Raw genomic sequence first — 142,634 nt, 5'->3', positions numbered from 1 at the left:
GCTGTAGATAGTAGATATCCTGATGAAGACATTGACCTAGTGTGTGGTAATCATGAAACAGGCAAATTCCATTGAAAAAAACACTGTCAACATGTTTTAAGCAGGTGCTGGAAAGAGTCCAGCAAAGGCTCCTGCCAGTTCCAAAGTGTAGGTGCTGCCACTCTAAAAGTTATAGGATATTAAGCTTACAAATGAACCCTAATGTTCTTGTGGGAGTGTGTGGTCTTCCTTAAGCCACTCAACTCTCTGGCTTGTTCCTACAACATTACCTGCCTTCCTCCAAGATGCTCAGGGCTCTTTACAACCACCCTGTAAGGTAGGTTAGACTGGGCAATACTGCTAGCCCCAAATCACGCAGCAAGAGATTCAGCTGAGCAGAGATTTGAACCTGTAGCTTTCTGATCCTAGGCAAACACACTAACCACCACACTGCTCCACATTTGCAGCTGGGGTAAATCACTTTGAGGGTTTGTAAAACAATGCAGCAGTGTAAAAAAATTATGAAATAAATAAACAGCGCAATGCGGTGTAATGCAAATGCTGCAAGAACAAATGTGATCTGCTCACTTTCCTGTTTGGGCCAACCTGATTTTATTTATTTATTATAAAGTCTTCAGATAGCTGCTTGTTTTATTTACACAAGCCCATCGTTCCTGAGCTCAGTTAGCAAAACGTTCATCTCCCTTATAAGCTCAGGGTTTTCTATTGACAAAATTGTATGAAAAATGTCCATTCGACTTGCCAAAGCAAAGACCAGCTGATGGATGACTCTGGTCTAAAATGATTGCTCTGCTAGTTCACAGAGAGGCTGTCGCCAAACTGTGTTTGGGTGTATTTTAAGCCCACACCCCACTGCAAGTCCATGAAACAAAAACACACCCTCTGTGTTCCCTTAACTGCTTCATGAGTCAAACAGGCAGACACACCAGCAATAGACACTTGTTACTTACTGGAATTAAACCCGGATTTATGAGGAATAGATTCATAGAATCATAGAATTCTCTAGTAGAAAGTGACCCTGAGGATCATCCAGTCGAACCCCCTCCAGTGCAGGAATCACAACTAAAGTTTCCCTTTCTAGCATGACCCTCCAGTTATTTTGAACTACAACTCCCATCAGCTAACATGCTGCTGAGTGTGTTGGAAGTTTGGGTGCAACATACGTTGCTGAAGAGGGGTTGCATGGGGTTGAGAATGACAGAACAAGAGACCTCCTGATTTCCAGGCTGTCCTTGTACTTTTGATCTCTTTGCTGACCTCCCTATCTCTCTGATGTTTTGACTACTCCATCTTAGGTTGCATCCTACTTATAATTTCATTCTCCCTCTTCTCTCAGACCTCAAAATCTTGGATCTGTCCTCCGGGAGACAAAAGGAGCAAGGGTGTCTGCCTTTGCCTTATTTAGATTAGCCAATGTGGTATAGTGGTTAGAGCATTGGAGTAGAACCTGGGAGACCAGGATTCAAATCCCCACTCAGCCATGACATTAATTGGGCGACTTTAGGCCAGTTGCTGCCTCTAAGCCTAGCCTACCTCAAAGAGTTGTTGTGAGGATAAAATGGGAAGATAGAGAACCATGTACACCATCTTGAGCTCCCTTGGGGGGAAAAGGTGGGCAGTAAATGCAATAAAAACTAAAAGTTAGGTTAGAACCCAAATCCTTCTCCATCAAAGTTATGAATCATAGAATTGTAGAGTTGGAAGGGACCCGAAACACCAGCTAGTCAAATTTCCTGCAATGCAGGAATGTAGTCCCTATAACAATAGAATTTTGTTATTTTCTTGCTCTAGTCTACAAGCATCTCTCTCTCTCTCTCTCTCTCTCTCTCTGTGTGTGTGTGTGGTTGCAATAGGTAAAAATCTGCTCTCTTGCCAAATCCATGATCCACAACAAAAGACTCCCAACAGGGTGGCTACAGTTCAAAATGACCAAAGGATGCAGCCAGGAAGAGGTTAGGAAGCAGCATAGTCATAGTTCATTACAGCTTTGTGGTTCTTTAGTGTTGGGGGAAATCCTCTTCTCTTGAAAAGATGATGCTCATTTGGAAAAAGGGCAATCCCTCCACTGGACTAAAACCTCCCATCTCCTTAATTTGAAGTTTTCAAGCAGAGGTCAGATGGCCATCTATCAGGGGTTCTTTAGCTGTGAATCCTGCATCGCAGGGGGTTGGACTAGAAGACCCTTGGGGATCCCTTCCAATTCTACAATTCTATGATTCTGTGATCTTCCCAGACCACGACTGACGAAGCTGGCTAGAGATGATAGGAGCTGTGGTCCAGCAGCAACTGAGGACTCCACATTGGCTACCCTTGATTGACAGTGACTTGGCTGCCTGTGGAAGTGGGGGGGGGGATGACAAATGGAAAATATGGGGAGGGGGTCTCCATTTGCAGGGTCTCATTGGTTGCTGCCAGCTTCCAGCAACCCATTTTGTCAAGCCTGGTGGTGGCTACCGTCAGCCTTTTCATCAAGAACGGCTTAATTTATAGCAAGCAAAGACTAACAAATCAAATGCCTTTTGGATTTATGTCCCCTGGGATCTGATTGACCAAGCAACCTTTCCAGCACTTTAATAAAGTTTAAAAATATAAAATATGTATGCATGCATGCAAGGACCTCCTTCCCTGATCCAGAATTTATGCAAAGTGTTTGGTGCCCTTCTGGATGGATGGATGGATGGATGGCAGGCAGGCAGGCAGAGAGCAACTCCTTCATCTTTTAATTATGTAAAAAGACACAGTTGGGACCTTTCAGGCTGCGGCATTTATGATTGCAATGATGAAAAGCATGAAAGAGGCACTTCAGAAAGGGAAGCATCAAGAAGGCCCGTGCTTTTATGAGTGGGAGGGAGACCTAGTTTAGCCAGATTCAAGAGGGGAGCAGCTGAACACAGAGAGAAGCCATGGAGGGTTAAGAACCCCAAGATTTCTGCAAATGTCAAAAATGTTTTCTCCTACATTGCTTAATTGCTGGTGGGGTTGTGATAAACTTGGTACATATTATTATTTATGGTGGGATTGCCAGTTGGTGCAAGATTTTTTGGGACTTGATTTTGACAGAAATGGTGAACATTGGTAAAGAAACTAATATTTCCGATGATAACAACATAGATATATTGTCAAAAGAATTCATCTTATGTAAGATATTGGCAGTTCAAATAGTCATTGCAATTCAATGGAAAACGGCCCAAAATCTTACACTGGGCACATGGTGCAACTTCCCCTGCAATATAGTTATAATTGAGAAAATTATGCATAATTTGAGATTTCCATAAGGACTAGAACCTGCAGACATTTTTCATAGGATTTGGCATTTTTTATGACATATACAGCAGAACCATCATTTTCAAGGCAACCCTCATCCTAAGCCTGGCAAATCTGACTTGATTATCTCATAATACTAAAACTTCTGCACTGCAGGCAATTAGAAGAAGAAGAAGAGTTTGGACTTGATATCCCGCTTTTCACTCCCCTTAAAGAGAACCACAAAGAGGCTAACATTCTCCTTTCCCTTCCTCTCCCACAACAAACACTCTGTGAGGTGAGTGAGGCTGAGAGACTTCAGAGAAGTGTGACTAGCCCAATGTCACCCAGCAGCTGCATGTGGAGGAGCGGGGAAACAAACCCGGTTCACCAGATTACGAGTCCACCACTCTTAACCACTATACCATACTGGCTCCCTGGTTAGACTAGATGATCCTTTGGTTCCCTTCTGATTCTATGATTCTTTACTGGGACTTTGTTTTTTCCACAATTTTTATTGTTTTCAATTTTACATTTAGAAATAAACATTTTACACACTTTAAAATATCCAGTGACTTCCCTTCTTCTCCTTCCATGGTTCATTTTACGTATCATACATTCCTGCATATTTTACTAAACCATTCAAATCAGTTTTCCACTTTTACATCCATCAAAAATTATTTACCCTGTTGAATTTATCTTAGTGCTGCCAGCGTTTTCAGCTGTATACAGTTATTTCCCATATATTCAATAAATGTTTTCCATTCTTCTTTAAATATATGTTCTTCTTGCTCTCTTATTCTATGTGTTAAATCTGTAGGTTCTGCATATTCTGTCAACTTAAGTTGCCAATCCTTTTTAGTTGGGACCTCACTCACTTTCCATTTTGGGTCTAACAAAACACAGGCCGCAGTTGTTGCATACATAAACAACCTTTTCTGACACCTAGGAATTTCTGTCTGGGTTATTCCCATCAAAAAGGACTCTGGTTTTTTTGGGGGGAAAGTAGTTTTAAGCATCTTTCCCCAATTCATTACAAATAATTTTCCAGTATACTTTTACCTTTTTAAATGTCCACCACATGTGAAAAAAGGTTTCCTCTGCTTCTTTACACTTCCAACACATATCTGATTCCTTTTTAGAAATCTTAGTTAACCTACTCAGGTTTACTCAGGTAGAATCTATGAATCATTTTCAAATAGTTTCTTTACTGGGACCTTGGTACTTGAAACCCTGTGCCACTGAACTCACTCTACATGCCTGTTGGATAGTTTTGTTTTTCATCTTTTAATTTACATCTGCTATTATAATTCTTCCTTCTGTTCTATATACACAATAGATTTTTTTAAAAAAAACTTTACAAAGAACAAGCCCCAATAATTTCTACATCTGGAAACTACACTGGAGATGTACTTCTTCCCCCTTGCTTTAGATACCCATGATTATTAGGGTCCACCCTGTTCCTTTTATCGCACCAACATTAAAAATAGTTTGAACCAAATTGCAATCATTAGAATAAGAGGAGCCCCAAAAATGCATGTCTCAGGTGTCCACAAAGTGTGTCTTGAGCATTTGCTGGAAGCTGTATCATGAAGGTGCCCAGCACACTTCTGCAGGGAGTTCCACAGCTTAGGGGCTGCCACCGAGAAGGCCCTCTCCCCCTGAGCAGCCACCCTACACGGCTCTGAGAATAAAGGAACTACGAAGAGGGACCTCTCTACTGATATTTTCATGGAGAAGACAGCTGTCAATGGCTATGAGCCACAATGGCTCTGTTCTACCACCACATTTAAGAGGCTGCAATACTTCTAAATACCAGTTGCTTGAAGCCACAGGAAGGGGTAGGAGCTCTTGTGCACAAATCCTGCTTTCTGGCTTCCCACAGGCATCTGGTTAGCCACTGTGAGAACAGGATGCTGGACTAGAAGGGCCTAGATCTGTCAGGAATCACAAACCCTCCAAGTGCCCCTATTATTTAGGGACAGTCCTGGATTTACAGAAGCAGTCCCAGTTTCTGATCTGATCCCAGAATGTCCTGCTTTTCCATAAAAGTAAAGGTAAAGGGACCCCTGGCAGTTAGGTCCAGTCGTGGCCGACTCTGGGGTTGCGGCGCTCATCTCACTTTATTGGCCGAGGGAGCCGGCGTACTGCTTCCGGGTCATGTGGCCAGCATGATTAAGCCGCTTCTGGCGAAGCAGAGCAGCGCACAGAAATGTTGTTTACCTTCCCGCCAGAGCGGTACCTGCCAACCTAGCAGTTCAAAAGCACATCAAGGCTCTTATGTTCTTATGGAACCTCCCAGTCCAGAGGCAGTCTATCTAGAGTCTTAGGTTCTTAGGGGCATTTGGCCACTGTGAGAACAGGACGCTGGAATGTACGACCTGATCCCCTTTGGCCTGATCCAGCAGTCTCTTCAAACGTTCTCATGTTTTTATGTTTGGGTCATCGGCATATCAATAGCAAGGCAGCCCAATTCTTGCTGGCCTGCTGCACCCTCCAGATTTAGGGTGACTGCATCCTGGCTCAGTGCTGCTGACACCTTATAGGGCCAAATCCTGCCACCTCCTCAGATACCTTGAGGGAATGCTGTCCTCATCCCTTCCCTCAACCTCGCGAGCGCCGGCTGAGCATCCCAGGGAAGAAAAGCATCAAATGGACCCTACAAAGCATTGTGGGGACCCACAAAGACAAGAAGCAGCCTCCTCCTGACCTGCAAAGAGGTATTAAGGCTAACCTCGAAATCCGCCCCCAAACGCAGCCCAGAACTCCCACCAAATTGCTTTTTGCTCTGATGCAATATGATAATTCCTCTGGCAGATTCTGATTTCGACAAGCAAATCTTGTAGTTCAAACATGGGATTAACACAGAGTATATATATATATAATATTAAATATTATTATTACTTACAGTTAGGATTATGGAGTAAAGCCTTGAAAGTAGCCCTGGGCAAGCTGGCGCCCTCCAGATGTTGAGGACTACAACTCCCATTGGTCTCAGCCAGGCTAACACATCTGGGCACACCACCAGGTTGGGGAAAACAGAACTTGGGCAGGGCAAGGAATGCAAGAGATGCAGGATGGAAAGGACTTGCTCAGAGCAAACTGGCACTGCCGGCTTTCATTGCATCACACACACACAGAGAGAGATTATTGCAGGGGGTTAGATTAGATGATCCTTAGGATCCCTTCCAACTCTATATTTCTATGAGACTATGATGGGCAGGGTGGGGGACCTTGTGGATAATGCCACCACCAGGGGGCCCTGCTTGGTTGATGCTGTTCTCGGACAGGGGCTTCTTGGTGGTAGCTCTCTGTCTTTGTGGAAATCCCTCCCTTGCAAGATGGGCTTGTCTCCATCCTTACTAACTTTCAGAAGAAATTTGAAAACAGTCATAGAACCATAGAACTGTAGAGCTGGAAGGAAGGTGGGGTCGCTTCCAGTGGGGGGCTCCTTTGCTAAGTCTCTGCTGCCCCCTGTTGCCCAGAGGGAAGACCACCTGCCCTCCCTCAACCCGCTAATTTATGGCAATTGAAAGCTGACAGCTTTCCCGGCTTCCTCACTAAGACTATGGGATGTTAGGCCAAGACTTATCGATCAGGCAATATATCACCCCTGAGTGCTCCCTCCCAAGCTGACCCGGGGGCCTCTTAAAACAGGGTTCACCAAATTGTCAATTAAGTGCAAATCAATCCTTGGCTATTTATCAATGTGTTATTCTGTCTGCGCCATCCCAGGGTGGAGAAATCGATTTGCTTCCTGTCACTGGGGACCTATTGAGGGGAGCTGGAAGACTGACATATGCAGGGTCTGGGAAACGACTCAGACTGAGGATAATTGCTGCAGTGGGGAAGCAGCTTGGCCAGAGGACAGTTTGAGGTGGATGAGGCCTTGGGAAAGTTGGAAAACATTCAGAAAAGGGAAACAAAAATGATCCGGTTAAGCTGGATGTTGGAAGATTCAGGGCAGATAAAAGAAAATCCTTTGTGCAGTGCAGAGTTAAACTATAGAACTCACTCCTGCAGGGGGCAGGGGTGGCCACTAACAGGTGGCTTCAAAGAGGATTCTACCAATTCATGGCAGAAGAGTATCTTTTTTTTTAATATATAAATATTTATTAAAGTTTTCACAATATTACAAAATGAAAAAGGAAAAGGAAAAAATACAAAATAAAAAGCAGTTAAAAACAATTCCAACTTTTTGTCACTTATCTTTCATTTACTTGTTTCCCAGACCTCCTCATACCTCCCTTTTTTGTATTCCAGTTCAATTTATTAGTTCAGCAATTCCTTTCCCTCCTTATTTTATCCTGATCTTTAATCTAGATATATTGTAGCATTAAATTTTTACCTGTTAAAAATCCATTTCCCCCCCATATTCTTTTATACCATTACAGCTAGAAACCACTTAACCTCAATCCGACATCATTCTAGCATTCATTAATTTTGCAATATTTCTGTAAATAGTCTTTAAATTTCTTCCAATCTTCTTTCACCGTCTCTTTCCCCTGGTCTCGAATTCTGCCCATGGCAGAAGAGTATCAATGGCAAGCAGCCACGATGGCTATTCTCTGCCTCTGAATACCAGTTGCTGGAAACTACAGAAGGGGAGAGGACTTTTGTGCTCAAACCCTGCTTGTGGTTTTCCCACTGGAGCATCTGGTTGGTCACTGTGAGAAGAGGATGCTGAACTAGATAGACCATTGGCCTGGTCCAGCAGGCTCTTATTATGTTCTCATGTAGATCAGCTTGTGTGAAGTCGATCCTCTTCCAGCAAGGAAGAGGATCATGCCAAGCATCACTAATCCGATAGAACTGAATGGAAGCCACCTAAGAGCACAGTGCCCTGGGGTCTTGGCCTGGAAAGGTATCATCTTGGCCCATGAACAGGACAAGGAAGGTGGTGGATACTCCTTCACTGGAGGTTTTAAAGCAGTCATTGGCTGGTCATCTGCAAGGGATTTTTGTGTTGTGATTCTTGCACTGCAGGGGTTGGGATAGATGACCCTTCGGGGTCCCTTCCAACTTTACAATTCTGTGATTCTATGAAAGTGCATCTCTAGCCATCAGCCTTAATTGCAAGAGCTGTACTCATCTTCCTGTTTTGCCTTGGAAATCAGGTTAAGTGTAATCTGTCCTAGATTCTCCCGCAGATGGTTCGTTTCTTAAATACTTGAGGAGAGTTAAGTTGATCCTTAATTCCTTAATCTGGGAAGCAAGACAAACAGATTTGGAGGGGGGGGAGGCTTTTCCTTGTTGCAAATCTGGCAGGAATCACCCAAGGCTTCTTTGCTTTTAATTCCTAAGGAGTTAATTGGAAGCAAGTAACAGGATGGGGGAGGAGGCCATGATTTTCCTTCCACGTTGGGGATGGTGGTTCTGTCTCTTATAGTGGGTAACTTGATTTATATTTTGTATTTGAAATTGTTTGTTTTTATGTTTTGGCATGGCCAAACTTACTGATGATGAAACCTTGGGCATGGGGAAACCTCAATATTCCCTAGCCATTGCCTCATCAGTTCCCCAAGAGCTTCCATCCATCTCCACTGGGCTCCTGGGGAGCTGTGCAATATGGATGTTCTCCTTGGTTGCTCTCCATGGTAGCCATGAGAGTCAGGACAGATTGTTCCTGCAATCAATTAGGGTTTAGGCCCAGTTTTGGCACAGAAACTGCTTTGATCACCCTGTATAATGACCTCTATCAGGAGAGATAGGGAAAATGTGTCCCTGTTAATTCACCTTGACCTCTCAGCAGCTTTTGATACCATCACCCATGGGATCCTTCTGGAGCAGGTGTTAAGGGTGGATGGCACCGCTTTACGGTGGTTCCGGTCCTACTTTGATGGTTGTTTCCAGTGGGTGATCCTTGGGGCGTGTTCTTCAGCCCAGTGTAGCCTTCAAGTGTGGGATTCCTCAGAGTTAAATTTTATTTCCTATGTTGTTTAACATCTACATGAAAACTCTCAGTAGAATCACCTGGAGATTTGGAGTATGTTGTCAGCAATACACACACCTCCTTTATCTGATGACACACAACTCTACTTCTCTTTTGAGAATTGTAGCAGTGGATTTGCTGGACCATTGTCTTGCCTTGGTAATGGACTGGATGAGAGCCAACAAACTGAAGCTCAATCCAGATAAGGCTGAGGCACTGTTTGTGGGTAGTTCACTAAAACGGATGGATGGGAGGTTGCCTGCTCTTGATGGGGTTATGCTGCCTCTGAAGGAGTTCCATAGCTTATGAGTACTTCTGGATCCATTGCTATCACTTGAGGCTTAGGTGGCCTCAGTAGCATGGAGTGCCTTCTGTCAACTTCAGCTGGTTGCCCAGCTGTGCCCCTATCTGGACAGGGATAGCCCAAAGAGCCTTAAACAGCTCAGGACCACAATATCTCAAGGACCACCTCTCTCCACCCAGACATTGAGAACATCCTCTGAGGCCCTTCTTTGTGTGCCTCCTCCACAAGAAGTCTGGAGGGTGGCAACAAGAGAAAGGGCCTTTTCTGCAGTGGCTCCCTTTTTGTGACATGTTCTCCCAGGGGAAGTTTGCCTGGCACCTTCATTATACACCCTTAGGCACCAGGCAAAAACATTCCTCTTTAACCAGGCCTTTGGCTGATTGACATCCAATGCCCATTTAATTGTGTTGTGGGGGATATTTGTTCTTTTTAAAAATTGTTTTTATTTTATTTTTTTATTATATTGTATTGTGTTGTGAACCAAATGAAGGGCAGTATACAATTAAAATAAATAAATAAATAAATAAATAAATAAATAAATAAATAAATAAATAAATACAGGAATCACAGCTACCTTTCTCTGCTTAGAGAGGAGGAAAGGGACCTCAAAAGACTGGGAAGTGGCATTTTGCTATTTTTAAGCAATGCAGGAATCTTTCACCCAACATATAGCTTGAACCCACGACCTTAAGATTAAGAGTCTCATGCTCTACTGACTGAGCTATTGAGGATGACAGATCTGCTGGAAGAAGAAGGCGGCTCTGGAAAATAAATATGGATTCACCAAATCTGGAGCATATTTCAAGCGAACATTTCCATACATGGGCTGCTTCTTGTTTGCTCATACTGGAAAGTGATCCATAACTTACTTTCCATCAGGCAGCCTCCCTGGCCCATCACAGAGCTTCTCCGTGGGGGTGGGACCCTTTCGCGGGATGAATCATTCCCACCATGAATTACAGCAGCAGCAGCAGCAGCAGCAGCAGCAGAAGATGCTATTGTGGAAGGGTCTGTATGATGATCACCTCACTGCTACTCCCAGCCCTGGCTTGGCCTTTTTAATATCGCAGAGAGGAAAAGTATACCTCGCCTCAAAAAGGAGGCTGGAAAAGGAAAGGGGATGGAGTGACACTCCTCAGAGGAAAGGTTGCAGCATTTGAGTCTTCTTTAGTTTAAAGAAAGATAAGAAACGGTGTGATGGAAATTCATAAAATGATGCACGGCATGGAGAAATTGGATGGAGGAAACACTCTTGTAACACTAGCACTAAAAGGGGATTCTGCCAATTCATGGAGGAGAGGACTATTAATGCCTACTAGCCACAATGGCTATGCTCAGCCTCCATAGTTGGAGGCAGCAATGCTTCTGATCACCAAGTACTAGAAAGCACAGGAGAGGAGAGTGTTGCTATTGTGCTCAAATCCTGCCTGCTGGATCAGGCCAGTGCCTTAGCTGCCCAGCATCTTGTTCTCACACTGGTTGAACAGTTGCCCATGGGAAATAAGGAAGCAGGATTTGAGCACAAGTGCACAGTTTCCAGCAAGTGCTAATCAGAAGCACTGAATGGCTAGTAGCCATTCATAGCCCTCTATGAATGTGCCTAATCCTCTCTTAAAGCCTCTCAAGTTGGTAGCAATCACTTCTTCCTGTTGCAGTGAGTTCCGCAGGTTAACTACACACTGTGTGAAGAAGTACTTTCCTTAATCTTCCAACTTCCAACTTCATTGGATGACCAAGAGTTCTAATGTTATGAGAGAGGGAGAAAAACTTTTCTCTGTCCACTTTCTCCAAGCCATGCATAATTTTGCAAGCTTCTTTCACCCAACAGCAGGGTTTTTTTGAACCTTTCTGTGGATGTCCCCCCCCCCCCCGCTGCCATCCCCCTCCTGAAATGGCCTGGAGACTTGCAATCCCTTCCTCTGAATCAGTCAAGAACTCCTTGACTGAAACTTCACCCCAAACATGCAAGCAAGAGACTGGAGCTCTCCTTAGCAAGGGCTTGATAGTGTTAGACAGATAATTATTGATCTGGCCAGAGTTTATCCCGGCTGCCTAATTTCAATAAATGGTTGTGCTGGGGAATTAGCAAGGGATCTTGGTTGCCCTATTTCTTGGGGATCTGTCACAAACGTGATTTATACATGCTACAAAAAATTCATACTTACTGGTTGGCTGGGCAACTTTACTTGGCAGAAGGTGCTTAGAAATGTTTTAGCATGTAAATATTTCCTCCTGGCTCTTAACATGCTGAGCAATGCCTTGAATAATGCCAAAGGCTTCTCTGCAAAACACGATCACTGAATTTCAATGTTGTCCCAGCTTTGTTTACACACACACACACACACACACACACACACACACACACACTAGAGGCAGAGAAATTGCCAGGAAAGAAAATGAAGCATTTCCAGGTTCTCTTCCAGATGGGAAGTCTTCTACTGCGGTGACCAATGCCCCACTGAGAGAGGCCCAGAGGAAGACACACCATGGCTTTTGGCTATTTGAGTTGGTCTCTTCCTTCCAGCAGTCTGACTTGCCAGTACGGTAGTTATCAAAGAAACAGAACAATAGAGTTGGAAGGGACTCCAAGGGTCATCTAGTTTGACCTCCTGCATTGCAGGAATCACAACTAAACCATCCCTGACAGGTGGTCATCCAACCTCTGCTTAAAAACCTCCAAGGAAGGAGAGTCCAGCTCCTTCCATTGTCAAACAATGGCTTCTATTCTAAAGGCTGCACATGCCCAACTCCCTCAACAGTTCCTCACAAGGCTTGGTTGCCAGACCCTCCATCTTCTTGGTAACCCTCCTCTGCACACCTTCCAACCTGTCAATAGCCTTCTTAAAGTGTGGTGACCAAAAATGGGCACAAAACAGGACATAGGTTAGGAAGTCATAATAGGTGCCAATGTGTACTTTCCCTTCCCAGAGTGATGCTGGGCATCTCTCCAGAACATGGCTAGCACCCATCTTGGGACTTAATAATTCAGTATCACACAAGAGCGTTCATGGGAGAAATAAATGCTCCATCAGTTCACAATAACAATGCAATAAGCATCAGGACACCCTTCTTGGTTAACACCTACAGGTGGATCTAGGCCATCCAAATGCCTGAAGAAGTCTCCAAGGAAGGTGGCCTGTATACAAAGTATGTCCAAATGTAGTAAAGGGCTTTGGACCTTACATGATAGATCCAAGCTCAAAGGGTAAACCTTCCATCGTCTTTAGTTGCCCCAAAGCACTCAGCACCTTTCTGCAGATTTGTGTCTCTGCCTGGAGCAAGTCTGTTAAGTAGCCCCTGACAGCCCAAGACTCACCCTTGAGGGCAACCAAACCCACAGGTGAAACAGGATTCTGGGCTGGAGTGAAGACAAATGCACTTGGGCTCACGCCTCTAGCACACTCCTTGTTGCATCCTGTGAATAAGTGGTGGTAGTGAGGCTAATGTTTGCAGGATCCTTCCTTAGAAAAGAGGTCAGCCTTTATTAGCATGATTCACTTGGGGCTATAAGAAACCTTTGCAGAGTCAGGACCACCCAGAGTGAACATTTTGAAGCTGCTCTTGGTTAACAAGACTCTCCTCTGTGATTTAATGGAAGGAAGGCAGCCCTGTTATTACCATGCCCTATTTAAAGCTGTTAGCAATGTTTCTTTCCTTTTAATTCTTCTAAAACAGAAAAACACACAAAACCTGTAAAAGGAGCTAAAACCTGAAGAAAATCAGGGGGAGATGCAGGAACCCCATTGCTGGAAATCACAAGCAAATTATTTCCCAGATGAGAGGCCTTTTTGGCGCGGCGGAGATATTGCCCATTTTTCACAGCAGACAAAAACATTTTCCAGCGGATCAATTTAACGTCGCCAAGTCGGCTCTTTTCAACCCACAATCCATCATATTTCCCCTTCTGCAATCTGCCAGTGTCCAAGTGTTTTAAGTTTCAAATGAATTATTTGATCACGCACAAGCAAGGGGTGCCTTTCCCCCCCACCGAAATTAGGACATTGCCGGCCTGCCCCATTCGGGTCACAGGCCATTGGGGGGCTGCGTGGAAGAGCCCCCCACCCACCTAGGGCTTCTGTATTGGCAGCCCCGTTAGCTGGCTCATCTGTCAAAGAGATCCGGCCATCAATCACGGGGCCGCCTGATCAATATGCAGCTTATGCATTCATCGCTCCTTCTGGGAGACTATTAGGATGAAGTTGTCAGTGGAGCAGGAGCAAAGGGGGGGGAGGGGAATGTGTGTCTGTGTGTCTGTGTCCACATGTATGTGTGTGAGAGAGTGGTCAGCAGCAGGAAGCAAAACCCCAGCGGGAAGCCCAAAGTGAGCTGCTTTTTGAGCAAAAGATTTTTTTTGACAGATTTATTCGGAGGCTCCAGAATGCACAGCTGGAGGTGAATCATCCTTCAACAAGGCAGAACTGGGGTTTGGGGGGAGGGAAAGGGGGGGAGACCCCACCCTTGATTGGCCTGTCAAGGTGATTTGTGAGCTGCACCAGCTCAGGTAATGGGTGAATCCTAGAATAATATAGTTGGAAGGGATCCCAAGGGTCATCTATTCCAACCTGCTGCAGTGCAAAAATCATACTTAAAGCATCCAAACCCACCAGTGCAAGGGCACCAGGAGGTGGGTGGGGTGGTATCCAAGGCAGATCAGAGCAAGGGGGCTTGCAAATGAAGGACTCCACCAGTGGAAGGGCAGGGGGCTAGGCTCAGATTCTTACTAGCATCTGACTCCTTTTTAAACACCTTTTATGCTTTTATTTACCAGTGCTAATGAGGAATGGAGCAGGTGCATCCATCAGGATCAGGAGAAGCAGAGGCTGGCAGCTGCAAGACCTGTGGCTACATCTCTAGGGGAGCTCAGAGCCTGGTGGGCTTGCTTCTGTCTGCCTCTTTTCAGTTCTGGAGGGCTGCCCTGACCACCAGACCAGGAGACACTCACAGTACCTTTCAGCTCACCTCACCTTTATGTCTAAAAGAGATGCAACACTTGGTATGTTTGTATTGTTTGTTTTTATATCCAACCTTTTCTCCAGGGAGCTCAAGGTGGCGTATATGCCTCTCTTACTCTCTGTTTTCTCTTCACAACTGCCCTGTGAGGTAGGCTAGGCTGAGAGACTGTGACTAGACCAAGGTTACAGCCAGTGAGCTTCATGGCTGAGTGGGGACTCGAACCCTGGTGTCCCCAATTATTGGGACAGCATACTATGATGGTGATGGTGATAGTGATGATTGGGGCAGCTAGGAGAATACAATACATAACATCTAAACACAAAGCAGGTGTATTTGTTTTCTTTATCATATGCAAATGTATACAGATACAGTCAATTAATTGACTTAAGCTTAATTAATTGAGGCAGTGATTGTATTAAAAAAGGAATTCACAGAGAGGCTATGCTCTGCCTCCCCAGCTGGAGGCAGCAATGCTTCTGAATCCGTTGCTGGAAACCACATGAGAGGAGAGGGCTCTTGCGCTTGAATCCTGCTTGTGGGTTTCCCTTTAGGGCATCTGGTTGGCCACTGAGAGGTCAAGACAATGGACTAGATGGGCTACTGGCCTGATCCAGCAGGCTCTGCTTACACTCTTATGTATGTACGTGTGCGTGTGCTGGTGGGGGTGTTGTTGAGCCCTGATTCCTGACACTAATCACTTTGACCTCCATGGCTGGCCGCTTAATCCAAGGCTGCTGACCCTGTGACCCCAGGGGCCTTCGATAATGATGCAATAAAAGGTATTGGGTGGGGAATGAGCTTTGCCTTTGCACAGGGAGCCCTGGCATACAATATGCCCTTAACTAATTTGGGAGAAACCTGGGAACACATAGACTTATTGCATTAACTTTAATCTCCTCTGTTTACAAGACATGAGTTCCTTCAGAGACCTCATAAAAACATCCCTTCACCTCTGACCTCGCAGGGAAGCCACCGTCCACATGCAGGCAGAGAGCAAAAAACACCTGCACACCCCTCACTGTTCATGGGGTGGACACCATTTTGTCCTTTTCCTCAGGCAGACAGCAAAACGTAATGGGCCAGACCTCAACATGGGCTGCCATTTTGAGCATGCTGGCAAACTTCTCCATCCACCTGGGATTCTGGGGTTTTTCCTTTTTAAAAATGAACAGTGGTACCCACCAGACTTTGAGGGAGGGAGAGGTCCCCCCCCCGTCCCTCTCTTTTCTCCTGCCCTCCTCTTCTGGGCACTCCAGCTCATGTTACCTCCTCCACCAGGCCATCTGCTCCGCAGGGCCAGGACTTGTGCATAATTCACTAGTGTTGAGCAGTGAAGTCCTCGTGAGCCATTGTAAGCCAGCTATTCATGAGGAAGTTGCCTCCGAGGCCCAGATCTGGTGACGGGAAACCAGACACCCTCCATGGCTGACTCCTGATCTCTTGTCCTTTTGCCCTCCTGCGCACATTATGCAAGGGAGAGGCTGAAAGGGAAGGAGGTCGATTGGGCATTGGAGAGGGGGAGGGAGAGGTGCGGTGTCTTCTCCATGCAGGATTCAAACACCTGTGCTAAAATCCAGACACGGAGAAGTACTGGTTTTCGTGACAACTGAGTTAGTGTCGCTGCAACTGCGTGGTCGTGATGGGTGCAGTTCAGCCTTAGGACAAACTGTGTCATCTCTTTCCAAAACCTTTTGATAGGAATACCCTTCTGAGGGGCCGGCCCTAATGTTAGATGGGGTGAGGAAGCAGCCTCAGGCAGCAGAGGCTGGGGTGCAGGGAGGGTGTTGAAGTGTCAGAGGCTGAAGGTGGCATTCCAGCATTGTGGAGGATGCAGGCCCCTTGCCAGCATGGAAGGAAGACACTGAACCCAACCCAGCCATACTCTGTGGGTTAAGTCCAGCATTGCCCTAAGGAACATGCCTGGTTAGTGCAAGCATGCATTGGTGGGACCTGGGATCATCAGAAGACACCCACACTTTGTCTTGCAGGCATTTGTCTCTTTATGCCACTAAAATGCACTCTTGGGTAGCTGTTGGGTGTGTGTTTGTCTGATGCTTCCCGGAGGCTGACTCAGCCATGTGGCCCCAGGTAACTTGAGGATCTGCCTCCTTTCTCAGTTTCCGCCAGCATTCATTTTTAAAAGATATCCCAGCATGAATATTTAACAGGCAGTATTAACAAAAGATCTGTAGCTAACATTTGGCAGGCATCATTTTGGACACAATGGGCAGGGGCAAAAGCTGGGCTACTGGGGGCGGGAAACAAGGCTGAAATGGAAAAGTCACTACTATAAGGCTGCCAGCCCATTAAATAATATTAGCTAATTAATCTCTGAATGGAATAAAACCAACTTATTACCAAAACCTTGGCAAGGGTGTGTCTTTGTGGTATAGGTACCTTATAATTCAATAAAACAGAACGTTTTCACATCCTTTTTTTTCATCCCAAGTAAAGAGTCCAAATAAGCAGTCAATGAGTTCCACTCAAGAGTCCAAATAAGCAGTCAATGATCAATTATCAAAAACTTTATTGTTGCCTTTTTTATGGGGAGGCTTGTGGTGTATGTAAATGTGTGTGTGTAGGTGGTGCTTGGAAGCTGGTCCCCAGCTCTGCATCCTCTCCAAAGACACTAAATAAGTAAGATGGGGGAGGCCTTGGAATCTGTACCTTCTTCTTGGTTGAGGGACCAGGTTCCTATGTTCTCTCTCCATTGTCAGAGGTAGTGATGCTTCTGAATGCCAGTTGCTGGGAACTGCAGGAGAGGAGGGTGCTCTTGTGCTCAGGTCCTGCTTATGGGCTTCCTATAATGGGCATCTGGTTGGCCATTGCGAGAACAGAATGCTGCACTTGGTGGGCCATTGACCTGATCCAGTAGGTGGTTCTTATGTTCTTATGGAACCTCCATGTCCAGAGGCAGTCTATACTAATTCCTAGGTTTATAGGGGCATTTGGCCATGATAGGAAGAGGATGCCAGGCAGGATGGGCCCTTTTTGGCCTGATCCTGCAGGTTCTTCTCATGCTCTCATGTTTCAGCACTTAAAATGTCCCAGCAAAAACATTAGAGCTGACCGAACTCAACCCACCCCTGTCCTTTTGCCCCTGTAGTATAAATGAAAGGACTGAGTGTGAACAGTTCAGATGTTGGCACATTTCCAAGACTGATGCAGTCTAGAAGCAGGTGATCACTTTGCATATTTTCTATCATGACCTTTAAAATAATTAACTTGCAATCATTACAGCGGAAAAAGGGTAAAAAAAACAAAGCAAAGCAGCATTTCCAGCTTTGTCCAACCTTGACCCCAGGAACTCGTTACCAAAACAGTGGCTGGCAGGATTACCCAGTGGAATCGGATTCCCTGACTGAATTGAAACCAGTAGCTCCTTTCCTGCCAAAACTATGTGTGCTAACAAACCCTTAATTGCTCTGCAATCCTACATACAATAGATAGGATTTGGAGGATGGGAAAGTTGAAAATTGGAAGGGGGTTAATTTTCAGAACACCTGCAGGACAAGAAGGCAAATTTCCTGTTGCTGAAATCTGCTCAAGCTCTCAAATCCAACATCTGCATATTCCATGTTGATTGTGCAGCCATCTCCCATCTGTGCAATTAGGACAGGCAGCCATGACATGGTCAGAAGGCAGGATCAGTCACATCAAAGATCCACTTCTCTGCGGTTTCCACCACCCACCCCTGTTCCAGCTAATATCACCTTGCATAGCCCAGGTTCATAAAGAGGCCACTGCTGGATGAAGCCAAAGGGAGCCCACCATGCCCAGCAGTGCCCAACCAGGTGCCCACAAAGGGAAACTCATGAGCAAGCAGAACATGAGTGGAGCAGCTTTATTTCTCATTTATGATCCACAGCAACTGATATTCAGAGGTAGACTGCTTCTGATCCATCAGGCAGTACATAGTCATCGTGGCTAGTTGCCACAGATAACCTTCTCTCCATGAATTTGTCCAGTCCTCTTTTAAAGCTGTCTAGGTTGGTGACCAGCACTGCCTTTTGTGGGAGGGAGTTCTACAGTTTAACAATGAATTGGGTGAAGAAGTCCTTCATTATTATTATTATTATTATTATTATTATTATTATTATTATTATTATTATTTTCTGTCCATCATTTCTGTCTGACATTCAGCTTCATTGGACAACCCAGTTGAGTATTAGTGTTATGAAAGAGGGGGGGGGGAATTACCTCTCCCCACACCACACGCTATCTTCTTCCCTTCCATCATGATTTTGTCCCTTCCCAGACTACCAGGGAAGAGCAGCCCAATTCCTTGTGGAGCAAAAGGCCTTATAGTGGAGCCTCCCAATTGGCTATAATTGCGTAGCCTGAATTTGCTGGATGTGACTGACTCTCCCCAGCAATAGTAAGAGTCTGGAAGCCCACCCCACCCACTCCCTCACCCCCGTGGATGGTGCCCAGCCTTTGGAGACCTTTTGCAAGGAAGGGGTCTTGGGGAAGGCTGTTCTGAGGAGCATCCCATCATCATCATCACCACCACCACCACCTGTGCCCATTAATCCGTGATAGCTAGCCAGATTAATGCACACAGTAGTTACAAAATCTCATTCCACTGCCTCTTCTGGGTGAGAAGGATTAATGGCAGGGCTGTCATATCTACATATTTACATAATTACAAAGAGGTGGAGAGAGAGGAGCAGCTCCCAAGGGCTCATTCACAGGCCCTTCTTCTGACCCTGTGACATGGGGAAAGTGTCAAATCACTTTTGTTGGCACTGGGGGGGCAGCAATTTGCCTTCAATGATTCTCTATCTGGTTTGCTGTAGGAAGATTCCCTCAAATACCTCCTTTTACTACTGGAAGATCTGTGGGCTGACATCAGGTAGCCACGGGCAGGGGTAGGTGAGACATCCAGAGCTTAGCCTGAGACAGATTTCATGGACACAACAATAGAGAGCACTCTGGTTGACAGTAAGAGCTGTTCAATGGTGGAACAGACTCCCTTGGGAGGTTGCAGATGCTCCTTCAGTGTAGGTTTTTTAACAGAGGTTATGAATGCTTTGGTTGAGATTCTTGCATTGCAGGGGGTTGAACTAGATGTCACTTGGGTTCGCTGCCAACTCTACAATTCTATGATTCTATGACTCATTTCTACCCTTTCATAGTTTGTTTAACAAATCTGAAGCTAACCACAAGAAAACCATGACTATGTTCCTTAAAATGCGGAATTACTATCAGTAGCTGTGCTTTTAAGATTTGTGTCCAGTCAAAACAATTGCCAGCTGAAGGTCCCTTTGTTGCTGCAACACACATGAACTAACTTTGCCACAGTCTGAATTCAGGAAGATTTACAAGGAGGCTTTTAACAGATGATCTGTGTTGTGCAAGGTGGATCGATTATTGGCAGCTTTCACTCATTTGGGTGTCAAAATCTAGATTTACCTTTGTTTGGTCACTGGGATTGTGTGCTGTTTGTTGCATGTGTGAGAGGGCCTCTGTGTAAATATGGTGGCGTGATCTGAATCTGAGCCTCTCCAAAAGTAGTGCTAAGACCAGGCCTCAAATGTTTCCCTGTTCGGGTGCCTGAACATTCATTTGGCCTTACTTTTTGGGGAGCCCAGATTGTGAGCCTAGGTTATTCATCTCCCTCCCTCGCCACCTTTATTTGGCTGGTAAGGCTGACACCCCCCCCTCCTTTGACATAACCACAACCGCTTTCCATTCCTAGGCACGGCCATAAGGCCCCACAAGCTGGCACCATGATGACCCCTGATGGCACCTTTGAAAACTCTCAGCAAAGATTCCCCCCAAACTCCATAATGCATAGAAAACTGTTTGCTCTTCCTGCTCAGTTCCACTTCACATTGGCTTGCCCATTTAATGGTCCTTAATATAGATGAGGTTTCCTTAGTTCCTGACCCCCACCCCAATCTTAGCGGTAAAGCAGGTTGTGGCTTCTCCTCCTACTTGCCCATGAAGCACACGGCCCAGTGTGTCATCCACTCCCCTGTCCTTTACAGGGCTGTGGCAAATTCGGTGCTTCCCTCCACCCCACATAAAGCCCACATTCTCCCCATGCCCTGGTGACCCTTCTCCTGCTTTCTGCTCCAGAGCCAAAGGATTCCCATTTCACTGGGCTTTGTGTGGTGCCTCCTCTTGCTCCCATATAATTCCCTTGAAGAATCTGTGGTGTTCTTAGTAGATTCCATAATCACAAAAGGTAATTAAAACTGCCAGAGTCTAATTAAACCACTTAATTAAACACCCCTTTGGCAGCAGCTTGTGACTGCAGAGCCAAATAATCACAACTGCTTGGGTCTCTCCTGCAGAGCCTCCTCCCTCAATTCTTGGGGCAGGAATAGGCCGTAAATCAGAATAAAAGGAATCAATACTCACTCTTTGGGAAAAGATAATCAAGGCCAAGCGATCTGATCACTAAGCATTGCAAGGACCAGCCTTAAACCAGAGTTGGGCAGTCTGCAGCGGGGCTCCATTCCTACCCATACCAGGCCTAGGGGAAGCTGGCATGACTGTGGGATCATGGCTATGGATCATGTGCAGAGTACCTACCTCTGGTGCCGAGGCAGATGCAGGCATGCAGGATGGCCGACAAACGTTATTCTGGTGTGAGATGAATGAGGGTGTGGGGCTTGTCAATAAACTCATAAAGACCCACAGCCCCATAATGGCCGTTCAGAAGGGAAAGGCCATCTAGGAAGCAAACAATTGTGACCCTTATTGATAATTGCATTGGCTCCCAAAGCTATTGGCACCTCAAATCAGCTGGGCAATGCAGGGCCCACTGGGAGCAATGACTGAAGGAGCCAGCAGGATCCTTCCAAAGGGGAGGATGGAAGCTTGCCCGCTCCTCACACAGGGCCATTTTGCCAAATGAAAATTGACATTTTGGACTGAACTTTGTGACCTCCCATCATTACGCTAATGGCCTCCTCTGAAGCAGAATCTCTGAGGTTGGGCTTAGGAGTCTATATGGATTCCTTGGGTGGGGAAACAGGCAGCAGCGGGCAACAGAGGCTGTCTACACACACAGCTTAATCCAGGCAGATGGAGGTTGGAGAGAGAAAGGTGCTTCCTCTCATTCTGGTCATTGCTGAAAAATAAAGGGCAGAGATCTGCATAAAATTTGTAAGGATACAAAACACCACCACCACTACTGACCTGTGTTTTGGGGTGGATGAATGAGGGGACTCAAACATCCTCTTGTTTTTTTTAAAAAAATCACCTTGTACAAATATCACTACACACACACATATATACTGAGATGCATATAGCTAAATGCACCCTTGCATATACATCACACACAAAACCTATCACCACCTTGCATTGCAACCACACTGTTACACATTGTGACACAGTGTTTCAGCTGCAATGTGTAGGTGTGTTGTGCGAACACACCCCACGTTCCTCCCAGGGCTGGAAAGAGGCTAGTTTAACTTCCAGTTTGCTAGTAAAACTGAATTACTGTGTTGCAAAATGTCTAAAAAGTGTGTCACCAACATGGAAAGTTTGGAAAGCTCTAGTCTATACTATAAGACCAGTGGTTCCCAATAAGGGGCCCAGGGGCCCCTGGGGGTCCATGGAACACACCCAGGGGGTCCAAGACCCCTTTCAATTTTTTGTCATTTTTGCATGGTAATATCACAAACTTTATTGTCTGATTTAGTGCTTGCTGTGTGATTTTTCAATATATTTTGCCAAAATCCATTTTGAAATCACACTGAGCTGATGATTTTGACCTGGCAATATGCAGCAATACATGGCTCCTGACGCAAAGGATGGCAGGGCAGCCAATTTCTAGGCACCATATCTCACGATGATCTCTGCCGATAACACTGATCTACCTTCCCCTCATGCTGAGGGGAAACAGGGCAGCTGATTGCCCTCACTGCAAGGCACCATGGCACTACCTTCCCCTGGCACTGAGGCGGAGCATCTTTTCTCAGTCAGCAGGAAAGCAACAGCAGTCACAGTGGACGTGCATCTTTGCTGGCTGCCACCACTGATAGCAGGTTGATGCACCCAACCCCCACTTCCATTATATTTGCCTGATGTTCTGTGATGATTTGGGTGGTAACTCTGCCAGGAGGCCCTCCCAAAAGCAAAAGTATAAAATGTCAAACACGCTTTTGTTTAGCTTTCTTTGCTGATTATTCTGTAAGGACCAAGTTACAAATGTAATAAACGGATCAAAGTCTACTGGCTGCTATTGCTTTGGTATTCTTTGTTGTCTTTTCTCTGACCATCTAGCAATCTCTTTAACAGGCTCCTGCGTCTTCTGTGGTGTGTGGGGATCCCTCAAAGCTCCCTGCCTCATATATATTTTTTCAAAAACCTGGCAATCATGAAGGGGCGACAGCTTCCCCGTTTAACCGGCACCAGGCCAATTTGCCGAATCGGGTTCAGACCCAAAGGGAAGTTCTGGGCTCTATCTCTGTCCTGTGTCTGCCCAGTCACACCAGTACTGACTGGGGCTCCTCAGATTGGCATTCCAAAGCAAGGGGGCAGGCTCTGTTTCCATCCTCTTCACTATCTCCTGTATAGCCACACCTGTTGCCTGCAATCGATTGTTATGAAGTGACAGGGATGCTTCAGGAAGCAAGGGGACCATTCTTTTCCCTGCACTATCATCGGATTGGCCGCACTGACATTGCTAAGGGAGGAAGCATTCATAGAAGGTGGCCCTTGTTCCCTTAGCTTGTAAGAGGCAGGAGGATTGCCAGGGAAACACTCTCCAGTGAGGACAGTGGGAAGAAAGGGACCGGGACACAAACCACCCCAGAAGGCTATAGGTGCAAATAGGAGGGATGGAATCCAGATGGTATCCGGTGGGAGAGCTGTCATGACAAAGGCCATGGTCCCAAAATGTGCCCACATTCTACCACAACTCACTGGGGAGAGATGAAACTTGCTGAAAGTATAAAGAGCTTCTAAGAATGGTGCAACCTGTCTGGGATTTGACATTTCCCAAGGAAGTTCCCAGCTCCATGCCAGTAGGTCAGGAACATGATGGAGGGTTAAAGATGGGTCAAACACCATTGCCTGAGCCATCACAGTTCACCCTGTGTACAATATTGTGACTTTTGGTTGTTGAGTTCCATTCATAAATACACTATTTCATCCATAATTTTGACATTTACATTCATAAAACACAGAGCAAGGTCTGTATATTAATTATTTCTGGAAGGCATGCACTTTTAATTATCAACAGATATGATCGGTTTAGGGCAATGGTTTCCAACCTTTTTGAGTCCACAGCTCCCTTGACCAGCCACATCCTTTCTGCGGTTCCTTTGTGGAAGCCGCTTACACTGGGGTTCTGTTACAGGATGAGCTAAGTGGAGATTTCCCCATTCTGCCTTGCCCCTTTTCAGCACGATTTTTGGTGCTTGTGTAAGTGGGAGTGCATGTGTTGATGGGAACCCAAGCAACGCCATGGCTCTGCAGGGCTGAGCTGACTCACTCCACATGGCAGCCCCAGCCTACCTTCCCCAAAATTAATGTACACATGATGGGGCAGGGATGGAGAGAGCAAAACAAGATGAAGAACAGAAGCAGAAATATTTTGTTACTGTGGTGAAAGAAAGCAAGAAACACACAGCACTGGACACACAGGCAGACATGGCACTTTCCTGCAACATTCTCCTTGTCCCCATAAAGCTGGGTGACTGTTAAGAAGGAGTTGGGTTGCCTGTGGGAAGAGGAAGAGAAGAAGAGGGGTGTGTGTGGAGTGTTGAGGGTAGAAAGAGAGAGAAACACACAAGACACTCCTCACTTTCAGGGTTATTTATAAATCCCTCCTTATAGAGCACACACACATCAAGGCACACATCATCAAGCTACTTTGCTATTTTCTTGCATTTCTCAAGCCCTCTGTGTAACAATAAGGAACTGTTAGTTACTGGAGCTGGGGAGGATTTTTGTTTGGGGCGGGGGAGAGGTTTTAAGAAAATAAACAGTCATGGAAAAAGTGTTTTCCCACTTTTTGCCGCTGTTTTATTTTGAGAAGATATTGGCTGCAAGTTAAGGAAAGGACAGTGCCCGCCCCCTCCCCCCACTCCCCTGAATGCCCCTCAAGTCATCCCAGGGTGCCATGGCCTACTGGCTGAAAACCAATGGTTAGGGCACTTGCCATAGCGCCTCTAGTGGCTGGCCCATTTGACAGCTAGCACACTGACTTAAAGGCCACTTTTTTGTTTGTGAACTCACGTGTGGGTTATGTTTCTGTGCTTGTGGGTGGGTATTAATGCACTTATGTACATCACTTATTTCATGTATATATTTCTTATATCACTCTGATGGAGGCAATGCGTTTTGAGCATTTCTGCAGGATATTAATAAGCAAACCTTTAAAGATCATGCCATCTTATTCCAACCCTACAGTTCTATGACCCTATGACTCTGTTACTTTATGATCTCACCTTTTTCTCTGAGAAGCAAACGGTGGCATACATGGTTCTATCTCTCTCCTCATTTAATTCCTATGACAACCCTGTGAAGTTGGTTAGGCTGCGAGGCAGTGAGCTTCGTGGCTAAGTGTGTATGTGGGGATTTGAACCTTGGTTTCTTCCAGGTCTTAGTCCAATGCTCTAACCATTACTAGCTACATCCCAAAAATACATTTCAATCTTCTAGGTTGGATGTTGTTGTTGTTGTTTTTAAATGTCTCACTTAGAAGGTTAATATTTGCCATTCTTTCCTGCCACTTTCTGGACATATATGTGGTCCCCAAGCCCACACAGATGTTTCTGAAGCCTGTAATCCTGACAAAGGACTTAACTTAGTGTTAAGGAAAAATGGGTTACATAAAGACGCCTGATCTTCTTAAGAAAGCGAGGGTGGCCCCCCCACTCTGCCCTGCGGGCATATTGTATGCCAAACAAGACTAAAAGAGGGGCACGGAGGCACCAAGGCCACTTGACAGATGTCTCTCCTTGGAAATCCAGTTTTATTTTTTCTGATTTCTTAATGTCTGGTGGAGAAACACCTGCAATATGGACAGGGACTGATTCTCAGAATCATAGCCTTCCTTTTATTTGGAGAGGCCCTTTCCCTTTAAAATTTGGGCCCACATCAGGACTGAGCTCAGATATGTGCCTCTGTCTGTAAAGCCTGAAAAACACACTTCTTGGAGGTTTCCTGTACTAGTGCATCATTTAGTGTAGCTGCACATACACTTTGGAACCCCATGCCAAAGCAGGTGCCTTTGCTGTACTCTTTTTGTCATCTGCTAAAAACATTCCTGTTTAGATAAGCTTGTCCAGATACTTGGAAAGCTGATGCGAGTTTTAACCTGTTTTCTAGTATTATAACTCCTTTAACTGAGCTGGCCTGTATAAATTACCCCAAAGAGTCCCACAGTCCCCTGGGGAAGGTGAGGGGTTTGGTTGCTGAAGCAGTCACTCTTGTAGTTTTAATGAAAAGCTTTGATTAAAAACATTGGGAGCATTTTTATAGCTGGTAATTGGTCTTACTTTCTGAAGAAATTCTATTAAAAGAGAATTATTATTTCTCATTTTGAGCTGGGCAACTGCTGGGGTAAGGGTGTGTGTGTGTTATGGCACTGGTGCCTCCCTTGCCTCACCGTGCCGTCTTCACAGCCCTTAGTGCTCTCAGGAGCAAAGCAGAAAGCACAAGAATAGTTGTGCAAAGACTACAAAAGTGTCTCACAAATCCATCACCGTGTCTGAAGCTTTTGTGGACTCCATCTCATAAGGCAAATGTGGAAAGAGAGGGGAATAAACAATAGCAATTTCCTCAGGATCCCTGGCCACCTAACAGAGAGGAAGGACACGGTGTACCAACAAGGCCACACAGGGAAGGCTCCAATCGCCCCATGGCACAATCACCAGGAAGAAGTCTTCCGCCAACCAAGTCACACATAAGAACATAATAAGAGCCCTGCAGGATCAAGCAAATAGCTCATTTCTCACAGTGGCTACTCATATGCCCTCAGCTGGAAACCCACCAGCAGGACCTGAGCACAAGTGCACCCCTCAGTGGCTTCCAGCAACTGATATTCAGAAACAATACAGAATCCAACTGCGGAGGCAGATCATAGCCATGGTCATTAGTAGCCATTGCCAGCTCTTTTTCCTCCGTGAATTTGTCTAATCCTCTTTTAAAACCATCCAGGTTCATGGTCATTACTGCCTCCAGTGGGAGTGAGTTCCACAGTTTAACTATGTGCTGCGTGAATGACTTCGCCCCCTCTGTCCTAAATTTTCCAACATTAAGCTTCATTGGATGTCCACAGATTTTCAGTGTTATGAGAGGAGAAAAACTTCTCTGTACTTATCATTCATACACTTCTATCTTGTCCCCACTTAAGCATATTTTTTCCTAAATTAAAAAGACCCATTAGGGTATTGCTCCCTAGCTTCTTGATCATTTTTGTTTCCTCTTTCTCTGCACTTTGAGGTGTTCATCGCTTGAGTAATTACAAGCTGGTAAGAATGACCTCACACTATTTAAAAACGATGTGAGGGTAGATCCCCACCTTTTAAGGAGCAAATTTAATTCTTTTCCTTTTATCAACCCTATTGGAAGGAGCTATCTTCTTGCTAAGGGCTCCTCCTAATGGCCAAACATCAGAAGCACGCCCAACAAAGAATTCCTCCGAAAGAGCTCCAGGGAAGGTTTTATGGGGTTGGCACAATGAATGGACCTTACTGTAAACAGGGGAAGATATACTACGAAACTAATGAAGCTCAAGCTTCTGCGCCCCTAATCCCGGAAGGGCCCCAGAAGTGACCTTAGTCCACATTGCTTTAAAAAACTGAGTCTAGTAGACCTAATTTGAGTCACATGCCTAAAAAACAGTAAGACATAAGAATTTTTTATTTACATCGGTGACTTTGACATGTGACATAATCTAGTAAATTACAGCAATTTTTTTTAATGGACATATCGTACTTTTTTTTAAAAAAAGTGATCTGTTGTGGAACACCCCATTGAAGAAGATAACAGTGGTTGCCCAGATCTTGTTACTGGTTGCAAAGGGCCCCTCTCATAACAGTTTCAAGATCCCAAAAATGTAGGTCTGCCACTGACTTTAAAAGCTGTTTTGAAAATAGTTCTGCTTTGTCCCATAAGGGAGCATAGGCAACTAAAACCCAAGAATAAAGCGCTCCTCAAGAGTAAGGGCTCTTAGAATACCAGCAGCTGTGAGCAGGTGTGGGTGTGGAAGGTTATTAGTCCTTATTTTGAGCAGGTGTGGGTGTGGAAGGTTATATTAGTCCTTATTTTCAGCACCCCAGTTGCTAGAACACCATTAGTTTCTAGCTCCCTGTAGGTGGAAGAGGGCCTTTTGTTAGACCTTGCTCAGATTAGATCCTCTCTGTGTCTGGACTGCTGTCTTCTGCTGCTGCTCCAGGATCATATTTCGGACTGAGATTGCTTCTGCCTGATTCTGTTTTGCCTCTGACTTTACAGGTTAGAAAGTTGTTTTGTAATTTGGCTTGATATCTCCCCACACATTGTACCAACTGGAGTAGGACTGACCCTCTCCTGGCCTAACCTACTTCACAGGGCTGTTGTGAGAATAAAGGGAGTGGGAAACCACATAAACATCATTGAGACTGATGGTTGTCCCTGGGGATTCTTCCTCTCTAACCTCCCCCTCCCCACACATCCAAGCGGCAAATAAGTGTGCATGAGATGTTTGCCTTTTCCTAAGGCCCATGGCAGTGAGGGAAGGGTTAAATGCTCCCTTCTCAAGTACTACTCTCCCAATTAAATTTAGAGCTCCTGTTTTGAAGATGTAGAGTTGGCATAACTGGTGACAAAATCCTGAGTTATCAGAGGTTCACTCTCTCCTCTCCCACCTCACCCTAGCTTGGGCTCAGGTGTCCAGAAGCCCCTTTCCTGCTATTCTGTGGTTGCTTTGCTAAGCAATGCTGCTCTTATGAATATTCCAGCTGGGTGGATTTTGTTGCTGCTAAGCTGCCACCTTTTGGAAAGGTTTGCTCATTATGCTGTCCAGCATTTCTCACTGCAAGTTGTTCCCACCTGCTCTTTCCCTTCTGCCTCTTAGTGTTGAACCCTCTTGTAATTCATCACTCCTGGTGATCCAGTTTATTCTTACTGTTGATTAAATTAGTAAATGCAATCACAATCTGAAGTGATTTAATTGAGAGGATTTATTTGAACATGACAGTTTAATGCGTGTTTGATAAACTATTATAAGGTTTAATTTTGATTTTGCATAATTTAACTTTTAAATCTGCACAGGAGGGTCCCCCATCAACTATTAATGACCAAAATAAACTCTTTTAAGATGCATATATTTATAATTTATTTTGAAGACCAGGTTTTTGCCTCCTCAGTGTTGTTCTAGTGACAAAGTGACAAATATATTGAAAATAATATTTGGAGCTCTTCAGCGGTGCTATAAATCTTTAGGAAAGCATACAATTTATTAAAAGTTTGCAAAAGTACAAGTTAGCATTTATATGGCAACAAGTGACAAACAAATGTGTGTGTTTGTCTTCCCAGGTGACCATCAAACGCCCTGTCCCTTGCCAGCGACCCCTGGGGGCACGGCAGCTCCCTTGTCACAGGTAGCAAAAAGCACAGCACTTCTGCTTATATAAATTCAGCATTAACTTCAGTAAAGGTAATTCCATATATAATCCACAATTATTATTTTTTGCAGTGTGGTGGATACTGCTTGAAGAGGTTCCTTGAACATACGGAAGCAATTTCAGGTAACTATTTGGGCTAATTACAGCCTTCATTTCATTTTTTACACATATGAATGCAGGCCAAAACCTCCCTGGTGATGACTTCATGCCACGAGAATGCAGCAGTTGGTGTGTGTGTGTGTTATCCATTCATGGCAGGGAAAGAACATTTCATTGATACAGATGATTGGCTCCAGAAGTGGGTGTTTGCCCACCATGACAATTTATTACTAGATGGCCATGGGCCAGCCCTGGTCTCAATTATTTCATTATGTACATATGTACGGCTACATATTAATACATATGTATTAACTAACTTCTCTAGCAGGGGTGGGGAATATCAGGCCTGGGGCCAAACAATCTAACCCTTGGCACGTTTGCCAGGACACACATGCCTATGCCAGAGCACCCCCTATCTCCTGAGTGCCCTGCTCTGCACCTTCCTCAAGTGCTTTTGCCAGGCTTAGGGTGGTTCCCAGGAAATTTGCAGGAGAAGCAAAATATCCCGGGCAGTGTGGGAAGCTACATATTACCAGCAACTGAATTTATGTGGTTACAGGTAGGTAGCCATGTTGGTCTGCCGTAGTCGAAACAAAATAAAAAAATTCCTTCCAGTAGCACCCTAGAGACCAACTAAGTTTATTATTGGTATGAGCTTTTGTGTGCATACCAATAACAAACCGTGTTCGAAGAAGTGTGCATGCACACGAAAACTCATACCAATAACAAACTTAAAGGTAAAGGTAAAGGGACCCCTGACCATTAGGTCTAGTCATGGCCGACTCTGGGGCTGCAGCGCTCATCCCTTTATTGGCCGAGGGAGCCGGCGTACAGCTTCCAGGACATGTGGCCAGCATGGCTAAGCCGCTTCTGGTGAACCGTAGCAGCACACAGAAACACAGTTTACCTTCCCGCCAGAGCGGTACCTATTTATCTACTTGCACTTTGATGTGCTTTTGAACTGCTAGGTTGGCAGGAAATAACTTAGTTGGTCTCTAATGTGCTACTGGAAGGATTTTTTTTTATTTTGAAGTTATGTGGGAGATGGAAATAAAACTCCAGTGCCACAGATAACAGCATAACAAAATAATGGTTGATTTCCCAATCCTATAGAAAAGGGCTTCTTTTACTACAGTTAAACAATCGACAGGGCAGTGAATTTCCCCAATGTGGGAGTTGTTATCAATGGGATTAGTTGCAAAAATCGAGAAAAAAAAGTGAAAAAAGGAGAGCTTACAAGGGTGAGGAGCATCTGTGCCACTCCAGATGTTGTTTACCCCAGTGGCTCCCATCAGCATAACCGCTGGAAGGCTAGAGACCCCATCCTGCCTTTCATTTTTCCAACTTTTCCTTTCCAGGCAGGAGAAAGTAAATCAATTGTATGTTCACACTATGCACCGAAAGCGCTGAGAGACCACTTTTAAAGAGCCCTGGCTCCCCCCTCCCCGCCCCCGCTCCATGGATCCTGGGATCTGTGAGCTGCAGTTTGCAGAGTGGTTTGGCAATCAATCCCTTTTCGCAAGGAACTCCGGGAATTGTAACTGTAGAGCCTCGTACCCATCTCCAGCACTTTACACAAACTACATTTCCCAGTATTCTTTTCTTATGGGGGGGAGGTGCAGAGCCACGACTGGCTTAAAGCAATATGAAGCCACTTTAATGCATGTCATTGAATGTAGCCCAAGGCCACAACAAGGCCTTGGACTTTCCTCTCCGTTGCTAGGTAACCGCTTCCCGGTTCGCACTTCCGCCTTGGAGGCCGCGGCGGATTGGCGCCCTGAGATGACGCCATCGGCCTGCGCGGCTCTTTCCTCGCCGCTGCCCCAAAGGAAGGAAGGCAGAAAAGCTGAGGGGACGAGAGAGACAGATCAGTTGTGGTGCCGCCGCCGCCCGTCCGTCCCTTCCTCCCGTTCCTCCCTAGCCATGAATAGTCTCCGCCGCCTCCGCTGGTCCCCGGTGAGTCCACGGAATGCCCCGCGGGTGGGTGTGAGGCGGGAGAACCCCCATAATGCCTAGAAGGGTTGGGAGTGGCAAAGGGCTTCTGGAAGTCCCGACGGCGATGGTGTTTCACCCCCTTGAGGGGAGTTCAGGGCCCTGCACGTGGACCCGCTGCCCTCCTCCCCGTAGTGATAATCCCCACAACAGCCCTGCGGAGTAGGCTGGGCGGATTCGTTGGCGCTTGCCCGGCTTCTGCCTGCCGCGCCCCATTCTCCCCCCCCCCTCACCCCCACGCAGCCAAACAAACGGGTGAATGGAAGACCGGCCCTTTGGGCAACCTGGAAGAATTGAGGCCGCCTGCCTTTTGCACGGCAAAAAATGCCCCTGCCTGGCGACTGCTGATGACTGAGCTGCTCTGTGGGTCAGCTTCCCAGCGCACCGTCCATGGGGTCACCAGAGCACCAGCCATGCTCCTGCTGTTGCTGTTGCTGAGTTTCCTTCCTTTGCCTTGTTCGCCCGTGTGAATGTCGGGCTTAAGGAAGGCCCTGCAGAGGGTGGCAGGAAGCATCTCTGGTTTGGTTAGTGGTAGAGCGTGGTCTGCAGGTAGCATCTCCTCCAGGTAGGGCTGGAATCTTGCCTGAAGCCCTGGAGAACTGCTGCCAGTCCATGTGGGTTGGCAAGATGGGTCAATGGTCTGACCCTGTATTGGTCACCTTCCTATGTGTGATAGTTGACAGGGAAGCAAGAGACATCTTTTATGTTATACTGTAAATTCAGATGGAAGACCTTTGTAGAAATTTGTTGTTGTTGTTTAGTCGTTTAGTCGTGTCCAACTCTTCGTGACCCCATGGACCAGAGCACGTCAGGCACTCCTGTCTTCCACTGCCTCCCGCAGTTGGGTCAAATATGTAGAAATAGACGGTGCTTTTTTTCCCTGGGGATACACAAAGGTATGCAGTACCAGCACCTTTTTTCTTAGAAGAAAAGCATTGGCTAAAAGTGTGGCATTTACTGTAAAAACTTCATGGTGAGTACCAGCACTTTTTTCTCTAGGTGAAAAGCGCTGTTTATCAATAAACCCACATCTGAGTGAAAGAAATTGCTACATCATAGCAGAAAAGTTGCCTAGTGAGAAATAAGATGCAGACAAGATTCACTCATTTGTGCATTAATTGTTTATATTCAGACATGCCACTTGAGTAGAGGTCATATTTGCTTCCTGGGATTTACTTGTGCGGAATAAATCACAGCTTGCATGAGTGGGAAATCTGAGCTGGATTCTTGATTTGAAGCTGTAGTGCGAAAGTGGCAAAAGAGGGTTAGTGACCTTCATGAGAGGTCATCGAGCATGATGGTAATAAGCTCCCCAAATCCACATCTTGTTCATCTCCACATACAAGGTATAAGCAGAGATTTTAAATTGATGACTGTGTTTCATATTGTAAGTGGCAGGTAGGGGCTATGCTGTGGAGGCAAAGTAGTTTAAGAAATTGTTGTGCTCAGCTGTGGTACCTGGAAGACAGGATACCCTATGCTTTAAGAACAAAGATGCTATTTCAGTGATTTTTAATAAACTAAGAAGGTTCCCTGCTCAGCAGAGGAATAATTCCTTTTCCCTTTCTTGGGTCAAGAGTCAAATGCAGATACTTTACAGTGTCCTTGGAGGCAAGGATACTTTTGTAGGAGAGAAGTGCAGTCATAATCTACCACTGACTGGGCTCTTATCTTGTATTTGTATTTGTTGCGTCAGAGTGTTTAGGAACATTGTGTGTTTGGGTAAATTTGTCTGATAGTTAACGTTTTTCAGTTACTTTCCTTTTGCCGTTGTCAGAATGGAGCTGTGCATGGCAAGTAGGCAGTGGTCTGGACTCATTGCTGCAGTGTGGATAGTGAGTATTAAACGTGTCTTCTGTGATGAATCCTCTGTGCTCTTATCAGCTATCTGGAGATCTAGTGGGTGGGATTCGTTGCAGGGGTGTTAGGCAGGATTGATTGATCACAAAATCAAGGCCTCAAGCCTGGTGTAGCAGTGAAGCCATGGGCTTAAAAAAAACCCTCACAAAAAGCCTCATAGCTTGAAGTACTACTGTGTGTTTAAAACATGACAGATGCAGGGGAAATGTTACAGGTAGCCTCTCTGAAAGGGTCCTTCCGGATGCAAATGAATGTACATTTTACATACCTGATGGTGTATTGTATGTGGGCTTTTCCCTGTGCCTGTGACATGTCATATGTAAAATGGCCTTTTAGAATTCTCCTATTACAGAAGAAACCATCCAGGTTCCTGACCAGCCTGTCTGTCCACCTTCCCTTTTTTTAATCACCCAGATAGAGCTCTTTCTGGTCATACACTCCCTGGCTTTCCATCATCCAAACCAACCTACTTCCTTACCAAAGCTAAACTGTTTTTTGGCATTTTATTGATGACATTCTAGTCTAGTTGCTGAATTTTTTTTTGACTTTGCAGTAACTCAGCCAATGGTTTGGGATTCACCATCCGTCAGTTTTTAACCTACTTATATGGTGCGAGAATTTTGCGTAAGCTGTTCATCTGCGATTCTCTTCCTAATGTATTAAGATCTCCATAGACTTCCCACCAATAGTTGTTCTCTTGCACTTGTTCCATTAGTAATTTTCCAGGCTTGGCGATTGGCTAGGTAAATCTTAGAGTGAGTTGATCAGTTAAAATCTGGAAATGTTTTGGAGCATTCATGGGCCAGGCCAGGTTGACTTTACATATAAGAGCGGCCTGCACAATCAGACCAAAGGTGGTCCATCTAATCCAGCATCATACTCTCATAGTGGCCAACCAGATGCCCCAAAGAAAAACCTGCAAGCAGAACTTGAGTGCAACAGCGCTCTCCCCACTTGCAATTCCCAGCAAGTGGTACTCAGAGGCATACTGCCTCTGACAGCAGAGGGAGAACATTGCCATTGTGACCAGTAGCCATTGATAGCCTTGTCCTCCTTCATGACTTTGTCTTGTCTTTATAATTCATCCAGGTTGGCCTCCTGTGGGAGCAAGCTATAGTTTGCGCTATGTGACAGGTGGCTCTGGGTGACTCTGCTTTTGACTGCTGTCTGGGAAGCAGCCTTTTGGCCAGCATGGGTGCAGATGGGCCCTGGTTTGGAGCCAGTCTTCCAGCCCTCTCCATGGTCCTCCTTGCCCTCTCAGGTTTTTTCTCAACCTGACTCTCCTTCTGTTCCTTCCTGCAGGCAGCCTCCATCCCGGCAAGTGCTTGTGCTCCTGGGTCGCCGGTCTTCCCCTCCATCTCCACCTTCACCTTCATGGATGCTGCCTGGGTCCTCCCAAGCAATCCCTGCTCTCTGGCTCTGTAGAAGGTGGGGTGGTGCCTGATGCCTGTCATCCCCATCCCGCGGCGGGTCCGCTCTTTCCATGGCCCCCACACAACATGCCTGCACTCTGCATGTGGGCCGGTCAGGACCACCCACTTGGTGCGCACCAAGTACAACAACTTTGACATCTACCTGAAGTCCCGGTGGATGTACGGCTTCATCCGTTTCTTGCTGTACTTCAGCTGCAGCCTGTTTACCTCCATCCTGTGGGTGGTGCTGTCAGTCTTGTTTTGCCTCCAGTACCTCAGCATCCGGGTCTTTCTCCGTTTCCAGTACAAACTCACCATCTTCCTGCTGTTGCTGGGAAGGAGGCGTGTGGACTTTAGCCTCTTCAACGAACTGCTCATCTATGGCATCCATGTCACCATGCTGCTGGTGGGGGGGCTGGGCTGGTGCTTCATGGTCTTTGTGGATATGTGAATAAATAAAAAACCAGTGCATGTCGGTCAAGGAGGCATGCTGGACTCTAACTTGGGTTAGGTCTTGTATGTGTGAATGCGTCATCTTCTCCCTCACTTTGTCCTGCTGCTGAGGTTCATAAATTAATGGGTACTCGCTTAGAAGGATTGGAAGTTGACTTGGAAATTCATTTCTAATTCTTCATTGCCCTTGGTTGGTAATATGTGGAAAACAAATCGTATTTTTATCTGCCACATTTTTTACCATAAGCACCTGCCATATGTGGCCAATGGCCCATCTAGTCCAGTGTCCTGTCCTCACAGTGACCAGCCAGATGCCTCATTGGGAAGCCCACAAGCAGGATTCAAGCACAAGAGCCCTCTTCCCTCCTGTGGTTTCCAGCAAATGGTATTTGGAAGCGTTGCTGCCCCCAACTGTGGAGGCAGAGTATAGCCACATGTTTAGTAGCCTTGTCCTTCATGAATTTGTCTAATCTCTTTTAGATCCATCCAAAAGCCATCTCTTTTGGAATCTAATGGTATTTAAGTGGGCCCTGCAACAAATTGTTGCAGTCCATTCCCGCCTCTTAACAGGGACCAGCCAAGATAACCTCCAGGGTACTCCGTTCCATCCTCCCCTTGTTTTCTTTTCCAACTAGCACTAAAAATTAGGTGGCCACTAAGCATGCTGAATCCTCATTCTTTCTTAAAAAGTATGTGATGTACTTCTGCGAACTTTCGGGGGCTCTTTCCTCCTGTTGCTCAGTGGCTGTTCTTCAGTCTTTCCTGAGTTTGCTCTTGGAGGCAGGGATGTGTTGTGTGCTTGCTGCCCCCAATGCCATTCTCAGGGCAGCCCCTCAGGATCTCAACGGCCTGTTGCCATTCCACTGCAGAGTTCTTTTGCTCAGACTATTGAAAAAACATATCCTGTATACGGACAGTTGTGCACTTCCATCCCTGTATCTTGGCTGAGGGATGTAAAATACAGAACTCTGAGGAACTGTTTGTTTCAGCACTATCATTTATCTATTTTATTTCAGAATTTATAAACTCCACTGGTGTACAAAAAATAGAATATAAAACATAATACAAATCTCAAAACAATGAAAAATGTGAAGCCAACAAGAATTAAAAGGCACAAAAATATAAGTGACCAATTTGGGAAATCTTGGTGGGAAAAACATTTTTGACAAACATTGGAAACGGAACGGTGTTGGGTCCTGCTTCCCTTCCAGAGGAAGAGAATTCCACAAAGCTAAGAGCATGTGGATTGATGCATTCTTGCCCCTCGTTATGAGATTTCCTCTCACATTAGCCACCCCCAGTTCCTTTCAGGGTTACAATGATTTCCAGATTAAAGCTGAAGATGGACAGGGCTAGTGTAGCCAAGGTAGGCGAATGGTGGAGATACCAACAAGGGTCTCCCAGGTTCAGCTCTTGTCTATGCCATGGGTTGCCAAGCAGCCTTAGGCTAGCCTCGGCCCCCTACAACACTGGTGTAGTACTTGCCTACCTCACAGGGTTCTTGGTATAAAGTATGGGAAGCACTCTGAAGTGTGTGTTTTTGCCAGTGTTGGGCTGTGTGTGCCTCCATTCTGCAGCAGGAACCAGTTTTGCATTTGCAGAGTGATCCACTGACTCAGAGTCCTGGAGAAGACTAGAAGAAACTTCTGCAGAGAGGGGGAGAGAGCTTTTCCTTGGTATTCCATTTAAGCAGCAAAAAGGTGGTGGAAGAGCCTCTGAGAACATGGACTTCTCTTGGAGGAGAGAGTTGTGGAAGGAATCTGCCTTGTGAATTGTTTTTTTGGGGGTGAGGGGCTTCATCTCCTGTTCAGCTTCCTGCTGCCCATACATTGGACTTTGGTCATATTTTGGGCTAGCCTTTGCTTCCAGTCATAGTTTCAAATGGACAGGCTTTCCCCAGTGGTGGGTCTGCCAGTGTTGCTGTCTGAAAGTCATTTATGTGCAGCAGGATGCCAGGCAGGGATGGCAGATTCCAAATGCTGGTTTGCCAGCTCCCTGGGGCATCTGGGTGGGCCAAGAACATGGAGCCCATTTTATTTTGGAAAGGGAAAGAGAGAGACATGTTCCACCTCCTGGGATGTGATTTGTCACTGGGTTTCAGTTCCAGAATCCTGGGCTTTTGCCAGCTCTTTCAGCTTCTGCCCTTGGTGGCTGTCACTGCCTCCTGTGGGAGCGAGTTCCAGAGTTTAAATATGTGCCATGTGAAGAAGTCCTTCCTTTTGTCTGTTCTGAAGTGTTTTGCTTCTGTCTTTTGCTTGGTCAAAGAGTTTCTGTAGTTCTTGGACAAGGGTGTGAGTGGGAAGGAGAATAAAGATCTCCTTTCATTTCTTCGTGTGCCAACCCTGTGACTTTGCTTTCTCTCTCTCTTTCTCTCGCACCAAAGCAAAAGATTCTGCACAGAAAACGACCTACGGACAAAATTATTGCCACAAATCGTATTGCTTTGAATTAATTTCTCTTTGTTTTCTTCCGTGTCTGGGGTCTACCTTGATATATAGTTACATGGCAGTTTTAATCCAGGCTACAAATAAGGATTATTATTATTTTTTAGAAGGAGGAGGGTGTTGTTTGTATCGGTAGATCTTGCAGGCCCAGGACCATTGTAACCAAGGAGAGGAAGCTTTTCTGTGGTGTGGGATGCCTGATATAGGGAATATAGCTGCTGGGGGTCTTGAGGTCATGGTTGAGGGACCAAGAGGAGTGGAGAGTAAACTTTTGCACTTTGGTTGCTGGTTTCCCTCCAGCTCAGTTTTCTGGAATCCCTTTTATTAAGAGGTTATTTCTGTTGTGAATCAGAACACATTGTAATAAGGAGCGGCTCATTAAAGTGTCCAACACAGAGACTGGACTCCAGCCATCTCCTGAGGCTCCAGTCCTTGTCCTGTGACACATCCATGCCCTTCACCCCCACCCTGCTGCTTTGCCCTTTCTATGCTGTAGCTGCAGCACCATAATTCAAGTTATGCAAATGCCATACTGTGCTGCGACGTCCAAGAAGAAACAAATTAAGGCCAGGTGGGGTCAGAAAGAAACTGAGCACTGATTTTCTGTTCCTAGAAATGTGTTCCCTGAAATCTTGAGAGAGGCCAGATAAAAGGGGCCACATGGATGAGTGTTTGGCTTTGGGTTTTTGTGTGTCCGCACAAATTCCTAACCAGTTGGTTTACTTTAAAGAAGAAAGACCCTGGGAGGGCAATCTGGATTACGCTCTAGGAGACATTATCCTACCCTTCTCCCTGCATGTTTCCCGCTGAGCTGGAGAAAGGGGCAGGACTCTCAAATCCCCTGGATTCCAACTCCCATCCTCATCTCTGACCATTGGCCGCCCAACAGACTCCTGGGAGTTGGAGTCCAGCAACACCTGCAGGGTTACAGATGCTCCCCAGCTCTCCCGTACCCCCACTTTCTCTCACTTGTTCAACTTAGGCCTCCTCCTCAAGAATTTGCCTTATTAATGGCTTAGCCATATTCTTTCCAACCTGTGACTAGTTCTCCCTCAACTTCTGCAGTAGCCAGATTAGCTACACAGATGCAAAGGCTCTGTGTGTGTGTATGCGTGGCTTGCCGTCCCAAATGTCTCAGCTGATATACATATATATATTTAGAGTATATTTTTAGGCTACCCAACCCCAAAACATTCTCTGGGCAGCTGGCAGTAAATATTAAACACATCAAATATACAAAATGAGTCTTGAAGCATTAAGAATAAACTCAGCGCTAGAGAGCAAAATCTGTGCTATAAACTCATCCTTCTTAGAAGGGTGTGGCCAGAGGATCCCCACATTGTTATAGGCCAAGGAAAATGCCAGTGGGGGTCTCTGGGGACCCTTTGGGGTCGGTTCTTCTTACTCACAGCATTGGTTGGCTGCTGAACTCTGAGAAGGAGGTATTCTCCCCCCATGCCAAGCAGGAGTTGCCCAAAGGAGGCATACAAGGCACCATCCAGCCACCTTAGGGACTCCACTTTAGATTTGTGTAGGGTTTACTCCATCCTGGCTAATAAAAGCAAGCTGGGAAGGGCTGGGCAATGGGCTCTGTGGGGCAGTGAATGCTTCCCTCTGTGAGGGAGCCTTCCCAGACCTGCTGAAAAAAACATATTTAGACCCGGCCAATATGGCCAACTATCGCCCAGTCTCAAATCTTCCATTCTTGGGCAAGGTGATTGAGCGGGTGGTTGCTGAACAACTCCAAGCATGCCTGGAGGATGCGGACCATTTGGATCCCTTCCAGTCGGGATTCAGGCCTCATCGTGGGACTGAAACTGCCTTGCTTACACTGGCCGATGATCTCCAGCGGGCTAGGGACAAAGGTGAAAGCTGTTTCCTGGTTGTGCTGGATCTGTCAGCGGCCTTTGATACCATTGACCATAACATCTAGGGGAGCTGGGGGCACTGTTATACAGTGGTTCCGCTCCTTCCTCCTGGGCCGTGTTCAGAAAGTGGTGGTGGAGGATGAATGTTCAGGCCCCTGGGCTCTCACTTGTGGGATGCCTCAGGGTTCCGTCCTTTCCCCCATGCTTTTCAACATCTATATGAAGCCACTGGGGAGATCACCGGGGTTTGGGCTGGGTGTTAATCAGTATGCGGATGATACCCAGCTCTACATCTCTTTCAAATCAGAACCAGTGAAGGTCCTGTGTGAGTGTCTGGAGGTGGTTGGAGGATGGATGGCAGCTAACAGATTGAGGTTGAATCCTGACAAGACAGAAGGACTGTTTTGGGGAGACAGGAGGTGGGCAGGTGTGGAGGACTCCCTGGTCCTGAATGGGGCAACTGTGCCCCTGAAGGAGCAGATGCGCAGCCTGGGAGTCATTTTGGACTCACAGCTGTCTATGGAGGCGCAGGTCAGTTCTGTGTCCAGGGCAGCTGTGTACCAGCTCCATCTGGTACGCAGGCTGAGACCCTACCTGCCCACAGACTGTCTCACCAGAGTGGTGCATGCTCTAGTTATCTCCTGCTTGGACTACTGCAATGTGCTCTATGTGGGGCTACCCTTGAAGGTGACTCGGAAACTGCAATTAATCCAGAAAGCAGCAGCTAGACTGGTGACTTGGAGTGGCAGCCGAGACCATATAACACCGGTCCTGAGAGATCTGCATTGGCTCTCAGTACGTTTCCGAGCACAATTCAAAGTGTTGCTGCTGACCTTTAAAGCCCTAAACAGCCTCGGTCCTGTATACCTGAAGGAGCATCTCCACCCCCATCGTCGAACCGGACACTGAGGTCCAGCGCCAAGGGCCTTCTGACGGTTCCCTCACTGCAAGAAGTGAAGTTACAGGGAACCAGGTGGAGGGCCTTCTTGGTAGTGGTGCCCGCCCTGTGGAATCCCATCCCATCAGATGTCAAAGAGATAAACAACTATATGACATTTAGAAGACATGTGAAGGCAGCCCTGTTTAGGGAAGTTTTTAACGACTGATGTTTTAATGTATTTTTAACCTTCTGTTGGAAGCTGCCTAGAGCGGCTGGAGAAGAAATAAATAAATTATTATTATTATTATTATTAACCTTTTTCCAAAGATGTTCCACAATGCAGCGCGTATAAGGTGGCATATAATTAATAAATTATGATAATTTTTCATTGCACAGAGTTGATAGGTCTGTGGGAGGAGACTCTTCTGGGCTTTGTCCCAGAGGCCAGCAGGCAAAAAGATGATTTGCTTTATTCATTGCATCTATTTATATCCTGCCTTCCAAGGCGGCTTCTAAGTTTCCTGGTGCTGCATTTTGGACCCTTTTCCAGTTTGGGTTGATGTTTTGATGACCTTGAGGCTCTCCTGTTCTGCTGGCAGCACATGATCTGTGGGGGCAAGGAGGGGGCTGGCACCAGCTCAGAATGTTTGTACAGCATTTGCTGCAGTGAGGCTGGAGATGCAGCAGTAGGAGCAGACTCTGTTGGCGGTGGAGGCGGCTGTTGTTCAGCTCTCCTGGAGCAGCGCCAGGCTCTGTGCTGGGTGGCTGGGGCTGCTCTTTGCCCAGTTTAGATTGCCTCTTTGTTCCTGGCTCCCTTATTGCTGTTGTTTGGCCTCAGGACCTGTGGGTCGTGCCCAGCCAAACATTTTGCCTACCCTCACCTGGGCATTGGGGCCCTCCCTCTCCCTCTACCCAGGGAGAGAATGGCTTTAAGCAGCTGGGTGGGGTTAGGTGGCATGCTTACTAGGGAAGACTGATAGGCCCTGACAGTAAAAGTCCAGGCTGAGAGACTGTACTCCCTTCACTCTGACTGTTTTGGCTTAATCCACAACCTAGTGTCCTCTGATAATTTTAGACTACAACTCCCATCAGCCCTAACCCACCTCAAAGTAGACCTGTCCTACATGGATTTTGCCATTAGTTGTATTTTTGGGTTTGGGGTCGGGAACCTCCATGTTGTGGCATAGTCTACCTTTGAGTACCATACCTTTGATGAAGGCGACACCGGAAGGACCACTGCTGCTTTTGCTCCAAGGCCAGATAATAGACAGACAGCATCAATTATTTGAAAGATTTTGAGATGTTCTTTTCTAATGGCAGGAGCTGTTTGATAGTGAAAAAAGTGACATTGGAAGGTGGTGGACTGTTCTTAGTCGAAAGTTTCTTTAGCAGAGGTTGCATGGCCACCCATCAGGGATGCCAAGGGGGTGGGTGGGGTGGACTAGATTTGCTTTGGTGGGGGGGGCATTCCAACATCATCCTTGGAAACACACTTCTTTCAGCAGGATGAAAGACCATTATCAAACTTTGGGGCAAGAGCTGGAAAACCCAGATACTTAAAATGGCTTGTTGGAGTTGGGCATCATACTTTGGGTGCAAGTTAATGAGGTGGGGGGAGGGGAAGGAATTGCTCATTCAGTATTAGTACCAATATCTATACCTGAGCCAATAAGGAATGCAAAAGCTTTGGCTCCCCCCCATTAGATTTCCGCCTTTTCCTTTTCTTTCTTCCTTAATTTTGTTTGTTCTTTTTGTGACATAGACTACCTGCCTACCTCTGCTTCCCCCCTTTTGTTTGTAATAATAGCATCAGACTTGAAATATGGATGCCTTCTGAAATATTTTCTGTCATGCCATCAATCAGATATATATTTACAGTCATTCATTAAACTAGAGTGTACATTTCATCCCTTCCTCCTTGGAATATTAATGCTGCTTCTGGCTGAAATGCTGTGTGAATATTCAGGTGGGGGTGAGGAATCAATCCCTGCACCAGCAATGATGTCACTCTGAGCTACAATCAAGCATTCTGTTAAAAAAACCAAAACCCAATTGGCATTGCAAAGTCCAATGTATATTGATTGCTATAGGGGAAATCTACAAGGAGGAGGAGAGAGAGATTTTGGCTTCGCTTTTTGTAGTTGAGGGCTGATGCTCTGGTTAACATTCTGGTTTTTTAAAGTAATATGATAACCTTGTAATAAGGCCATATGCTGTGTGTGTGTAGATCGTCTGTGACTATCTTCCTGCGACCATGCAGGGCTGAGGGCTGTCTTCAGAGGATTGTCTTTCTATTGAGGAGAGAGCATAGCACAGCAGTCTTTGGCTGCAGTTGGCTTCAATGGCCAAGGCCTACTTCTTAATTGTCTGCTTTGCCCCTCCCCACCCAGTAATGGGGTCTCTTCTCCTTCCCCATTTTTTGAATACTATACAGTGGTACCTCGGGTTACATATGCTTCAGGTTACAGACTCTGCTAACCCAGAAATAGTACCTTGGGTTAAGAACTTTGCTTCAGGATGAGAACAGAAATCGCATGGCGGCGGCACGGCAGCAGCAGGAGGCCCCATTAGCTAAAGTGGTGCTTCAGGTTAAGAACAGTTTCAGGTTAAGAACGGACCTCCAGAATGAATTAAGTACGTAACCAGAGGTACCACTGTATTTGCACTCCATGTATGACTCCTGCTGTTGATTGGGAGCCCACCTCAAGTGTTGTTTTCTTCATTTTTTGGCACCAATTGCATGTGTCAGGGTGCTTGATTACAGATTGGAGGCTTATTAAGTATAAAGAAATTGAGAGTCTGAAGAAGCTCCAGGTCAAGGCAGCAGACAATCTTATCATTGGAGGACCAAATAGGAATCCAAATGCATCTGGAGATCTGCCCTGGATCCACCAGGACCCAAACGTTGCTGTGTTTATAATTAAACTGCCCCCTTGCACGTGGAATGTACCGTATTTTTCGCCCCATAGGACGCACTGGCCCATAGGACGCACCTAGTTTTTTTTGGGGGGGGGGGAGAAATAAAGAATTTTTTTTTATTCCCCCCCCCAGGTGCGGGGGAAGCCTGAGCTTCCCCCGACCCCAGACCCCAGAACAGGCAGCTCTCCACAAGCCTTGGGAGACCGGCGCGACTTCCCGCCGGGCTCCCACGGCTTGTGGATATCTGCCTGAAGCCCAAACCAGGTCGGGGAACAGCGGGATGGGGCGCTCCACCTCCCCACTGTCCCCCAAGCTTGTGGGGCTGCCGGCGGGGAGAAGCACGCTTCTCCCCATCGCCAGCCTCCAAATCAGGTCGGGCGACAGCGGGAAGGCGCGCTGCGCGCTTCTCCTCGCTGCCAGCCCCACAAGCTGGGGGACAGCGGGGAGGCGCAGCGCGTCTTCCCGCTGTCCCCCGACCTGGTTTGGAGGCTCCCAAGGCTTCAGCGAAAGCCTGCATTCGCCCCATAGGACGCACACACATTTCCCCTTCATTTTTTTGTAGGGGAAAAAGTGCGTCCTATAGGGCGAAAAATACGGTACATTTAGGTACCTTGTCAATGTGAATCTAGGGCATGCTCTCTACATGTAAATACAAAATCTTTTAAAAATATAATTTTACAGTGTATTGATGTGACTCCACGCTGTTTCTCTAAATGCTGGGTGTTAATGAAATTCCTCATCCTTTAGCAGTTTTTGAAGCATCACATTATTATTTTTAAAATCCTGTAGCATGGCAAGTAGCTTGAAATGCAGAAATGTCTACGCTGTGGAAATTGAGGAAAGAGGTGCTTGGAGGCATCCTCTCCTGAGGAAGACTTTTCAGAGGGGCTGATCTGTACAATTCTTGAAGCAAAACCAGCACTAGATCCATTGTCGTTAGAACTGAAGCTGCTCTTCCATAGTTAGCAGCACCAGGCTGAGCTAGTGGGCCACACAGTTCATTGTCTTTCTATTTACATTCCAGTCATTTTTATTCTTCATCTTCTATTTGATTTAATTAATAAAATAAACCAAAGATAAGGAGCATAATAAATCCTGTAATTCAAGGCTGAAAGCAGCATAAATTGTACATGATGCTTGAACTTACTGTTCTAAAACATTACAAAAAATGCCTATTTCCCCATGAACCTGTTAGGCTGGTTTGCATGTACAGTATCCTTTTTTTGATAAGTTAGCATAGTCATATGAACCAGGTTTTCTCAGTCCATTCAGACATAGTAGGAGATAAGTGTGACCCTCCCCATTTTTAGCTATTATGCTCTTAGCAGTAGTTAAAAGGTTAAACACTATTTATTCATCACTTTCTGAAATAACATATTTTAGATAACCAATCAGAAATATTTTAGGTTCTAAGGGTTTATGATATCCTAACATATCACATATATTATTAGCCTGATCAGATTTCTAGAGTATTCTATTTGAGAATAATTCCAAAAATGTGTATATAGTCTGCTTTATTTAATCCACATCACCAACATTTATCTGATCGTAACGTATTTCTGAATTTGTATCAAGCCATGTACCATATTTTTCCGTGTACAAGACGCCCCCATGTATAATGTTTTTGGGGACTCCAAATTAAGAAAACACCGCTCAGCACTACCTGTGTATAAAACGAGCCCCAATTTTAAACCTTTTTTTGGTAAAAAAAAACTTGCGTCTTATACAGTGGTACCTCTGGTTATGAACTTAATTCGTTCCGGAGGTCTGTCCTTAACCTGAAACCATTCTTAACCTGAGGTACCATTTTAGTTAATGGGGCCTCCTGCTACCGCTGCACTTCTGTTCTCATCCTGGGGCAAAGTTCTTGACCCGAGGTACTACTTCCAAGTTAGCGGAGTCTGTAACCCGAAGTGTTTGTAACCCGAGGTGTTTGTAACCTGAGGTACCACTGTACACAGAAAAATACAGTAAATTACCATGTGCATGTCTTCTTTTCTCATTTCTGGCCCTATGCCCAAGTGACCACCCCTGGAGGCTGCTTGGATGGGGCAGGGGACTACCCAGAGGCAGAAAAAGGGCAAAACACTTTTTTTTTGGGGGGGGGGCTTACAATTGCTGCCTCTTCCTCCTCTGATTTGGAAGCAAAAGATGGGTGGTGGTGGTCATAGGATCCACCCCTCTCCGCAAGGCCTTCCTGGTGCAAATCTTGTTATCTTTTTGATGCCAAGTAAGCACTTTCCTTTGATGGAGTGGTGATGGTAGTTATTTATTTATTGCTTTTCTATCCCACCTTCTTTTCTCCAAGGAAATTCTTCTGCTTTTATTATTATTATTTTACTGTATGGTTTTATATTGTTGTAAATCCATATATTTCCATGACACATCAGTATATAAATATTTTAATTAATAAATAAAGGTGCTCAAGGGCGCCTATACATTTCCCCCCCCTCCATATTATCCTCACAACAACCTTGTGAGGTAAGTTAGGCAGTGAGTATGGATTAAATAACTCACATTAATTTCTAGAGGGTCATAAGATTCTAAGATGATGGAGATAAAGCAACTGTTAAGTTTGGTTTTAAAAGTTGTACCCTGCATGGAAAAGTGGCTCTTAATTAATCTGTGATCTGGCTTTACTCTGAGTAGTACTAGCAATGGGTGCACATACTTCTTCATATTATTAGGCTGATAACTCCTTGAGGTCTTTCTAGCCAGGATATCCCCCTCACCCCTCTCTGTTCAGGCAGTTTTGAAACCCCTTTCTCTTCTATGGCCGGGGCGGGGAGGCTCCCCCCCCGTGAGCCCCCCCTACCCCCAGTAACTAACACTGGGTGGGTGTGGGTGTGTGCCGCCTCCCACCCGCCCCCGTCAGTGTTGTGGGGCTGAGCGGGTAGAGGCTGAGCGCCTAGGCGCCCCCCCGCCGCGCCTGCCTCCCCCCTCCTCCTCCACGATCACTTCCTGCCTCCAGCCGGGAGGAGCTGCCGCCGGGGAAGAAGGAAGGAAAGGAGGAGGAGGGGGAGGAGGGCCCCGCCGCTGGCCCCACAGGTAAGCCGTCGGCCTCCAGTCTTACCTTTCCCCGGGAGGGGAGGGGAGGGGGTCTCTCTCTCTCCCCCCGCTTTAACCCCGCTTGCTCTCGCGCACCGAGTGGGGAGAGGGCGTCAGCTGCCAACCTCCCAGGCACTGCCCTGCGCCCCCTCTTATGTCACCCGAGTCTTCCCCACGCCCTAGAAGAGGACAGGACAGGATAGTAGAGATTCCCCAGCGACATAGCTGATTTCCTCTTCGCATTCCCCCATATGAAGGGAAATCTGCAAGGGGGGGGGGGGACCCAAACTCAAGCACAGCTTGTCCTTTTCCCAAAGTGGTCCAGGACGACTGTGTCTGCTGGGAGCCAGGCTGCTGCTCGTGTGGGGGACTCTGGAGGTTGGAGGCTTTCGTGCCCCATTACGGAGAGGGCGTAGCCTGGGGTGCGGGGTGGGGACACCTGAGTGCTGGTTGTCCAGGTGCTGCTTCTCCCGCCCTCTCCCCTGGCCGCGGGGGCTGTTGGGAGTTGGAGCGCAGCAGCACCTGCTTCCCCACCTCCCGACAGTCGCCTTCTATCTCGCCCTCTTTTGCGTCCCTCCACACCTGCTCTTTGAAGAGAGGCACCGCAAATTCCCTTCTCTTTTTGTAGGGGGATGGGGGGCAATTTAGGACTCCTTTCCCTGACACCTTCACCTGCCAGCTGAGCACCTCCTTGCCAGTTCAGTGTCAAAGTCTGGGAAGGGAGAGCAGCACCCCCTGTCTCAGGACCCCTGAAAGGACAAGCGGCCCCAGACAGCCCACAACTGGTAAGTGTTCCTCTTGGAGACCATCCCTCAATCCTTTTCTTTGCTGGAAGAAGGGGGATGCAGGCAGAAGGAGCAGCCCTCCATACAAGTTGCATCCCTTTCTGGGGTGAGGGAAGTGGTCCTCATTGGTTCAGGAGTTCTGTTCTGCTTCTCTTCACCTGCGCATGCCCCCCTGTAAGAATTCTTTGGAGGGTTATGTCTGGTAGATTCTTCTTTGAATACAATTAGCTCAGTGTGTTAATCAAATTAACAGAGCAGCTGGATAATGGGTGCAAGAGATGGTCAGCAACCAAAAAATGGCGTATTGGCTGTCACTTTGCAGGGCAGGATGGTGTAAGTTTCCAAAGGCTAGAAAGAGCCAGAGGGCTAGTGTATTACACACACACACACACTTCCTCCTCCTTCACTGAGGTGAGCTGCTTAGATATTTCTTACCTCAGCATTTTGATGGACCTTGCACTTTAAATGCTTTTAGAGAAGGAGGAGGATTTTGGCAGGTGTTGCCAGGACATACCTGGCAAATGCACCCTCAAGGGCAAGACATTTGAGGACTTTGCAGAGGGGTCTGTGCATGTTCTTAGTTCCAAAGATGTACAGATAGAAAGATTCTCAGTGTAAGGAACTGGTGTGTTGTTGGAGGTGGACTAGAGAGGAGTTGGGCAACTGGTAGACAGACACTGGTGCTTTTCAAGAAAAGTAACCTTGGTGTTCTGGAAGAATTTGCCTATGTTGCACAGTTTTAAAAGATTGGTTTCTTTATTGGAAATAATTTGACAATTGGAGTAGAAATATGTTGTTTTTTCATTTCTTAGTCTTTCTCTCCAAATCTCTTTACACCCTTGGATGGAAGTGGCTTCCTCAAAATTTACCAATGGGCGGCCTGACTGACCAGCAGGTGTGATTCTGCTCCCCTATGGTCAATGTAGATGCCTCATGGGAAAAGGACTTCTCAGAATTTCTTAAAGCTATTTTGTTTTAATGAATACCTGATTTTAGTTTAGGAGCAGTGGTGCACCATCTGAGAAGATGGTGTGGCACATGTGGAAGTTTATTTAGGAAGGGCAGGAGGAGAGCTATTAGAATTTGATAGTGCTGTGTATTGTCCCAGTTGATCAAGAATACACTTCCTGACCTCAGCAGACGTGTGTGTGTTTGTGTGTTTTCTTGGATTCCAAGCCAGATAAGTGCCTTTCCCAGTGCTGGTGTGTTCCTGAACATGCTGTGGTTAAAAATGCATTTGGTGCCCCAGGACTCCTCCAAATGGTTCAGCTTCTGTGAAGAGGAGGGGGGGCACTGTACTCCAGTACGTGAGTCTCTGTGCTGCGGCAGCAAAGTACAGAAGCACTTAAAAATGACGTGGATCCATTACATGCCGCTCCGTTAATTGGGAGACTGACTTGTGTGTTTCCTCCTCTTTGGGAGGCATTTTGCAGGGCTGTGCGGATTGATGCCCTGGCTGCATGCCCAGGGTTGGTCTTGTGACATGAGGAATTGATGAGCTGGTACACGCTCTTACCTTTTGCTAACTGAAATATTAAAGAGCAGTTGAAGTTGAATTTGGTAAACATAGTGGAATTTATGGCTGTTCTCTTCCTGTCAAAGCTGCTCCTATGAATTAGTATTCTGCTGCCTGAGCGAAATATTTTCCTGTCATGCAGTTTTTGGGCCTGACTCTTGTGATTTTCACAGCATTCACAGTTTGTGTTTATAGGACGATTTTACAAATTTCCGCAAATCCTTAACAAACATACCTGGCCTCAACCTGTACAGAGGAGACACTCCTGAGCCCTGAATTGTTAGTTTCAGGAACAACGTGGAGTTTTCTGGCACAAGTTTATAGTTTTTGTGGACTTACGGTAGGTCTCCATTAGGGTCATGAAGTGTTATGCAAAGCTTCAAATAAAGGTACACTTCAGATTTCACTTTAAAGGCTTTTAAAACAGAAATTGTGCCAAATTGTAGTAATGTTTGTAAAGTGTAGAGTGAGGAGAGTTTTCCCAAGCATGACAACTCTCACTTTTATTACTTTCAACATAGTCATATAGAAATATTTGCTCCTAGCTCTGAAGGAAAGAGAGGGTAGTGATTTCTTCTCTGGGGGCTGTTTGGATGTGATGTTTTCCTGGGCTTTTGGCTTTAGATTTGTGTCCAAGCTTGCCATCCAAATATGCTTCTTTGTTCAGTGGGCTTTGCTTCTAAATGTTTAGGCTCCAGCTGTTGTGTGGTCTCTGGGGAAAACGAAGTTGTACTGCTGGATAAGCATTTAATGGTTATTGTATTTGTATTTGTTTAGAAACCAATAAAATTGTTTTTTCCAAAAATAAAAAGTTGGAGGGGTAGTTTTGGGGTATTGCTCACAATTTCAGATGTAAGGAAAATGATATCTGTGCAACAGGGCGAGGGTGGTGCTACTGGAAGAGATCCTACTCTGGTGCATTTGTTCACTCCTTTGTTCCATAACCCAGAGTCATCAGAAGCCAGATGAAGTTAAAGAGCAAAGACCTGCACCATTTTTTGCAGGTGCTCAGCCTTCACAATGGATGGGTGTAGCTTCAGAACCCCTGCTGTGTGCCCTGACTCTCCTATAACCTTAAATAGCAGTCCTCTCCAGGTGGATCTTGGAGGCCTTAACAGGGCCCAGTGGCAGACGTGATCCTATGAAGTATGCTTGGCCCCACTTATCTAGTGTTAGAAATGTGGAGGTGCTAGAAGGAGCATCATTTATATTCTGGTGCTCCACCCAGGCAAGAGCTAGTGGCTCAGGTCTGCTCCAGTTGTGACTTTGGGGCAGTCATCAAGGGCAGCCCTAAGCAGCACTTGGTGCTGACAGACACCACCAAATATGGGGGGTAAAAGGAGGCAGCAATGGGAGGCAGTGAAGGAAATGAAGGGCTGTGCTCTTCCCTCCAACCAGTGGCTTGTACCTCTTGTTAATACTTCATTCCCTTGCTTTGTTTAAGTTCTATGCAACAGCAGATGGCTGCAGAGAGAATTGTACATTTTTTGTTAATTCCTCTCTTAAACTCTGCTGGTGCCTCTGAGGCCAGCTGAGAGCATCTTGTGCAAATTGCTGGCTTAACATTTTCCTTGTTGTGAGTTGACTCTTATTTCTGTGGGGCTCGATCTTGACAGCCCAGTTTATCTCCTGTTTTAGGGGGGCTTTGCTAACAAGACTTGAATGAAGCGATTTCAAATATGAAAATTAAAACATGATTAGTAATCGAGAGCATGATTGTTCAGCCAGCTAACAAGAGAGCACAAACCTCCCAGGGTCCTTTCCTTCCCCATCTGACCTGCCATTACATCCCAGTGACAAGGCTTTTGATAATCTCTGTGCCAATTTTTTTGTAGCAAATCCAAGGCCAGCCCAGGTTTTTCTTTCCAATGAGATCATTTGCAAAATATGTTTCTCCCTTGCTGCAGGCATATTTCACTGTGTCACTTGCCAGTGCTCATTTGCTGGGAACTGTGATTCATTAGCCAAGGCTGTCTTCTTCTTCATCATCATCTTCTTCATCATCTTCTTCTTCATTTTGTTTAATTTTTCAAAGGAAAGTCACAAAAATATATACCTTGGGAAGATTCTTCATAGTGATTACTGTATTTATGCGAATCTAATGCACAATGCACCTCCATTTTCAAAACCTTGAAACCAAAGAAGTATTTGTGGTGAATGTAAATGCGCCATCAAACCTAATGTGCACCCTAATTTTCAAGACTTAGTTTGGCCAAAAAAAGGTGTGCATTACATTTGAGTAAATACGGTAAATCATGTGTAATGTTTTGTTCCATGACCTGGCTTGCTTGTCAGGGGGGAAACTGCCTCCACTCTTGGAACTGTTGTTCCCTGATGTTTGTTGGGACCTGTGATTTGGCCCAAAGTTGGGGCCAGGCCTTCCTAGGCAAGACCACAAACAAGTGACCTTTCACCTCTTGAGCACATGGCTCACTGCCTGCAAAGCGGGATGGAAGTAAGAGCTGCCCATATAAAACATGATTCTGAGGCTTAGTACAGCTGTGATCCAGGTTGCTGCAGGGCTAGGAGCAGCTGCCTTTGGCATTCAGGGGGAGCCTGAAAGCTCCATCTCCAAACAGTGAAGCAATTACTCTTGTGTTTCTTATCTCCCTGGTCTCAAAACCCATAAGTCCTGGAAGCTCACAGATCCTTATCAAGTCCCCCCACCCCTTTTTGAATGCACACATTTACTTCAGCCATTTAAGTTTGCCATGGAAGAGAAATTTCTGAAGGAGGGAGAAATCTGAGCAGTGCCTTTTCTAGGTCAGCCTGCCTTTTATTTATTCATGCATATTTTCTGCTTCATCCAAAGGGTTTGAAGCTTTTCAATAAAATGCATAAATAATACTCCTCCAGTATTATTAGTCTTGCTATTATTTATTTAATTATTATTATTATTATTAATTTGCTTTTGGGTCACAGAATGAAATCTTCTGAAAATTTCATCCTGACCCACCTGCCAAGAGCCCCATGAATTGAGAGGAGAGGCAGGCTCCTCCTCTTCATCTTCCTCTTCCTTCTCTGCCTCATGAAGAGAGACATCGAGGATGGCAGAGCAGTGTTCAAAATTCACCAGGTGCCAGGTGACCAAGTGAAGATGCCCAGGCGCCAAGATGGCTTACATCTCCACCATCTGGAGGTGCATGCCTGGGGATCCTTCGATCTTGCCTGTTTTCACACGTTAACAACTAATCCTGTAGAATTCTATCAGTGATATTTTATCTGCACAATCAGAATGAATTTCAGGAACAAAAAGCCGTATTGAAAAATAGAAGTTTCAAGCAGTCTGGCCCCAATATGGCAACTAGACATTCTGTTTTGGTGTCTATAACCCTGGTTTAAGGAGTTGTTTGGCACCTAGTTTATATATCTGAGTTTCTAACACTGGTGCAGAGGCCAGATCTCCAGGGATTTCAGGGACAGTTTGCTCCAGTGAATGTCTAAATGGACTTTTTCAGGGTAAGGGATAGGAGCTACAACCTGCAGAATGGTAGCTTTGCAGTGGCTGTGTTTAGCACTCTGCACATACTCACACTGGGCACAGAGATACCGGGGTCCCCTCTTTATGCTTTCTTAAGAAAGAAGCTGGATTACTTCTTGCTTGGTGCCTGTGAAAAGGACTGAAAAAGAACACACAAACCCTTTTGTGTTGGCGGGGATAGGAGAGAGTGGCGTGGTTTCTGGGACTCACAGTAGCCAGTGAAATCACACAAGGCTCTTTGGGCCTGGTTTTGTGTTCTCAAAACCTGCTGCACCAAAATAACATGAAACTCTTCCAGGGATCATAGCGGGGAATCTGCTTTGTGAGCTTTGCAAAGATTCAGCCACTGTTTCGCTTTATGGTCTGCCTGGTTGCCACCCAGGTTCATGACATTCTTTAACTGTAGCCCTGCACCTGGCTACCAAAGAAAAAAGAAAAAAGCAAGGGGGAAAAAGCTGGGGATTGGAGGATATTTCAGCCCCTCTCCTAAATCTTGCACCTTGTTTTAGAATTAGCATGTGGGACAAATGGAGCATTTCTTTCCTTTTGGGTCTGTAAATTGCTCTTTTGCTTAATATAAGTACACGGCATACACCTTAATGTCTGAAGTAATAATAAAGCAAAGGAGCCTCTTTGCAGAGCAGCAAAGCCCTTGCTTGCTTTTGCATTTTTTATCCTCCTGCCCACCTGTTCACCAGCAGTGCCGCCAATATGATGCCTTCCCAAATATCCCTAGGCGGACAGAGGAGTCTTCTGCCTGGCAGCCACTTCTACCCCTTGTTATCAGTGAATTCCTCTGCCTACCTGCCATGTTTGCATGTCTACAAGGGGTGCAGCGTTTCTCCCCATATTTTCCTTCCCAGCAAGCTTGTGGGGTAGGCCAGCCTGAGAGGCAATGACTGGCCTTGAAATCACCCAGTGAGCTCCATAGTTGAATGGGAATTGATCCTGGGGCCCTACCCCACCCCCACTTGGCCATAGTCCTCCACTTACAGCATACTTGATCTTCTGAAGTGTTGCCTTTTCCAGAATCTTCATATCTGGAAGCACTTTGATGCCCAGTTTTAATGCATCTCTGCAAGAGAGCAGAGTTAAGGTTGCAACCCTAAATTTGAATTTCCTGATGCTTGCAGAAACGTTTTCTGTTTTTAATGCTCCATAGATTACTAGGCTTGTTTCAGTTCTCATTATGGACTTAAATTCTGTTAAACGTTGGAGGGGTTCTTTTGTTCTCAGCAGTTTTCCTCTTGTTTTTTTTTTTTTTTGAAGACTGTAAAATCATTAGTGTGAAGGAAGATTAAAAAGATGCATAACAATTAAAATGTTAATGCTGCCTGCATTTCTGACTTCTGAAGCTGCTCAAGCATCTTGGACCATCTTCTCTTCCTCCCCTTCTCATCTTAACTGCACAATTTTTATTCTGCACTGACCCCCTGCTGAGCCAGTTATCCTGAAATTGGAACACAGACACACACATTTGGGGAGTGGGGGACTTCAAGGCAACAAGCCCTGGGTCCTCTTGGTCCCCAAGGGACACCTGCCTGCCACCTCCCACTCAGTCCTGCTCTTACAGGTGGCAGTATTGGCTCTCAGGACGCATTGGTGCTGCCACAGGCTGCCTGCCCACCAGCTGTGGCAGGGCCTGCTCCCTTCCTCTCTGCCTTACACTTTGCCCCAATCTCATTAGCAGCTCTCCCTTCTGCAGGGCCAGTGGGAAGACACATCAAGTGCCTCTGTCTAAGCACCAGGTCCAACAACTCCCAGAGTTAGCAATTGGGATCTGCAAGGGGGAGGTGTAAGCTGCCAGCAGGGAAGGAGATTCCCCCCTCCCACCAATGCTGGTTTGTCTTTGGAAGTTGCATTTTTGCCTGAAATGTACGGTCTTCCAGATCTGATTGACATCTTGGACTCTTGGGATTGCCTTTGAATAACTTGCTTGGATGTTTGAGTTCCTTTATTTTTATTTTTATGTACAGTATTTAAATTGTTATCCCACTTAACCCCAAAATTGTGTCTCCAGCTGCCAGCCACGTGCAGGGAGACGTTCCCAAAACTGTTTTATGGATGTAGAATGACAACATCTGAAACAGCAATCCAAGAATGCCAGTGAATTTGGCCGCAGCCTTTGCTGCTCCTGATTTTATAAATTCCCTCTTTCTCAAATAGTGAAGAAAACAAACTGATCCATCTGTTCTTTGCATTGGTGAAGATCTCATGACAACTGTGCAGCCATTTAGTGGTTATTGCTCAAACCTCTCTTGAAGCAGATATTACAGTCATACCTTGGGTTGAAGTAGCTTCGGGTTAAGCATTTTCGGGTTGCGCTCCATGGTTTTGCCGCTCGCCAATGCACAGGCGCTCAAAATGACATCACGTGCAGAAGCGGCGAATCACGACACGCACGGACGCGGGTTGTGTTCACTTCAGGATGTGAACAGGGCTCCGGAACAGATCCCGTTCACATCCAGAGGTCCCACTTTAAAAGGTAAAGGTAAAGGGACCCCTGACCATTAGGTCCAGTCGTGACCGACTCTGGGGTTGCGGCGCTCATCTCGCTTTCTTGGCCAAGGGAGCCCACTGTACTATCTCACAAAGTCCCATACATAATTTGGGGGAGGGGCCACTAGACACAGGGGACTCAAAAATCTCTTATGGAATCAGCCAGCCTCTTTTGTCCGAGATGCCAGCAGATCTCACATCATAAGAAACTGGTGGTCCTTATGATGCAACAAGACTTTTTGCTGTTTTCTGCAACAGAATGGCACAATGACCCTTCAGGAAATTGTCTTTTCTGAGTTTGGCATTCCATGTGAGCTGGAATAATGTTTTAATGAAACATTAAAAATATACAACAAAAATGGAACAATTTTCATATAAATCACAAGATGTATAACAAGGATACAAAAAACCCAACAGCAGCACACACACCCTGCCACAAATTCCCCGAAAACAACCCCAAAGCCCAGCTTTAGCAGCTGGAGTCAGTTGGGACCCCACCCTCCCAGGCCAGGTGGAAAAGCATTCTGAAGAGATGTGCAGGATAGCAAAAGCTTTTAGGAAACAGTTGAAAAGTTGCATATATAAAAACAGTCTAAACTTTTGTTGCTTATGTGTGTGTATACATATATATGCCCTCAGTTTAAAACAGTGGCACAGGCATCCAGTCAGCATAACAGCTTCCCCAGTGCAGGAGGCCCAAGGCCGAAGCTGACGCTTCTTTTGCTTCAAGCTTTGTTTTCCCAGAACCCACAATCGCACAGTTCAGAGAAATGCCAAGGCTGGCTGAGGGCCATTTCAGACAAAACAGGGGCAGTGGAGTATGTGTGTCAGATGTAGGGGGCTCAAGGGGCCTCCTAGGAGTGGTGTCCAAAATAGGACTCTGTTTTGTGAGAGATGGAAAACTGTCAAAAATGGCAGATTTGCCTCCCCATGACTTCCCCTAATATTTCTGAGCTTGAATGAAAGCCTGGGCCATCACCAACACCTTCTTCCTCCCACAATACTTGTTTTTATTAATGCATTAATTAGTGCTCCCCCTTCTCCCTCCCCTCCCCCCCCCATGCCCATAGAATGGAATCTGCTAAACAAATGGCTCTGAAGATATCCTCTTCCTTATAAGATGTTTGTGTGGTATCATGAATTAGAGGAGCAAGAGGTTTTAATTCAAACACAGTCGCAAGAAGGGATATTTTTCTCCGCTCAGTTTTCTCCTTACATAAATGTTTTATTTTATAGTGCAAATTACTATGGAGAATGTTTTGACTAAACTTTCAAGGCTTTTCCTGGCACTCTGGAGAAATGACAACTGATTGTTCAGGCTTTGTCAGGTTCTTGACAAGCCTTTTGCTTCTCCCTCCTGCTCCCAGGGCTCTGACCCCCCTGCCCTGCTCCCTCCAGGTATAATTCTCTACATGGGCTGTGGGGCTTCCTGAAGGGGCTGCAATCTGCCTCCCCCTCAGTGGCCCAATTCATTCTTGCCCCTTTCCAGATACCTCGCATTGCAAGGGGTTGAAATAGATGGCCTTTCTGATCCCTTCCAACTCTCGGTCTGTGATTCTATGGGGGAGGCAGCTCTGCAGAATTGGCAGAGTTAGTTTACTGCCCTTGCAATAAATGCATCTTTGATCCCCAAACTAGGGAAGAGTTAATCCTTTTCGCATCTACAGTGATACAATTTAAATATTTTTTTCTTCCTCTCTCAGCATGAGAGTAACAGCCAAGAATCTCAATTGGTTATGTAAATTCAAAGCAGAGGCATGATTATTCCAACTTAGTTTAATTTGTGAGTGAATATAATAAAAGGTGTTCTGAAAATGAATTATAATGACGCTTGGTTCAGGCTATTCTTGCATAAAATAAGTGTCCGACTTCTGCCTAGCTGCAGGATGGATGTGTGGGCTACCCCCCCTCGTTTGCTCTGCTGTCTCCCCTTCAAAATAAATAAATCAAATTGTGAATTTAATAAATCAAATTGTGAATTGGCATGCAAAAGTCCTAGGTTCAACACCCAATATCTCTAGGTGGGAATGTTCTCTGCCTGAAAACCTGGAAAGTTGTTCCTGCCAGTCAGTGTTGACAGTACTGAGCTAGATGGACCAATAAATCTGACTTGGAAGAAGGCAACTTTCAATGCTCCTAAATGAAGAAGAGCCTTGCAGCTGGACCAAACCAAAGACCATCTAGCCCAATGTCTGACATCTTGCTGTGGAACAGATTGTTCTAAAGGGCATGAGGCTCTGGGTCCTGCCACTGCTGGTGCTAAGTACCAGGGTCCTCTCTTTACCTCCTCCTCCTCCTCTTCATCTTGGTGCTTTGGTCACAGTTTCCACCTCTGTTTGGGGTCAGGGGGTTCCACTGGGATGGATGCTGCAGAGAGTCACCTCAGGTTGTAGTGTGGACATGCCACCTGAAGATGGGGGCAGGCTGTTGCTACCCCCCCCCCGCTGCACCCGCTATTCTTTGGAGCAAATAAATCTACACAAATCCTAATTGCTATTAAAAAAAAAACCCAGTTGTACCCCAGGCTATTCAATATATAGCAGAGCTTAAAAGCACTTACTGCCTTTCCCCTTCTTGCCGGAAAAAGATGAAACAAACCCATTTGTAGAAAAGCCTCAAATGCAGAAACCAACTATTCTAATTTCCAGCCCATTCCCTTTATTCTTCCCCCTTTCTAAAATGTAAAAGGAGGGGGGCACAATGCACAGAAGAAATGATTTCCATAAGCAGACCATTTCGGCAGCTAATTTTACCACCACTTACATCTGACTTTATGACTAAGATCTCATGCTAACTATATTAATCCTATCAGGTTTTTGGAGCAAGAAAAAATGAGACTGTATATTTTATGGATGCAGTAACTTCTGAGCCATTAGACATCTATGCTGACATGAAAGTAATCAAATATTACAGGCCACCAGTTTCCCCCATGAAAACCCTGGGTACTTGAATGTAGCTTTGCAGGTGGGGGTTGTGCAGATGACCCCTTGAATATTACTGGTTATAGGTGAGCAGTCTTTCATTTTTCATTAGTTGTGAAAGAGGCAGGTGTGTCCCACCTTAGTTGCATGATAGCAGAGGCCCTTGGGTCCATTGTAGTGGGAGGGGTGGTTTGGTGCTGTTTTAGTTTTAATTTAATATTACCTTGTTTTTTGGTGTAGCAGCCATTTATGTAATGCATCTGATGGCAAAATGTTTTGTTAAGGGTTTTTCAGTTATGTCTGATTCTGGAGAGAATATAATGGTTCTCAGAAACCCAATTAAGAAGCTAGAACATTAATGGGGGCCATAAATCATCAAGTTAGAGGCTTGGGAGGAGCCAGCAAGAGTGGTTCAACTTGCCCTTTTGGCCAGTTTGATGTTCTGCTGCTCAGTCATTCTGAGGGACATGCAGGGAGGTTTGGGGATGCATAGGGGCAGGGAACTCAACTGATGCCCAAGGATGCCACTTGGCCCTCTTTGGATGGTGTTCTTTGTGGGGCATCACCCATGCCAAGAGGGACACGATGCTGAGCAATGCCATGCTTGCTATTTAACTAATGTGGCGAGTGAGCTTGAAAGCTGTTTTGACAACTGTTTGTTTCTTAAGAAGAACTTTGTGGTTAAAAATAAAATAAAAAGAGGAGGAGGAGGAGGAGAAAACAGCAAGGGAGAGCACAGTCTTATTTGAGCTTGACTGCAAAATTTCCTGTATTTCCCAATTTTGAAGGTTGTAACTTCAGCTGTGCAGAACGTGCGTTTTTCAGAGCTCTCTCACTGAAGAGACCTGGCTGAAATTCTCTCTTGCTGTGATTCTCATTCTTTCAGCTGGGAAGGGCTCTGTGGGGTCAGTGCATTTACTCCATTGCTGCAACCCTGGACCTGTGTAAAGCATTGTTTTGCTACTTTCCCTGATGACCTAGATGCCTCCTCCCCATTGCCCAGCAATCCATCCTAATCTGGTAGCTGCAAATGGAAAGGCAGGAGGAAAGCCCAGTTCATGAACAGGACCTGAGCTCCACAGTAGCGACTCTCCATACTTGCAATTTCCAGCAACTGGACCATCATAGCAGGATGCCTCTGAATACCAGTTGCTGGGAGCGGGGTAGTGGTTTCTGGTGTACTGATCCTCAGGCATGTCCAAAGTCCGTTTAGGGGGCCTAATCCGGCCTGCTGGTTGGTTTAATCTGGCCCCTGTGGCAGTTTATTTCCTGGGGTAAAATCCTAAAAAAAAACCCTTAACAACCTCAATCCTAAAAACAAAGCTCAACAACTTCAGTCCTAAGAAAGGTCAACAACTTTGGTCAGCCCCCACAGCCCTTCACTTCATCAAATCTGGCTCTCTTTGAAAAAACTTTGGACACCACTGCTCCAAGAGCTTGCCTAATCCTCTTTGTCCAGGAAACTGAGCTAAAGAAGGGGATGTTTGCTGATGAATGTCCCTGGGTCCTTTTGCCCTTGCTTTGACACTTGCGCAAGTGGGGAGCGTTTTACTGGTTCCTGGAGTGCTGCAAAGGACTAATGGGCCCACTCAGTTTTGTTCTGTCCTTTTCTCTGGGTCTTCATCCCCAGCTGCTCCACACAAAGGAGTCCATCCCCCCCCCATAGACGCTGGTGGGGGGCAGTGGTTGAGTAAGGGGAGAATGGCTGGGAAAGCTGTTCCCTATCCCTCAGCAGATGGACAAAACAGCAGCAGAATCAGTCCCTGAGTCAGTCACTTTCCAGGTTCAGGTCACCTGGTAGTTTATGCAGCCCCTCCTCTTCTGCCTCAGAAGGAAGGCAAAGTATAGGAAAAGGACTTGGCTTCATAGGCTGAGCATTTGAATATTTTCACAGGCAAGCAGAGAAAAGCATATTGATCCAGGGAAGCTTCCCAAAATTCTGGGCTTATTTGCAAACCTTGGAAGCGCTTCCAGCTTCTGCATAATTATTTTCTTTCTTTTTTTTAAAAAAAAAGAAGCATACATGAAATACAGTATAACGCTAGGACGATAGTTGATCGTAAGTCATAGTTGGAGGTTTGCTGCAAAATGAATGAGTGCCCAGATCCAAGGATGGTGGTATTTTGCACCAGGGAGGCTAGGAAAATATCTGCACTGTAGACAGCTTTGTGTGTAACAAGCTTTTAGAAGGTTTTTGCCCAATGTCTGCTTGTGGACCTGGAGTGAAGCCACAAGTTAGTTTGCTTGCTGGGCTGCAGCTCCATTGCTTTGCTTACATTTTACAGAAGAGCCAAGGCTGCCTCCGTTTCCTCTCCATTCTTCCAGTCCACCTATGAGACCCCCTATAAGGCAAGGTGGGTAGGGTCACACAGAGGGCTGCTCCCCAAGGCTGCTTGCTCAGGAAAACCTCTGAATTTGTTGACATACTTGAGGAGTGAATCAGCTCCTAATGAGTGCTTTGTCGTGGGGTGATAATCTAATGGGGGTGGGGGTGGGGTCTTGCACTTCCTCCTCCTGCAAGATTTCAAAGGGTTCAGGAAGGCAGCGTGGATGTGGAATCCTAGGGCTGTGTGGACACAAGAAGATTGTCAGTTGAGGTGTCTGGTGTGCAGCGGAGCAGCTGCACCTCATGGTTGTGGGAGTAGAGAAGAGCTCCCCCCACTTTTTAGAAAGGTCTCTCTGTGTCTGGGTTGATAACTGCCAAATCAAGCTTCCATAGTTATGGGAGGTATACCCCTAACCACCCGCTTCTGGGGAAGGGCAGCAGGTGCAGGCCTCGGTGCCATAGCCCCAGGTCTTGAGTTCGGGCTGTCCCTTTCTCACCTTGCCTTGTCCAAAGCAACCTCCTCCAGAGCTCCCTCATTGGGGAACTTAAGGTTTTGCTCTGATATGAAGTTGGATGGCCACCTGTCAGGAATGCTTTCGTTATGATTCTTTCGCTGCTGGGGGTTAAACCAGATGACCCTTGGGGGCTCTTCCAGCTCTATGATTCTATGAAGAAAATGTGGCACTGGGGTGGAGGTGCAAGGGTGGAAACAGCTTAAGGTGCAAGCGCAAGGCTGGAGACTTGTCCTTGTCTCTATGCCATGGTGTGAGGCAGAGTTGGCCCTCACCAGCTGTGAGTTCTGAGTGCCCCTTCCAGTGGAAGGAAAATGGAACATGGGCATTACAGCTTCTTTTGTGGGGGGTGGAGGGTGGTCCAGTGTTTGTGTGTTGCCCCTCTCCCTCTCTCTCCCCACCCCCTGCTGCATCCTCTTGCTTTCTTCCACCTGCTTTCTTCCCTGGTTTAGCCTCTTCCTAGTTGCTCCTTCCCGCCTATGGCTTAGAGGCTCTCCCAGCCTGGGTGGCTGCTGCCTTGTCTCGCCTGCCCTCCTTCCTTGTAATTCTGTCATGAATCAGAACAACTTTTAACAAAACAAGATCCTCTCACTGTTGCAAAAGAGCTTTGGGGAAATCTGGCTTTTGTGGTTCAGGGTCTTACTCCGATGCACCAGGAAGGCAGGCAACGTTTAGCTTTTATTTGGCCCAGAGGATTCTTACAACATTATCCACATTTCCTTTAATTTGTGGGATTTCTAGTAAATGGGTTTAAAATTAGGTCCGGGCACAAAGCCAAAGAACATCTGAATGGTGCAAAACTGCAAGGCAATAAATGGCGAATTCTGAACAGTTTGCTTTCATTTCTCTCTGGGTGCTGGCAGGATTAACGGAAGAAAGTGTGTAGGGGTGGGGGTTATATTTTTCTCTAAACCAGCTGGGGAGAGGCATTGCCCAGTCATCCTACCCCACCTGTTCCTTCTTTGGATGTATGAATGGGCTTAATCAATGCACATCAGTTAAGGGAGCACATTAAAAGGCTTTAATCAGGACTGGTCCCTTACACCTCTGCCTGGCCACTGGGCTCCTTAGGTTGTGGCCCTGCTGAGGGCGCCACGCCTGAGGAGTATGTTTAGTTTGCACTGGAAACTGGGCTTTTAGTGCTGTGGCTCCAGCCTTCTGGAATTAAACAAGTGCCTTGATATTTAGTCACTTTTGCTTAAGGAAGCATTCCTTGAAATGGGACCCAGTCATTTGATGGAATAGTAATGGTATAATTGTATAAGTCAATCTATTGCCTTTATTTTGCTGAGTTTGTCATCTTCACACAGCTTCATTAACATTTTGTTGTGAAGATGTTTATGAACCTGCAATCACTCCATTCCCCCAAGGGAAATAAGAGGGAAAAGAGGAAGATGGAGTTCACTTGCTGGGGGTGGTAGATGCCCTAAAGAAGAAGTGGCTGCCATGTGGGGGCCGGTGATGGACAGAGGTGGTGGTCTCCTGCAAAATGTCCCCCTTTTCAAACCAGAACTCTGTGAGCAGGCAAAAATGTGAGCAGCTGCTGTTCCACGCTCCACGGGGAGGTCTCCTCCAGCCAGCCCCACAATACTTAACCATCCTTACATGTGAAAGGGAACTAATTACTCCCAGGGAGAGTCTTAACCAGCTTAACCAGAAGGCTAATGATTTTGGGGGCAGAGGGATAGATATTGCAATGAGTGTCCAAGTCTTGAGGAGATTTCTGAAAGAGGTTGCAGGAGGAGGAGGTGGCTGAATCAGGCCTTTGGTCACTCCCATCAGCCCTGGTTAGCATGGCCAGAGGCTAAGGGTCATGGTGAGAGTTGGGAGTTACCATGCTGTAGTGGCAGCTCTCTAAGACTTGAGGTAGAAAAAGGACCTTCCCCAGCCCCAACTGGAGGTGGTGTTTGGGGCTGAACCTGGGAACTTCTGCCCCCTCCCTTCCCTCATCCAGCCTGCTGAGTCCTCCTTAACCATCAGCTGCGTCTTCCTTTGCCTCCCCAGGGATGGCTGTCATCTGTGACTTGTTCTCTCCCTTGGCCTTTAGCAAAGAGTGGGGAAGTAGCAGCAATGCCTAGAACCCCCTGGAAAAAGAACACAGGCAGAGAGAAAGTCAAACTATCTCAATTTTAAAAGTAAAATAACAAATGGGAAGGTCAGGGGAGGTGGGTGGGTGCTGTGGGGCTGCCCACAGGTACCACATTGAGTGTGTAGGTGGGGACCCAGCTTTAAATAACACACATTTGATTTTCCTGCTGCCTTCTGTGTAGTTTTTTATTTTAATGTGATTTTATCTGAAATGTTGTGCTTGCTAGCTGCCTTCTGGACCCAAATTGCACAGGGACGTGGGATCCCAAGGACAGCATAGAATTGTAGGGTTGGAAGGGATCCAAAGGGTCATCTAGTCTAACTCACCTACTCCAACTCATCTAGTCCAACCCATTGAACAGAGCAACCTCTGGGGAGGGGCCCTTCTCCCTTCCTGCCATCTGTCCTGAACCTCAGTTCCTCTCCTGGGTGCAGGGTGGATTCCAACCTTATTGTTGTTTCCCAGACAGTTTTTGCAATACCAGACCTGAATGGCAATACAGCAACTGTAAATCTCTAAGAGAGAAAGGATTACATCTGATTTTAAGCACAATTAGAAATGCAAGTGGAACACTTTGTATTTCACCTCATCGTCTACTATTTATGGCACGTTATGCAAATAAACCAAGCTATGAATATTAAACTTGTAAACTCTTTCTCTGCCTTTTTGAAGGGTGCAGCCGGGGGGGGGGGGCTTAACCACTGCCTCTGATGGCTCAAGGAGGCCCTGTCCACCCAGAGTTTCCCTTGTGGCAAGAGGAAGGGAGGGCTGGAAACTACCTAGATGAAATGGGTTCAATCCTTGGGAGATCACAGAATAACAGGATTGTAGGACTGGAAGGGACTCAAGGGTCATCTAGTCCAACCCCTTGCAATGCAGGAATCTCAGCTAAAACATCCTTAACAGATAGCCATTGTGAGTCAGTTGATGAATCAAAGGCAAGAGTAAAGGTAAAGGACCCCTGGACAGTTAGGTCCAGTCAAAGGTGACTATGGGGTTGCGGTGTTCATCTGCTTTCAGGCTGAGGGAGCCGGCATTTGTCCACAGTCAGCTTTCTGGGTCATGTGGCCAGCATGACTAAACTGCTTCTGATGCAACGGAACACCGGGACGGAAACCAGAGCACATGGAAATGCCGTTTACCTTCCCGCCGTAGCAGTACCTATTTATCTACTTGCACTGGTGTGCTTTTGAACTGCTAGGTTGGCAGGAGCTGGCACAGAGCAACAAGAGCTCACCCCGTTGTGGGGATTCGAACCTCCAACCTTCTGATCGGCAAGCCCAAGAGGCTTAGTGGTTTAGACCACAGCGCCACCCACGCTGCCCTTCCAGGAGGCTTTGTAGGACTGGAGATGGTGGAGAGGCCTTTGGATAGGATGAACTCTACAGAGCCAGCACACTGGAAGTGGCAGGATCCCACCTTGCCATTTCCTTCAGGGGGAGGACCCAGCTGAATTTTAAGGAAACACAGCAGAGTTTCTTTCGCTCTCCACCCCCTCCCCAAATCTCTCAAGTTGGCCGTTTCCGATCAATTCATGCCAATGTAAACACCTGTATTTTTATATGCTCATTAAATTATGGTGTTGTCCAAATCTATATTTGATTATCACATCCCACTAATAAGTACTTGCTGAAGCAAGCAGAGGAAGTGGCAAAAAATGCTTTTTGTGGCCTTCTGCACTTTCCTGTCCCAAACTCCTATGTTGAGCACTGATAAGATGCTTCTGCTGTTGGGCTGCTCCTACTGTTCCTCCCACCCCCAGATAAGGGGCAGAGCCAGGCACTTGCATTTATTGATTTACAAAGTAGATATTTATGAAGGTTTTCTTTAGAAAATGTGGAAGCACTAGAGCAGGGGGTCAGCAAACCTTTTCAGCAGGGGGCCAGTCCACTGTCCCTCAGACCTTGTGGGGGGCTGGACTATATTTGGGGGGGGGGGGAATGAACGAATTCTTATGCCCCACAAATAAAAAGTCACATTCTTCTCATGTAAATACATACTGATTCCCGGACCATCTGCGGGCCGGATTTAGAAGGCAATTGGGCTGGATCCAGCCCCCGGGCCTTAGTTTACCTACCCATGCACTAGAGACCCCCACCAGGTGGCATTGTGAAGGGAAATCCAAGATTCTTCCCTGTGGAGCAACAGCACACATGTGCCCCCTGCCCCCAGAAGGCAGGGCTTGTTCCTGGGTAGAGTCTGGCCTTGCTGGCCACAGAAGCAGGCAGAGTACTTTGATGGCTGCGGGTGTGTGTGTGTGTGTGTCAGTGTCACAGTCTCCGTGAAGAACAGACATGGCTCATGAATGCAAATGGAAAATATGCCAATCTCAGCATCGTAGTTGCATGTGATAAATACTATTTGCATATCATTTTCCTGACTTTGATGAGCATCTGAATACAGTTTCGCTTATTCTTCAGCTTCATAGCTAGCAGATTGGGAAGGTATGAATGGGGAATGTGTTTCAGCTCTTACAGCAACATACAGGCCTGAGTCTTTTTTCATGCTGATGTGAAGTTTCAGAACCAAACAAAGAAGGGAGTCATCAGGCTGCCTCCATCTCCAAGCACCTGAAGAACCACTGATTTATTTATTTTTGGCGGGGTGTGTGTGAGCTTATGGTTGGCATCCATCTGTCTCCAGAGACAGTAGAGTGCTACTTCAGGGGTGAAGTTAAACCATTGCATTAGCACCGAAGTGATTTCGCTGGGGAGTAACCAGTGTATATGGAGGACCAGGCTGTCCATATGGCAAGACCCACCTCTCAGCTTTGCTAATGTGGTTCAGAGAAAAGCAGAGCAATATGTTTGGCATCAGCTTGGCTGCAGGAGTTGTCAGGAGACACTCAAGGCATCTTCCAAGTATCTTAGGGACTCCACTCTGGAATTATGTAGGGTTTACTCCTTAGCCTTTTCTTCTCCCAAAGAAGGCAACAGAGGTTTAGGATCTGAGTTTTCCATCTCCTAGTCAAGCTTCCTTCACAGGTTGATGAGCTCCATCTGCCCCTCACTTCCCTCTACAGCATGTGCAGAAACCGCCTTCTTGACCATTGGACCCACTATTAGTCTCTCTTCTCAGTCTGCTGGAGCCTGTCTTCACATGCAGGTGACGTCCCTAACTCACTTAGGTTTTGAGAACCATCGACTACTCTCACCTGGTTTAGCTAGCCAGTTGAAGCTGTTTTCTGGGGTGTGGCTGCTGTTGCATGTTGACAGCTTCTAGGAGCCACAGGTGAGAGCTGAATGCAGGGTGGGGACCCCAAGGTGGACAGACTACCCCAAAAGGAGCATGATGTGTTCCCCACCAGAGGTATTACTCCTCCCTTAACACCCCATACACTCTGGGGAATGAGAAGCCCACATTTATTAATCTTTTTGCATATTTCAATAGGGACTAGCAATGTCTTGTTGCAAAAACCAAGACTCACAGAAACCCAGCCTAGAAAAAGAGTTTCAAGGTTGAGGTCATGGGCAGCAAACTGAGAGCAGCAGCTGCAGTAGGACCAAAGAGCAACCAAGGATACAGGAACACACCAGGGTGGGCTGAGGAAGACCTTGTGGCTCAAGCAAGGTCCAGCTGAAGCAGCAGCCTTTTCAACCCCTTCCTGCCCATGAAGGTCCAGTGGCCAGATTGGGTGGGGGGCAGAGTGTGTGGCTTGTTGCAATTCTGTGGCTCACTGCATGGGACAGCTGCATGCAGGCCCAGCAGCTGCTGAGGGAGTCCAGAGGCTGGGGGGGGCATCCAATTATCCCCCCCTCCCCAAATTTTGAAGGGGGTGGTGCTGCGAAGGTCAGAAGGGGGAGGCTGGGGGAATCCCATCTGAATCTGGCCTAAGGCTGCCTTGTAGCCTTTGGCTGCTAATCCAGATGGGGGACACTATGCTCAGGTTCCTGTCCAGTGTCATGGGAGGGAAGGAGGGAGAAGCGCCTCTGCAGACCCCACAAAAGTGGGTCCCAGCCAGCCAGCCAGATGGAGGAGTGAGCTGCCTTCTTCCTTTTCCCTTTCCCCTGCCTTTAAAAAAGGGGGGGAACCCATCCACCCATCCCCATTGCATCAGAACTAGGCAGCATTCCTGGTGCTCTCATGTCTGTTTCTGCTGACTCACAGAGTAACTTGCTGAAGGGAGAGAAAAAAAACAACCACGCAAAGTTCAGGGCTGGACATCCCATCCCACCATACTAGGCAATGAGCTGAAGCAAGAAACCGCCTGCTAGAGGAGAGAGAGGGTGTGAATGCAAAGAGGTACCGTATTTTTCGCTCTATTGGACACAGTTTTCCCCCTCCAAAAATTGAGAGGAAATGTGTGTGCCTCCTATGGAGCGAATGCAGGCTTGTGCCATAGCCTCGCGCAACCCCACCGGCAGGGAGAGGCTGCACGGGGCTATGGCTTCTTTAGCCCTGCGCAGCGTCTCCCGGCAAGGAGAGGCTGCACGGGGCTAAAGGGGAAGGCAAAACAGCAAGCAGGATCCATCCCGCTCACTGCCTTGCCTTCTTCCATAGCTGTGCGCAACCCTTCCGCAAGGAGACGCTGCACGGGGCTATGGATTCTTTTCTTTTTTTTAAATGAAATATTTATTAAAGTTTCAGAAAGAGGAATTACATAAAAACAAAAAATACAAAGGTAAAAGACAAAAATAAAAATACAAGAAAAATACAGAATAAAAAAGTAAGTACACTTACAGAAAAAAGGAAAATAATAATAATAATAATAAATCAATCTTTCCATATCTTACATTCATATCCTTGTTTCCCTGACCTCCTCATACCTCCCTTTTTTGTGTTCCAATTCAATTAATTAATTCAGCAATTTCTTTCCCTCCTTATTATCCTGATCTTTAATCTTAATATATTGTAACATTAAATTTTTACCTATTTAGAAATCCAATTTTCCATATTCTTTTATATCATTACAGCTAGAAACCACTTAACTTCAATCAAACATCATTCTAACATTCATTAATTTTACAATATTTCTGTAAATAATCTTTAAATTTCTTCCAATCTTCTTCCACCGACTCTTCTCCCTGGTCTTGGATTCTGCCAGTCATTTCCGCCAATTCCATGTAGTCCATCACTTTCATCTGCCATTCTTCCAAAGTGGGTAGATCTTGTGTCTTCCAATACTTTGCGATGAGTATTCTTGCTGCTGTTGTAGCATACATAAAGAAAATTCTGTCCTTCTTTAACACCGATTGGCCGACTATGCCCAGGACGGGGCTATGGATTCTTTAGCCCTGCTTCTCCCGGCAAGGAGAGGCTGCACAGGGCTAAAGGGGAAGCCAAAACAGCGAACGGGATCCATCCCGCTCGTTGCCTTGGCTTGTTCCATAGCTGCACGCAACCCCTTTGGCAGGGAGAGGTTGTGTGCAGCCTGTACGCTGCTCTTTGGGGCTGGGGGGGATTTTTTCCCCTCTTGATTTTCCCCCCCTAAAAACTGGGTGCGCCCTATGGTCCGGTGTACCCTATGGTGCGGAAAATACGGTATATTCCTCTTCTGCTTTGCTGTCCTGGTGCATTGGGGAGGAGGTTTGAGGCCAGCCGGCTAGCCTGGGGCTTCTCAGCAAATGCTGCCTCGCTGGCTCTGCTCTGCATCTGCTGCTCTTTTCCTTATGGTGGTTGCCTGTAGACTTTGGGCATCCAGCCTCCTCTTCCTTCTTCAGGGTTCCTCTTTTTGAACTGGGTCCCTTCGGTATGGCATGCCACTTCCCATTCTTTTCATCTTTACCCGAAATCTTGAAATGCCAAGGCTTGCCCAGGCACTATCAGCACTGTGACCACCCCATCCCTTCTTCTGAATGCTTCCGTACTATGAAGGTGGGGGGAACCCCACCCCAACTACAGCTCCCCTCCTTGGCCTCAGTATCTTGGTCAGCATTCTCTGTAAAGGTAACATTGCTTTGGGGTTGTTTTTGACACCCTCCAGAAAATGGCTGTGGTTTGGGAGGCATATTAGTTGGGAAAGGTGGTTAGAAGGCAACACTGCCTTTGGTTGCTTCCCTCTTTGTGGAAGCTGTAATCAGTGTGCTGGTCTTTGAGAAGAAGCTGTTGTATGTTTGCGCAACTTGCTCTGTTGCTGGCAGGTTACTTAGGAAGCCACCTTATACCAGGTTGGAATGTTAGTCCCTGTAGCACAGTGTCGTTTCACTGACAGGAACCAGTGGCTCTCCAGGGTTTCAGGCAGGAGGCAGTCCCAGCCCTTACCTGGAGATGCTGCCAGTAGGGCTTCAACCTGGGACCTTCTGCATACAAAGCAGGTGCTCTGTCACTGAGCTATCTGGCTTCTTCCTCTAATGTTTTGCCTTGATAACATCTTTCCCCAACCTTTCTGGGGCTGATGGGCAGGGGGGGGGGAGAGACTATAGAGTGCTCTATAGCAGTGTTTCCCAACCTTTTTTGGGCAAAGGCACACTTGTTTCATGAAAAAAATCTCGAGGCACACCCCCATGCCAGATGGGGAAAGGTCACTTTTTACTTATGTAAAAATAAAAATAAAAAAATAGTAACAGCATAGAAGGTAATGGTTAGGCTAGCATTCCTCTTCCAAATATGCTAGGTTTTTATTTGCAGGGACTGTTCTACATGGGAAAGCATTCAGTTGCTCCGAAGTTTGGGGGGCCGCGGGGGTGGGTGCACGTCCCAGGAGGCGGAGGCCAGCCCGGGCTGGGAGCCGCGCCGCAGCCCGGGGGCGGTAGGCGGACCGCGGCTCCTAGGATGTGGAAAGGGGACGGCGGCGCAGGGGGAGGAGACCCGCACGGCTAGGGCAGCGCGCAGGGGGAGGGGAGCGGGCCAGAGGCGGGCGAGGGGGGCCACGATCCCGCGCGCCGCGAACATGGCCTCCTTCCCCGCGGGCCCCGCCGAGCCCCCCGGCCGGGGAGGGCGGCGCGCCCCCGCCGCCGGAGGAGAGCAGAGGCAGGAGGAGGAGGACGAAGGCGCTGCCGAGGAGGCGCGCCAACTTCGGCGCCTGCCCCGTCGCCGCAGGCTCCTCCCGGCCGAGAGCCAGAGGACGGCGGCGGAGCAGGAGCAGGAGGATCGGGTTTGGCGACGGCTGCTGCGTCCTCTCCAAGTGCAGGGCTGGCCTCCGCCGCGCCCGATCCTCCGCGCTCGCCGCGCTTCTCGGCGGAGCAGGTCTCGTGCGTGTGCGAGGCGCTGCTGCAGGCGGGCGACCCCGGCCGGCTGGGCCGCTTCCTGGGCTCGCTGCCGCCCGACGCCGAGGCGCCGTGCCTGGAGGCGCAGGCGGGCGAGAGCCTGGGCAAGGTGCGCGCGCTGCTGGCCTTCCAGCGCGGCGACTTCGCCGAGCTCTACCGCCTGGTGCAGAGCCGGCGATGGGATGTGGGAGGGAGCTCGCTCGCCGCCCCGCGTGTGCCTATGTAGGGCACGTTACAGCCCCGTGACGTCAGCGCCACGCAGGCAGGCAGACAGCGAGAGCCCCGCGCTGGGCGGCCTCTCCTCGCCGCCGCCGCCCCGCCTCTCGCCGCCCGACTCGCCCGCCTCCCTCCCACGGCACACCAGGCAACGTCTCGCGGCACACTAGTGTGCCGCGGAACACCGGTTGGGAAACACTGCTCTATAGAGTCATAAGTGCCCTGCAGCTGGACCTGCCCAGAGGCATTCTGTTCTCACAGAGGGAAGCCAGATGACTAGTGGGAAACCCACAAGCAGGACCTGTGTGCAAAGCACCCTAGCTGAACCACCCTGTGATCTTCAGATGAAGGGCAGTACAGTGGTACCTTGGGTTACATACGCTTCAGGTTACATACGCTTAAGGTTACATACGCTTCAGGTTACAGACTCCGCTAACCCAGAAATAGTACCTTGGGTTAAGAACTTTGCTTCAGGATGAGAACAGAAATTGTGCTCCGGTGGCACGGCAGCAGCAGGAGGCCCCATTAGCTAAAGTGGTGCTTCAGGTTAAGAACAGTTTCAGGTTAAGAACTGACCTCCGGAACGAATTAAGTACTTAACCGGAGGTACCACTGTATACAAATTTAATTAATAAATAACAATAAAATTGTCCATTTGACGCTTTGAACAATAGCTAGTAGCCTTTGATAATCGTGTCCTCTGTTGGAGCCAGTGTTGTCTACTCTGGCTGTCAGTAACTGTTCAGGGTCTCACCCAGCAACTCCTCCCTCTGTTCCTTTTAACTGGAGGTGTCTGCCTTGGGGGATTGAACCCGAGGTCTTCTGCCTGCAGAGCTGCTGCTATGCCACTCAACTGTGGCTCCTTGCCGTGGATGAAAAGTGGCCACTTGTCAGCATTTTGGAGAGCAGTCCTTCAGTGCCTGCAAACCTCATTGATTTCAATAGAACTAGAGCTTCTTAACAGAGTGCAGGATTGCAGTGCATAGGAGCCCATCCAGAGAGTCTTATGCACCTTTAAGGTGCAGCCACAATAGTTTCCCCAGGAGGTGGTTGGAAGCCAGGCTCACAGGTCTGGATCTTGAATTGTGCTAAGTGGTGCATCTTCACAGCCAGCAGTGTGGGGATTTTAAAAGGTTTGGGCAGCTTTCCCCCTTTCAGCTCAAAAGTGCTGAAAGATAGTCTGGGGGGGGAATTGCTTTTTGCACACAGGTGGCACCTGGGGGGCTCTGTGGATTTCCCCTCATTCCTGAAAACTGAAGGTAGGCCATACACGCAATGTGGTAGGCTGCCCCTGCTGCTCCTTGAAGTTTAAAAGTCCCTGAGCTGCAATCACCACAGCATCCTTCAGTTCATACTACAGTAGAACCTCAACTTACCACCGCCCCTACTTGCAAATAGTTCGACTCGCGACCATAGCAAACCCAGAAGTAAATACTGGGTTTGCCACGATTCGTGCATGCGCACAGAACTGCGCTGCCGCCGATTGCGCGTACACAGAATGGCGCTTCTACCAGCGACCCGGATCGACTCACGAATGGACCTCTGGAATGGATTCCGTACATGAGTAGAGGTTCCACTGTACGTCTGTCTGTCTGTCTGTCTTTGTTAAAATCTCTCTGTCTCAGGAGACAGTGGAGGAATGCACCTTTGGGTTAAAGTCAAACCATTGGAGAGTTACAGTGTCTGCTGTGGCTGTAGAGACGGATGCAGGAGAGACATGTGTTATTGTAGCTAGGGCAGATGAAGGTGTTAGTGATCACTGTTAGAGATGTATCATGGCGTTTCTTCTCTTTGCCCTCCTCCCAGCAATCATTCCTCCTCTGGTCACTGCTATGGATACACGACCTGTCTACAGGCACTGTGGTCATTTGCAAGGGATTATCACACAGCAGGGTTGATGTTGCCAGCCATCATGTCTTGTTTGCAGACATCTATGTAACACATAGTTGGTCTGTCAACAGGCCTGGTCCCTGTAGCCAGCTCCCTGTAGAGCGTGTCCTCGGGGATCCTTCCATCTTCCATTCTGTGGACATGGCCAAGCCAGTGTAGACATCACTGATACAGGAGTGTGAACATGCTGGGAATGTGGGTTTGGGAGAGCATATCTTTGTTTGAGACTCTGTCCTGCCATGTGATGCCCAAAATCTTCCTGACACAGTACATGTGGAAGGCTTTGAAGCATCACTCCTGACAGCTGTTAGTTGCCCTCCACTCACTTCCCTAAAGCAGCATGCCCTAGATGCAAGCCTGGTAGACCTTCTTCTAGGTATTGGTCATTAGTATCACATTCTACGATATACTTTTGGAGAGGTGAGCCATTGGCAGAGCTGCCTTGCTAATACACTTGTCCAGCTGAGCATCAGTAGAGAGGTTGCTGGTTATGGTGGAGCCCAGAAGCACAAAATTGTCTATAACCTTAAGCGTTTGGTCACCAATGCTGACGCATGGAGTGCTGGCAATGTCCTGACCCAGGATGTTGGTCTTTGTCCGGATGATGGTAAGGCCGACCTCCCTGCAGGCTTGGGCAAGATGGTTGATAGCCTCTGTAGAGCTTCCTTGGAGTGTGCTGTAAAGGCTGCTTCATCTGCAAACATCTCTCTGATAAGCACCCGCTGCACTTTTGTCTTGGTGCGGAGACATGATCATTTTGTGAAGCTTTGGTGGGCACCACATGAACAGCGTGAAGAGCCTGTTTTGGCGGATGAGATCAAAGGCCTTTGTCAGGTCTATGAAGGTGATGTACAAGAGGCATCTCTGCTCCTGGCATTTCTCCTGCAGCTGATGCATTGAGAAAATCATGTTGACTTCTGAGCTCTAAAGCCATGTTGTGACTTGAGATAAACCATGCTGGCGAGTGACTGTAATCTGTTGAGAACTACACAGGTGAAGGCTTTCCCCATAGTACTCAGTGGGGAGATTCCATGTTAGTTGTTACAGTCATGGTGGTCACCTTTGTTTTTGTAGAGGGTCACAATGCTGGAGTCATGCATGTCTTGTGGCATAGATCCTAACACTGCAAGATGAAGCCATGGAAGTGCATCATGAGGGGAGGAATTGAAGCCAGCTTTCAGCACTTCTGTTAGGATTCCATCCTGTCTTGGGGCTTTGCCACATGCTTGAGAGTTGGTGGTATTCTTCAGCTTGTCAAGGAAGGGAGCGACATCCCACTCTTCCAAGGCAGGTAGGCAGGATACTGTTGACTGCTGTGTCAGAGACCATGTTTTCCCATGAGTACAGTTCTTGGTAGTGCTCTGTCCATCACTTCGTCTGGTTGCTGCAGTCTCTGATGATCTCTCCTGGCAAAAGTTTTAGTGGTGCAGTTTTCCTGACTGTTGGTCCAAAAGCTTTCTTCATGCCATCATACATTTTGCGAGTGTTGCCAGTGTCAGCAATGAATTGAATGCTGTGACACAGCTTTAGCCAGTAGTTATTGGCACATTATCTGGCAGTGTGCTGGGCATCACTCCTTGCCTTTCTCAGTGTAACAGGTGTCTTTTTGCAGCGCTTGTAGTTCAGAAGAGCCTTGCGCTTTGCAGTGATAACAGGCTCCATGTCCTTCATGCCAACCTCAAACCAGTCTGGGAACTGTTGGTCTCTTTTGCCAAAGGAGGATATACCATATTTTTTGCTCTATAAGACACACTTTTTCCCTCCTAAAAAGTAAGGGAAAATGTGTGTGCGTCTTATGGAGTGAATGCAGGCTGCGCGGCGAAGTCAGAACAGGGAGAGGGAGCGCTGGGCAATGCTCGCTCTCGCTGTTCTAGCTTCTGGCTTAGCTGCGTGAAAGCCTCCTCAGGGCAGCAGGATGAAAGCACCCCGCTGCCCTGTGGAGGCTTCGTGGGCTGTCGCAGAAGCCAGAACAGCGAGACGGAGTGCTGTGCAGCGCTCTGTCTCGCTGTTCTAGCTTTGGGCTTAGCTGCGCAAAGCCTCCGCAGGGCAGCGGGGTGCCTTCATCCCACTGCCCTCTGGAGGCTTTGCGGGCTGTCCCAGAAGCCAGAACAAGGCACCCTGCTGCCCTCCGGAGGCTTTGCGGGCTGTCCTAGAAGCCAGATCAGCGAGAGGAAGCGCTGTGCAGCGCTCCCTCTAGCTATTCTGGCTTTTGGATAGCCCCCACGAAGCCTCTGTAGGGCAGTGGGACGAAGGCTCCCCACTGCCCTGCGGAGGCTTTGCGCGGCTCTTGCGGGAGATGGGGGAAGGTACAGAGGGCAGCTTACCCGCGCGCAGCCTCTTCCGGGCAGGGGGAGCCTTCATCCTGCTGCCCGGGAGAGAGGCTTCAGTGGCTATCCCAGAAGCCAGAACAGCAAGAGGCTACCCCAGAAGCCAGATCCCTCTTGCTATTCTGGCTTCTGGGATTCAGAATTTTTCTTCTTCTTGTTTTCCTCCCCCCATAACTAGGTGCGTCTTATCGTCTGGCGCGTCCTATAGAGCGAAAAATGCGGTAGCTTTGTTGTAGGTTGCCTCTTTGATGTGGTTCCACCTTACTTCAACACTTGTTCGGCAGAATCAGAGAAGCATTCACAAAGTTCAAGTATGATTTTTCTGCCAGTGTAGATTCAAAACCGCACTTTGTGCTATGGGTCCTCTTTGGCTGGAAATGGATCTTGCTTGCCACCAGGGAGTGATCTGTGTCGCGGTTAGCACTGTGGTAACTTTGTGTGACGCAAACACAGTTCAGTGCCGTTCACCTGGTGATAATCAAGTCCATCTGGTGCTAGTGGCCTGACCTTGGATACTTCCAGGAAATTTGCTGTTTTACCTTGGTAGAGAAGAACAAGTTTGTGATGCAGAGGCTTTGATACAAGCACAGCTCAAGCAGCTTTTGTCTGTTCTCATTAATGCTGCCAGTACCAAAGAGGCCATGGGTAGGCAAACTAAAGCCCAGGGGCCAGATCTGGCCCAACCACCTTCTAAATCTGGCCCGCAGGCGGTCTGGGAATCAGCGTGTTTTTACGTGAGTAGAATGTGTTCTTTTATTTAAAATGCATCTCTGGGTTATTTGTAGGGCATAGGAATTCGTTCACCCCCCCCAAAAAAATATATATATATAGTCCGGCCCCCCACAAGTTCTGAGGGACAGTGGACTGGCCCCCTGCTGAAAAGGTTTGCTGACCCCTGAAAGAGGCCTATGCAGTTGTCCCATGTGTGATGATCACCCCCTATTCTTGCATTGAAACCTCCCAGCAGAAATAGGTGTTCACAGTCTGGGACCCTCCTGACATCCTGGTCTAGTTCCTTGTAGAACTGGTCCTTGGTTTGTATGTAAGGGAACATAGTGAGAACATAGACACTCAATATGTTAACTGGACCGAAGGTGGTTGAGAGGTGGAGGGAAAACAAGTGTTCTGAGCCCTCAGCTGGTTCGGTCGCAGACAGAAGAGAGTTCCCCACTGTGAATCCTACACCATGAATACATGGGTCTTTCGGATGACCTCCTTGCCAGAAAATGCTGTAGTTCTTCTCTCAGAGTCTGCCATTCGAAGTGAGTCTGGTTTCCTGTAGAATGGCATGTCAGTGTTTGATTTTTTTCAGATCACAGTCTTCCATGAGTCATTAACTTGTTCAGTGGACGAGCGAGGACCCATGGTCTTGACATACCAGCTTGCTAGGTGCAAGAGGATTTGTTTCTTTTATTTTTTACCTGGTATAGTAGTTTGGTCTGTTTCTTGATTGATACTCTGAGTTTCAAGCACCCATTGAAGCAGGTGGACAGTGGCAGGCCATCACTTTTTGACCAAGGACTGCCTGGCTTTAGGTGGGCAGTAGCTGACAAGTGAGACATGATGATCTCTCCCACTGACGAAAGCTACCCATTGTGCTCGTGCCTTACATCAATCAGATTGAGCTTATAACTCATAACTTCTGCTTCCTGCGTTTTTGCTGCGTTTTGCAGCATCAAAGTGATCAGGGCATAGTCCTGGGCAGTGTGTATGGAGGTCCTGGGCTGCTCAGAAGACAAGACATTACTGGCCTTACTGATGTGGTGCAAATGAAAGCAGAGAAGTATGTTTGGCACCAGCTTGGCTGCAGGAGTTGCCTGACAGAGGTATATAGTTAGAAGCCAACTGGCCAGACATGTACATGGCTACAGAACTGTTTTTTTACTTGCGAATTGTTTTTTAGTTCAAAAATACTTTACCCTTCTCTCCAGCAAAATGATAAATGTGTTTTAGCATCGGGGCAGCTAAAGCAAACCCCACATTCCTGTAGTCATGTTAGTTCTATAATTTAAGTGAGTTTAAAATGTGAAACTGCAATACACAAAGAGTGTTTGGGGTTTTTTTATTAGGTTTGGTAAATCTGTGTGTTGTATCCAACCAAGTTTTTACTCAGAAATTAATGGAAATTAATTTTGCTTGGTGTACCCTGAGCCTGTCTAATGTTGGATGCAACTCAATATTTTGTGCAGAAGCCATCCTGAAGTTTGGGGTGGCAACTGGGGGAGAGGGCAACATGAACTGGGAGATTCTCAACTGCAGCCATCTCAAGAGCCACCCATCTCAAGGCCATTAAGTTCTAGGTCTGAAATTCCCTAGTGCTACGACCACTGAGGCTGGATCTGTCTGGTGCCTATTGCTCCACTTGTGATAAGGAGACAGATCAGGCTCCAGGTCTCTCCCCTTCTGAGGCCTTTAAGTCTCTTTTTAAGGGATAACTAGAATTTAGACAGCTTGTGTGGCAACCATCTGTAATGCAACAAGGCTAAAATCTGAATTAACAGTTGATGAATTAACTGGAGAGAGAAATGGCCCTTTTTTGTGGACATTTTTGAAACTCTAGCATCCCTCTCTTTCAAGGAAAGGAAAAAGGAGTAATTTCCTGCTTCTGTGGTTGCTGAGTAATATAAGCAAACACAGACCTTTGAAAAAGGCAAGTCCCAAATTCATGATTGATTGATTTTTCTTTTATTAGTTACCTACCCTTTGTGGCAAGGTGGGTTACATTTTTAAAAAGTGGTATTTATGTGGGGAGGCTCACCTTAAGAGTGTGTGTGATTTTGGGGGCCTGTGCTTGCATGAGAGCATGGTGTCCAAAAGCGTGCGAGATTACAGTGCCCCAAAATATGTGTTTTTTAGGTGCCATGTCCTTTCATGGGTCATGTGACTTATGCAGGAGTGCGGCCTGGAAGACACGTGTCTTGTTTTGCACTGGGACATGTTGGAGGGTATGACAGCACCATTCACGTAACAAAAACTACCACAGATAACAACATTTTCAAAAGTAGGGGGCCCATAACTTGGCTTTTGAAAAACAGGGTCCTCAGTGCTTAGCTACGTAATTGGGAAACACTGATCTAGAGGCTCTCAAGATGATCCTTATAATTTCTGAGCGGGCAGTATATAAATCCTTTTATATGTGTTAGTAAATGAAAAATGGGGTTTGCTAATACTTCCCACCAATTTTTAAGCAGCCCTTCCCCAAAAGCTTCAACAAACAGCAGATTTAGATTATATTGTAGGAATTAGAAGCTGTGTGTGTATTTGGGAGGTTATGCATCATTGCAAGTTCAGCCAGCCAGCCCAGGAGGTTCCCTTTTAGCCCCTTGCTAGCCAAAGTGATCTCTAGGGTCAGGTCAGGTTGCCGCAAATGTGTGTGTGGGGGGGGGGAGAGAACATCAGTGGCAGCTGGACTAGTGAGGCCAAGAGAAACCTTAATGCACACTCCCAGAGGGCCCCCCTCCCCAATTTCCAATTGTTTCACTGGAAAATAAAAGTGTTGTGAGAGGCTTTGAGGGGGGGATATGATAGGATGCTTCCCCCTCCCCTCCCTGGAGTTTCTTTTCTACCTAAACCTTCTAGTTCTGCAGCGGAGGACTTGCAGTCTTTCAGAGAATGTGTCTTTCTGGTTGGGAGTGTCTTGTAAGAAGGGGCTCAGGTCTGAGTAATGGCGCAGAGAGAGGAGTGTGGCGTGTGGAGTGGGGGTAGAAAGTGGAAGGCAACTGGCTCTGTGACCTGAAACACTTAGTCTTAATAACTTGCACTGTAGAAGGAAAACAGGTCTCTGTCCCAAGGAGATTCCAGTGGTAATAGACCAGGCTTCCTCCAGCAGCTGCTGGGGGATTGCAAGCAGATTCCAGACCACATAGTGAAAATGACACAGGGGCATGGGGTGGGGACCATGCTGCAAGGTGGGCTCAGAGCCAGCTCCAGCACTGGTATTGCCCCTGGGTCAGGCTCAGGGTTTTGAGGCAGGCTCCAGGGCAGGCCTGTTTTGTGAAGGGTGTGTGTGTGTGTAACCCCCCCCCCATGTGTGTCTACACCCCCTCCTTTTGTGGCACCCTGGCCATTGACCTTATCAGGCAGAAGGAGGATAGTAAAAGGTGGGTGGGGGGTATTTTCCTTTGCCCTGGTTCCTCCTGTCCTTTGTTCCTTCTCACTCTGAGGAGTTAATGGAGAGCCTCCGCTGCGCCAGCTCTGCAGACTGTTTGGAATACTTTAAATGCTTTGACACTCTGGATGTGCTGGATGGGAGAGGAGGCGGTTTGCAGCTTAATTCATATGCAAAACTGTGCCATAAATCCTGAGCCCTGTCTCAGTTGCTGTGGCACCACTAAGCATTTCATCAGCGCCCCATACAGTATTTCTGCCATCTTTGTTTGCATTGCAGTGACTCATCAAAAGTCTGTCTTGTACCAACACCCTGAGCATTCCTCTGGCACTGATCCTTCTCCCCCCCCCCCTTCTCCTCCCTTTCTCTCTCTCTCTCTCTCTCTCTCTCTCTCTCTCTCTCTCTCTCTCTCTCCTCCTTTTCTTCCGAGCTTCAGTTTGAAACTGGCCTTTGCTTCAGGTCTCTCGTCAAAGGGCTCTATTCATTGCAGAGAATGGCCTGAATGTTAAGCTGCATATCCGGCCCTGTTCATTGAGATGCTGCTTTGCGCTGCTCCTGCTGCTCCTGCTGAGGAGGTTTGACTTAGTCTGAAGCTAAAACTCCTCACAGCAGAAGCAAGGAGGACAGGCAGGAGGGGCTGAGGCGGGAAGGACTGAGGCAGGAGGGGGCACCTCCTCATTGTGCCCCCCCCTTCCAAGCAGCCTTTGCTGCTGCACTGGAGAGTTGGGTGCTGAAGAGGGGGGTTGAGGAGACCCTTCCAGAAGCAGGTGCTGTGGATTTCACACCACTCAAGGTATGTTCACATGAGGGGGGCACATCCCTGCGCTGAATGCTTGGGCAATGTGATGCAGCTGCAGAATGGGGCTATCCTAGCTGGCAGCTTTGCAGGGGTGATTGGAGGTAGTGTGTGTGTGAGTGAGTGTGTGTGAGAGAGAACAGAGCAACCCATTGTGTGGTCACTTTTTTAGGAGCAGTCAGTTTGCAGGGCGGAGAGATCTTTTGGAGTCTAGTTCAACTAGGTGCTGTTGAAGCAACTCAGAATCGGGACCTCCTGTGTGGAGGGGGTGGACTGTGTGTGTGTTTTGGGGGGGAGGTCTTAATTGTTCCTGTGTGCCAAGGAGATGAAGGGAGGCGCCATTGAAGTCATGAGGAGTTTCTCTCTCCCTGCCCTCAACCAGCTAAAGAGAGGCATAGATTTTGCTGGTTTAAGAGAATTTGTTGGCGTTTCTCCGCATGCTGCCTGTGTTTTGGTGCATGTGGGTGGGGGAAAGAGGAGGCATCACTGCTATGACATGACGGTTCCCGGAGGATCCTAAAATAGATCCATGGGCTTTGCTGCATTCTTGATGCAAAGGCGAGAGCCCAGGCAGGTGTCTCCTTTGCATGGAGGTCAACATCTCCCCTCCCCCCGAAATATAGAAAGGGGGTGCCATGGAGGAATGCCTTTGGGAGTCCAACAGTTGAGAAGAGTTCCAGGAACTGGGGAGCCTGTCCGTATCCTGGGCTGCTGCAGTAGAAGGCAGCCCCCAGCCCCTCTCCATTCCCTGCATCCCGCACTTTGAATGATGGTGGGGGCGGAGGGGACGGACAGCTGCCCGGCCCTTCCTTGGCTCCTCAGCAGCTCCAATGTGCAGGGAAACTTGGAATAATTATGCGCAGAAGTTGCTGCATTTCTGAAGCGTCCACCCATCTCTCTCTCCCCCCTCCTTTCTCCCAAGTTTCCAGCTGTGTCAGCTTTTTCAGGAGCGCGCACTGCCTGCCCTAATAGTGCCTGTGTTAGAAATCCCATTCCAATACCTTGTTTGGGGGATCATACCTTTTGTGGTGTGTGTACCCCCACCCCCGAAAAAGGGAAAAATCTTTCAGCAGCATCAGCCTGGATTCAGGTTGGTGGAGTCAATGGAGGCAGTTCTCAACGCCCACCCCCACCCCAGCTGGAATGGGTAGCCATCTTTGCCTGTGTTTTTCTTGCCCTGGACTGGTGGTACACGGAGGGCTTTGTGGGTGGGGTGTAGTTTTTTTGAACTCTGTTATATTGAGTTTCTTCCTCCCCTTGTTAGGAATGCTCTTCACAGGAGGGGGATTTTCCAAACACTGGCAGAATCCCTCTCCCTGGTACTTCCTGATTCTTGTGTTTCTGCCAGATATCCTCTCTCTTCCTTTCTCTTTTTCACGTGCCTGTTTCCTCTCCTCCCACCAACTCCCCTGCCCCGCCTACAGATGTGCCCTCTCTCAGAAGCCCTGGCCTTGAGCGCGTGAGGAGGCAGCTGCTGAGCCATGTCGCAGATGCTGCACATAGAAATCCCCAACTTTGGGAGCACCGTCCTGGGCTCCCTGAATGAGCAGCGCCTCCTGGGTCTCTACTGCGATGTCTCCATCCTGGTCAAGGGCCAGGCCTTCAAGGCTCACCGGGCTGTCTTGGCAGCCAGCAGCCTCTACTTCCGAGACCTCTTCAGTGGCAACAGCAAGAGCGCCTTCGAGCTACCGGGCTCCGTGCCGCCCGCCTGCTTCCAGCAGATCCTCTCCTTCTGCTACACCGGCAAGCTGACCATGGCTGCCAGCGAGCAGCTGGTGGTGATGTACACAGCAGGCTTCCTCCAGATCCAGCACATCGTGGAGAAGGGGACAGACCTGATGTTCAAAGTGAGCTCCCCTCACTGCGACTCCCAGACGGCCATGACGGAGGAGCCCTGCTCGGGGCCCCAGAGCCCCTGCCACCCCCTGCAGCCGCCCTCCCTACCCTATGCCGTGTCGCCTTCTGTGCCCCTTCCACTGCTCACCCGCGTCAAGCATGAGACCTTGGAGCCTGCGAAGCGGTCCTTGGAGTGCAGCCTGCGGGAGGCGGCCGGGGGCAGCTCCTCTGCCAGCGCCCCGCTCAAATTGTCGCGCGTCTCCTACTACGGGGTGCCCAGCCTTGCCACCCTCCTCCCCAGCATCCCACTGGCTCAGTACTGCCAGGGGGAGCGGACGAGCCCTGGGGCCAACAGCCTCCCCACCACTGACAGCCCCACCTCCTACCACAACGAAGAAGATGAGGACGACGATGAAGCCTATGACACCATGGCAGAGGAGCAGTACGGGCAGATGCACATCAAGTCCACAGGCGGCTATGCAGGTAAAAGCCCCCTTTACCCTCCGCCACTTTCAGTCTCATGGGACCGTAAAATGAGAGGCATCTGCAGTCAGGCAGGTGTTCATTTCCCTGCATTTTAGAAAAGTAGTTCAGTAGGTGGAGTGTCTGATTTGCAAGCAGTTGTTTTGATCCCCAGTTGGCATCTCCAGATAAAGCTGGTAGTAAATCCCCTGCTGGAAACCCTGCACAGCCATCACTGCCAGTCAGTGTTGGTAATACCGAGCTGGGCAGACTGATGTCCTCATTTGGAATAAGGAAGCTTCGCACTGATTTAAGACTTGAAAACTTGAATGGGAACAGTGCTGATTGCAGCTTATTTCCATTTTGGGGTGAGGTCTCTTCTTTCCTTCCCCCCTGCCAGATATAGATCTCCAGGCTCTGTGAATTTGCTGAAAAGGAAGGGATTTCGTAGTAAGGAGTAGTTCATTTTTCAATAAGATGTTTTTGGCGGGAGGGACTGGATCTTTACATGTGAATCTGCCGAAGGTGCCATTGTTGTCCCTTTGGTTCCTTGGGGAAAGTAATAAGCTCTTAATTTCTGCAAGCTTATTGATGGCGTCTGTTTCCTTATTTTTTTGGGGGGGGTGTCTGCATGTTCAGAGTTTCCTCCTCATTTAATAAAACTGGCAATGCAGCATTACTCTGTGGATCAGTTTCCTTGATGCCGACAGATTTTAAGGGTTGCATATTGAGCATAGCAAGATTGTTGAGCTCTTTCTCTTGGTCCATTTTCTGTAGCTTAAGGAGCCTGGAAGCCCAGCCCAGGCAGATGTCTCCTCTCCTTCCCAGGAGAAAGAGGCAAGATGCCTTCAGGCAGGATTGGGAATGAGGTGCTGGCTTTGGAGCTGTGTTGAGGTTCTGTGCTCTAAAACCAAAGAAGGGGTGACAGTGTGACTCTTCAGTCCAGGCCACTATGGGTCAGTGTGGTACTCTTGGGGTAATGAAAGAGCTGGTAGGGCAAGAGACACTTTATGGCCAGCCTGGATGCCCCCCGCCGACCCACTGGAGAGACACATTTCTAGCCAAGCCAGCAGGATTTTATAGCCAGAGCCCAGCTAGGTTCTATGTCCATTGATCAGCTAAATTTTGTGGGGGGCTGACAGGGTGCTTGGCTGGCAGCATCTCATGTGCCCAAAGTATGTTAGCTCGGGGGTAGGGGGACCTCACTTTGCAGGTGTTTGAAAAAGCTGGGAGTATCCAAAATGTCAGTGTGCTGATTTGACCACCAGGCTAAAACTTTCCCTGTCTGTATAGATAGTTTTGGTGCTGAGGAGCAGGTGACTCTCCAGGGTCATCTTGTCCAAAGGAGGACCTCCTTTCTCTGGGAGAAACTGAAATCCATCTTTCAAAGCTCACTCAAAACTTAAAACCCTGAGAGAGTGAAGCTAGTCTGGTTCACTCAGACACAGTGATTCCTTGATGTGAGTTGTATGCCAGGGAAACAACAGCCCACCTGGAGCACCTAGTCCAGCCCCCCAACAGGTAGCTCAGCAGGAAGGAACCTGTGGGCAAGACCTGCTGCCAGCAGCAGCAGCTCTCCCCACTAGCAGTTCCCAGACACTGGCATTCAGAGGCCTACATATTACACACTTCTTTAAAACATTGATCAGCTAGCCATCTTAAAGTTTATTTTGTGCAGTGTTACTTATTTGTTTATTTCGTAACTTTTATATACTGCTTGATTGTCAGAAAAATCCTCAAAGCGGTTTACATAAAGTTTTGCTAGTGTTTTGTGTTCCGTTGCGTGCCATGCACCACCCTATCAATCCCTTAGGAAATGGCTTTATAAATATTTTTACTTATAAATGAACAATAAATTCTGCCTTCGAGAGTGGAGGTAGAACATAACCAGTGTGGCCTGGCTGTAACCATTAGGTCTACTTTCCCAACCCTCTTGTCAGGATCTATTCACATTTCCCGCTGCTGCCTCTGCAGAGCAGGGGTCATTTGCAGTGGCTGCTTCTACTTGGCTTCTTGGCCCAAGAGAAAGTGGGGTTCCTGCAGCGTCAGCCATTCGGGATACCCCGGGGTTTTCCCTTACAATCCTGAACCTCCCTCCTTCTCCCCAAGGGCCTCAAGAGAAGCCGGAGCCAGTGCCCCTGGAGAGCCGCTCTTGTGTCCTCATCAGGCGGGACTTGGTTGCCCTCCCTGCCAGCCTTATCAGCCAGATTGGGTATCGCTGCCACCCAAAACTCTACTCAGAAGGAGATCCTGGAGAAAAACTTGAACTCGTGGCAGGTAAGGACCACAGGGGCAGGTTTTCCTTTATGCTTATGGACTTGTTGCAGTAACATGGCTTAAAAATTGTAGAACTCTTGCAATTCTTTGTTTCATTAACAAGGGATCTTTTAATTTCTGCATGATTTGGTGGGTTTTTTTTAATTTAAAAAAAAATAGAAAAGATAAATTGCAGTGAACCAAAATGTAGAAAATTTTGCTTATAAAATTAATCTGACCTAAATTTATTTTGTTTATAAAATTACTTTGTAATTTATAGTAATATTGTAAATGTGATACCTATTTAAGTAGAGTCCCCCCTTCACCTTTCTTGTCTCTCACTCTCTTCATTTTGCTCCTCCTTACTTCTGAGAACAAATATAACTTCCTTGGATTCTTATTTCATTTACTTTGCATTGTATCTTTGAAAGCTGTGATGTGGTTTTACATTTTTCTAAGCTTTGTTTATGAAATGGACTAGCCACCTTGGTGTCCACCTTCCCTGAGCAACTTCTCAGTATTTAGGTTTTTGTGAAGGGAGTTTTTGATAAGAGACCCCAAAGAGCTAATCCAGAGCATTTCCCCCTTGTCAGGCCTTCAGTGGGGGGAGAAGAAAGGTTGCCTCCCTGAGAGAGCAGGGAGTAGAGGTGGGCAGGGCCAGGGCGCCCTCACCTGGCAGGAAGAGAATGTGCCTTTACTGCTGGCCATTCCAGTAAAGAGTGAAAAGGCTGGAACTTTTGCTGGGGGTAGTGATCCTGAGGGATCTCAGGACCCTCCCTTGGGTTGCCACACTCAGGTCACAGACAACCCCTTTTCCTGCTGCCCAGGTCACTTCTCTGGGATATGTCAAAAGTCTTTGCTGCTTCAAGATGATCTGAGTCAATATTAACTGCTTGCATGTTTGTGTCCTGTTGTACAACTTACAGAACAGAGCTGGGGATGTGACTTCTGGACCTCTTACTTGCTCTCTCCTGCATTGCTGGAAATTGGACATGATGACCCTTGGGGTCCCTTTCAACTCTACAATTTTATTATTCTCTCTCTCTCCACCCAGGCTCCGGTGTTTACATCACTCGGGGGCAGCTGATGAACTGCCACCTGTGTGCAGGTGTGAAGCACAAAGTTCTCCTGCGGCGCCTGCTGGCCACGTTCTTTGACAGGTAGGACACAAAGGAAGAGCCCGTCCTCCTAGGTCCTCTTGATCCAGCCAGCTTCTGAGCTGCTGCCAGGGAACCAAGTTTGGAGGGAGCAGGAGCTTTAAGTGATGGAAGGGAGGGAAATTACCCATTGCATTTTGCTTAATGGGAATTAAAAGTGTTTTTAATTTGTCTGCCAATGGAGGCCACATGTTTCCTAGTAGAAAACATAAATATGAGGACGTGGGATTGTGTCCAGTGCTAGTCCTGTTCAAAGTAGACCCACTGAAGTTAGCAGACATGACTAGCTTAAGTTTGTTCATTTCAGCAGGCCTACTCTGGTTAGAGCCCTTCATGTCTGTTTTTACCAATTAGCAGAAATGGCTAAACCCTGCCCTGGGAACACTACACTGCAACACAAAGGGAAACCAGATTAAGATTAACAACCATGCTGGGTGGAATTTGTGTGTGTGTGTGGATCCTGTGCATTTGCACATATAAGAGTCTGAGGTGGCTGTACTCAGCGCTGGCATGAAACCTTCAGGGGGTTGGCTAGAGGAGAAAAACAGCCCTCAGGCAGAGAAAGGTTTAGCCACCGCTGGGAGCAGAGAGATCTGGGACTGGGGAGATCTGGGACCATCAGCATATGGATCCGCAGGTCGAGGGCAGACAGACCACTTTCATTTTGCTGCTCTTTGAAGGAGGTGCAGTGTACACAAATGCTCGTAGGTGTAATAAGACATCACAGAGCCTAAATTGGACACTGCATGTCAATACATTTGGAAATACACATGGTAACAGATTTTGTCCCTTATCCTAGAATCGCAGAATGAGATGAAGACAATTCTTCAAATAAGTGGTGTGAGCATAAATATGTATGTTTAATAATTCCTTTAAATGGGCTGACGAGTCTACTGGCAAGTGAAAATTCTCTTGCCTCTTCTTAGCAACTAGTATTTGCACCATCTACAAAGAAATGGCTTCCAGAAGTTCTTGAAACTGCATGTCTCTGTAGGTCTGTAGATTTGGTTAGTCAAAGAAACGGACATGTAGGTTGACGTCTCCGTTGTGCCCCCCCCCAAAAAAGCTGAAACTTTGGGAGGTTTATCCAGTGTAAGTAATTTGGAATTGTGTTCAGTATTTATAATACTATGAAATACCTTTTTAAAAAAATTGTTCTTTGGCCATGGTGAAGATTCCTTAATTTCTGCTGATTTGCAGAGTGAGCCTCAACAAGCCACAACTGATTGGTTTGTATTATCTCCTGTATGAGGTTTTTTCTTGGGGGGGTGTACCTCTTTGGGCTTCTGCTTCTCCCTCCCTTCTCCCCCCCCCCATTCCTCCATGGAAGCTCCTTCAAGGTCTGCTGCCTGAAATGGGCTCTTTCCCATGTTTTGGATCCCAGCTGTGAGTTTTCTTTGAATGTGCTCTTGAGATTCTCCTTCCCACTCCTTCCCGGGACAGGAACACACTGGCCAACAGCTGCGGAACTGGGATCCGGTCTTCCACAAGTGATCCCAGCAGGAAGCCACTGGACAGCCGGGTCCTTAATGCTGTGAAACGTAAGTGTGGAGAGGAAGAGGAGAAGGAGCCTCTGAGGGTAGATGGAGAGCTATTCGGTTTATTTTACATCTTCCTTTAGTTGTGACTCCTGCCTTGCAGGAGGTTGGACTAGAAGACCTATGGGTCCTCTACAATACTGTAATCTACAATTATAATTAAGAGATTCTTGCTCTACCGACTGAGCTACTCTATTATTCTAAGGGGTCTGGATTCAAATGCTCCTTCTAAAAAGACACCAAAGCTTTAAAATCCTGTATTTTGGCGTCAGAACCCTGTTTACTGCCTTTTTGAAAAACTGTTTTTTATTAAAGATTTTATTGGGTTACAAAGGTACATACATTATCTCTGTTTTCAGATCATAAAGTCCTTTCTACAGGGCAGTTCTATTCAATATGAGACAGTAATGTTGTAGACAGTATAAGGTTGGGGGAGAAGGGGGGGGGGGAATGTTTACTGCCGTTTGTGTGTGCTGACAAAGTTTGTTTTTAAGTCAGGGCATGAGAGGGAAGATCTTTGAGTCATGGGAAGATCTTTGAGAGGGAAGATCTTTGAGTCTGTGGCCACAGCAGATTTTCTCTCTACTAAGCTATTTTGTGGCAGCCCCAATTGGTTGAGCTTCTCCTGTTTCATGAAATGCTCATTGTCTCATGACAGCAATGTGGAAAGAAGCCCCAAACAGGGGACCCTCCTTAGAATGTTGTCCCTGGTTGAAAGGGCAGGCAGAGAGGGGTGTCAGGGAATTTGGACACTGGCGGAGCCAGGCCAAGCCATGTTGGCTGAAAAAAGACTGCTGAGAGGTCATGAGCCAGAAGGGGCCAATTGGAAAGTCACTTGGGAGGGCGGTGCTGGGAGGCAGAAATTTGCACTTCAAATGTATCCTCAAGGCAACTTGCAAGAATTAAATAGTTCCACTAGCAAATTAAAATGCAGCAGCATAAATCTGATAAGGACAAATGAGACCAGATGCATGCTGAGCCAAAGCAGAGGGTATGCTCTAAAGAGTGTGTGCAGTTTTGCTTCGGAAGGTGAGGAGCCTGCCTGGGTTTCTTTGAAAAGAAGGGGAAATTCTGCCAAATGAAACTTCTACCACTACAGGATTATGTCCTTCTGTGCAGCTCTTGAAGGACTTGGAGGCTCTCTCAAGGTCTGGACTTGGGAAATCAAGGCCTGAAAAGCAGGGTAGGGTTAGGGTTCGTGACTCTGGCAGCTGCATGACTGGGAGAATTGGCTCTGAAAGGGGGATGAGGAGAGGGAGGCCTTGAGTTGAGCAATGCCAGAGAGGCTCTCAATAAGTACAAATTGTTTGTCATCTGCAGAGGCTGGGTCTGGTCTTCTCTGTGCTTGCTTGCTAGTTTCCTACCAGCCGGGTGAGGTGTGATTCAAGCTGTTGAATGCAAATCTGGAAGCATTCAAACTTTCTTTCTTAAAATAGTGAATAATTCACAGTCTACTATAGGACCTTCCAGCACTGTCTCCTTATCTGTGCTGGATGTTACAAATCTTGTAAAGGCACCTTTATGCAATCTGTAATTTTATGGCCATTGTTCCTGATGCTGGGGGAAAAAATGTTAAAACTCTGCCTCTGTTGTAGCTAAAACACCCCCTTGTCTTTGCAGTGTATTGCCAGAATTTTGCCCCAAGTTTCAAGGAGAGTGAGATGAACGTCATCGCAGCCGACATGTGCACTAATGCCCGCCGGGTGCGGAAGCGGTGGCTGCCGAAGATCAAATCCATGTTGCCGGAGGGTATGGAGATGTATCGCTCCGTCATGGGCTCCACTACCAGCAGTATCTCCCTGGACCCTGAATTCCAGCCTTCCGCTGCTCAGATGTTCGAACAGCGGATCTACGCGGAGCGGAGGGGGGATTCTGGAACCATTGTGGCACTGAGAACTAACACGGTCACTGTGGATCAGAGCAACAGATCCAGCCAGCTGTTTGAGCCGAATGAGCAGGGGGAAGGGGCCAGTTCTGTCATCCAGGAGTCTGCTGGCCCAGAAGCAATGGCTTTGGAGAGCCACAGCACCACACCGCCTTTCGAACAGGGCCCATCTGGGTCCACTAGCCGGCCGGAGACTCCGGCAAGACGACCAGAAGGCCCCTACGGAGGAGGAGGAGGAGGAGGGACTTTGTGAAAGAGCCAGGATCATGCTGGGCTTGACCAACGAGGGATCTCTAATACTAAAGCTGCTTGCATGCATTATTAATACAGAAAAAAGAGAAATGTGATCAAACCATTTACCTACTGAACTGCTACTGTTGCCTGAGAAAAATGTGATTTTTATTCTGCTTGTGTTTAAGATGGATGAAGGAAATATCACATTCGTTATACTGTAAGCAACTCTAGGCCTAAGGCAACCTACTTACGGAAAACGGAAATGAAACAAACCCCAGGCTCCTTTAAAATCAAAAATCCTGAGGTTTGTCTAGAAGGCAGTAGGATTTTGTTTCAAAAGAGCTAAGCGATATTCCTCTCCCCCATTCATCCTCCTCCTCCTCCACCACCATCCTCAGCCCTCCTCTTCCTCTTCCTCTTCCTCCTCCTTGTGATGGGGCATGTACAGAGAGGGGAGGGGGCAAGGAGCTGATGGAGGATGAGGAGGAGGCCTTGCTGGGGTTGGCTGCTGTAGGGTGAGGTTTTGGTTTGGTTGCTGCACAATTCCATTGCTTGGACCTTTTGTTTGACTTATGGACAGGGAGGATTTTTTTCAGGCACAATCCACTAGGAATATATCCTGTGCAGGTACTGTTGGGACGAAGGGACATTTTTGCCTGGAAACTCCACCGGTGGCCAGTGCTCAGGATATTTGCTGGATGGAAAGCCTTAATTGCCCTTTTTTTTCCCTTGATGGTGGCCCCTGCCTGGTAGTGGCACCAGGGCACCACACTTTCCTTTGTGTCCCCCTCAGGCAATAGCTTCCCCCAGAGTTTCGTTTCTTTTCTTTTCTTTTCTTTTTTGGAAGGTGAGCGCAGGGCTCTTTCTGGCACAGCTTCTGAAATGATTTGAATCAGGTTAGGCACATGACACCATTTGTGGGTGTCATGGATTTCGTCCTGAGGAGTATTGTGGGTGTGTGGCTGCACAAAACATTCCAGAATGACTCCCATGATACTATTTGGCCTGTTCTTAGATACAGGGGTATCTTTGAGCTTCATTTTGTTTAATGCTGAAATTTTGCTGGCAGAGATGGTGAAAGGCAAAAGCTGCTTGGGCTGGGCAGAGGTGCCCCCCAGGGGGCTAATACTGAGGGCCTCACTCTATCCTGATGCATCTCATGGGACCGGGGAGGGAGGTTATTGTTAGCATTGAGTGGTGTGTTGATGGAGGTGGAATATGGTAAGGCTCTACTGGGCCAGAGTGTGGGCTGCAGTTGCTGTTCTTGGCATTTCTGAAGGCATTTCTGAAGGAGCAGACAGGGAAGAGAAAAGAGATCAGAGGGAGAGGTGAGAAGGGAGTCACTAACTTGAGAGTTTTGTGGCACACTTGGCCAGAATGGATGTCTTTGGTGGCTGTCCAACCCTACCCCAAACCCTATTGTTCCTTTTTAGGATCTGTGTTTTCCTATTTGATCCCACTCTTTTTTTCCTTCTTTTTTTTGAGAAGGCTCATGTAAAATATGAGAACAAGTTTTTCAGTTCTGATGGCTTGAGCTGCTTTGTCTGGTAGGGTGTTTGAAAGGTGTTGGGTGCAGAGCGAACTTTGGCCAAAGGAGAACCAGCATGTGTGCAAGAGGCCGAGCAGGTTGGAGTGGGATCTGGGCTGGGGAAGCAGGCAGGCAGCCTAGCTTGCTTTTTGGGTGGTTGTGTGTCAGGGGGAGAGCAGCCTCATTTTTGCTGCACTCAGCACCTCTCCCTAATATATGTCAGACAGGCGTGGCAGAGGAGAGAGTAGGGGGAAGCCACCATGGCCCGACTGGCTATTTCATAAATGGAAGGGCAAAGAGGCCCCTTCTCTGGTCTCTGGTTGGATGGCCGTTGCTGGGGGTTGCCTAGATTACCCTTGGGGGCCTCTTTCCTCTCCACAGTTCTGTAAGGGAAAGGTGCTTTTGCTCTGGGATCTGCCCCTTTTCCAACTCCAAAATGGGTCCTTGGCAGCCATCCCCTTAGCTGTTCTAGAATGGTTTATCCCAAGATTCAGTCACCTTGATTGAAACACAGGAGTTACTGGAAGGCCCCCACCTGGTATGTGAGAGGAGATGCTTCACCATGAAGGGTGTGCTGCTTAAGAATCTCTCCCCATTCCTAGCCCAAACCCTCCTTGATGTAAGGGTTTGTCTCTGCTTTTCTAGGCAGGATCCCTGTGTGGGTTTCTGGGAAGGGACCACAAAGAGCAGGCTCTTGAGGGGGGAGGGGGATTTTTCAGGTGCAGAAAGCTCAGGACAGTGGGAGCTTCTGAGAGCTCTGCAATGGGTACTTTCTGAGCTCTAGGTGAGGCTCAGTGCTGGAGCCAATGGCATGAGGTGTTGTGGGGGGGTATACTCTCTTCCTGGGGGTTCCTCCATTTGCCATGTGACCATGGAGGCTTTGGAGGGAGTCCTTGCCTTTGGCCAATATTTGAAACTTCATTCTGGGCCCTGAATAAAAAAAACTGTGGTCCCTGATCTGTACCAGTGCCACCCCACAAAGGATTAAAACCAGCTGAGCACTGGTGAAGTGGATAGGTGAGGCCTTGAGGAGGGGGAGAAGCACCAGGAAGCTGAGCCAACGTGTCTCCAGGCTTTTTCTGGCCTGGGATGCCTCTGTAGCTGCAGCTCAATCAGGCCATTGACTCCACACCTTCAAGGGCCTAATTCTGCATTTGCAGGTGCATGAGAACTTTGTTATCAGAGTGAGCAGTCAAGTAATGATCTGCCCTAGATGGTCCAGTGAGTAGGGGCAGCTCTGTGGGCAGTGACCCCCCCTTCTGTATCTTTCCCTGAGTCAGTGGTAAAGTGGGATTGGGTCCATGAAATATGATGGTATCATACTGAAAGGATTACTGCCTTTCTTACCTTGGGTCATTTCCTCTTCCAATTGGATACCCTACCCAAAATAATGGTGGTACAAAGTGCATCCAGGAGCTGTTCCACCCGCCCCTGGCCCCATGATGAAATGACCAGAACATAAAGAAAATACTTGAATGGCTTAGAAAAGAATCTGAAGAGAGTGTCGCATTGCACAGTTAAGATATATTTTTATACCGAGCACAATTTCATGTACATTTTTATTTGGGGTTTCTTTGTTTGTTTTTACTTTCTAGTAAAAGAGAGAGAGAGAGAGAGCTTTAGGTAAACTTGAAAAAAAATGTGAATGGTTTGTTTTTGGGGAGGGGGGCCTTCCTTGTCTTCTTGATGAGAATGAGCATTTGCACTAAACCAGATCCGCATGTGGAGGCTTAAGGGCAGATTTCCAAGACGTATCTGTGGATCGTGATTGTCTCCTCCCTGGTGGGAAGGAAGAATGTCGCAAAATAAAAGAATGTAAAGTGAGAATGAAGCCCAGAATGATCGGGATTTCCTGAGTGCCTTAGCCCTTTTTGGATCACTTGTTTTCCATGCGGAGGGGACAGAGAGGGGGGGAAATGCCAGATCAGAAGGAATGCCCCCCGCCCCGATTTCCCCCTCTTTGTTTACAATAATGCTAGAAATGTCACGAGAGTGTCTGGGAGTTGCTTTCTGACTGTGATGATGCATAATGTGAAATGGAAACGGCATCCCTCTAGATCTTAAAAATAAAATAAAAATGGAAGCAGAAGTATTTATGGTATGTCTGCACCTCTATTCTTAATGCTTGACTGTTAGCAATATTACATGTGTATATTATATATATATATATATTAAAAGTTATATCAAGCACCTTTTTAAAGAGAGAGAAAACCGAATGAATTTAGTGGTTGCCACATCATAGTATAAGAATTGAACCAACATTCCCACCCCTCCTTTTCTGCAATGGAAACATCCCCAGATTGCAGTTGCTTTGTAAATTAGCCTGGCTTCTCCAAGGTTTCTTTACCTAACCCTTGCTCAGAAGTGTGCAATTCCAGGGTTTTTTTTCACTCTAAACCAAAATTTGGAGCCAAAAACAAGACTCGGAATTTTTTTTCCAGAAATCTGATCTCATTGCAAAGGTGAGACCATGTTAAGCCATAAGTCCTGTCCTTTTGTCTGCTCTGAGACTTCCCTGACAGTTATTCTCTTCTTGCTCCAACTGAAATGGCCACTAATTCAACCCTCAAGTTGCCAGAGATGTTTGGCTGTTCCCCACTTTTTCTTACCTGTCCTGGGAATCCAGTTTGGAAATGGGTTTTGCTTAATTTGAAGAAATTCTTCTTTCTCATTTTAATTAAGTGCTGGAAAGCATCCTGGTTAGAAAGTTTAGCTTTTTTGTAGGATGCTGATTTGCCAGGGTGGATAAAAGATTGTGACTGTTTTCTCACCTGGTGTGGCAACCTTTCCTGGTACTTCCCATCACTGAGGAATTGGGACCCTCTTGGTGAGTTCTCTTTCCTGCATCTTCTTCCTTGCAGCATTAAATGCAAAGAGGAAAAGCAAATTGGTGCCATCCCCACCTGACAGGGCAGGAGAAGGGGGGAGTCCTAAAAAGGGCACAGCCGTTTGGGCATGGTGCTCTCCGGGGGAAAGATGCCCGGGGGAGACGGGCTGCTTTACATGTAATCATCTTTGCCTGAGAAGAGGCCCTCTCTGTGATGTTGTCTTCCCTGAGCAGCAGAGTTTTCACAGCTGTCCAAATGATGCAGCCTGTGATATGTGCTGTGCATTTTGACCATATCTCCTGTGGCCATTAAGGGATCCCTAACCAGTCTTAAAGGGCCAGGCCTTTCAGTGTCACTGTTACAGTGCTGCTGTGGCTGCCCATGGAGGGTTGTGGTCAATTCACTGGGTGCCCACCTTGGAGCAAGGCAATCTGTGCCTCTGCCAAAGCTGGCATGAGAGGAGGGAAAGAGGGATCCCATGTGTTGTCCTTGCTGAAGAAATTACAATCTTCTGTTTCTTCCAAACGTCCTTTTTGCACTTTTACGTCTGAGGTGGAGGGGAGGGAGCCCAACCTTGCAATACTATTTTTAAGACTCAAAAATGATAAAGTCATAGCTAAGCAAGAAAATGTATAAATATGTTTAACTTGAACCTTTGGATTGCACTTGATTCAGATTGTGTGCAGATCCTTTTGAACTGCCTGAGAGAAAAGTCTTAAGAGAGCAAAAGGGTTTCTCTTGGAGTCTTTATCAAGAGTACCCAGTAGTACTGTAACTCATGACTGTTAAAAATAAATGAAAAGTTTAAAATCCCAGCGCTAATAGGGGAGATTTTGAAGTGCTTTGGAGTTGTTTCAGCCACGCAAAGTTTTGTTTATTCTCTTTGTTATTTATGTGCCATCCCTCAGCTTGAGACTGTTACAGCCATGGCTAACACTATAGATTCAGAACAGTGTCAGGTGGCTGGGCGGGGGCGGGGGTAACGTGGGGAAGTGGCTTCAAGATGTCTCTTCTTCACAAGCCCCCTTCCAAGAGTTCAAAGTATGGTTGTAGCGCTTTTCATATAATGAAAAATCCATGGAAAAATGTGATCATTAATGATGAAAATGCTTTGTAAAATTCACATTTACAAAATAATAAAGTAAATAAAACCATGTGTCTCTTGTTTCTGCTGCCCTGCTCCCTCATCCATCATTTCTGGAGTACAATGGGGGTAAGAAGGGGCTGAGGTAGGGTGGGGCGTAGAATGATTCTGGTTTCCTATAAATCTGGTCCTGTCCCCTACATTTTACTGCAATACAGCGCCTGTGAGTATAAGCCCTCTGAATTGTGTTATGTGCCATTTATTGACAGATAAATAGGTTGTGTTCATATGTAAGTATTGAGGCACAATTGAATCTTCAAAAAAGGGTTATTCCTCATCACTTCTGGGGGTGGCCATGAAATTCCTGTTTTGGAGCTCTGTTTGCTTTTAAGACGGGTGAAAATGCAAGGCAAGTGGGGGAAGAAATAGTGTTTTGCTCAGATAAAGGGGGACTCATTCTACAGAGGAGTTGTGCGGGTGTAGCTGAGACTGCTGAGCTTTTCAGACACCATCTTGGTCGTGAGTCTTGGGGGACTTGCTCCCTGCCTTTCAGATCTTTTCCACCTTGCCTAGGAGGGCTGGGCCCTGACTGACTGCAGCTTTGAAAGCTGAGGCAGCTGAACAGACCTTTAGGTTGGGGTATTGTTTAGCTGGTTTCAGTTCTGTTATTTCCCCATTTGTAAAAAATGTTTTAAATTGTTATTAATTATTTTACCTTGTATGCTTCTAAATCTGAGCTTTTTATGGGATGTGCCTCAGAAAAGAGGAGCTGGAGACAGCAGGAGAGGTCCCAATCACAGTGGTTCAGGGTAGGGGGAGGTATGGTGTGAGAGGTGGGGCAGGCCAGGTAAGGGGCACATGGCACAGACAGATGGTGGCTGTGCCGTGTGCCAGTCCCATCTCCAACCTGGGGAATTGGCTTGAAATCAAGCTTCTTGAAGAAAAGTTGAGTGCCAGCAAGCCCCACTTTTGACAGGAAGCCACATCTTCCCTTGCCCCACACATGTTAGGAGTAGGACAGGTGGGCACTACTGGCAGGGGAACATGGTCTTGTGGGCCAAGTAAGGGGCCCTGACAGACCTAACTCGAGCAGCTGCTTTTCCTTTCAAAGGCCCTGAGGTTAGTCTCTGTCGTTGCCACTTAAAAATGGTCAAGTAATAAGTCATGGAGTGACAACTCTGCCAGCCAGCCAGTTCTCAACGCTCGGAAAAGCTCAGAGGTGGAGTATGTGTTTTGTTTGCAAAAGGCCCTGCATTTGGTTCCTGGATTCTCCAAATAAGGCCTGGACCAGGCCCCTTTCTGAAGCTTAGAGAGCCCCTGGATATTAGTGCAGGCCATTTGAGAACTTTGGTCTCTGGAGCCCAATGTGTGTTGCTTTACTTATTTCAAAACATGGTATGCTATCCCTGCTGCATGTGGGAATGGTGTGGGTGGGTGTCTCGTATTCTGAATCCTAGAGTTCTGTCCCCGGCATCCAATCCTGATGATATCACTGATACGCAGTCTTATCAATATGATGTATGCCAGCTAGGATTATCACTGAGCAGGGCAAAGATGAGCTGTATGGGGGGGGGCAGTTCGCTCTTACAGCAACTAAGGACCTAAATTGGAGCTTAGGTACCCTGTTGTATCAAAACATAGTAAGAAAGGATGTTTTCATCACAGCTGTTAGTGCATGAGACTATAGCCACGTAAAAGTGCCACCTAAAGGATCCATGGCTGGTTTGAGCTTTTCTCTTCCAGCCCATTTCCGAGGCCAGTGTTCAACATCAAGCATGATAGCTGCAGTAACTGTCAGTTTACTGCCTGTTTACCTAGGCAAATTGACCATTAAAATGCTGCAAAGTTGCATTTTCCTCTAGTTACCTAAAATATATATAAAGCAATTGCTCCCAAACCACAGCCATTTAATTTCTTTCCTATGGATAGGAGGGGCCCCCTAAACCATTGTAATGTAGAATCATAAAACTTCCTACTGTGTTATAGAAGCCATTTCCAAACTGATTTATTCTAAATGAGTTGTTATAATCAGACTTTCCCTTTTCTTGCAGGCATCAGTGTTTTAGGAAAGCCAAAGCCCAGATGATCCCATACTTCACACTGATTACTTATCAATGCCATTTCCCAAATGAGGTCTTTGGCTTGCAGTATTGTCAGTAGGGGATGGATGGTGGTCGGTTGCAGGAATAAGAAATAGGAATGAATTATTTGCTGCTTCATGACACAGTTCCTAGAGTGAAGGAGCCTTTCCAGAAGGAGGCAGCACCAGAGCAAATGCAAAGCTAGAAAAACTGCCTGAGAACAAGTGTGAGGAAGGGGCTGCTGTTTTGGCCTCCCCACCCCAATTGGCAACTTTTGCATTTAAAAAAAAACCCCAACTGTGTGAATATTTGGTTGCATTTTTTTTGTTTTGGGACTGTGGAACTGTCCCCTAATTGGTGCTGAACAACTGCAGCTACAACTGCTGGTTTGGTGGAATCATGGAACTGGCTACCCATCCTGTTTAATGCCAAATGTGTAGACTGGGAAATGTTGGTTATTATTATTATTATTATTATTATTATTATTATTATTATTAATTAACTCACCTACATTTTTCCATGTACCTTTCCCTGCTGTTGAAGTAGAGAGAACTCTCTTAAATAAATAAGTGCCCCTACCTTAGAAACACTGCCTAGTGCAGCTCTTCCTCGTAGCCATGGAGCTTTATCTTATTTCCTTTACTGCTGGATTTGCCTGGGAGAAGTGTGAAATCTAAAATGTGTGGGTCCCTTAAATCATATTCATGAAAATCTGGCATAATACTTTTATCCCTGGCCACCGGCCATACTGGTTGCAGGGTCTGAGAAGAGCTAAGAGTCCATCAACATTTGTAGAGCTGTAATAATAATAATAATAATAATAATAATAATAATAATTTTTAAAAAACTTTATTTATATCCCACCCTCCCCAGCCGAAGCCGGGCTCAGGGTGGCTAACAACAATAAAATAGTACAACATAGATATTCCCTAGCCCCAGGTCACAGGGAAACTCAACCTCTTGGTTTCTTAGCACTGGGGATCACTTCTTCCCACCCTGCCATCTCATCTGTGGCAATTGCAACAGCAGTGTACAGAATGGTGGCGCTCAAGTGTGATGACTTAATGCTTCCCCACATCATTTTCATAGAATCATAGCTGTGGAGTTGGAAGGGACCTCAAGGATCACCTAATGCAGGCACCCAAAAACTCAGCCCTCCAGATGTTTTGGGACTACAGTTCCCATCATCCCTGACCATTGGTCTTGCTAGCTAGGGATGGTGGGAGTTGTAGCCCCAAAACATCTGGATGGCTGAGTTTGGGGGTGCCTGACCTAATGCAACCTCCTGCAATGCAGGAATCACAGCTAAAGCATCCCTGACAAATGGCCATTCAACCTCTGTTTAGAAACCACCAATGAAGGGGAGTCCACCCCCTTCCTAGGAAATACTTTCCATTGTCAAAGAGCTCTTACCATCAGAAAGTTCTTACTTAATGTTTAATCAGAATCAGTTGTGTGCTGTAAGCTCGGGCTGTACATATATTCTGTTAATTGTAAAAACTGTTCTGGAATAGAGGCAGGGCTTCTCCTTCACTTCTTGTCCTCTTCTTCATGGAAGAGTCCATAAACTGGTTTCTAGGGGAGAGAAGGAGAGGTATTTAAAGTTTGCTGACATATTTGGTAAAATGCAGGAAGTCATAAAAAAGAAGTCGTTGTTTGGGAAACAGCTCTTAAGAGGTGGTACTAATGAACCACATCTCCCAAATCTCTTTTTGAAAACAAAAATGGCAAGAAGTGATCAAGGGAAATTTGTGGGCTTAAGGTGGTTCCCAGGAAATTTGTAGGAGAAGCAAAATAATCTGGGTATTGTGGGAAGCCACATATTATCAGCAACTGATTTTATCCCATATTGTTTTTTTTCCCTTTGTGTTAGCTGTCCTTGCAGGCTGAAGGTGTGGGGTAAAATTTATGGGGGAAATTGAAATAAAAACCCAGTTGCACAGTTAACAGCATAACAAAATAATGGTTGACTTCCCAATCCTAAAGAAAATGCCTTGTTTTACTACAGTTAAACATTCAACAGGGCAATGAATTTGCCCAGTGTGGGAATTGTTGATGGACTCAGTTGGGGCCCCCTGAAAAAAAGGGAGGGGAGCTTTATGACAAGGGTGAGGAGCACCTGCGAGCCTCCAAATGTGGCTGCTCTTTGTAGCCCCCATCAGCACTGGCTAGTGTGGCTAGGGGGAAGGGGCGAGGGGATTGGTCAGCCTCCCACAGCCACTGGAGGGCCGGAGATCCCATCCTGCCCTCCACTCTTCTAACTTTCCCTTACCAGGCAGGAAAAAGCAAATCAAAGCTACATTCACACTATGCACTGAAAACGTTAAGAGACCACTTTAAAGAGCCATGGCTCCTCCCCAAACCAAGATTTCTGGGAACTGTAGTTCGGGAGTTAGGATATCTTCCCCCTTCCCAGGGTTGCAAATTGCAGAGTGGTTTAGCAATCAATCCCTTTTCGCAAGGAACTCCGGGAATTGTAGCTGTAGAGCCTCCTAACCATCCTCAGCATCTTAAACAAATTAAAGTTCCTAGTACAGTATTCTTCTCTTTTTCGGGGGAGGGGGAAGCAGAACTACGATTGGTTTAAACTTTAAAGCAATATGAAAACCAGTTTAACGCATGTCATGGATGTACTCCAAAGGCCCAGCAGGCCTCGGACCTTTCCTCTCCGTTGCTAGGTAACCGCTTCCCGGCTCGCACTTCCGCCTTGGAGGCTGCGGCGGATTGGCGCCCTGCGATGATGCCATCGGCCCGCGCGACTTTTTCCTCGCCGCTGCCCCAAAGGAAGAAAGGCAAGAAGACGGAGCGGACGAGAGTCAGCTAAGTCGTGGTGCCGCCGCCGCCCGTCCCTCCCTCTCCTGAGAGTGTGAGGCGGGAGGATCCCGATAATGTTTGGAGGCGGGGCGGTCCCGACGGCGATGGTGTTTCAGCCCCTTGAGGGAGTTCAGGGCGCTGCACGTGGACCCGCTGCCCTCCTCCCCGTAGTGATAATTCCCACAACAGCCCTGCGGAGTAGGCTGGGCGGATTCGTTGGGGCTTGCCCTGTTTCTGCCTGCCTCGCCCCATTCGCCGCCCCTCTCACCCCCACGCAGCCAAACAAACGGGTGAATGGATGACCGGCCCTTTGGGCAGCCTGGAAGAATTGAGGCCGCCTGCCTTTTGCACGGCAAAAAATGCCCCTGCCTGGCGACTGCTGATGACTGAGCTGCTCTGTGGGTCAGCTTCCCAGCGCACCGTCCATGGGGTCACCAGAGCACCAGCCATGCTCCTGCTGTTGCTGAGTTTCCCTCCTTTGCCTTGTTCGCCCCTGAAAGGCAGAGGGTGGCAGGAAGGATCTCTGGTTTGGTTAGTGGTAGAGCGTGGTCTGCAGGTAGCATCTCCTCCAGGTAGGGCTGGAATCTTGCCTGAAGCCCTGGAGAACTGCCAGTCCATGCAGGTGGGCAAGACGGGTCAATGGTCTGACCCTGTATTGGCCACCTTCCTATGTGTGATAGCTGACAGAGAAGCACGAGACATCGTTTAGGTAAAATTTTTAGGTAAATTCAGATGAAAGACCTTTGTAGGAATAGACGGTGCTTTTTTATAGGGGTACTCAAGAGTACACAGTACTGGCACCATTTTTTTCTAGAAGAAAAGCATTGGTTAAAAGTGTGGCACTTACTGTAACAACATGGTAAGTACCAGCTTTACATAAAAGGTATAAGAGATTTTAGACTGATGTCTGTGTTTCATAGTGGCAGGCAGGGCCTATCCTGTGGAAGCAAAGTAGCTTCAGAAATTGTGCTCAGCTGTGATGTCTGGAAGAAAGGATACCCTATGTTTGAAAGTTGTTACGATTTCATAGAAGCTGTGTGCTCTATCCCAACAGCATTCATTTCACAATTTAAAAATAGGGAAATGCTACCAGTGCCGTGCCATTTCATGTACTCTTTGCTGCTGCTGCTGTCTGGGCCCCCTCCTTGGCAGGTGGTGGCTGTATGTTGAACAAGCCACAGCTAGACCCATTTGCAGCAGTTGAGAATTCAAATCAAGTTGTGGCTACATGTGAGACTTAGAGGGACTGACTCCAAAACAGATCTCCCTGTCAACTTCATGAAGCATCCTATTTCATTCCTGAGCTTGCAGCAAATGCATGTTAATGCTAAGCCACTGTGGCTTTAGCAAGCATCTCTGCCCATGTGAATGGTTAATATTGTTAATATTAATATTGTCTGTAGTGTCAGGAAAGCCCCAGGAAGGCCCGGAAGACTTTCTTGGGAGCAGTGGGAGCTGTGCTTACAATTCTCTGAAATGGTGCAAGCATTTTCTAGCACAGCCATCAATAATGGCATGAATATGTATGATGTTGCATTAAAATGATGCCCATGAATAAATTAAGCATAGGCAGATGACTTATGAAGGAAATTGTATCAAACTGTAGCAATTGTTAGGCATATTTCTTCCTTGGAGACTTTAATTTTCTTGGAAGTTCTCAGGTTTCTCTTTGGGAAGAACTTTCCATTACTGGAGGGAGGGGTTCACCACTGAAAAGGTCTTTTCTGCAGGAATCACCCATTGCACCTCATTCAGGTCTCCCTTTGTTTTTAAGGACACCTACATCATAAGACGGGACACAGGTGGCGCTGTGGGTTAAACCACAGAGCCTAGGGCTTGCCGATCAGAGGGTCGGCGGTTCAAATCCCCGCAACGGGGTGAGCTCCCATTGTTCTGTCCCTGCTCCTGCCAACCTAGCAGTTCGAAATTATGAAGTGCAAGTAGATGAATAGGTACCGCTCCGGTGGGAAGGTAAATGGCATTTCCGTGAGCTGCTCTGGTTTGCCAGAAGCGGCTAAGTCATGCTGGCCACATGACCCGGAAGCTGTACGCCGGGTCCCTCGGCCAGTAAAGCGAGATGAGCGCTGCAACCCCAGAGTCGTCGGCGACTGGACCTAATGGTCAGGGGTCCCTTTACCTTTGCATCATAAGACCAGGCCAGCTTCTCAGATTAGAAGCCACAGTCACAGTGTAGCAAGGACACATGCTCAGCCAGAGGAACCCCAGCAGTCCGGCTGATGTAGCTGTGATTCCTGCATTGCAGGGGGTTGGACTAGATGGCTCTTTGAATCACTTGCAACACTATAGTTCTGATTCTGTGACTCCTAACTGCACTGAGAACATTTTAAGCTACTTGCTGCTATGCAAAGGTTAACTGGTTGCTGCAGCATTTAGAAATATAGTGGTGGAGAGGAGACTAACGGAGTAGACTGTTTGCAGGCTGGAAATGAATAACTGATTCATTGGTGGTAGTAAATGAGCCTTGATCTGATTTTAAGTGCACTGACGGTAGAATTTATTTTGCATTTAATTGCTTTCTTAAGCCGCTGAGGATGAGGTGGTTTTTAACCAAAAAATTACATAGGTTCCCACCAAATCATCTCAAATGGGCAGAAGACTCAATTATATTTATTGGGTTAAAAAAAGCAAGCAAGCCCATAGTATATAACTGGAATTGGTAGGTTTTTTTTGTCATTTTTACCATAGGTTATATCGCCTCTTTCTCTTCCCACTTCCCATTTTTCAGCAATGGAAGTATAGTAGCTGTGATTCCCATGCCATATAAACCATCTTGATTCGTTATTAAATTCTTTTTATTAATCTAAAGCACTACAAAGAATTTGAATGGCTAAATCAGGTGCTCAATAGTCATTTCCTCTCTGCTGTAGCACTATAAATATGAGACTCATTTACGAGCCTGAGATGCCAGATGAGAAGGGTTCTGTCGGCCTTCATCTTTATTGCTTTGTGTTACGGCAAAATGGGGAAGAGGGTCCCCCCCCCCAATAAAACATGCCATAATGCACACTCTCTTTCTAGGTTCTTAAGTAAAATGCAAGCCCCCTCAGAAAGCTCCCTACCTCCTCGTGGCATTGGGGAAAACAAGACCTGTCCTTTGTGGGGTTCGGTTGCTGAAAATGGGATCTGGGCAGGAACAGCACAGTCTATTAAGCTGTTTTTGAAATACTTTGAGAGTTAGTCCATCCGTGCAGGGACTCCTGAGATTCTGTTCCATAAAGAGGGAGAAGAGGCAGTGCAAAATAGATTCCCCTCTAATAGCCAGCTCAGGTGGTTGGAGGCCAAGAGGAATAGAGCACCAGGTTGAAGAGGAAAGTATCCACATGCCGAAGTAAGCTGCAAGACATGCAATGGAAAAAAGGAGGCATTGAGGATGGGCCGAAATTCCTGTTTGAAATCCTTACACAATGTGCTAGCAACCTGGGGGGAGGCCATAAGGGCCTGGGGTGCTGTGCAAGAGCTGAACTCTTCTCAGGGGATGAGGATACACTGCACCCTTTTTGTTGCAGGACCCCTTTCTGCTCATAGTGACACTGACTTTCCCAGTCCAGCTCAGAGTAACTGAGCCTATAGCATCTATCTGTTTATTTAAATTTATGCCACTTGATTGCTTTAAACAAAACAAAAAGCAGTTACCAAAAAGATAAAACATTAAAATCCAGGAAAAAAAATACAACAATACTTTAAAACATACAAAAGTTAAAATACAAAAACAGATTAAAATTCACATCAGCTTTCTAAGCATATGGACAGGCTTATCAAAACAGGAATTCTTTTAACAGTCACCAAAGGAATACCGGGAAAGCACCTGCTTGATATTAAGATACAGGGAGTTCCAAAGTACAGGTGCTTCCACACTAAATGAATGAGTTCTTACAAATGCAGACTGGGAATGGAATTCTGTTCAGGGGTGGGAATCACGAGGGTCCTCTAGTCCGACACGCTGCAATGCAAGGATCTTTTGCCCGATGTGGGGCTCAAACCCATCACCCTCAGATGTCTCATGTTCTATGAACTAAGTTATCTCAGCGGAACAGACTCCCTTGGAAGGTGATGGTCTCTAGTTCACTGGGGGATTTTAATCCGAGATTGAGTGGCCACCTGTCAGGGATGCTTTAGCCACGATTCCTGCATTGCAGGGGGTTGGACTAAATCAGTGTTTCCCAACTGGGGCCATACAGCCCCCTGGGAGCCCCCAGGATATTCCAAGGGGGCCACAGGTGAAAATCCCGTAAATGGGGGTGGGGCACAGCACAAGGCTAGGGGGCCACAGAGGGAAATGAGAAGTAAAGGGGGAAATCTTTTTTTTTAAAATCCTGATTGACTGGCTATCTGCTTGGCCAATCACAAGTTGGCAAGAGGGTGGCCAACCAGGTCCTAATGCTCCTTTTTGCCACATGGGTTTCCTTGGAGCAGTCCTGGTTTGTTTCTGGAGGGAGAGGGTGATTGCTGAGCCTCCCATTTTGACCAGTAGAGCCTGCTGTCCAGAACCCCCAGGTCAGGTGAGTGCAGTGGTGGGGCAGCAATTGATAGGGCTGGGCAAGCCAGAGCTGCTTGTTGGTGCTTCCAGTGCTGGATGCAGTGGCAGCCTGGGCCTGACTCTGCAAGGTGCAGGGTGCAATCCACCCCAGCACCTAGTGGATCAGGGCCTTCGGATGTTGCCAAGTGACGCAGGGCCCGTCAGCCTGGCTCTGCAAGGCACCCGGTGAAATCCACCCCAGTGCCTAGCTGAGTGGGGTTATCTGGTGTTTCTGACTTGCATCTAGTAAATAAGTCTACTCAAAAGAAAGCCACACCGAGTTCAGTGGGCCTTACTCCCAGGTAAGGGTGGGGGGGCTATAGTGTTTTATCTAGGCAGCCAGGGCTTCTCTGAATGACAAGAGCTTTTTGCACCAAGTCAGCGAGGACCACTTTCTTTTTAAGATTCTCCCATATATACAAAACTCCCTGTGCACCTTTTGGACTGTATCTGTAGGTTTCCACCTCTATGTCAAATAACTAGGGTCAATTAAGTATTGTTTACTTTTTTAATACATAGAAGATGGATCTCCCTCAGGACGTTCTGGACTCAACTTCCTTGGTGGTTTCTAAGCAGAGGTTGGATGGGCATCTGTCATGGATGCTTTAGCAGAGTTTGCTACATTGTAGGGGGTTGGACTAGAAAGATGATTCTATGTTTTTCTGTTTCAACAATGTTTCATTTTGTTTCTATCATTTTATGTAATTGTATTTTGTATAAACTATAAAAAATATAAATACAACATGTTCTATTTACAAACAAAACATTTAAATAGCTAACTTTCTACCAGTAGGATGGAAGGTGGCATGGGTGTAGCCAGGATTTTTGTTAGGGGGGCAGAACCTCAGATTTGTATTGATTTGTTACTTATGGGGGGCAGTTGCTCTCCCCTGCCCCCTTCAGCTATGCCCATGGGGTGGGCCATAGGAAGGAAACCATGGTCGGAAAAAGGTTGGAGAACACTGGACTAAATAGCCATCAGGATCTCTTCTAGCTCTACAGTTCTGTGATTCTATTCTTCTATGTTCCTTCCAGAGGCAAACCATCTGTTTATACAACTTTTGTACTAGGACAGTAATGCTTTCTTCAGGTATTTTGAGTACATAGGCTTTAAGCATCTAAACCCAACTTTACCCAGTTAGGGCACACAGTTAAGCAAAGTAATGGAGCTGGGTCTGTAAAATACTGGAAATCAAGTGACGCTAGCCACCCCATTAAGGAAACCATCAAAGAATAAACGGCACAGCAATAGGGCTTTATGAATATTTGGAAAAGACAAAAAAAGAATTAATAATCTCAATCCTCAAGATCATTCAAAGCTCAGTGCAAGGGTGGTTAGACGTTTGCCTGATGAATCTGGGAGGAGGAGGAGGAGGAGGAGGAGGAGGAGGAGGAGGAGGAGGAGAAGAAGAAGAAGAAGAAGAAGAAGAAGAAGAAGAAGAAGAAGAAGAAGAAGAAGAAGAAGAATTATTTATTATTTGTACCCAGCCCATCCGGCTGGGTTTCCCCAGCCATTCTGGGCGGCTTCCAACAAAGATTAAAAATACATTAAAATGTCACACATTGAAAACTTTCCTAAACAGGGCTGCCTTCAGATGTTTTCTAAATGTCAGGTAGTTGTTTATCTCTTTGACATCTGATGGGAGGGTGTTCCACAGGGCGGGTGCCACTACTGAGAAGGCCCTCTGCCTGGTTCCCTGTAGATTTGCTTCTCTCAGTGCGAGAACCGCCAGAAGGCCCTTGCTGCTGGACCTCAGTGTCCCGGCAGAACGATGGGGGTGGAGACGCTCCTTCAGGTATAGTGGGCTGAGGCCCTCGGAGCATAAACCAATCTGGCAGGTTGCATGGGGGAATGGCTTGTTCCCAGGAAAAACCCTCACTCCCACAAAAAAACCCTTCTCACCCTAGAAACATGGGGAAAGAAGTGTTGCAATGTTGAGGTCACATAACACTGTTTAGCAGCCACATTGCAGCACAGGTGAAAATAGCAACACCACATGCATGCCCCAGCCAACAATTTCCAGTGAAGGAAAGTGGTGGAACTGGAGCCCCTTTTCAAACCATCCACAGCATAACTTGTTACCCTCTCCTGCTGCCCCCAAACTTCCTGTGGGGAAAGGGGAGGCCATAAGAATCCCAAGATGAGTCCCCTTCAGGAGTCAGGCTCCAGGTGCTGCCTTGAACTGGTGCTTCTCAACCTGGCAACAAAGTTTTCAGTTCAGATCCCCAAAGCAGGGTGCCTGGAATCAAAATAGAAGTGTCTGGCTTTCTCCCATGGCTGCTGATGTCCCTTTGCTTTCATCAGCCTGGGAAATGAGTTTTATTTGGCTGGGGAAGAGGGGCGGTCCTGGTCAGGAGCTGGTAGGCTGAATTAATGTCAGGGGAGTCCAGGTGTATTCATCTGACTTCTTATTTTCTGCCTGCCTTGGAGTTGTGTGTCTCTTTGTTTGTGCCCACCCTGTACCTTGCATTGCAAGGGAAGTCAAGTTTGAATGAAATTCATTGCTTTAATTTGAAGTAAATAGGTAAAATGCAATAAAAGAAGTGTGTGTTGCACTTTCCAGTTAAGTATTGTTGCTATTGGGAATCCATCAATCACAGCAGATGTTCTAAGCGGCTGCTACCCCCAAGACCCTCTCATTGCAAGGAGTTGGACTACATGACCCTTGGGGTCCCTTCCAACTCTGTGATTCTATGCGGTGGAGATGATTCAATCTTTTCTGGCTGGTGCTTCCAGCCCTCCTCTGCCCTCTTGTGGGGCTTTGTCATTTCTAGAGCATCACTAATCCATCACGAAGGATGGCTTTGCCTTTGCCTTTCTGTGCCTTCTAAATCAAATTGTCAAAACCTATTGTGAAAAAACACCTTTGAAATGTTTTCTGTTTCTGGGTGAGAATCGAGACTATTACACGAGTGGGATCCAACCTCCCCACACTCACTTTCTGCGGGTGTTCAAGTCAACCCTCCTTGGAGACACCAGGGAGCAGGTTAGAAACTCACAGCTAGGTCCCAAATGACTGCTTAAACCAAGGTTGTAGTCACCAAAATGGAATGTTTTGTTGTCATTTTTGGACAAGATGGCTCTAAAGTCTTATTTTTCAAATGGTGGGCTGACTTTGATTGATTCTCAGTTAAACATCTGGCTAGTTTTGATGACAATCTTGAGCTAGGTTAAAAGCTCTGAGAACTTAAAGAAGAAAATTCACTTCATTCAGGGACAGTTCCTGTATATATTGACCTATTCCAAGCTCTCTTTTTTTTAACTTCTTTTTATTCATTTTCTATAACCAAACAACAACAAAAAGAAAAAGACAAATAAACAACACACACCAAAGAAAAAAGAAAACATCAACCAACACAAAAAACATAAACAAGCCAGAAGACAAACATTAATTAACAACAAATAACGGTTGACTTCCCTCCATCTCGGTTTTGGGTTATGTAACTATTAGATCCATTCTGCAGTTTTTCATTTTACATCGTCTACACATTGCAAGGATTATATTAAACCTACTGTGATTTTTATGTCTCTAGAGTTTGTTTCCATGTATGTTATGAATTTGGTCCAATCGTCAATAAACTTTGTACCTTTTTCAAATAATTTAATTTGCCAATCTTTAACGGTCGGGATATTTGGGGTTTTCCAATTTTGTGCTAACAGAATCTTGGCAGCTACAGTTGCGTATTAAAACATTGTATGATCTTCTTTCTTAATCTCAACTCCAATCATTCCGAGAAGGAAGGCTTCGGGCTTTTTAACAAAAGTGTATTTAAGTATTTTTTTCAGTTTGTTGTATATGGATTCCCAAAATTTTTTAACTTCTTCACATTTCCACCACATGTGATAGAAACTACCTTATTTGGATTTACACTTCCAACACCTTTTATCACCAGTCTTATACATTTTTTTGCAATTTCACAGGGGTGATGTACCAACGGTACATCATCTTTTCCATATTTTCTCTAAGGGTAGTGCAGGCTGTAAATTTCATTCCTTTAGTCCACAACCTCGTCCATTTGTCAAAATCCAAATTATATCCAATGTCTATTGCCCATTTTACCATAACCTCCTTGACCTCTTCGTCCTTGGTGTCCCAATCTAATAGTTGATTATACATTTTAGATAGCAGTTTTGCTTTCTATTATCTCTACCTGGAACTTAGATTTTTTTCTCATTCATTCCAATCTTTTTATCTTCCTTCCATAAGGCGTTAATTTGATGATACTGCAACCAGCCTGTTAATTTGCTTTTTAACTCTTCGTATGGTCTAATTTTCCATCCTCTTTCTGAATTTACCAGGAGATCTTCATAAGTCAGTCTCTCACCTTCCATGTTTATTTTTTTAATAGTTAAGATATCAATAGGCGATAGCCACCAGGGGGTATTTTTTTCCAGTAGTTTCCTATTCTTTTCCCATGCTTCTAACAGTGTTCCTCTGATAATGTGGTTTGAGAAGCCTTTATGCACCTTCTCCTTATTCTGCCAGAGATAAGCATGCCAACCAAATCTTAAATTGAAGCCTTCTAAGTCTAGTAGATCTGTATTTCTAAGGTACCGTATTTTTCGCCCCATAAGACGCACCGGCCCATAAGACGCACCTAGATTTTAGGGGGGGAAATAAAGGAAAAAAATTTTATTTCCCCCCCAGGTGCGCTGCGCTACACCAGGAGCTTGGGGCGTGTGGAGCTCAGCGCGCCCCAAGCTTCTGCATGCCGGCAAGCAGTCCGCTGCCGCCCCAAGCCTTGCGCACCCGGCGGGACCTCCTGCCGGGTGCGGGAGGCTTGGGGCAGCAGCGGACTGCTTGCCGGCATGCAGAAGCTTGGGGCGCGCTGACCTCAGCACGCCCCAAGCTTCTAGGTGCGCGCAAGCAGTCCGCTGCCGCCCCAAGCCTTGCGCACCCGGCGGGACCTCCTGCCGGGTGCGGGAGGCTTGGGGCGGCAGCGGACTGCTTGCCGGCATGCAGAAGCTTGGGGCGCGCTGACCTCAGCACGCCCCAAGCTTCTAGGTGCGCGCAAGCAGTCCGCTGCCGCCCCAAGCCTTGCGCACCCGGCGGGACCTCCTGCCGGGTGCGGGAGGCTTGGGGCGGCAGCGGACTGCTTGCCGGCATGCAGAAGCTTGGGGCGAGCTGACCTCAGCACGCCCCAAGCTTCTAGGTGCGCGCAAGCAGTCCGCTGCCGCCCCAAGCCTTGCGCACCTGGCGGGACCTCCTGCCGGGTGCGGGAGGCTTGGGGCGGCAGCGGACTGCTTGCCGGCATGCAGAAGCTTGGGGCGCGCTGACCTCAGCACGCCCCAAGCTTCTAGGTGCGCGCAAGCAGTCCGCTGCCGCCCCAAGCCTTGCGCACCCGGCGGGACCTCCTGCCGGGTGCGGGAGGCTTGGGGCGGCAGCGGACTGCTTGCCGGCATGCAGAAGCTTGGGGCGCGCTGACCTCAGCACGCCCCAAGCTTCTAGGTGCGCGCAAGCAGTCCGCTGCCGCCCCAAGCCTTGCGCACCCGGCGAGACCTCCTGCTGGGTGCGGGAGGCTTGGGGCGGCAGCAGACTGCTTGCCGGCATGCAGAAGCTTGGGGCGCGCTGACCTCAGCACGCCCCAAGCTTCTAGGTGCGCGCAAGCAGTCCGCTGCCGCCCCAAGCCTTGCGCTCCCAGCGGGACCTCCTGCCGGGTGCGCGAGGCTTGCAGACACTGGCACGAAGCAGGGGGAGCCCTCCAGAGGGCTCCCCGTGCTTCGGGCGACAGGCTGCCGCCCCAGGCCTCGCGCATCCGGTGGGACCTCCTGCCGGGCGCGCGAGGCTTGCAGGCATTCGCCCTATAAGACGCACCCCGATTTCCCCTTCATTTTTGGAGGGGAAAAAGTGCGTCTTATGGGGCGAAAAATACGGTAATCCATTCTCTAAGCCAGCAAAGGCACGAGGCTTCATAGTACAATCTCAAATTTGGGACCGAGAATCCCCCTCTGTCTTTTCTATCCGTTAACAATTTAAATCTAATTCTCGGTCTTTTGCCTTGCCATATGAATTTAGAGAGAATTTTCTGCCAGTTTTTGAATATTGCAGTACCTCTAATCACCGGGACATTTTGGAATAAGAATAATAGTTTCGGCAGTATGCACATCTTGATTGCTGCCATTCTACCTGACCAGGAGAGTTTTACAGTGGTGCCCCGCAAGACGAATGCCTCGCAAGACAAAAAACTCGCTAGACGAAAGGGTTTTCCGTTTTTGCGTTGCTTCACTAGACGAATTTCCCTATGGGCTTGCTTCGCAAGACGAAAACGTCTTGCACTTTTTTTAAAAGCCGCTTGAAGAGGCGCAGTTGTGACGGACCGTGCTTTGCAAGACGAAAAACATTGCAAGACGAAAAGACTCGCGGAATGAATTCTTTTCGTCTTGTGAGGCACCACTGTATCCTATTCCAAATATCTAATTCCTTTTGGATTTCCTTCCAGGTATTTATGTAGTTATCAGCCATTAAATTTATATTTTTCATCGTTAGCCACACTCCTAGGTATTTTACCTTTTTTGCTTCTTTGATTCCCGATTGAGATTCTAACTGCCTCCTTAGATCTTCTCCCATGTTCTTAACCATCATTTTAGTTTTAGTTTTGTTTAACTTAAAGCCCGCTACTTTCCCAAATTCCTCTAGAAGTAACAGGACTTTGTCAATGCTTTGTTTTGGGTCTTCCACTGATATTACCAAGTCATCAGCGTTCCAAGCTCTTTTTCTTTATGGTGACTGTTCCTGCTCAGGCTGCACAGAAAAAGCAATTTGCTTCCAGAAATTCATTCCAATTATGCAGATAAAATATAACTGAAAGAATTCTACAGGATGGGATATTAGTGTGTGAAAATAATCCAGATCCAATGAGAGAGTCATCCTGGCACCCAGGCATCTTCACTTGGTCGCAAGTGGTCAAGATACAGGTGCAAAATGCAACTGGAGCCTGGCTAATTTCGAACACTGCCAGGGAGTCAACCTCACTGGGCTTACTCTGGAGTAAACCTGGGTAGATATGTGCAGGGCACATGCAAAACTCTGGAGCAGAAAATGGGAATTCTGTGTTTTGGGGAGCAGCCGGTGTTCTGTCTCTCTCTCTTTCACCCCCCCCCCCCCCGAGACAGAAAAATACCTTGAGCTTTAGGCAATGTGGTTGCAAAACCAACTTCACCCAGCTCCCACCTCTACCCTGTACAATTTATTACTACTGCTGCTGCTGCTACTACTACTACTACTAATAATAATAATAAAATCAAGAGACCACTGCGCCTTTTACATATTAAAACATGACATACATAATATAATTGGGGCTTTTTTCAGCCATAACTCACTGGAACTCAGTTCTGTCACCTCTCAGTTGGATGCCATTGCCATTATAAGAAAACAAGGGAAGCATTCATAGTGAGTTCTGGCACCTCTTTTTCTAGAAAAATAGCACTGAATATAATAATAGTAAAAGTGGGGGAGACAGCACCCATTCCATGCCACTTTCCCAGATGTCTCTGATGCAGGGATGCTACTGCAGGCAGTGGGAATCCTTAACAAACTACTAAGACTTATCTGCTGTAATGAAAAACCAGCAAAACCTTTCTCAAGGAACTGGAGGGGTTTGTCTAGGTACAGCCCCCTTCTTTCTCTCTGAACTACTGTGTAAGCTGTTTTCACTGTCCGATCCCACACCTGCAGTGTGGGAACAGAAACCTTGGCCTACACTGTGAGGTTGTAGGTCTCTTCCCCCCACTTTAAGCTGCAAGCAACTTTTCAACCTCGGAGCCCCACCATCAGCCGCTCGTGTAAAATTACAAAATCGTCCAGTAGCACCTTAGAGACCAACTAAGTTTGATCTTGGTATAAACTTTCGTATGCATGCACGCACATTTTTTTCAGATACACTGAAACAGAAGTCTCCAGACCCTTCTATATAGTGGGAGGGTGGGGTGGGGTTTTTCTCAGAAGGGTAGTAGGATATGGGTGATTGACTCAATGGGTATAGTAAACCTGTGGCTGTTAACGATTGCAGTTAGTCCTACAGGAAAAAGCAAGGGATAGTATGCAGATGACAAAAAATAGCTTTAGCCTATGTAATGAGATAAGAATCCAATATCTCTATTCAGTCCAGGTCTCTCCATAGTTTTCAGTTTAGTAACTGAATAGAGATATTGGATTCCTGTCTCATTACATATGCTAAAGCTATTTTTGGACATCTGCATACTATGAGAGCTGTTCTCTCATGTTTGAAAACTGCGCCTGAAAGAGGAGCCTCTTTCCCCAAGGAGTTCCGCGGGAGTCCACTCGGGGTGGAGCTACCGGGTTGGGCGGGTTGGAAACGGCCCCCGAGGTTGCCTCTGTCAACCAGGCAATGATCCACTCTAGAGCTTTCCTATCTCTATAGAAGAGCGTCGGGTAGTTCCGCGGCGGAGGCTGGGACTGCAGCTCCCGGTATCCCACGGGCGACGGGCTTCCTGCCCCTCCCTTCTCTCCGCCCACATCCGGTCTCCTTTCCCGGCCGGCCGTTCGCATCCTTGCGTTCTCCCTGGGCGGCTTCCCGGCGGCGATGCGGCGATGTTCGTGCAGGAGGACAAGATCTTCGCGGCGAAGGTGCTGCGGGTCCGCGTCTGCGCCCTGGACGGCACCGAATGGCTGGAGGAGGTGCCCGAGGACGCGGCCGTGGAGCGGCTCAAAGAGCGCTGCCTCAAACGCGTGAGCGGAGGGGAGCAGAGGAGGGAGCGGAGGGGGGCGCTAAATGCGGGGCCTGGCCAGGGGTCCTTATGTGCTCGGAGCGGCCCCGATCCTGCTGGGTTCATCAGCGGGGGTGGGGAGGGAGGCTTTGCAGGGCCAGCGTTGAAGTGGCCGGTGGTAGACGCGCCCGCCTCCCCGCTTCATAGCTGTCAACGCTTCCCTTTTTTAAATTCCGAATAGGATTCCTCGCAAGAAAAGGGAGAAGTTGACAGCTATGCCCCGCTTGCAGTCGCAGTTGTTGCCTCGAGAAGCTGTCGGATCCGACCCTCGGCCCTCTGGGGTTGGGAGTCAGGGGTGCTGCTATGCCCCCTCCCCCGCGGGGCCTTCTGCAGGCGAAGCTGGTGTTCAGCTGCGGAATTCCAGCCTTCCCTACCTTGCGTTCACTTCCTTCTCTCCCAGGGTTTTTCTGACCGTTTGTGATTTTGCAGAACATAGGGGCTGGGTTTTGTTTTGTTTTGTTGTTGCTGCGATGTACCTTGGAAGCGTTTGGCCCAGGTGGAAAAGGCTTGCGTGCACACACACCCCACCCCCACCCCCAGTTTAGTAGTTTGATTCAGCTTCTGCTTCTTTTTACTTTCCCACCTCAGTGTGCACCCGGCAGCCTGGAGGATCCAAAATGTATAACACACCATAAATTGATACATGCAGCTTCAGAAAAGGTGCTGACCGACACAAAAACGGTCCTGGAGGAAAATATTCAAGACCAAGGTAAGGGAGTGTTGTGATAAGTAACACCCCAGGGAGTATCCAGATACCCAGAATGTGCAATTAGTCTTAAGCAATGGGCAGAAGTGTGCCCATCTGAATTGCTGTCTGGAGGACAACTTTCAGCTTCTTAAGCACTCAGGACACTGAGGGGAATGTGACTGTATCATTTACTGCCATATGCTGTCCTCAGAAATAGTATTAAAGTCATTACTCTGCAGGCAGCCCCCCGTTTATGCACGTTCAATATGTGAACAATTGTGTATACGTGCATCATGCTGAAGCCAGAAGTGACCTGGAAGAAGTGATCATGAAAAAATCACTGAAGCATCACTAAAAGGGGGAACAGGGTGTTGCAGGCTTTTCAATGGGTTTCAGTTATACGCGATTTCACTGATGTGTGCTGTGCCTCAGAACACCCATATAAATGGGGGCCTGTATTTCATTTCTCCCTATGGACTCATCTTCTACTGGTGGGGGCATAACACAGTAGAATACTTTATCTTCCCATACCCCCTTTGCAGAAAATGTGCAAGGAAGGCTTGTTCTCTGACTCCAGACAATTCTTCTCTCTCTAGATGTTTTAGTGCTAGTCAAGAAAAGAGCTCCACCTGCCCCTCCAAAAATGGTGGACATTTCTGCAGAGGAAAAAGTGAGTCCAGGGGCCTTGTGGGGTGGCTTCTTCTGGCCTTTGCCTTGACAAGTTGTAGAAAGATACCTGTGGCTCATCTGGCTTGGATTTCAGGAGAGAGTTCATCTTGTCAGCTTGTAGGAGTATTTCTGCTTCTTTCTTTGCATCCTTTAAGGCACAGTCTGCCTGTGTTTACCCTGTGAGTCTCTCTGTGAAAAAACAGCCAGCATGGGAGCTATCCAAAGCCAGTGCAGAGCAGATCTCCCAGGGCACTGGGAGAAATTTTAAGAGTGAGGTTTAGGAAGTAGAGCTGTGTGGCTGATTGTGTGCATGTTGGGTGGCAAAGGCAGATCTGGGCAGCAGGTGGGAAGCAGCTGCTCTCTCTCCCTCCCCCCCCACCCAAGCCGTCTTTGAGCTCTATGTCCCTGCAGCCTATTTTGGGTGGTGTGTGCTGATCATTCAAGATCTCCTAGGTTCTATATTTAGCTGCTTGCTGGCAGTTTTCCTGTCCTCAATTGTTAAGCAGGGTGTCTGTATGTCCCCAAGAGAGCAGTTATCAATGCACACATCTTGTAAGGCATTTTTTTAAAGGGCCAGGGGATATTTTTTCTCCAACATTTTTGTGGAAGAGATGAAAAGAACTGCAAGGCAAGAGGCATGACTAGCTGGCCAACAAAATGTGCATGTAGGGTGGTTGGGAAAGGGTGGCTGTTGCATCGTCCCCCCACCTGGTGGGCACCATTGGCAGAGAGTGAGAGGGTGCTTCCCTAAAGGATCTAGAAAGGCTGCTCATGAAATGAAACCCTCATTATAAGAGGAATGGGCATTTCCTTTCTGGAGGAGCTGATTCTTGTCTCATTGATGCCTGCTTCTTTGAAGGAGATTGCTGCACTATGCAGACAGCATATTTCACTTCTCTTTTAGCGGAAACAGGAACAGAAGGCACCTGACAAGGAGGCAATTCTGAAGGCAACCACCAGCCTCCCGTCCCACAGTGTGGACCGCAGTGTGGCTCACCACAGTATGAGGGATGTGAGTACTCTGCTTCTCTTCTGGGCTGCTACAGTCTGGGGCCCATCAGCTCTGCTCAGCGATCTCTAGCAGTCACTACTCTGCTGGCTAGGGATGCAGGTGGTGCTGTGATCTATACCACTGAGCCTCTTGGGCTTATTGATTGTAAGGTTGGCAGCATGATGGGGTGAGCTCCTGTTACTCTGTGCCAGCTCCTGTCAACCTAGCAGTTTGAAAGCATACCAGCACAAGTAGATCAGTAGGTACCACTGTGGCAGGAAGGTATACTTGTCAGAGTGTTTCGTGCACCAGAAGTGGTTAAGTCTTGCCACATGATCCGGATGATGCGATTAAAGGAATTAAGGTGGGGAGGAAAGCCTATAAATTGAAAGCATTCACAGATGATCTAGTAATCATGGTGGAAGATCCGATAGTTTTGTTATCGGAAGTACAGTGATACCTCGGGTTACAAACGCATTGGGTTACAGACTCCGCTAACCTGGAAGTAGTGCTTCCGGTTAAGAACTTTACCTCAGGATGAGAACAGAAATTGCGTGGTGGCAGCAGTGGGAGGTCCCGTTAGCTAAAGTGGTACCTCAGGTTAAGAACGGTTTCAGGTTAAAAATGGACCTCCCGAACGAATTTAAGTTCATAACCAGAGGTACCACTGTAGTGAGGAAATTAAAAAAAATCGACCTAGTATCAGGTTTTAAATTAAATAAACAAAAACAAAACGTATAGTTAAAAATGTCTCAGGACAAGATAAAATTAAGATAGAAGAGAAGGCAGGTATAAATATTCATAAAAGAGTGAATTCTTTAGTAATTTGGCCAACAGGAAAAATATAAATATAATTAAAGATAACTATGAAAAAACATGGAAAGAGATAAAGAGGAATTTAGAGATTTGGAGAAGAATAAATATGTCATTGATAGGAAGAATCATTGATAAAAATGAATGTGATAATAGAGTACAGTGGTACCTCAGGTTAAGTACTTAATTCATTCTGGAGGTCCGTTCTTAACTTGAAACTGTTCTTAACCTAAAGCACTACTTTAGCTAATGGGGCCTCCTGCTGCCGCTGCGCCGCTTTCTGTTCTCATCCTGAAGCAAAGTTCTTAACCTGAAGCACTATTTCTGGGTTAGTGGAGTCTGTAACCTGAAGCGTATGTAACCTGAGGTACCACTGTATTGTCAAGAGTATGTAGCTTGTTGCTTGAATGGGATATTAAGGATGAAGACGTCAAATGTGTAGTGATAAAGTGGGACAAAGACATGGGACATAATATCCAAATGTCAGATTGGAAAAAATTGTGGGGAAATTATTTGAAATTTACGGCTTGTACATTGTTAAAAGAAAATTATATGAAAATGATGTATAGGTGGTATTTAACACCAGTAAAATTATCATAAATGTACAAATCAGAAGAAATGAAATGTTGGAAATGTAAAGAGGTAGATGGTACATTTTATCATGTGTGGTGGCAAGGCAAAGTTATAAAGAATTTTTGGGAAAGGATATATAATGAATTGAAAAAAAGCTTAAAATAACTTTTGTTAAAAAGCCAGAAGCCTTTTTATTAAGAACAACAGCAAGGGAAATACCCCCAAAAATATTAAAATCTATTTATGTATGCAACCACGGCCGCACGAAAATTGATAACCAAATGCTGGAAAGAGGAAAAAAAATTCACGAAGAAAGATGGGCAAATTAAGTTGATGGAATATACAGAGATGGCAAAATTAACAGGAAGACTCAGAAATCGGGATGATAACAAATTTAACAATGAATGGGAATTATTATTATTATTATTTTGTATATATGTCAAAGCATTGTATACAAGTTGATACGTCAGGATTCGAAAAACATTTGCAGTATTATGATGATAGATAAGAATTAGATATATACAGATGGAAAATATGACCTGGACATGCTTGATATAACCAAAAATAATGGAACCATGGAGAGGGGAGAGGGAAGTCACAGGATGGGAAAATTCCCACATTGTGATATTGTATCAATGTTTATTTTATATGATGTTCATTATGGAAAAACTACTTTAAAATTTTATTTTTTTAAAAAGAGACGAGCACCACACCCCATAGTCGATTTCAACTGGACTTAATTGTCCAGGGGTCCTTTACCTTTACTCTGTTGGCTATGAGCACCCAGGGACAGCTGCTCCCTCCTGCCCTTCAGGGGCCCAGTTTACAAATTATGGTTCTGTTTAGCCATCATTAAAAATAAGTGATGGTTCACTGCAAAGTAGTTGCATGCTTCTGTACTAATGAATCCTCGCTGGGTCCCTACACTGCTTCTTGTTATTGCTACATCAGGGCATAAACAAAGCTGAGTCTGGCTCCCATCTTGCTGGAGTCAGGGCAGCAGAAAAGGTACCCAGTCCAGACAGCACTGGATTCTAGCTATGGCTGCCTGTCTGTCAGTGTCATGTGTGGAAGGTTGGCTGCTTTTGAATCTCAGACCAAAAGGTATTCTCCACCCCTGTGTTAAGCCATTATTTATTTATTTATTTATTTATTTATTTATTTTTACTATATGCTACAAAAAAAGGAATAGAAAAAAAAGAAATAGAAACAATACATAACCATACATAAAAACAATTTGTCTACACAATTTTCCAGAATGCAGACTAGAAAAGAAGAAAGACAAAACATAAAAGAAAGAAACAAGAAAAAAATGAAGAGAAAAAATACTTTTCATAATCAATTATTCCAAATTCATACTTCAAACATTACAATATTTAAATCCTAGTTAAAATATTATAAAAGACTTCCACCGCATTCACCACACGTCTCTTGGTTATCTAATTCACCTTTACATCTGTTCTTCAGTCCCTTCCTTTCCTTAAATTCTTTCGGAGTCCATCTAATCTTTGTATTCTCTGTATTCTTCACAAGGTTAGTCTAAGCACAACCAAACTTTCGTGTTTGATGCCTGTTTGTGTTTAAGCATTCCCATTGTTTCTGTACCATAGTTTTAGATTTATGCCTTATTATATCCGTCAATTTTGCTAACTCCAGATACTCACATAGTTTACTTAACCATTCCTTTTTCTGTTGGGATGTTATTTACTTTCCAGTAACTGGCCACCAACATTCTCACTGCTGTTGTTGCGTATAGGAATATGTTAATTTTATCTTTGGGGATATCTTTACTCAAAATTCCTAATAAGTACGTTTCTGCCCTTTTGTTATATGAAACCTTTATTATTTTTTTAATTTCTTCATGGATCGTTTCCCAGAATTTTTTGATCTCTGAACATGTCCACCACATATGGTATAGAGTGCCCTTCATCTTATTGCATCTCCAACATTTATTACTAATCAATCTATTCATTTTTGCTAGTCTGTCTGGTGCCATATACCATCATTTATTTTTAACTCTGGTTGAATGTCACTAGCAAACCAGGCCAGTGATTTGGCATCCTCCTTTTCTTGATGGAACTAATAACCTGTGTGTGTTGGAAAGCAATCAGGTTAATAAGATGTTGTGATCTGATTGACTTTTTGCAAGATTTCATGGATGGTGCTTTTCTAGTATTAGCGTAATATGAGTGTATTCTTAAGCTGCACCTCTTTCCCCGGGCCTTTGACACCTGAGCCCCACAGTGTTTTTCTGATTTGAACATTGTATTGTTATTTTATTGTAACCTACCTATAAACCTTATGGTGAAAAAAAGGTGTTTAAGAAACCCCCCCATACCTTCCTCACCCCCTTCATTCTGCTCAGTACTCTTTGCCCTCCCTCGCTCCTGGCACAGGAACAAGGGCGAAAGGTGCATGCCTGACAAGTGACCTACAAAATGCCTTGACTGCCTTCCCTCTTTCAGTTCCAGACGGAGCTTCGGAAGATCTTGGTTTCTCTCATAGAAGTTGCCCAGAAGCTGCTAGCTTTGAACCCAGATGCAGTTGAGCTCTTTAAGAAAGCAAATGGTACGATGGGGTGTTTTCTGACCTTCTTCCTAGGACTTACATCCTGAGGTGTGTTTGGTCCACTGGTCATACAGAGGGGCTGACATGGCTCCTGCCATGGACTGCAAGCACTGTTTTGGAGATTGGGAAGTTCTGGGGAAGTTTAAGCGTGGTGGGGAGCAAGTGCCCCCCTGCTTTCGTGAGTAGAGATCGATGCCCCAAGCACACATGGACCTGCTTTTCCGCAGCACTGGTAGAGCTGAGGTGTGAACTGACCTTGCCATTCTTGTCCCTAGCCATGCTGGATGAAGATGAGGACGACCGAGTGGATGAGATTGCCTTGCGCCAACTGACAGAAATGGGCTTCCCAGAAAGCAGAGCGGTCAAAGCCCTTCGCTTGAACCAGTAGGTGTCCCTGGCAATTGAGCCTCCCCTTGAGATGGGTCCCCGCCCCCCACAGAAGACTGTAAGTGAAGACTCATAGAATTGTAGAGCTGGAAGGAACCCTGAGGGCCATCTAGTCCAACCCCTTGCAGTGCAGGAATCTCAACTAAAGCACTGATGGCAGATGTCCATCCAGCCTCTGCTTAAAAACCTCCAAGGAAGGAGAGTCCACCACCTTCCAAGGGAGTCCATTCCACTGTTGAACAGTTCTTACTGTCAGAAAAGTTCTTCCCAGTGTTTAGTTGGAATCTCCTTTCTTGTAACTTGAATCCATTAGTTCGGAACCTACTCTCCAAAGCAGGAGAAAGCAAGCTTGCCCCATCTTCCATGGGACAACCTTTGAGATATTTGAAGATAGCTATCATATCTCCTCTCATTGTCCTCTTATTGTCCTCTTCTCCTGGCTAAACATACTCAGTTCCCTCAACTATTAAGACTTGGTTTCCATATCCTTGATTATTTTGGTTGCCCTCCTCTACACACCTTCCAGCTTGTCCATATCCACAGCACTCATTGAAATTAACCAACATGACAACAGGAGCTATAACCCTTTATATTGAACTTGTGCTTCGCTTCTGAGGATGCGCTGTTCCCTTTATTAAGCATTATATATATATTAAGTGATGGTCTGATGACTTGATACCAGTAAATGAATCCGAATTGGAGAGGCTCCTTCTCCCATGATTGCATTGCTATTTGGGAATGCTATGTATAGGTATGCTTAATTTTTTTTAAAAAAGAAAGGTTCCAGGGAGAGCCACCATGTGATTTCTCTCCCTGTTCCCTTTCCAACATATTCCCCAAGCATATTATAGGTTTTATGAGCCAGGGGAATGGCAGGGGGCTGTTGCTGGTAGACAGAACTGCAAGTGAGTGTGAAGAGATGGTTGGCTGCCTGTTTTCAAGAGACAGGAGCAAGTAGAGTTGGCCACTTGCTGCCTCTTCAGTTTTGTGAATACACAGAATATACAGAAGTTGTAGCTTTCTGCTGCTCTTGAGGGAATTGGTGGTGAATGGTGAATGCTTGAGCTTAGAATGGGAGGCCCAGCCAAGTTTCCAGGCTGAATTAGCCAGTTGGCGTTGAGTTCTGTGAGCACTTGCCATAGTTCCTGCCCCTCTATGGCTTGCTAAAGGTCCCCAGCAACACCCAGGTCTCTGTGTTCCAGGTGTGCAGTTCCACAGAGTTTCAGCTGTCCTTCACTTCCTCCAGCTTGTTTCTGGTGCACACGCATAATGCTCTTTCTCTCCCAGGCTCTCTTGTCTCATAGAATCATAAAACTGTAGAGTTGGAAGGGACCCTGTGGGTCATCCAGCCCAACCCCTTCAGTGCAGGAAGCTCAGCTAAAGCCACCCAACCTCTGCTTAAAAACCTCCAGTGAAGGAGAGCTCACCACTTTGCAAGGGAGTCCGTTCCACTGAAGTACAAAAGTGTGGCTGGTAGTCACTGTGGTTTGCAGGGCCACTGGCAAAAGTGGCAGGAGCCAAAGTCCACTGAGAATCGGCAAAGGGTAAACCCCCACCCCCACCCCTGTTTGTTTCTGCCCCAATGTAGTTGGTGCTGCTTCCTTACTTGTCAACTTTTTCACCCAGCATGTCTGTGACTCAGGCCATGGAGTGGCTGATTGAACACTCGGATGACCCCACCGTTGATGCCCCCCTGCCAGGTCAGTTCTCTCTGGAAAATGCCTCAGTGGAAGGAGTGGCAGCCCCCCCTGCCCAGGCGCTTGAGGGGCCCAACCAAGAAGTCGGGAGAGAAGAGCCAAAAGATGAGCTGACAGAAATATTCAAGAAGATCCGCAGGAAAAGAGAGTTCCGGCCTGATCCGCGGGTATGCTTTCTGTATGTGCACATGTGTTCTTTTGGATTTTGCTGTGAGAGTCTGCTGATGCCACTGGAAATGGTCCATAAATTCTCAGTCCACAGTGTGTCAGATTCCCAAAACGGACATTTGATTCTATACAGTGGTGGTATTTTGTGGTAACTGCTTTTTTAATCTGAAAGCTGTGGCCATCTGTTTTTCCCCCCAAAAGCCAACATGATAAAAATGCTTTTGGGTAGGATGGTAACCATTTAGAAATTGTTCAGCTTCCCAGCTTGTCCCCTGGGCTGTTGAAGGCATCTCTAGTGCTGCTGCTGTCAAAACACCCACTTCAAATTTTCCAGCACTGACACCAAAAGGGCCCAGTCTAGCCTGAGATATATTTTTGCATCTCTTTGATTTCACAGAGAGTGGTGACAAGTGGAGCTCAGCAAAATCAATGCATACCCTTTTATGGACAGGCTTATGCTTTACAATCTCCTTGCTCCTAGAAACTTGGCCTCTCTCCTCCTCTTCTGCCTCGTACTTGGGTATGGCCGTCACCTCCTGGCCCTTGTATGTTGTAGACCTTTGGAAGGGCTTTGCCCTTGTCCCTGACATAAGCTCTGTGGTTCTGCTTTCAGGCTGTCATTGCCTTGATGGAGATGGGCTTTGACGAGAGAGAGGTGGTGGATGCCCTCCGAGTGAACAACAACCAGCAGAACGCAGCAGTGAGTACCTGTACCATCATGCCTGGGGGCTCTGCCTGTTCTCTTTTGCCTCCCAAACCATCACATGCACCTTGTGGGTGCCTTTGGGTGATGAGCCTCATGATGTGGGTGAATTCTTTCAAGGTCCCTTCTGTGGGGAACGTTTAGCAGATGGCATGGCTTTTTCCTAGATGCACCAAGAATGGATCCTTGCATTTGAGAATGTGGTGGAGATGCATGTAATTCTCCCTCTTTAAAAACCCTGGGCCACCCCAGTGCAATTGAATTGGCGCAATCCTTGATCCTTGCCATCAAATGCAGTAATTCCAGCTTAGTGGAGAATTTTATAAAGCTGCAGCTTATTTCAGCTCATCCTGTTAGGACTCCTTTGGGCTTGGGAGTTGGAAGCCACATGTGAGGAGCTAGTGTTAAGCAGGATAGCACATGGAAGTTGTACTTTGCAGTGGGTGGCAAATGCCAAGCCTTATACTGGAAAGGACCATTGCTGGTCTGGGGTAGTAGTAGTAGAGAGGGGTTAGAGCAGGTAGCCTGCTTCTGTGTGAAATCTCCATTGGCTTCCTTGGAGCTTGTGTTCGTCTGCCATACTCTTGTTTCCCTCATCAGAAAACAAATGTTGTTAGAAGATGGATGCTCTGTAAAAGTAAGCGAGGAGTGAGGCTGTTGCACTGGGGGGCTTTTCTTTAGTTCATCTGGTGGGCCACTGTGAGGACAGGATGCTGGGCTGGGTGGGTCTTCTGCTTCATCTGGCCACCAGATTCTCTAGAAAATGCTTGAAAAGCAGGTCTGTGTAGCAGGAGAAATTGTCTCCTTCCTGGGTGAGCTTCTGCTGCTTTCAGTTAATCTCTTAAGAAACTTTGTCTGTGTCTGAATTGTAACCCTTGTTTTTGTGCGGAAACTGTACTAAGACTTCCAAACTAAGCATTAAAAAGCAGAGCCATGCGTGAATTGTGTTTACAGCGAAAGGGAAGTACAGTGGTACCTCAGGTTACAAACGCTTCAGGTTACATATACTTCAGGTTACAGACTCCGCTAACCCAGAAATATTACCTCGGGTTAAGAACTTTGCTTCAGGATGAGAACAGAAATCGTGTGGCGGCGCAGCAGCAGTGGGAGGCCCCTTTAGCTAAAGTGGTCTTCAGGTTAAGAACAGTTTCAGGTTAAGTATGGACCTCTGGAATGAATTAAGTACTTAACCCAAGGTACCACTGTAAAAGGATTTGCTGCCTTAACGTATTTCCTTCTGACTTGCTCTGCAGTGTGAGTGGCTGTTGGGAGACCGGAAGCCCACCCCAGAAGACTTAGACAAGGGGATAGATCCTGCCAGCCCCCTCTTCCAAGCCATCCTAGAAAACCCAGTGGTACAGTTGGGACTCACGAATCCTAAAACGCTACTCGGTCAGTACTCTTGTGCCATGGGAAATCTGTGTGGGCTGAATTAGTATGACTCTTTGTAAAGGGACCCCTGACCATTAGGTCCAGTCGTGGCCGACTCTGGGGTTGCGGCGCTCATGGCCGAGGGAGCCGGCATACAGCTTCCGGGTCATGTGGCCAGCATGACTAAGACGCTTCTGGCGAACCAGAGCAGTGCACGGAAACGCTGTTTACCTTCCCGCCGGAGTGGTACCTATTTATCTACTTGCACTTTGATGTGCTTTCAAACTGCTAGGTTGGCAGGAGCAGGGACCAAGCAACAGGAGCTCACCCCGTCTTGGGGATTCGAACTGCCGACCTTCTGATCGGCAAGTCCTAGGCTCTGTGGTTTAACAGCCCCAAATCCTGCAGTATCTCAGGAGGCTTACAAAAAATGGTATTGCGTTTGAAATAAGAACCTAAAGACAAGCAACAAAATGGAATCTGCAGCAATTAAACTGCAAAAGTAGTTCAGCCTATTGGACCAGTTACTTTTTGTAAGGGAATTTTCAGTCTCTCCAGTTGATGCTTGTTTTGGGCTGCTTAACTGGACTCTGAGTCCAGGTTGGAAACTGAGATGGGGAAATGCATAAAGTGTTGTAGTTTTATCTTGTATCTTATAAATTGAACATCCCCACCCTCCTTTCTTTGGCAGCCTTTGAAGATATGCTTGAAAACCCTTTAAACAGCACTCAGTGGATGAACGATCCAGAAACAGGGCCAGTCATGTTACAGATTTCCCGAATCTTCCAGACGCTGAATCGCACATAGGAGGAAGAGGAGGAGGAAGAAGAACAAGATGACGAACAAGAAGAAGGGGGGAGGAGTAAACCTCCTTGCTTGTATGGTCATTTTGGACTCTTTTTGGCCCCGAGTCTCCAGAAGAACAAAAAGGGCAAATTGTTTACCAGGAGAGAGCAGAAGTAGTGTGTTGGCTGTTCACTCTTTGCATTTTGGGGTTGCTGTGTCACCCACTTTTTTGTTTGCAGTTCTGGCTTACATACTGTGTGATTATTATTATTATTCCACACACACACACACCCCGTGTTAGTGGAAGATGGTTTGAAGACTTAGGTGTTTGTTTTCTTTCAAGTGTTTCTATAGAAACAGGAAATTATACATCTAAATACATGAAAAGGTGTTCACAGTTATCTCAGAATGTGTTTATTGAAGAAATGAAAAGATAATTCATGTTTTTAATGTTCAGACTGAGTGCAGAGGCCTCTTCCTGACTGGCCCCACAGTGTCAGCTCCAGAGTGTTTGTTTCTCCTCATACAGTTACCTCTGCACTGAGATAACGAACGCCATTCTCGCATTCTGTTTTTTGTCATTGTAGAATAGAGAGACCCTGGAAGTAACCTTCCTCACCCCATCTGAAGGAGCTGGCATTAAGAACATAAGAATTGGTCACCCCCAGCTTTTTCTTTCTGTCTGAAGCCCTTCTGAGGCCGGGTCTGGTTTTGGCCAGGGTTCCTTCACAGAGAATAAAACACATCTTGCATGTGGCTGTCTGTGCTAGTTGTTTCTTGAGGGCAGCATGACCGGGTGGGGGTGAGACCAAGTGCTGTTAGACCTCTGGGAACAGGGTTGGTTTGTGCCTACCCTAAGAGCAGATTTGGTGTAACCAAGAAAAGCTGATTTGGTGGCTAGGAACAGGGTAACTGAATCAAGGCCATTACATATATCTTCAGGAACATGTCAACGCAAGTGTTCAGGAAGAGTAGCAAAGTGGTACAGTGGTGCCCCGCAAGACGAATGCCTCGCAAGACGGAAAACTCGCTAGACGAAAGAGTTTTCCATTTTGGAGGTGCTTCGCTAGACGAATTTCCTATGGGCTTGCTTCGCAAGACGACAATGTCTTGCGAGTTCCTGCGGGTTTTTCCCCCTCCCCCCCTTTTTCTAAGCCGCTTATCAGCTGATCCGATCAGCCGATAAGCCGCTAAAAGCCGCTAATAGCGCTAATCCGCTAATCTGTCAACGGGCTTGCTTCGCAAGACGAAAAAACCGCTAGAGTAAGAGAATCACAGAACGGATTCTTTTCGTCTTGCGAGGCACCACTGTATAAATCCTGGCATTAAGCGGCTAATATCATGTACCTTTGGCCCTGTGGGAGAGGGGAGAAGTGTGCCGTTGTGTTAATGTTCCCTCATACTCAACTAGCAGAGAAATATTTAGCTTTGCACTCTCCCTAAGGTGCAGCTAAAAACCCTAGGCCAAATGAACCTATGAATTGGATATGGAGGAAGCAGAACAAAACCAGTGTGAATGCACCTATGCATGTAGAGGATTCCTAGTTCAATGCCCAGATACAGCTAGGAAAGACTCCCTGCTTGAAACTCTTGAGAGCGGCTGCCAGCCAGTGTAGGCAATACTGAGATGGATGTGACCAACATGATTCAGTATAAGGCAGTTGCTGCATGTGTTCTGTGAAATCTCTGAGCTTGGATTTCACAGGAGCCTTTCCAAGCATACTTGGACAATATAACATTTCCACCCATACAACAATTGCTATGGACCAGAGGAACTACTGTCATAATTTTCAAACCAAATTATTATTATGATTATCATTATTACTATAATATTGTTTATACCCCGCCCATCTGGCTGGGTTTCCCCAGCCACTGTGTGTGGCGTCCAGCAAAATACAAAAAATAATAAAATGTCAGACATTAAAAACTTCCCTGAACAGGGCTGCCTTCAAATGTTTTCTAAAAGTTGTGTAAATCTTTATCTCCCTGACATCTGACGGGAGGGCATTCCACAGCCACTGCTGAGAAGGTCCTCTGCCTCTTTTCCAATGCAGACTGGAAAGGGACCTGCACTCTCAGCAGCAGTAGATTTCGGATGGCCTTGTCTGTTTTCAGACCCTCTTTGGACAGTTTCTAGCTTGAATGCAGTTCATGCAAAGTTGGAAAAATTAAGCTCAGCAAAACAAGATTACTGAATTTTTCAGAGTATAAGTATAATACAATGTTTCTTGCTATAAAAGTTTGTCAAAAATTGGGGGCCGTCCTTATACAGTGAATGCACAGGAGTTCGGGCTCTGGCGTGGGTGGCTCAGGTTCTAGTTCTGGTTCGGGCAGTCCAGGCTCGGGTTGGGTTCTGGCATGGATGTTTAAAATATAGATTTCTTAATTTGGGGTTCAGAAAAATAGAGGCCATCTTATACGTTGGGGCGTCTTATACACAGTATTACTCTTGTTTAGAGGTGGAAGCTTTTCTTTTGTCAATTAATTGACCCTTAGTTTGAAAGGAACTTTATACATTCAGAAAAGAGCATAGAGGAAGGAAGATCCCTTGCACACTGAAAAGTAGCAGTCATTTTTAGGAGGAGGCTCGAACCCTTCTCCTTGACACACTAGCTTTCTTAGCATGAGGTTCCTTACTAGGCAAATGATTCATCCTAGCCATCCTTTCCTTGCATCCTGAAGTCATATAGTTCCATGAAGGCTGCATCGTGGTTTTTTTGTAAATAGGTCCCAAATAACAGAACAGGGAGTTGGAACTGTTGACCAGAAATAATACTACAGATTAAAACTGTTGCATACACAGGAAAGAGGGCAGGTTGGACTATTACACTCATCCTAAAGTGAAAAGGTGGGATGAAATTGGCTATCTGCAGGTGTTAATAGATGTGTGTTGCAATCTCTACTTGTCCTGTGGTTTATTGCTGTAGATCAAGCATGTCCAACAGGTAGATTGTGATCTACTGGGTGTTCCTGGTAGATTTGGCCCCTCAGTGATCTCCCCCCTCCCCAAAAGGGGGGGAAAAACCACTGTGGCTTCCTGAAAATAGCTCAGCAACTTCGCCTTTCCCAAAAAAGCTGAACAACTCTAAAAAAAGCTGAACAACTTTGGACCATCCAACGATAATGGGTAGATCACTGCCAGTTTTCCTATACTGTGAGTAGATCACAGTCTGTAGACTATTGCATAGGTATGACAGGAGACCTTCCACAATGAACTCTGCTGATCTTACTCTTGGTACAAGTCTGATCTCCAGATGTGTCCTGAAGGCATTCAGGAAACATCATGAGTTCCTCACACCTTGCATAAAGGTCAGCATGTGTACATTTTGTTGCTAGTTGTCTTATTTGGTGATCATTCGTAGCTGAGTAAGATTCCATGAACATGGTCTTAAGAGTGAGTCCGCAAGTGACTGTGGAGGCCAATTCTGGATCCACACATCCTTCCACAGTGGGGATGTAGGTTTCCAGGTAGGAGTTGATCACAGTGAGGGTTTGCCAAATGTGCTTTCCTCTTAGCATGTTTCTCCCTTTTGTCCTGAGTTTGAGCATCTTCACAGTCCATGATACCTTTGGTAAAGGCTGTTCTCCAACTGGAGCGCTCGCAGGCCAGTGTTTCCCAGTTGTCAGTGTTTATACTACATTTTTAAAGATTTGCCTTGAGAGAGTCTTCATTGGCAACCAGCATTATGCTTTCCATTTTTAAGAATAGAGTAGTTGCTTTGGAAGATGATAATCAGGAATCCGAATAACATGACCAGTTCAACGAAGTTAATGTTGAAGAATCATTGCTTCAACACTGGTAATCTTTGCTTCTTCCAGTACACTTGCATTAGTTCACCTGTCTTCCCAAGTAATGTGCAAAAATTTTCAGTGACACTGTAGATGGAATTTTTCAAAGAGCTGGAGATGGTGCTTATAAATGGTCCAAGTTTCATAAGGATACAGTAAGGTTGGTAGTACAATAGCTTTGTAAACAAGCATTTTGGTTTCCCTGCAAATGTCCTGGTCCTCAAGCACTCTGCACTTCAATAGGGAGAAAGCTGCATTCACAGAGTTCAGGTGATGCTGGATTTCGGCATCAATGTTGGCCCTTGTGGAAGGATAACTACGTAGGGCGGAGAAGTGATTAACACTTTCCAACATGACACCGTTGAGTTGGATTTGTGGCACTGCAGAGTTGTTGTTTTGTGCTTGTTGGTGCAGCACTTTGGTTTTTTGGGATGTTGAGTGATAGGCTAAGCTTTTCATAAGCTTCTATGAAGATATTTAAGATGGTTTGGAGGTCATCCTCTGAGTGTGCACACATTACGTTGTCATCAGCATACTGAAGCTCTATAACAGAACTTACAGTAACTTTACTTTTTGCTTTCAGCCTACTCAGATTGAAGAGCTTTCCATCTGTTCGATACATGATTTCTACTCCAGTGGGCAGTTTCCCTTTGCCAAAGTGTAGGATCATGGCAATGAAAATAATAAACAGAGTTGGGGTTGTTTAACACCTGATCCCATTGTGAATGATTCACTTTGAGAGCCATTGTTATCTGCTGGTTGTTGCTGTCATATTATCATGGAGGAGCTGAATGATGTTTACACATTTATCTGGGCAGCCAATTTTCAGAAGGACAGTCCACAGGGCATTACAATTTACAGCGCCGAAGGCCTTAGGTCAATAAACACCATATACAGGGGTTGGCTTTGTTCTCTGCATTTTTCTTGAAGTTGTTGAGTGGTGAAAATCATGTCCACTGTCCCCCTAGAAGTCATAAAACCATTTTGGAATTCAGGAAGGGTAGCCTCAGATATTGTTAGGTTTGCTAAGATCCTTGCAATAATTTTGCTGGCCGCAGCTAATCAAGAGATGTCTTGATAGTTTCTGCAATCCGTTCTATCACCTTTTTAAAAGAAATTGATAATTTTGGCATCCCTAAAATCTGCTGGAATCTCCTCTCCCAGATTTTTTCGATGAGCTTGTGAAGTTGTGTAAGTTCAATTCTTCCCACTTTGAAGACTTCAGCAGATATCTCATCAGGTCCTCTGGCTTTGTTGTTTTCTCATTTGGTTAATAGCTGTACATAACTCTCCCAGATTTGGAGATACTAAGCTGATCTCTAATTTGTTTTTGTGGAATTTGGAACCTCAGCAACTATGGGGGAGCTGCAGTTAAGGAGATGCTGGTAATGTTATTTCCAGTGCAAGCAATAGTTTCTTTGTCTTTTAGAAGTGTGGTACCATCTGTTGAGCGTAGGGGGCATATGCCATGATTTATTGGCCCATAGATGGTCTTTGTGGCAAAGCCTACTCCATGTATTTAATGTTCTTGTTCTGGTAGGCCTTTCCAGAAGAATGTGTAGCCTCCTTTTTGTTCCTTCAGTTGTCACTCTTCTGCTCTTGAAACTCATTCTTGAAGCGCTGCCATAACAATGTTAAAATGTCGCAACTCTCTTGCTTTTTTTTAATGGGGATATTTCAGGTTCTACTTTGGCCAGCAGGGGGTACCAGAGCCTCGAGAACAAAATCTAGTTCCCTTCCGTTCCAGCTGTGGAGTAAGGTGGGATTCTGACTGCTGGGGTAAGGAAACTGGTGTGATTCGAGTCTTGCCAAACACAGTCATTTGCTCAGGTGCAAGTCCAGGGAAGGAAGAGCAGTGCCCTCTGAAACCACTGTGGAGCCAGCCTGGGCACAGCTGTGCATTAGGTAGTTCCTTCTTTAGTTTATACCCCTCTGGGGGGAACAGTCTCTTAAGTGCCAAGACAGACAGAGCCCAGATTGAGACCCACAACTAGCGATGTTAAATTCTCGAGAATAGTCTTTAAATGTACACACCTCATTAATCAATAATATTCTCCAGAATATTCTCTACAGTGGTGCCTCGCAAGACGAAATTAATTCGTTCCGCGAGTTTTGTCGTCTTGCGATTTTTTTCGTCTTGCGAAGCACTGTGTCGGAAAAGTTTTGGAAAAGCTTCAAAAATCACCAAAGTCTTCAAAAACCTCAAAAAAGGCTACCACACCACGTGCTATGCGTTGCTCCTCGAAGTCAAGTCGCAACTGTATTAACGGTGTTAAGACAAAGGAAACAAACTTGCAAGACGTTTCCGTCTTGCGAAGCAAGCCCATAGGGAAAATCGTCTTGCGAAGCAGCTCAAAAAACAAAAAACCCTTTCGTCTTGCGAGTTTTCCGTCTTGCGAGGCATTCGTCTTGCGAGGTACCACTGTATTAATGAGGTGTGTACATTTAAAGCAGCTGTATAGATGACACAGAATTTACAGTTTGTGGATGATATTCTCCGGAGAATTTTCTAGCAGAGAATATTCTCACCTCACATCACTACCCACAACTGCCTCTAGGCACAGCAGGATCCTGGATGCTGTGGAAGGGGTTTATCCAGGGGTTTCCCTTACCATTTCACCCCCTGAGATGAAACAAGAATATGCTGCTCTGTGCGTGCACTGCACCCCTACCTCTTTGCCAAAGCCTCACTTACTGGGGTCATGCAACTGCGGCTTCCAGGTTCTGGAGAGAACTTGCAAGAGTCCTATGAGATTGTGAGAACCTTGGGAGATTGTCAAGATGCATCTCTACAATCTCGAGGGGCTCTTGCATGATCTCGCTGGATTCTGGAAGCTGCAGCAGCCACTTCTCCATGCTTCTCTTCTGGTGGTGGCAGGAAACAACTGTGTAGCAGAGATTGCCAAGTAAAAGCTAGCACACACCATGCACTCACAGTAATTACATTGGCTACAAGTTGTCCACTCTCTGAGCCCAGAGAGAGTTCTTTGCTTTCAAAGTCCTTGTTGTGCCAAAGTCCACAAGGTACGTGCTAAGTCTAGCTGCTTTCAAAGTCCTGCAACTTTCAGAGTTCTCTGAGTCCAGACATCTTTTAAGTTGTCCAACTTAAAAGTGAATGCTTCTCTTCACAAAGTTTTCTAAATATTTCCAACAAATTATCCTACAGGGAAATGCCATAACTTGAGCCCTTTACATACCCAGCTCTATGTGCTTATCTGCACAGCAACACAGTAAAGACAAGAGTTACAAGAGTCTGCAGCTGCACCTGCACCGTGTGGGGGGAATCATTTCTGCCCACTCAAGTGAAATTAACATTTTTTCGCTTTCCCCCTCCCTCCCTTCTTGAAAGGAGCCTTTCCCCAACTAAACTGCACCTGGTGCATGTGTGCAGCTCTTCCTTGAAAGTGCTGATGGGGTAACAGGCTTTGCTTAGTGTGCTTTTGGGAATTGCTAGTGATCATGAAGGTGCTCATGTCTGCCAACTGCTTCTTTCCCCTGGACCAAATGCAGAGGTTGTACGCTTTGGGCTTTCTTTGACATTGCCTGCATGATCTCTAAACATCCAGAAGTGGAACATTGCTCCAGGATTGGCCAAGTCAGGAGGTGTGCCTGGGGATTCTGCTGTGGTCACTGCTGCCACTACTGCTGAGCATTGGCCCTCAAGCCTGATAATCATGTGATCCTCTAAGCTGATCTGAGGATCATAGGATGGCTTACAATATAAAAACACAAAAATATGTACCATAACCGAGGAGGCACATGAAGAAGGGCCTCAGATGATAATCAACAGCTTAAAAACTCTACTTAAAAACTTCCAAGGAGCGAGAATCCACAACGTTCCAAGGGAGTCCATTCCACTGTTGAACAGCTCTTATCATTAGAAAGTTCTTCCTGATGTTTATTCAGAATCTCCTTTCTTGTAATGTGAAGTCATTGCTTTGGTCCTACCCTCCAGATCAGGAGAAAACAAGCTTGCTCAGTCTCCCATTTGACAGATTTAAAATAGATTTTAACCCATCCATTACCACTGATGTCACTGGATCCTTACATTGGGCTGGGGTGAGGCCCTGGGTGGGACCCTCTGGCAGAAAGGAAAGCTTAGCTAGGAGGGGTATTCTAGTCCAGAGCCATTTCCCTTTCCCACCGGAATGTCTCAATGGCTGGAAATAAATTGCCATGAACCATGCTGCTTTAATCACCCATCCCTACTCCCATGGCATTGCGAATCACAAACCAGTGAAATGTTGAACTTCGTTTGGGAAAACAGTAGTGGAGAGATGGAATTGGTCAAACGCCGTAAGTGTAAAGCTGCAGGAAAGGGGAAATCCCCACCTTTCCAGGGCATGCTGATGAGGAGGAGATTGTGGAATCGGGGTGTGCTGCTCCTGTCCCTGCAGTCCTGTTAATATGGAGCTGGAGAGTGTGTGATCTTTTGACTAAGCACAGTGCTTGCGAGTTGTGGAATATCTGCTCCTCTGAATGGGGACATTGAGCTGGGTATCTGACTTCTAGCCAGGCAAGGAGAGCTGGGGGTCTCCTTGAGTTGAGCTGTAGATTGGTTACTATGGAGACTGGCTAATGAAGCCCTTGGCAGCAGCTGCCTTTGACGATGAGCGCATCCCCTGATTCAGAAGCAAAAAGCAATTACAGCTGTGTGTGTTTGCACGCGCGTGCGCATGCACGTATGGGCAGGAGGAAGATGAGCTCCAAGCTGATGCAGCTCTTTTGTGGTGGGAGGGGGCAATGCTTAGTGAGTCAGAGGTCTCCCTCAGCATGTCAGAAGCCTTGCCAGGCCCCACCGCAGGCAAAAGAAAATGCAGGATTTTGCATCTCTGAGAGAGAGCCGGAGTCGGCTGTAAAGAGATCACAACAATGGAACCATACTTCGCTATGCACATGGCTTCCCGAATCCCCCCTGCAATATAAATTTTAAGCCTCTCCTGGCACTCCTGCCAGTACAGAGCTGCTGTTACTGCACACGTTGGCAGCCTCCTCACCACTCTTTCAGAGCTGTGCTTTTGTGCCTTTATTAAATGGGTCACCATAAAACATCCAGGTGCCAAAGGTCCTTGGCTTCTTCAATGCTTGGATGATTTCCTTTACAGGCTGAGAAGAAAAATGACCCCTCAGAACCACTGGCCTTTTGTCTTGTTTCCTTACAACCATATGCTTCTTAAGGGATCCGTGGGGCTGGCCAGCAAGCAAGGGCCACAGTCAGCCGTAGGTAACCATCAGACTTGATTCCAGTGGCGTAGCGTGGGTTGCCAGTGTCCGGGGCCACATGGAGGGATGGGGTAGGTGGGAGGGAGGGAAACAGGTGGAATACTCATACACATTCAACTGCCTAAGGGCATCCATGTTACCCAGGAGATTGCAGCTGCAGAGATACGAAGTCATTCCATGGTCTGAAGAGATCACTTCTTGATTTGCATGGAGAAGCCATTTTCAACGGAGACCAGCAATGGAAACATGCAGCTGTATTGAGGCAGCACCAGGTGTTGAAATTTTGTGCCCCTAACAATTTTGCACCTGGGGCAAATGCCCCTGTGGTCCCTTCCCATGATATGTCACTGCTTGATCCAAAGCTTTGACTTTTGCACAATTGCCCCTTCAGCAATTACATTTCATTCATTCTGCCAGAAAAGCCAGTGGTAAGCAAAAGTGTAATGTAAGAAGAGCCCTGCTGGATCAGGCCAATAACGCATCTAGCCCAGCATCCTGGTCTCACAGTGGCCTACTGGATGCCCCAAAGGGAAACATACAAGCAGGAACTAAGCACAAGAGAACCCCCCCCCGGTTTCTATGAACTGGTATTCAGAAACATTACTGTCTCTAGAAGTAAGACTTTTCCTTTATTGTTTATTTATTTATGCACCACTTGATTGTAAATAAAACACACACACCCCAAAGCAGTTTCCAAAAGCAATAAAATCATCACAAAAGGAACAATAATTTAAGACTATTGAAAAGTTAAAATAACAATAGACCGAAAACAGATTAAAACCCTTTCCCCCCCTACCACGCTTAATTTTATGCACTTCTACCATGTTGACATATAAAACTCTAGAACTAATTCCTCCATAGAATCATGCAGGTGTTTAAGCAACCACATTCATACCTACGATGCCAGGCACATTCATCACTGTGGCTGCTGGGGGGGGGGGGATGGAGCAGCCATGGAAATGTCTCTGGACTCCTTTCTTTCCGACAGTCCCTCTACACATATATACGAACATGTGGAGAAATTTGTCAGGGTGACCTGGCTCTGAGAGAGCAAACAGTTCAAGCTGTTTCAAAAAGGAATCCATACAAATAAGAAGGCAAGCCAAGGAAATGCCACGTGGGTGGCCGAAATCAGATGTCAGATGAGCCAGGAGCCTTTGTGTAGCAGAGAACAGCACTGAAGAATGTATCCCAAGTGATGCAGCCTTGATGAAAGGGCAAAGGCCTTCTTGTGTGTGGGAGGATGTTCAGCCAAAATCACGAATGCATGATTATTAGTCACAAACAGGGGCAATGGCACCATGGAGTTTCAGAACCTGTGTAGAGAAGACCTTTATAGTGGGGATATCATAGTCATACCCCCAAACCTAGTGGTGGGAACTGACAATGGATTAATTCCCACCTCTTCCTACCTGTCATTACTCACCCTTTTCCTTACCTGCAATGAGGTCTGATGTCTGTAAGCTCTCCTCCAGATCGCACATGCCATTTTGAACTGGACTACGGACTTTTATAAAGTTTAAGAATTATTGCCTGCCTGATTTTCATGTTGAATTCTGGCAAGACTTTACTGATATGATGAACCTTTTTGTTTTCTTGTTTTACTTAAAGAGGCTGAGATTGATTGCTTGGTTAAGAGGGAAACCTAAAAAGGGAGAAGATAATCCAAGTCCGCCTAATGCAACATTGGATATAATCATTGTTCTAGAGGGATATGCAAATTTGCCCTAATAGCTTCTACAAATAAGCTGAGCATGGGTGGTGATTTTTGTGGGACATTATTGCAGTCAAACGAGCAATTCATGTTTTGCCAGATGCACACATGAAGGGGCTGAGGCTCATAGAGGTTTTCTGAAACAACAACAACAATAATAACAAACTGCTGGAAAGAACTCTGTGAGATCACTTCCTGTGTCTGCGTTGGCAAGAAGTTGTGACACTACTCTCTGTCTCTTTCTTCATCATGCTTCCAAACTGACCACACGTGCATGTATGAGTTCTGCAGCTCCGACACCATCTTTGAACTTTCATTTTGTTTTTTCTTTTACTTTACAAAGTTATTATTGTACTTTGCCAAATCTTAACCTATTACAATATTTGTAAGAATGGATTCCAAATACACTGGTACTTCAGGTTAAGAACTTCTGGAGGTCCGTTCTTAACCTGAAACTGTTCTTAACCTGAGGTACCACTTTAGCTAATGGGGCCTCGCGCTGCCGCCATATGATTTCTGTTCTCATCCTGAAGCTAAGTTCTTTTTTTTAAAATCATTTTTATTAGCAATCTCAACATAACAAATTATCAAACCATATAATCACATACATTATTTCCCCCCTTTCCTCCTCCCTCCCTTCCATCCCTCCCCTCCCACCAAAGACTTCCCTCAGCTCCTCTCTCTGATTTCTCAGCACGTATTATTCTCTTCATGTTATAAAATTTTAGATATCCTTACATTATATATCTAACATGCTATCAACCAATAAATTTGTGTATGTTTATTCAAAACCTGCCAAGGAGTCCAGTTCATTTTGTTGTCTTTTTAAATAATCTGTAAAACGCTCCCATTCTTCCTTAAACCCACAGTTGTCCTTATCCCATAATTTATATGTTAGTTTAGCCAACTCTGCATAACTCATCAGTTTTTCTTGCCACTGTTCTTTCGTTGGAATTTCCTCATTCTTCCATCCTTGTGCTATCAAGACTCTTGCCACTGTTGCAGCATACATAAATTCTTTATTTTTCTTGGCAGGACTTGTCCTACAATTCCTAACAAAAATGCTTCTGGTTTCTTGACAAATGTCATTTTAAACATTTTTTTCAATTCATTATATAGTGGTACCTCTGGTTGCGAATGGGATCCATTCCAGAGGCCCGTTTGCAACCTGAAAAGAACATAACCCGCGTCTGCGCATCTGCGCATGCGCGGGTCATGATCCGCCGCTTCTGCGCATGCATGTGATGTCATTTTGCGCATTTGCACATGCGCGAGTGGTGAAACCCGGAAGTAACCCATTCCGGTACTCCCGGGTTGCCGCGGGATGCAACCTGAAAATGCTCAACCTGAAGCAAACGTAACATGAGGTATGACTGTATATCATTTCCCAAAATTATTTAATTTCTCTACATTCCCACCACATATGATAAAAGGTCCCTTTTTTTCTTTACATTTCCAACATATATTTGACCCGGTTTTATACATTTTTGTAATCTGTACTAGTGTAATATACCATCTATACATCATTTTCATGTAATTTTCTTTCAAGAGAGAACAATCTGTAAATTTCAAGTTTACTTTCCACAATTTTTCCCAGTCTTCAAATTGTATATTATGTCCTATATCCTGTGCCCATGTGATCATAACTGATTCGAGCTCTTCATCTTTTGTTTCCCATTCTGGCAAAATACTATATGCTTTCTTCAGTAGCTTCACTTCTTCTTCTATAACTTCCTTCTGAAATTTAGAAGTTGTATAACTAAACCCTTTCTTATTATTCTCCTTGTACATCTCATGTAGTTGTCTGTAATGTAGCCAACTCTGAAAATGATCTTTAATTTCCCCGTAATCTTTTAGCTTCCATCTCCCTTCTTGATCCTTCAGCAAATCTCTGTATGTAGGCCACTTCCCTTTTTCGCCAAGCGGTTTGAGTAACAAAGTTTCAATTGGTGATAACCACCAGGGTGTTTTTTTGTTCTATTAAGTCTTTATATCTCTCCCACACCCTCATTAGTGATCTCCTAATTATATGATTGTAGAATCCCTTGTGGACTTTTACTTTCCCATACCATAAGTATGCATGCCATTCAAATCTGTTATCATGACCTTCCAGATCTAATGTTTCTTCCTTTTCCAGTTTTATTCAGTCCCTAATCCATACCAAACATGCAGCCTCGTAGTATAATTTGAGGTCTGGGAGGGCAAACCCACCTCTTTCTTTTATATCTGTAAGTATCTTATGTTTAATCCTCGGCCTTTTGGCCCCTCCCCCCAGACAAACTTTGAAATATCCTGCCATTTTTTGAGGCAATCATCTTTCACCATTACTGGGACTGTCTGGAACAGAAAGAGCATTTTTGGCAATACATTCATTTTTATCGCTGCTATTTTCCCTAAATTTCTAAATTCCTTTTTATCTCAGACCACCCTTTTTCATAATTGTCTTTGTAAACATTTATAGTTTTTGCTGTTAACCATATCCCTAAATATTTTACTTTTTTATGAACTTCTATCTCAATGCTTTGCATCAACTCTTTTTTCTCTTCTTCCTTCAAATTTTTTACTAATAGCTTAGTATTATTTCTGTTTAATTTAAATCCTGCCACTTCCCCAAATTCTTGAATCTTTTCTATCACTCTACTGAAACAAAGTTGTTAACCCAAGGTACTATTTCTGGGTTGGTGGAGTCTGTAACCTGAAGTGTCTGTAACCCGAGGTACCACTGTATCATTGAATTTGTCCATGGCCAGTCTGCGTTTATGTGCAAGTTGTTCATATGTTTCAAGTTTATATAAGTTTCCAATTCAATCATAGAAGTGAGCCACATTTTTCTTTTTCCAGTTCATCAATATCAGTCTTTTTGCTGTGGTAGGGGCACAGAGAGTCCACTCATAATGTCCTTTTGTAAGGTTCTACCTTGTACTTTTGTAACTTAGATAGTAGATTTAAACTTTCCTTCATTCTGCTACTGTAACTACTGCTTCGAGACCTAGATTAAGTAAGTAAACACTACTTTTATTCATAAAACAATGTGTGTGTGATTATTGTTTTTAAGGGGGAGAAAAGGGGTAATACCAGGAAAATCCAGTCTGCCTTACAGCACCCTGGATTATTGTTTGCAGAAGGTTAAATCAACCTTGTCTTAGCTTCCAAATTTAAGCAGCAAAGGATGGTGTTCTGCTGATCTCACAAACATGAGCAAGGAAGAATAATAACTAAGCAATATAACCTCTCCTAGTGTCAAAACCCGTTCCTACAATTTTTACTCTGCTTAAATAGGTATTTGCATTCTCACACAAGTGAGAAGAGGAAAGATAATTAATAAATAAAATATCTTCTCCTACTCAACCAAATCCATCCAGCAAAGTGCAAGGCAGAGAGGCAGGGAGAAGCTGGAAGAAGAAGAGGGAAAAGTGGGAGTGTGGACTTTGGTGGTAAAAGGAAAGTTAAGTCCAGTCAAAGGCAACTTTGGGGTGGGCACTCATCTCGCTTCAGGATGAGGGAGTTTGTCCATAGACAGCTTTCTTGGTCATGTGGCCAGCATGGCAAAACCACTTCTGGTGCAATGGAACACCGTGACAGAACTCAGAATGCACGGAAACACCATTTACCTTCCTGCCGCAGCGATACCTATTTCTCTTGCACTGGTGTGCTTTCAAACTGATAGGTTGGCAGAAGCTGGGACAGAGCAATGGGAGCTCACCCTGTCACAGGGATTCGAACCACCAACCTTCTGTTTGGCAAGCCCAAGAGACTCAGTGGTTTCTCTGAACTTCAGGTGGTGCTAGAATCAGAGATGGAAGGAAGGATCCCCAAGGAGAGCTTGCCCAGCAACTCCCCTTATCCACCAAGATAAAACTATGCAGAACAGAAAACAAAGGAGAGATCTATCTATGGCTACTAGACATGATGACTATGCTCTGCTCTCCACAGCTGGAAGCAGCAGGCAGCAATGCTTCTGAACAGCAGTTGCCTTAAATCACAGGACAAGTGAGTGCTCTTGTGCCCAGGTCCTGATTGCTGGTTTCCCACAGGTATCTGGCTGGGCACGGTGAGAACAGAATGCTGGACTAGATAGGCCATTGGCCTGATCCAGCAGGCTCTTCTTATGATTACTGCAAACCAAGGGCAAGCTGGTGGCTGAGGTTTACAGGATGCCCCACGAGAGAGGAGCCAGGACCACCTTTGTGGCCTCCATGCCAGGGAAAAGTCAAACATGCTCTCCTGTGTTCTAACCAAACTACAAGTCTCTGAACTGACCCAAATTTCCAGCACTTGGGTGTGAATGTTCTGAGAGGTTATTTTTAAAACAATCTGCTAATTAGTTGCTGAATGCTGCTTAAGAAAAAGTAGTGAAAACAAGTTCAGACTGTGTGTCATATTGAGACCTGCTTGTCTAAAAAAGGTGTTGGTGACACAAAGGCAAGAGGCACCTGCTGTGTCACATATGAGTTTGCTCTTTTCTGTAGAGGTCCCAGTGCCAGCCCAGCCCCTGCTATGATCGTGTGATGGCAGACAGAACCACTATGGGGAGGACCCTGTCCCAGATGATGCAGCCACAAGCAAGCCCATGGATTTCACTGGGAAGGGCCCCATAGCACTATCTGGGGTTCTGACATTATTTCATGGGTGGCTCTCACATGGTTTACAAATCTAAGATTTGCCTTCCCCTTGTATGTGGAACATTGTCCTTGACTACATAGTGGCAGCCAGCCAGCTGTGGAGTTCTGAGGAGCTGCTCCACCCAGAAGAAGTCTCCATTGCCCACAACCCAGTCATGGCCCACAATCCAAGAGGGTGCAAAGGGCAGAAAAGTCACTGGCACATTCCTGGGCCAAGGGGAACTAGGAGCACAGCTTGCATCATCTACTGGCCTGGGACATTGTCTTAGAATCATAGAATCATAGAGTTGGAATAGACCACAAGGGCCATCGAGTCCAACCCCCTGCCAAGCAGGAAACACCATCAGAGCACTCCTGACATATGGTTGTCTGTGCCTCTGCTTAAAGACCTCCAAAGAAGGAGACTCCAACACACTCCTTGGCAGCAAATTCCACTGTCGAACAGCTCTTACTGTCAGGAAGTTCTTCCTAATGTTTAGGTGGAATCTTCTTTCTTGTAGTTTGGATCCATTGCTCCGTGTCCGCTTCTCTGGAGCAGCAGAAAACAACCTTTCTCCCTCCTCTATATGACATCCTTTTATATATTTGAACATGGCTATCATATGACCCCTTAACCTCCTCTTCTCCAGGCTAAACACGCCCAGCTCCCTTAGCCGTTCCTCATAAGGCATCGTTTCCAGGCCTTTGACCATTTTGGTTGCCCTCCTCTGGACACGTTCCAGTTTGTCAGTGTCCTTCTTGAACTGTGGTGCCCAGAACTGGACACAGTACTCCAGGTGAGGTCTGACCAGAGCAGAATACAGTGGCACTATTACTTCCCTTGATCTAGATGCTATACTCCTATTGATGCAGCCCAGAATTGCATTGGCTTTTTTAGCTGCCGCATCACACTGTTGGCTCCTGTCAAGTTTGTGGTCAACCAAGACTCCTAGATCCTTTTCACATATACTGCTCTCAAGCCAGGTGTCACCCATCTTGTATTTGTGCCTCTCATTTTTTTTTGCCCAAGTGCAATACTTTACATTTCTCCCTGTTAAAGTTCATCTTGTTTGTTTTGGCCCAGTTCTCTAATCTGTCAAGGTCGTTTTGAAGTGTGATCCTGTCCTCTGGGGTGTTAGCCATCCCTCCCAGTTTGGTGTCATCTGCAAATTTGATCAGGATGCCCTCGAGTCCATCATCCAAGTCGTTGATAAAGATGTTGAATAAGACCGGGCCCAAGACAGAACCCTGTGGCACCCCACTAGTCACTCTTCTCCAGGATGAAGAGGAACCATTGATGAGCACCCTTTGGGTTCGGTCAGTCAGCCAGTTACAAATCCACTGATTTTCTTGTTTTCTCTCAATGGAAGGAGAAAATCTGAAGCAGTTTTGTTGGATGATTTGGATAAAGTGCTTTACCTGTAGGCTCAAGCCTTTCCACCACCATTGCTAATTTTATCTAGCAGGGAAGGAATGTCAATCTGGGTCTAGGTGGCTCTCTGTAAATGTTTCTCTAAGAGAGTAGGGGTGTCCCACTGTCTGTAAGTAAAAAAAGAAAAAGATCCCTCCTGAAAAAAATGAGACCTGTCCCTGGAAAAAATGGAAAGCTATAGGCTTTTTATGATCCCTGAAAGGAAATAGGATCCCCACCCACCCCTACCCTGAACCCCACAGACCTTTAGGGAAAGGATTGGGGCGGGGAGTTAATCTGCTCCTTGGGACAAATCTATCCTTTGCCCCATGGGTACACTTATGGGAACTGATAATGTGGAACAGGATATATGCAATATAATTCAGATGGAGGGATTTCCTTGCAATTCCCCATCCCAATTCTTTCCAGTCCCAGCTTAGGCATAGCTATGGGGCTGAGTTTGGTGCCTTTGGCTGCACTACATGATTTGGGCCAGGTGCTTCTTCCCCCTGCCACCACTGCTGCTTTCAGAGGAGCCCTGCATTGTGCGCGCGCACGCTGCTATTTTCCCTTATGGGCCCTGCTCAGTTTCTCATGGCCTATGGTAACCCCAGGAGACTGTTATCCTGCAGAAACCTGCACATGGCAAAGCTGACCTCAGGGGCTGTTGCCTCCAAGAGGTTTTCCAGTGCTGCTGTGCTCAACTTCAGTAGCATCTATCTCTGGGCCCAGGGGAGAGCTTGACCCTTGCATCTGCACTGCTGGCCCCTTGGGGACTGGCACAGATGCTGTGATGAGTCTCCTGTGCCTTGCATCTGCCAAGGAAAGGCAATTATTTTGCAGTTGATTGGAGAGCATTTCAGGGCAGGCAGCAGGAGTGCACCTAGGGACCATCTGTGGCAAAGACTACATTCAGCCAAGAGAGGGGTGTGCATGGCCAAGCATATTTAAAGTCCCCACTTCCCACACCTGGCAGAAAAGCAGGATGGGTGGCTGACAAAAGCCTTTGCTGTGTTGGGGGTTTTTTTTTTTTTTGCATTCTCAGGGGTGGAGGGCTTTCCATACCCCAAGATCCAAATACATTTCCACATGGGGTGGAGAAGGACATACTTCTACCCAAGCAGAGGACACTGGATGACAGACAGATAGAGGGATCTGGGGCTGGTCAGTGAGGCCCATTTAACATTTTGGGATCCCTAAACCAACTCTGATCTCTTTTTTGCCATTATGTAGAGAAGTTGCAGTTTCTGTCTCTGTTCAATCTGACACTTAATCTGTTGTGGAGGGAAGGAAATCCACTAGGTGCTCAAGGGACACATCAGGTGGCCAGGCTAAAAAGTACCCCCTCTCAAAGAGGTCATTGAGCACCATTCATTGCTGCCCTCTGTGACCATATTTATGTTCAGGCTGGTTACCCCAATGCTGTCCTCAAACTAAACACCCTGGGAAGACTCCTATTGATCATCCTCCTGGAACCCAAGATAGAGTCTGGTTTTAATGCTGCACTGGATATTTCTATGACTGTGGTATTTCACTTTTGAGTTCTTTAAGGGCTCAACAAATGTCAGTGATCCAGGCACCCAACTCGGCCTAGTTTGCTGATGCCTTGTTCTTTGCCATCTCCCTGCTTTGGTTCTGCTGAGGTGGAAACCCATGTAGAAATGACTGAGGTGGGAGAGGGGAACCTTCCTTTCCCATAGGTATCAGCATTAACATAAGTCCACTTTCCTCATTCCCCCAACATCTTCTGTGTCTGATATGGTTAAGATTTTTTTAGTTGTTGCTATTTACAGCAAAGTCATTTGAAATTTCTTAGGCTGCCTTATTTCAGGTTCCATTAAGTTTTGCTGATTTCAGGAAAGAGCAATTAGGGTGGATGAAGCCTTAGTGCATGTCATGGTTGACTTGGTGCTGCTGTGAGCCCCTATGTGCAGCCTTTTTTATGTTTTTCCTTCTGCTTCTGCTCTGTTTTTACATTTAGCAGCCTCTCTCTAGAAATTCCACTGTTTGGAGTTAAACATGGCTGATGGGGCCATCTTCCCACCCATGTAAACATTGTCATCTAACAATGTGCTGACTGTTGCCAAGCTCTGCCTATGATAAGCTCTGAAGCTTCTCCTTTGGTTGGCTCTCACAACTCCTTAAGAACACAAGAAGAACCATGAGTCTGATCAAAGGGGGTCCATTTTAAATCCAGCCCCCAGTCCTCACACTAGCCAGCCATGTGTCCCAGTATGAAGCCTATGAGGAAATGAGTACAATTCTCCACTCCTGCTCTTGATCTTGCTCCCAGGCAACTGATATTGGGTGGCTACTATTCTTGACTTTACCCTCCTCTGTTGGTTGTCCATGTTCCAGTGTTTTGAGAGAAGCAAGCTCTAAAATGCTGTTTTTGAGATTAGGCAACAAAGCACTGTATACAATCTTACTCTGTTTGATTTCCATGAAGGCCTTGGCCTTTCCTTGCATTGTATCCTTCTGTCAGCTCAGCCTTTCCAGTGGAAGCTGCTGCTTTTGCTCTAGCTTGGATCTTGGGGAGAGAGTGGCTGCTGCCCTCAGATCTAGTTTGTGGACCTCCCTTGGGGGCATCTGGTCAACCACTGTGAGAACTTTAGCCTCATCCATCAGCCAGGCTCTTCTCACAGACTGCAGCCACAGCCACCCTGATCCTGCCCACCAGGGCAGTCCACAGCCTCCTCCAGCAGTTCCCCTCTTCCCTGCACCACTGATTGCTCTTTCATCAGTCCACACCCTGCCTCTATCTGGCCCTGCTTTTAATAGCATTCATTTCTATTTGTCCTGCTTCTGCACACACACCCATGTTCAAGGCAGATTTTCCCCATCCACCAGGCCTTTGGGCAACAAGTGGATTCTCCTTTATAGAAGATAAGGTGGTCTGTGGTGTCTGGCTGACACCTCA

The 142,634-nt window shown here is 46.5% G+C and overlaps 3 protein-coding genes across 8 annotated transcripts; all 3 read left to right on the top strand.

The window, feature by feature from the left end:
- The first annotated feature begins 30,932 nt into the window (after positions 1-30,932).
- TMEM250 (transmembrane protein 250) lies at positions 30,933-34,872 on the top strand. 2 transcript variants are annotated; one of them, XR_014521400.1, is made up of 3 exons: positions 30,933-31,063; positions 32,877-32,934; positions 34,262-34,872. XR_014521400.1 is itself a non-coding variant. In XM_083485437.1 (3 exons), exon 3 carries the CDS (start codon positions 34,403-34,405, stop codon positions 34,820-34,822), a length of 420 nt encoding a protein of 139 aa, XP_083341563.1. In that variant the 5' UTR covers positions 30,948-31,087; positions 32,877-32,934; positions 34,262-34,402; the 3' UTR covers positions 34,823-34,872. The 2 variants fall into 2 exon arrangements, 1 of the variants encoding a protein (XP_083341563.1); XM_083485437.1 differs by having other exon boundaries at positions 30,948-31,087.
- Positions 30,938-93,472, top strand: NACC2 (NACC family member 2). Of its 5 annotated transcripts, none has more exons than XM_083485179.1 (6): positions 30,938-31,087; positions 80,019-80,913; positions 83,002-83,169; positions 84,203-84,308; positions 85,749-85,846; positions 87,464-93,472. In XM_083485179.1, the coding sequence occupies exons 2-6, from the start codon at positions 80,076-80,078 to the stop codon at positions 87,979-87,981; spliced, it is 1,728 nt and encodes a 575-aa protein (XP_083341305.1). In that variant the 5' UTR covers positions 30,938-31,087; positions 80,019-80,075; the 3' UTR covers positions 87,982-93,472. The 5 variants fall into 5 exon arrangements, with proteins under 5 accessions (XP_083341305.1, XP_083341308.1, XP_083341307.1 ...); XM_083485182.1 differs by having other exon boundaries at positions 30,949-31,063; XM_083485181.1 differs by lacking the exon at positions 30,938-31,087 and adding an exon at positions 45,876-45,983.
- A 16,076-nt stretch (positions 93,473-109,548) lies between these two features.
- Positions 109,549-123,732, top strand: UBAC1 (UBA domain containing 1). The gene is made up of 10 exons (XM_083485274.1): positions 109,549-111,524; positions 112,151-112,271; positions 112,847-112,920; positions 113,824-113,931; positions 117,762-117,864; positions 118,140-118,248; positions 119,878-120,115; positions 120,730-120,816; positions 122,073-122,211; positions 122,882-123,732. Exons 1-10 carry the CDS (start codon positions 111,387-111,389, stop codon positions 122,995-122,997), a joined length of 1,233 nt encoding a protein of 410 aa, XP_083341400.1. The 5' UTR covers positions 109,549-111,386; the 3' UTR covers positions 122,998-123,732.
- The last annotated feature ends 18,902 nt before the right edge of the window (positions 123,733-142,634 follow it).

This window comes from Podarcis liolepis (assembly GCF_965112155.1).
Source record: "Podarcis liolepis genome assembly, chromosome: Z".
Classification (NCBI taxonomy): domain Eukaryota; kingdom Metazoa; phylum Chordata; class Lepidosauria; order Squamata; family Lacertidae; genus Podarcis; species Podarcis liolepis.
Note: the sequence above shows the minus strand (reverse complement) of the source record. Positions and strands in the feature narration are given on the sequence as shown.

Bases quoted from the DNA above. Each gene is read 5' to 3' on its own strand.
- TMEM250 (XM_083485437.1), top strand. From the start codon at position 34,403: ATGCCTGTCATCCCCATCCCGCGGCGGGTCCGCTCTTTCCATGGCCCC.
- NACC2 (XM_083485179.1), top strand. From the start codon at position 80,076: ATGTCGCAGATGCTGCACATAGAAATCCCCAACTTTGGGAGCACCGTC. The intron at 80,914-83,001 runs GTAAAAGCCCCC...CTTCTCCCCAAG, and splicing joins GTCCACAGGCGGCTATGCAG to GGCCTCAAGAGAAGCCGGAG. The intron at 83,170-84,202 runs GTAAGGACCACA...CTCTCCACCCAG, and splicing joins AAAACTTGAACTCGTGGCAG to GCTCCGGTGTTTACATCACT.
- UBAC1 (XM_083485274.1), top strand. From the start codon at position 111,387: ATGTTCGTGCAGGAGGACAAGATCTTCGCGGCGAAGGTGCTGCGGGTC. The intron at 111,525-112,150 runs GTGAGCGGAGGG...TTCCCACCTCAG, and splicing joins AAGAGCGCTGCCTCAAACGC to TGTGCACCCGGCAGCCTGGA. The intron at 118,249-119,877 runs GTAGGTGTCCCT...TTTTTCACCCAG, and splicing joins AAAGCCCTTCGCTTGAACCA to CATGTCTGTGACTCAGGCCA.